Consider the following 144,179-nt stretch of genomic DNA (forward strand, 5'->3'; position numbering starts at 1 on the left):
TTTTGTTTTTAAATCCTGCTGGGTGTCCATTTCCAAACACCCTCCTCACCAAAAAACCTGGTGGGGAGATGGTTTTGTCGCCGACAACCCGACCATGGAACAGGTTAGTACAAGGTTACATGGTACCTGTGGCAAGTCACAGATCCAATCTGGCCTGACCTGACCTGACGACCTGACCTGCAGCAAGTTCCTTCCTTAATGTCACCCCTTTCTCTTGATGCAATGCTGTCCTTTACCCAGATTGCGACTCCTCCTCCTCCTCTTCTCTCCTTCCGATCAAACCGATACTCCTTGGAGCCTTCTTATCCTGGCCTCCAGTTACTCTCCTCCTTAAATCATGTCTCACTCACTGCAACTATATTGTACTCCTCGCTATCCACTTTGGCTTCAAGCTCTTCCATCTTATTATTTAAAGTTCTGGCATTGGTATAGAATATATTTAACTTTTCCCTTCCTGAAATTCGATTTTCCTGCCTGGCCTGACTCATCACAAGGACTTCATCCGTTCCTTACTTAATACCTTCTCCACCCTCCACTGATTTTAAAAAAGCCTGAATTCCTTCCTCAATGATTCCCACTGCTTCTGAAATGTAAAACCTTCTTCCCGACACCATTCTTCCAGATTGACGTCTATTGCTCTGTTCATAATTTTATATTGTTTCCTGATCTTTGGAGAATCCTAGAAAACATGACGTCACAACCCTTTGTTTTCATCCGTTTACTCAATATCCTGTATCTATTATTCAAAACCTCTGAGTCAACTTTCCCGATATCATTCGCACCAAGGTGAACCAGAACCAACTTCTTCCTGCCATGATCCGATACAACATCGTTTCCATTCCTTCAATGTCCCGACCTCCTGGTCCTTCAAAACTACACAGAATTCTATATCTACAATCCTTCCTGCAGAATGAAGAATCTCCATATTGAATAATCTCATCACTCACAAAAACTGTCTCCCATACCTCATGTCGACCAATTTATATTTCGGCACCCACACCACGACCTGCCCTCGCTGCACCACCTCCACCTTGTACACATCATTTGTTTGTCCCTCCAACCTTCATGGTAGTCGATGATTGAACAACCGCACGAAAGGTGATGACAAAGAGGTTTCACTCGTCCACAATGAATGGGAGTGGTAAAATGGCCGATCTGTGGCTTCAATCGTTCATACGACACGAATTGGCCAATGAGTCGTCAACTTGCATCGTGGAGATCAGTGAATAAAAGGACAACAAAAGGGATTACGAGGAGGAGGAAGAAGAATCGTTTTCGACCAAAGGAAGAAGAATCATTTTTGTTCAAAGGAAGAAGAATCATTTTCGATCAGAGGAAGAAGAATCATTTTCGATAAGAGGAAGAAGAATCAATTTCTATCAAAGGAAGAAGAATCATTTTCGTTCAGAGGAAGAAGAAGAACTTCCGGGTGATCTTCGTGTAAACTTGTGTTGTTCCTGTACCTCAGGTCCTCGTGGTGCCGGTGGAACTGATCTGAAGAGGTATTTTCAGAATTATTATTTAATTATCAGAAAGATGTAAAACGTGAATTAAAATAGAAAATAATTTTCTGTTCCTCGATGATTGAAATGAAGGGAAGTTAAAGGAGTTTTTATCCAATGTATGTTGAGGTGTTTGGTTGTTGATTTAATGAGGTGTTTTTCACTCGTTTTGTTTTATTCACCACATTGTTTAATAATCACATCATCACGAAACTTCGTACAACGATAATTAAATCTCATTGTTTCTTTTAACGACAAAACCACCAGAAACCTTTTATAATTAACTTGTTTATCCAATTTTATCTCCTCACGACGAGGTGTAACGAGGGTACGAGGTTCGATCACCTCCTTTACCTGTTCCGTGGGATATTTAACCTTCATAACCTGAATGGAGATGAAAACCTGATTCATGATCCAAAAACTCATCAACATCGTGAGGGTCTAAAATATAACATTCCTCGTGAACCTTCCACGGGCATCACGTGTCAGGTCACTTGGACTCCACAGGGAAATTATTCGGGAATTCTATAACTCACAGGGAATGTGGGGCACCGTCCCGTGCGCGTGTGTGTGTGTGTGTGTGTGTGTGTGTGTGTGTGTGTGTGTGTGTGTGTGTGTGTGTGTGTGTGTGTGTGTGTGTGTGTGTGTGTGTGTGTGTGTCTGTGTCCCTTTTGAAGAAAATGACATGGATAACCTTTCCTTTGTTAACATGAGCCTTGTGTCCCTGACAGGTCATCGTTGGAATGGACACCTTCTTGGAATGGCTCCAATCACAAGGTCTGAGAGCAGAAACAGCCCAAGCAGTGATCAATGTACTTGGAATTGAGAATCACAAGGTTCTTCGAGCTTGTTCAGACTCCGATTCATTGCGAACTGAGCTCCTCTCTCTCGCCAAAGAGAAATTTAAATTTGCAATGTATGCTGACTTCTGTAAATTTGTGAATTCGTTTTTGAAGCCGCAGGATGTCCAACTTGCAGGCTCTTCTCTGTTGGGAAGTCTGTTCATCAACTTGGAGAATGTTATTCGAGAACTTTCCAGTTTCTCCCAAAAGTTTATTGGATTCCAAAATGAGCAGCTGGAAAATGTTCCTGCTTTCCGGGGAATCGTTTTCAGTGATGTCTGCAACCTCCACGATCAGGATGATGGATTAACACCCAAGTCTGGTATGTCACCATTTTATACACCCTCACATGTCAAGAAATACCTCGATGATGAACCATTCATGTTTTTTTTTCTTGTAACTTATGGAATCTCTTTTGGAACAATTTTGTGTTGAAGACATTTTTATTCTCGATCGACAAAGTCAATGTTTTTTCTTCTAAATCACATTAAATTCCAAAGTGTTCCATGTTTAACATCACCTTATAAATTATCCATCCATCCATTGGGACTGCATTCTGTGCAGAGCATTGGTGCTGCCAAAGCAGTCTCCTTGGCTGTTGGACACAATCCTGGAGAGGTCCCCACTCCAATACAGTAGACCAGCATGCGGGAACTCATTTTGCTTACCTCGGAAGGATAACAGGCAGAGTCAACCCCACCTGGTATTAATTCAACAGCCCAGTGGGATTTGAACTCAGGATTCTAGGATCCTAAGCCCACTACCCCATCCATAAAGCCAACACCAGGCATCATTTAAGTTATCCGCATGCAGGAAGTAGTTTGTTTACCTCTTGTATAGGCATGGATATTGTGAGGGACATCCTATGGGAGAAAGGAATCTGGGAAACAGAAAATGTCGAGGCAGTAGGATGCAGCCTGGATTGAGAGATCTATCAGGATGGAGCGGAGGCCTCAGATGTTTGAGATAAACACAGTGAGGGACAGGGTCGAAGGTGGTGGGAGGGTGGGAGGCTTGGAGGGTGACGGACGTGGGGGGGGGGAGTAGGGTGGTCCAAAAAAGTCGAAAAAAATAGAATGTTGCTCCACAAGCTTAGAATTATTCTAATATGATCCAATAACGTGCATACATTTTTTTAGCTTGATCAGAGCTGATTTAGAGGTCTAAGAAATGTTTAGACACATGACAAATTAATTATAGATTAGAAAATATCGAAATGAGTAGGATTAGTTCCTCAACTCCAGTAATGATAAATCTTGTTTTGGGTCGTATTTTCGAAATGGTAGTGAATTCAACGTCGGTGCAGTCATTTCTTAGAGTAAATCGACCCCATCGAGTTCGAAAATGCACTCCATTTTCACCTCGGACATCCAGAAGTACCCGTAATCGTACCTGACCATACCCTAATTTAACCAACTCATAAAACTAAAAGTCGTCATCTGGAGCGACCTCTAAATCACCTCCGATCAACTAAAAAAATTTCATGCGCATTATTGAATCATAGTAGAATAATTTAAGGCTTGTGGAGGCAACATCTCAATTATTTTTAAAAATTTTTATGCACGTTATTGAATCAAATTGTAATAATTTAAGACGTGTGGAGACAACATCTAATTTTTTTTTTTTTTTTTTGCTGTTTTTGGACCACCCTCGGGGGGAGAAGGTGCAGGTGGGATGGGGTGGGAGGGAGTGAGATGAGGGGTAACCTGAGAGGAGCAGTTCTGGTGGGTAGATGAGGATGGGGTGAGGGGGACATGTGGAAGGATGTGGGCTTGTCGTTGATGTTTGGGAGGGCACTGACACGGAGTGGTTTGACGCTTAGAAATCACATGAATGAGATTTGCTTGTTGTGTGCAGACAATCTCTTCACACACCTTCCCATGATTCCTTTATTTAACTTTCTGAGATGAACGTTATGGGATGGGTGGATGGCATTTTTGTTCTTGGCATGGAGAAAGGTCGAGCTGAAGCAACTGGAGGATGGATGGCAGGACCAGCATTTCCATGAGAGACAGTTGTACAAAATATGCCTTTTTTAAAAGAAGAAAAAGAAGAAGAGGAGGAGGAACAATAAATCATGATGAACAAGAACACGTGGAGTGCTGATGCCAGAGAAACAAGGGAAAATGATCATGTCAATACGTTTTCAAAAGCTTTTAAAGGAATAAGCACTTTCTTCAATGGGAATAACACTTGAGGGTTGTGGGGGGGGGAGAAGAGTTATGGGGGGGTGTTTACGTAATTCTTACAGGGGTGGGTGGGGGTGGTAGTCCAATCAAGTCCCTGTGCACAAGGAGTAGCGACGACATTTAATTGGATGGCTATTTTGTATCCGTCGAGAGTGGCACACCGAACATTTGCCAATTGTGCATGAAGCGGAATGTGTTCGTTTTCTCATTGAGCTGTTTTTCTCTGCATGCAAAACAAAGATTATATCACTTAATACTTTTTTTAATTCTTCCACAACGTCAAAATGTGCATGGACAATCAGACAGAATTGATTTAACCTTAAAACGTATTGCAGAAACTGAGGCAAAATGTAGTGTAATGCCCGAGTAAAGGTTCACACTGATAACCTCATTTGAGGAAGACAGACCGTGTAAGTGGAATAAACACATTGGTGTTGACAGACAGAATGGAGAAATTTGAAAAGTGGAAGAATAAAAGTGAAAAACAGAAATGGAGGCACACCATCCACACCAGAATTTTACACCGTCAAGGGAGTCGAGAATTAGAGAAGATAACAAGAGTGAGTGAAAAAATAGAGAAAGAGCTACAGTTGATTGATTGATTGTATACTCTGCTTGAAGGCAGGTCCTCAGCTGATTGGCAAGGCTGATACGAGGTGGTTTGCCATTACCTTCCCAGCTCTTCATTTATTTTAATGTCCTGTCAACTTTCCATTAATTACTGCACCACTGAAAACATGCATCCAGTGATTGTAATCCTTCATTATTTTATATTTTCATTCAATCTCTCATCTTTCATGGTTTCCCTTTTTTCACAGCTCGTTAATACATGTTTAGACACGATCATTCAAAAGCGTGGCGTCAACACTGCTCGGGGTATTTGATCGTGCTTGATTCGGCCTTGCCAAGTTTCGAAGCAACTGCTTTGGAGTTTAACAATTTCCATATCCAACCGGTGAACGTTCATGATTTCCACATCCAAATAGATGGTATTCATAGAATACGTGTCCTGCACAGTCTTGAGAAGGACTTGGTTCGAGCAAACTCCTTTTTTTTTTTTTTGAAGATTGTTTTTTTTCTTCTTTGATCCAATATGGCTGCCAGACCACGTGACTGATGACATCATCTTTATCAAACCATATTTCCTGTGGGTAGTTGATCAATTAGTTAAGTTTTGAATTCATCGGTGTAGCAGTTTCTCCTACGATGATTTTCAAACATTTTCCCTTTGATCCAATGTGGCTGCCAGATCACGTGATACATGGTGGTCAATTTTTATGAAAGTCCAGTGTAAATTATCACGTGATACATGGTGGTCATTTTTATGAAAATTGAGGATTTCAGAAATTTGGCCTATGTTGATCTCAAAAATTGTTGGTGGTTGTGAATTGGTGGTGGTCAAAAATCATTGACCTGAAATATTGGTGTGAATTTGTAAAATCCCTCACACACAACATTCAGGTTCCTCGAACGCAGTTATCGCGGTAAATACGTGTTTTATAGATAGCTTCCCTCCCCTTGTTTTAAGGGTAAATCAATGTAAATGCGCTGTGATTTATTTTTATAGTCAGGGTTTCTTTTCGTTCATTACACCACCATCAACGCCGACCACACCGCATTGCCCTCGCCTTCACCTCGCTTCATCACGCCAACGCCATTGGCGGTGTGCGTTCAGCCACGTACAAGGGCGGAGTTTCCTCGGCTACTGGAGCTCTGACTCCGCCCCCGAGGGGTGGGGTGAACCCCGGACCAATGAAAGGCGTGAGAAACCTCAGCCACCGAGGTTCCCACGAACCCCGAACCAATGGGAGGTGAGCCGTCTCCGACGGTGACCCTTCCCATGACGCCCCCTGCCACAGGAGAAATGCGACATATGGAGCGTCAAGAGTCGTAGTTGGTCGTCGGTCGGTGTCTTGTCAGGAAGGTGTTGGTGGGCATCAGGAGGGAGCATCGTGGTGAACGTCGGTGTCGGTGTCGGTGTCGGTGTCGGTGTCGTGTCATGGGAGCTGAAGATCAACTTGTCTGGTCTGGCCGGCTTGGCAGTGATCAGGTTCGAAGAGCCGGAGGTCGACTCATCTGGTCTGGCCGGCTTGTTAGTGATCGGATTCGAAGAGCCGGAGATCGACTCGTCTGGTCTGGCGGCTTGGCAGTGATTGGGTTCGAAGCACCGGAGATCGACTCGTCTAGTCTTGCTGGCTTGGAGTGGCAACGTGTTGCAGGTCGGATTCCCGTCGAGCCGGATCGTCGAATACCACACAAGGTGGACAGGTCAGAGTAAAGGCTCTTGTCTCCGGCTCCCTTTCTTCGAGCTGGAAGACTTCAATAAAGACCATAAGGGTCCGTGTGTGTGTGTGTGTGTGTGTGTGTGTGTGTGTGTGTGTGTGTGTGTGTGTGTGTGTGTGTGTTTTCCCTGTCTTAAAGTAGTGAAACTGTTAAGTGCCTGTGCTGTGTATATACTTGCATTTATTGTATTCGGTTTAGATCTGGTTTTGCGTGCTTCCCTCGTCCCCCATTATCATTGCGAATAAATAAACCCCAATTGTTAAATGTTCTCAGCTCTTCCGTGTCCATTTCCACCATTGACTGAGCGTGTCGCATGTGTTGGGAATTAGAAGGCCGTTGTGCCAAAATAACGGGATAATCGGACCTACGGTTCTCAGCGATTAAACCGCTCGGAATCGCACACGGAACGGGCTCGCTTAAGCGGCTTGTTCCCGTACGCGTTCCGTCGAGGGTGAAATTCCCCGGTAGTTGGACCATGTGGGTATTTCGGTAAATTTGCAATCAACCCTACCCCACGTGGTCTACCCAATGGCGGATTTCAGTCCAAAAGGGACCAGTCTTCTCCAGACTATTCCGGAGAAGTAGGATCTATATTCCGTCGAGTCGACTTGCAGCTCCGTCCAGCAGTCGTGTAGCGGCCGATGTCCCGGCGGTTATAACAACATAAATGCTCTTCAAATTTCAAGTCAATCGGAGGAAAGTTGAGGATTTTAGAAAAACCAGGTTGAGCGGAAGGGGAGAGAAGGGATGGAGGGAAAATTTACCAAAAGGAAGAGTGTTTTAACCTCAGCAATGCCCAGATATAAAAAAAATTAATCAGTTATCGAATCAAGCGTTGTACTTCTTGAATTATGATGTTGTAATGAAGGTACCAATGACATCATCATTAACATACCTTAATTCCCCATGGGGAATAATTGACAATGAGCCATGTTTCAATTTTTTCCATGGATCCGGTTCAGAGATATAGAGGTGCAAAGTTTTTCGGTTTTTCCAAGATGGCATATTTACGATATGTCGTCTGACATCACATTTATCATTGTAAATTTCCACAGGAGGAGGTGCATCTTTGGTCAAAATTTCATGTCAATCGGACCAACAGTTGCAGAGAAATGTTTTTTTCATACTGACCGGATCAAGCGTTCCATTTCTCAAATTCTGACATCATAATGAAGTCACCGATGATGTCATCATTGATATGTTATTCCACCGGGGGAGTACTCAACAATAATGAGCCATGTTTCAATTTTTTCCATCAAGCATTTTCGGAGATATAAAGGTGCAAAGTTCTTCAGTTTTTCGGAGATGGCATCTGTATCACGTGACCGATGATGTCATAGTAATCGTTCTAAACTCCCACAGGAGGAGCAACACCAATGGTCAAAATTCCCTGTCAATTGGACCAACAGTTGCAAAGAAAAAAGAAATTTCATTACTCATCTAATCAAGCGTTATACTTGTCGAATTATGACGTAATAATAAAGAGAGCGATGACATCATCATTAACACATCTTTTCCCACTCTTGGAGTACTTCACAATTAGCCAGGTGTAAATGTTTTCCATGGAGTGGTTTCGGATATATAGAAGTGCAAAGTTTTTCGGTTTTTCCAAGGTGGCACCTGTTCCACATGGCCTTTGATGTCATATTTATGACTAAAACATTCTACAGGATGAGTCGTACCAATTTCGAAAATTTCACGTCAATCAGACAAAGGGTTGCTGAGAAAATGTATTTTAAAAATGCAATCACATACACACGGCACAAGTACGTGACTGATTGCTTTACCCCCCTTTTCGCTTCGCGAGCGCAGAGTAACAACCTCACCTCAGTTCACCAATTTGGTTTCAGACCAGGTCATTCCAGCTTGGACATGCTGCTTCTACTCACCCAGCAATGGATGCAGTCCCTCAATAGCAGCCAAGAGATGAGAGCTGTCTCTCTGAACATATCTCAAGCTTTTGATACAGTCTGGCATCCTGCCTTACTCAACTCTCTGCCTCTGGCATCCAAGGCCAATTGCAAACATGGCTTGATGACTCCTCCACTCTGGATTCAACGTGTTGCACTCAACAGAATCCTTTCATCTCCTCTCCTGCTTGGCTTCACGTTTAAGGCTGAAGATCACCGGGTCTTTAGTTCAAGTACAGTTGTGCTGTTCCAGCCCTTGTTGAAATAACACGAAGTGGGTAGACTCATTCTGTTATTCTTACAAGGTCGGCAAAATGAGTACCAGCTGACTGGTAACATGGGCACTGCATCAGTGGCACAGCTGTGCTTGCAGAAAAAGGATGTAACCAGTACCCACAATTGGAATATGTCTTTCGATCCTGACAAATCTGATACTCTCATTAACTCTCTCCAAAAGGATCAGCTGGTAACCCTCCTCCCCATCCATCTACTTTCCTGACAATCCTCTTGAGGAAGTTCAGTTTCTCAATATTCGAGGTCTCACTATCAGCCATGGTCTTTCTTGGGAAAACCACATTTCAAAGTTGGCCTCCAAAGCCAGCTGTTGATTCTGCATCCTCTATCATACAAAGTCCTTCCTTGTCACACCTGAACTCCTATCCATCCGCCTTTCTTCAGCACGTGCAGTGAACATAAATATAAAACTTGAACACAAATATATCCAGAACGGCACTCGATAGAGTGCATACCTCCACCAGGCTGAAAAGTTGATGTTCTGTATCACACTGACAGGCCGGATCTGGATCTGGACCTGAACGATAATCAAATCGGCTTATGTTTGTCACCTCCCCACAATGCTTCCCAACCTTTTGAAATATCGTGGTCTCGATCGGTTTTGGTCCCATCTCTCAATGGTGAAGAGAATCACTTGAGAAATTATCGTATCCAGATGCTGACCTTCACCGAAATCAAATTAATTTGTCATCGTCATACAGCTTAGCTGACAACGAGGTTTCGTCTGAATCTGGTTTTTTTTTTTTTTTTTTTTTTTTTTTTTTTTTTTTTTTTTTTTGAGATATTCTGCTCACAGACAGACAGACAAACTTGGGTGAAAACATAACCTCAGTTCACCTTCGGTGGTGGAGGTAAATGGCAAATACAAATCTTGAACACTTTCTTCAACATATGTGTACAAAAGCCATTCCTGAACACGTGCTGAGGATGAATCATCCTTTCAGGAACATGTACCTTTCTGCAACCTTTCTTGAACACATCTGATGATACAAAACATTTCCACAAATATTACACAAAAGGGAAATGTGGGAAACCGAGAAGTAGTTTTGCATCGAACTTCAGTGGCCAATGCAAACTCCAGTGGTGCAGCATTTCGCTGCAAACTCCATACTTGATGAATGTAATGAATCATTACTAAATTCCACCGGTGTGAACATGAATATATCCACTATGATGATCACTCCTCAAAGAGTGGGGTAAAATCATCCAAGGGCTGGATATTTCCAAAGCTACTGAAGTAGATCATATCCCTTCAATTGTCCTGAAAATGTTCTTGCCACAATTGTCGGATCCATCCAAATATCAGCCTTCTTCCCATAAGGAGCAAAGTATTTGAATTGATTATCAATGAACAGATTGTAACTTTCCTGGAAGACCACATTCTCCAAACTGATGCTCATGATGGATTCCATCATATCCAATCAACTGGTGATATTCGTTCCCTCATAACTGAACACTTCAACCAGGTCCAAGACCAGTGTGGCGAGGCCTAACTTTTAGCCCTTGGCATCTCCAAGGCTTTTGGTAGTTTGGCATTAGGGTGTCATTCACCAGCTCCACTCACATGGTATTCCTGAGCATGTGAATGCAATAATCTCAGAACTCTCAGAGATCGATAATTTTTGTGCGGCACAAGGATCAATCTTCGGCAGGCCATATCATGAATGCAGGTGTTGCCCAGGTCTGTGATCAGGCCTTCTGTGTTTCTTCATTACAGACATGATGTGCCCAACAACATTTCATCTCGCCTACCCATTTATGCTGACGACTCAACCCGATACAGAACTTATCCTTGCTTCCTGCCTGCTTCACTTCGCCATCACACCAGTGTTGATCTTGGCTGCTTGTATCGAGCTCTCTGATATTTCCTTCCCGAGGCTTCACTCCACCTGCACAAGACCACCAGACATTCAGTCATGGAATCCTGTGGTCACATCTGGGAAGATGCTTTGACTTGTCTTCTGTCCCTTCTTGACAGAATTCAACGAGGAGTTGTTAACTTGGTCGGCCATGAACTGGCATCGTCTCTGCAACCTCTCTTGGGTTGATGCTTTGTGGTCTCTCTGTGTCTCTTCTGCAGGTAATATAATGGAAGATACTCAGGTTTATGAAGAGGTGGTGAGCCCCAGGCAGCTTCTTTCTGAGGTCGGGCAGGATCAGCAGGTAGCAGGTGTACCATCTGTTTGCCTGGGGCCTTTCTGCATTGCCCCCTTCTGATGAAACTTTCACACAAAGTGGTTCTAAGAGTCCATGCAACAACTATTATGTTGTTGGTGGCATAATGTTGAGCCTTCCTTGAAAAACTTTCTCCTCATCACAATGCATCAATGAATTGATCGTTCAGTGCAGAGAGAAGCTTTAAAATAACGATTGATTATATATTTTTTGCATTTCCATTCATTCACCAGTTGGATATGGAAAACCGTAAAACACCAAAGCCTAATTCGAGGTAGACAGACCTTCGCAACTTGCCGATGCAGGGCCAAATGGAGTACTGTCGAATACCACAAGCAATCAGTGGAAGGGCAGTGAAAGATTGAATTGTTTATATCTAGTGCAACTCCCTCCACTGCACGGGTGGGGTTCAGGCCTAAACCAATTCGAGGAAAGAATGAACAGGTCGAGAGACCAAGGAATCAGGGACTCACTGTGGGAGACAGGATTCTATGAAATGGATGATGTCTGGTTCATTGGCAGTGGCCTGGATTGAGAGATCCATCATTTAAAGCAGATACCTTGGATGTTTGAGGTCCACAAAGTTAAGGACATGGGAGGTGGCATTGGAAGGGGGAATTGTCTGCGCAAGGTTTGAGGATGGCTTTGTGGGGATGGGGTAATGTGCAAGGTTTGAGTTGGTCAGGTGCAGGGGAAGCATTGAGAGGGTCGGGTGAGGAGGGATGCAGGAAGAAGGGACATGAAGTGAAGGGATACTGATTCCAAATTCCCAAATTGGACAAACAAAGATATTCTTGAGAATAAGAAGAGGAATCAATGATGGTGAAGGTTGGGTTCTCTTCATGGAAAAATAAGGAAAGTGAAGCATTTATTAAATGCTTTGAAAGGAAGAAGCATTTTCATTCAATGAAGAGTTTGAATTGGTGGAGAAAAGAAGGGGGCGGGGGTGGGAAATGGAGAACAAAAAGTACAGGCAGAAGGAAATTCAAATGTGATGAGATTTATATTGAGTGGAAGTTTTTTTTTGGGGGTTTTTTTTTTTTCTTTTGAAGGGAGCAGAAGAAATCAGGTAATTTTAAGGTTGAAATAAAATATTTGGAAAGAAAGAAGCAAAACGAGGAATCCAGAGACAAAAGGGACACAAATTTTACAGTCCCCTGATGCATGCATCCGCAGAAATCCATTGTGATAACAGTCATCGGACAGCCTGGATGTCTTTCATGCCTGCCAAATAAGTATTGTACCATGAAACAACTCACCAACTTTTTGAAGAAGCCGACAATACTTGGAAATGTACCTGTGAGAAACGGGTGTACCTCTGCACAACAAAAGATTTGCAAGAACTTTCTGAGCAACGCAATACTTTCTGATCAAAAGTTAATATTTTGCAGCCCGTACCAGAAAAACTCTTGATGCTATGGGCCGATGAAAGACCTGAGGGTTTATGGACTTGTTCGTTTCTTCTCAAACCTTCATGCTTCTTAACACTGATGGGTATATCAGATCTGGGGCATGCCGATGCACTGGGAAAGTCAAAGTGATTATATTGATGTTAAATCATGTTTGGGAGAAGGGTGGGAGTTGTGTGGTCTTTGAGTGCCATTTTGTTTGTACATACATACATACATACATGTTTATACATTTCCATATATAGTCTTACGGAAATGGCCCTTGCGGGAATACTAAATATTGAATTAGCTCAGTTCCCCCATTAAATTCATGTATAGATAGGTTGTGTGGTATAAGGGACGATATGTGTGTGTCGGGAGGTGTAACAGACTGTTTTTGTGTTCGTGCTATGGTGGTGAAACGAGAGATCGCAATTATTCCTTCCTCATTCCGGAATAGGCCCCTCCCAATCCGCTGAGAGGAGTGGACAAGAGCGAGGGGTGTGGACTGGACTGGAAGTGATGTGAAGGGGAGGAGCCTTTGGTCAGGGAGTCGCCGAGACAGGTGTGTGTCGAAGGAGCTCGCGTGTCGAGGCGAGAGAGAAAAGAAAAAGGCAGTGGTGAACCGGCCGGCAGAGAAAGCGGAATCTGCACATCGATTCCCCTCTTGACTCGATGGAGAAAAGAAAAGGGGACGAAAGGAGTGCTGTGTGTGAGGAACGGCCGGGTTCTCGAGGCGTGCTCAGAGTCGCTTGGAAACGAGCGAACGAAGGAGGCACCGTGTTGGGTCTGCCAGGAGAAACGCTGAACCAACCTGCACGTCGGTGATTCGACCGAGAGAGGCACTGAGAGGACGAAGCAGGAGTCGGGCTTAGGGCGGGAAGGCCGGAGAGGAGATGCTGGACCTTCGTACGGTCCTTGCTCACCTCACGGCTTGACACGTTGTGATCCACCTGTGGAACTTGGACCTCGATTGGGGCCTTGTCTGGAGAACAGGCCAGGCCGGGATTCGTGTGCTGAACCCTGGATTGAGACCGGCGATCTTGCATCGTCGACGTGGCGTGGAGCGGAGCGCGCTGAGGAGAACCGCGCACGCGGTGACTTGGGCGGGAGCTGGAGTGCTGCGCCGCCATCTCTTGCTGCGCGGCATGTTCGAGCAGGTGTTCGAACCCGTGGAAACCCGCTGGTTTTTATGAGCGACCTTCGTGCTTTTGGAACACGGTCCTCTCGTCCATGAGCCATCACCAAAGTACTCTGTCTTGTCCTGCATGCATGTTTATTTGCACGTGTTGTATAAGGCATATTTCGTAGTAATCCCCTCGAAACCTTTTAGCCGTGGTTCCCTAGTTAAGAACGGGTTGATTGTTAATAAAACCACTGTCATGTTATTGCTTGTGTTGTGATCCCTGATGTCCTCACTAAATCTGGTTAATTCTGATGAAGTTGCCCCTTTGGATTAATGCGTGTCGCGTCGAGGAACGATCCGTTCGATTGGCATACAATACCAAAATGGTTACAGACTGGTAGACTCCGCTCGGTCACTGACAAAGCCAGTCTGTAACTCGGGGTTCTATCTCCCCAACTGGTAAGGTACAGGATTACGTTGGCATCGCGATTAAAGACGCGTGACCCGAGGCCTGTGCTGAGCCAGAGGGCGTTATAGACTCCTGGAGACGGTGGTGGCGAGGGTGGCACCAGGGACCGGGTCAGATTCCCGCCACCCCGGATCCGCAACAATATCTATATATATATGTATATATATATGTGTATATGTATATGTATATGTATGTATATATATATATATATATATATATATATATATATATATATATATATATATATATATATATATATATATATATGTATATATATATATGTATATGTATATGTATATGTATATATATATATATATATATATATATATATATATATATATTGTTTGGTTCTGGGGCCACAAGTTAAATGTGAAGGGCACACAGTGGAGCACATACCTCTGCCATGCAATGCCACGGGAACTTGTCAGACCAATACATTTTTGAAATTGCATGCAATATTTCGTTCTTGGTCCCATCTCTTAAATGTGAAGAATCCTTCAAAAACCATCATATCCGGATTCAGAATCAGATCTTCACCAAAATTGAACCAATTCTTCCTCATCACAAACCCGTCGCACACAGGTTTTTTGTCTGAATCCATCCACAATTTTGAGATAGCATCCACACACACACACACACACGCACACGCACACGCACACGCACACGCACACGCACACGCACACGCACACGCACACACACACACACACACACACACACACACACACACACACACACACACAACTGACAAACAAGAAAGAACATTGTGCAGAGCAAGATACGAGCAAAATCCACCCCTCTCCAAAGGTTGCCATGGATACATGAAATTGTCCAATTCATTAACATTAAAATTGACAATCGTAATGAAAGCTCAGGTCAATCGGATGAAAATTGATTATTTTTCAGATTGAAATTCGTGATTTTAGAAGTTTGACATTGAGTTGGCCGTTTAACCTCAAAAAGTTGGTGTCCCAAGTTAGTGACGGAATTGGCAAATACTGTTCAATTTTAAGTCAATCAGATGAAAAATGAGGATTTTATAAATTCGACCTCAAAATCAATCGACTTCTCAGTTGAGACTACCTCCAAAACGTGGTGGAGTTTCATGACGATTGTTTTGGAATTGTGACATGCTGGTGATTGACAAACAAACAAACAAGGAGAAGACGTCGTGTATAGCACGTACTTGCAAAATACATAAAAGAAATTTGACCTCAAAAATAATTGGTGGTTGAATTCAATGACCAAATAAGCAACTCCTCTTCCAATTTCAAGTGAATCGGATGTAAATTGAGGATTTTAGAAATTCCATGTTCGTTGTTGACCTTTTTACCTCAAAACAATGGGCTTCTTCCTTATGAATATCTCTTCCATGTGGTGAAGTTTTGTGAAGATCGGTTTAAAATTGTGACCTGCAGGCGACAAAAAGACACAAATGGACAGAACAAGAAGAAGACGTCATGCAGAGCATGATACTTGCAAAATCCACAAAACAAATTTGACCTCAAAATAATTGGTGGTTCAATTCAATGACCAAATTTGCAACTCTTCAAATTTCAAGTGAATTGGATGAAAATTGACAATTTTAGAAATATGGCCTATGTTGACCTTTTGACCGATGTGGACCTCAAAAATAATTGGTGGTTGAATTCAGTGAACTGCAATATAAATCCTCTTCACATTTGAAGTCAATCGGATGTAAATTGAGGATTTTAGTTATACCACCTTCGTTGTTGACCTTGGGCCTATGTTGACCTTTTGGTCCATGTTCACCTCAAAAATAATTGGTGGCTGAATTCAATGACCAAATATGGAATTCCTTCAAATCCCAAGTCAATTGGATGAAAATTGACAATTTAAAAATTCAGCTGATGTTGACCTCAAAAATAATTAATTGATGGTTCAATTCAGTAACCTGATATGCAAATTCTCTTCAAATTTCAAGTCAATGGGTTGAAAATGGACGTTTAAGAAATTTCAGCTTCGTTGTTGACCTATGGCCTCTGTTCACCCTTGTGATCAAGCTCAAATTACCCTCAAAATGAATGGTGGTTGAATGCAAATCCTGTTCAACTTTCAAGTCAATCAGATGAAAAATGACGATTTTAGAAATTTGACCTCAATGACCTTTGATCTCAAAATCAATAGCCTTCTCAATTGACACTACCTGTACAATTGTTAAAGTTTCATGGCGATCGGTTTGGAATTGTGACCTGGAGGCGATTGACAGAAAAACAAGACAGACAGAATAACAAAATTGACTGATCAATATACTTGAAAAATCTTCCATTTTGCAAGTAACGAACAGACAGACAGGCAGACAGACAGGGGTGAAAACGTAACCTTCTTCTTCCTTCGGTAGCAGAGATAGTTATCCTATATTTTGCATCTGGTGAGAGGAGAAGTGTCCAGAGGTGTTGTAACCACTGCCACCACTGCCAATTGTTTTCAGAGGAAATGCTCCGTCCCCAGCACCTCTCATCCATTAATATTTCTTGCATTCCTGTGTATGTGATTCCGATGTTAATTGAGGAACGGAACAATTATGGTTAACCTTTTTGAAATTGCAACTCTCTCGTATAAATGCTGAAAATTACGTTTTGTATTTTTTTTGAAGATATAGTCGAGTCTCGTGGAATAAAAGACGATTTGATTTTCGGTTTAGCACCACCACCACGATAGGTTAAAAGTGTCTGGCGAGTTGAACACAGTGCATGCACAAAAGGCTTCTTTAGCATTCAAACATCATTTCACAAGGATTGTGTTTTTGACGGGACATTAAAGAAACACATTGACAAAGATATAACAGAAAAACACAAACAATCTGATTTGGAAAACTTGTCTTTTATGTGTTTGATGCGGCAGTGGCAGTGACCAGTTCGATCACCACATGTAAAAATCCCCAAACGGGAAGTCAATGCGAGCGGTCGCAAAGTTGCAGTGTGGCTAAGATACACAAATTTATGGTCATACCGAGTCGAACACACGGAAATACTTCGCTCTGAAACGGTTACTACACACACTTGCTCATATATATATATATATATATATATATATATATATATATATATATATATATATATGTATATGTATATGTATATGTATATGTATATGTATATGCATATATATATATATATATATATATATATATATATATATATATATGTGTATATATACATTTGTCGTGAACACCTCACTTCATCTGTCATACTGGTGGCAGCATTATGGAGTCTCGTTCTGACTGCAGAAGTGATGTCCATTGTTCACTGTTTGTTGACAGGATTTATATTTGTCATTGTTTTAAACTTCATGTCCTTCATTATTTTCAGGTGATGTCTATCCTGTAAATGTGGAATCCAGACAACATATGGATGCATCTGTCTCAGAAACTTTAAGATATCATTCCAAAAAGGAAGATTCAGATATTCATTTTACAAATGGTGATACTGTCTGTTCTGCAACAGGTAAGAAGAAACATTCAAAATGAATATTCAATCTTTTGATCTGAGGGTTTATAAAAATTTTGAAATCGTGAAATTTTTTGCATTTTGGGTTTTACCAACCAAACCGAAAAATAACTTCTTGTTCTTTGTTTATGTAGAACAATCCAGAAGTCCGATTGGGCAGATAAGATCCAGAAGCAGCTTGACAGTGAAGAAGATGTTTATTTTGAAGCAACAATCCCAAGAACAAGACTCACAACCTTCAAAATACAAGTACACATCTGGTGAAAACAACACAAAGATCAACATTGAATTAAACAAACCCAAAAAGGTTATCGAAAGGCAAGTGCATAATAAGTGTAATATCTGCAGTGTAGATTTTACTTCACTGAGAGACATCAAAATACACATGAGGATCCACAGAGGAGAACGCCCACACAAATGCTCTGTCTGTGACAAAGGTTTCTCTCAAAAGGGCAATTTGAAACGTCATATGAGGATCCATACAGGAGAGCGACCTTACACATGCTCTGTCTGTAATAAAGGTTTCTCTCAAAAATGTGATTTGAATAAGCATATGAGGATCCATACAGGAGAGCGACCTCACAAATGCTCTGTCTGTAATAAAGGTTTCTCTCGAAATGGTCATTTGAATATGCATATGAGGATCCATACAGGAGAGCGACCTTACAAATGCTCTGTCTGTGACAAAGGTTTCTCTCGAAAAGGTGATTTGAATCAGCATATGAGGATCCATACAGGAGAACGACCTTACAAATGCTCTGTTTGTGATAAAGGTTTCTCTCAAAAAGACAGTTTGAATATGCATATGAGTATCCATACAGGAGAGCGACCTCACACATGCTCTGTTTGTGATAAAGGTTTCTCTCAAATACGTCATTTGAATAAGCATTTGATGATCCATACAGGAGAGCGACCTCACAAATGCTCTGTCTGTGATAAAAGTTTCTCTCAAAAAGTTCATTTGAATAGGCATATGAGGATCCACACAGGAGAGCGACCTCACAAATGCTCTGTCTGTGATAAAAGTTTCCCTCAAAAAGAGAATTTGAAATTGCATATGAGGATCCATACAGGAGAGCGACCTTACAAATGCTCTGTCTGTGATAAAAGTTTCTCTCAAAAAGGGAGTTTGAAATTGCATATGAGGATCCATACAGGAGAGTGAGAGTGGAGGAAGTCAGACGTTGGGTGTCTGGTCTGCATTTGAAGGCTAACTTTGAAATGTGGTTTGGCTGAGAGTGAGACCCCAGAGTTTAAGTGACTGAACTTCTTCAAGAGGGTTGTTGAGAAAGTAGATGGGTTTGTGGTTTTATTCCTTTGGGGGAGATCAGGGGAGAGACATAGATTTTTGACCAGTTTGTGATTTTTGTCAAGGTCTGAAGCGACGGAAAAGGCTGCTCTCTGTTAGGATGAGGAATGTCGTGGCAGAGTGTGAGGTCATCAGCAAAGTGATAATGAGGACTTCCCAGAGAGTCAGTGAGATCATTGATTAAGATTAGGAATAAGATGTGGCTGAGAACACTGCAGTGGGGCTACTCCAGCCTTGACAGGAAAAAGAGAAGAATGGGTTTGTGGAAGAAAAAGTAATTATATTCATGTGTTCTCAATTATAATGGTTGCTGGTGCTTTATTAATTTAATTTTTATACTTCAAGTCGAATTGGCTGTCAGTTATGTTTCCCTTTACCCAAGAGTCTTTTTGACCTAAATCTTGATAAAAGGAATGTCTTGCTGTGGGACTAAGTGACCTGGTTGATAACACTGCAACTTTTGCCATGATTCTTTCACCTAGTGGACACGTATTGCAGTTGGAGTTATTTTGCTGAATACTTATCAGCCCCCTCGATTCCCACAAAAGCATATAAATGCCAGGAAATGTAATCTTAGCTTAGTGCAAATCATTGTGGGTATTCGCCATCTCAGTGCATTGGACTCAGTGGTACCATGTCAAAATATAACTTTTCTGAACAACAGTACTTTCCGTTGTGGACATTGAATTAATTGTTTCTTTCAAATTGAGTAGTAGGACTTGCACCGAGTCGGTTAACATCAAAATTCCACAACAGGTTCCTGTTCCTGTTGAGAGCCAGATGGCGACGAGAGTGAAGGAAGTCGGTAATCTGAGAATAGAGTTGGCTTTGAATTTGACAGGCAGACAATTTGGAGAATGTGGTGGAAAAGAACTCTATTTCCACACAGTTAATCGATCAGCATACCAAAGGAGAATCTTTAATTTCGTAGAAAGGAGGAAGAACATTCAATGATTCACTGATGCATTTGAATGGACTTCACTGAAACAGAAGTAATCTGTAATCCCTCTTATACACAATTTGGCATTCCAAAATGTAGGGTGAGACATTTGGCAATTCAACTACGGGATGAGTTGATAAGCTCTCGGGCAAAGAACTCAAAACTGCAATACAAGCCATTTTGGGTGGGAGGGAGAGAATGACACAATCATGGCAAAAGTTTGCAGTGTTACCAACTCGATCACCCTGTTTCTATGCAGCGAGCAAGACCTTTTTCATAGTAAGATATTCCTTTTATCAATATGTTGGTCAAAAGACTCTCGGGAAAAGGGAATAGAAACATTACTGACAGCAATTTGACTATTGTGCAAAACTTAAATTTATAAAGTTCCAGCAACAAGTGAATATAATTGAGAATACATGAATATACAGTAATTATTTTTCTTCCACTAAAGCAATGTGGTTTGCCAGACCACCTCAAAAGCTCGAGATATGCCCAGAGAAGGAAGGAAAGAGATATGCAGTTTGTTATGACTGGGTAAGGTGGGTACAGAGAGAGGGGTTGGGGATGCAAGATTTTGAAGAAAACACAATGGATTCCATGACCTTTGGAATGCGTTCAGACTCTGACTCTCACGTGTCCTGTGAACCTACTCTGCTGCTCTTATTGTCCAGGAGCTGAGTTTTTGAGTGCAAAAGTTTGGCTAGGTGCTTTATGGGTAATAATGTCTGGGGAATTCAAATAGGCTTGTCTTGTAAGTGGCAACCCTTGATGAAAATTGCACATTCCTTTGTGACCATTGCCCACTCTTTTCCATCAAAATTATGGGGTAGAGCAACCATAAATAGGCATACCTTTGTTGATTTTTATCATAGGATTTCAAATTACCCCACAATTCATTGTCTCGAAACCCTCTTTCAGACGATATAATCACAATTTAAATATCTATCCGAATAAAAGGCAATCTGTCAGTGTGTGTGTGTGTGTGTGTGTGTCAGTGTGTCTCATCCATAACTCCAAAAGTATAACACCGAGCAGCCTGAACCTTTGCATGCATACCAAGAAAACTCCAAGGAAGAGCAAGAGTGAAAATTGGGTGTTTAGGTTAATTAAAACACCCGTTTTGAAGATAATTAATGGCATTATTTAATTATATCCTGAATCGGGTGACTCTGGGTCTTAAACACTCTTTGGGTCTTAAGGTGTTTCCTGGGTAACCTCGCTGCAGTCTGAAGCCACCATGTTTTTTGGCTTATTCAACCACACCTTGACGTGGAACAGGCCGTACCAATTTCTTAACGATGAAGTTTTTGTTTTTTTTCCCCCACTTTCCTCACTCATATCAAATGCCTGTTCATCATTGCTATGAATTGCCATATACATCACTTTTGTCAGTACTATAGTTTTCAAATTAGGAGCATGGAGCGATTTCATGCATGACATGATACGATTTTCCACGATCGACTCTCTCTGACTCATTAAAGTATATCATTGAAATATTATTTCGGTTTGGAGGATCGGATATAGTCCGGATTAAATAATTGTCGAAATCTGTCGTGAAATCTGATAATTTAAAGAAATAATGAGTCGTAAAACTAAGCCGATATACCTATTTACTTTGAGCAAGCAAGGCTATGTTCCCTCCACCAGACACAGAGAAGAAAATGTGGAATTTCCAAAATATTAAACTTATCTTTTTCTTCTGTTTGGAGAATTATATTAAGTAAACAAAATTTAGGAACGTGCCAAAATTAACGAGCTGCATTGAGCTATACGATTTAATGCATTCATTGGTAGACCTCACGCCCTATCCCAACGAGGGACTGCCTATCTGTAGCGTCTCCCAGATCTGTGTCGATATTATCAGGGGTTTCATGAGGTGCTCTACAGGGAATCAAAGCAAATCTGGAAAAAAAACCAATAACAAACGGACGTCTGAAAAAACACAGCGATAACGTTTGCGCGGATCACCAACTGATGTACCAAGTGACACGTGCACAGACGAGCAGGCAAACTGGTGGATTTTCTGCAATGTTTATTTCATGGGTGATTGAACTTTGCGATGTCTCCAGGGTTGTTCTGCATTAAGCTGCAAATATTTTGTGGATAAAGTCATGATGTGAATGAATTCATTATTTCTTTAACTGCCGTGTGCGTGTTGAAGACTGGCTTTAAAGTTAAAGGGATCCTTTATGGTATGCAGGGACAGCCTGGCCAACCATTCCTTATCAACCATTTGATGGTACCGCTTGCATGAGTGCTTAAGCCACTTGCCGAACGCCTGTTGTCGGATAGTAAGTAATAATGTTTGTGAACATATCCCTGAAACATCAAGACAAACGCAACGTTGTTTTTTGGTGAAAGCGACTCAAGGTTTCTGGGTTGTACACAGTAAGTACTGTCGTCGGTAATCGCAACGACTCAAACCTGCTGATTCCCGAAAAATTGCCGATGTCGGCCTTGTGTGCGTGTGTGCGCGTGTGTGCGTGCGCATGTTGTCCCTTTAGCATAACATGCTCTTTGTACGAACTCCTTTACCCCAATTTCTTTCTCTCCCCCATCCTTGCTCTAACCCCTCCCAAATCTTTGCAGAACCCTCCTCCTGCATCAACTCTCTCCCTCTCCCCCTCTCCCCCTCTCTCCCTCTCTCCCTCTCTCCCCTCTCTCCCTTCTCTTCCTTCTCTTCCTTCTCTCCCTCTCTCGACATATTCAAATGGTGGTTAAGTCTGGACGGTGTTTGTCTCTGGATGTTGGGTGTATGTATCTGGACATGTCTGGATGGTCTTTGTCTCTGGACATGTCTGGATGGTCTTTGTCTCTGGACATGTCTGGATTGTCTTTGTCTCTGGACATGTCTGGATGGTGGGTGTATATCTCTGGACATGTCTGTACGGTGTTTCTCTCTGGACATGTCTGTTCGGTGTTTCTCTCTGGACATGTCTGGGTGGTGTTTCTCTCTTGACATATCCGGACGGTGGTTTTGTCTTGATGGTGTTTGTCTCTGGACGTGTCTGGATGATGTTCGTCTGGACATATCCGGATGGTGGTTATGTCTGGATGGGAGTTTATCTCCGGGCTGTGTTTGTAGTATGACCGTAAGAAAATTGATGTCAGACATTATTTTGTTTCCATCTTCACTGTTATTCTATTAATAATAATTTTGATGAGACAGTATCAATTGTAATTAACACTCCACCGCACGTCTGCCTTCCCCTCCTCTTCCCTTCCCCAACTCCTCCTCGCTCCCCTCCCTCCTCGCTCCCCCTTCCTCCTCTCTCCTTTCCCCTCCACTTGTTCACTCTCCCTGCTCACTCTCCCTCATCCCTCTATCCCCCCCCAAACCCTCATTTTCTCCCTCTCCCCTTAGTATTACCATCAGCGAAGAGACGGGTGGTACTTGTTAATGCTAACATAAACGTCAGTGTGTGTCCGTCCATCACTCCATCCATCTCCTCCGTAACTCCAAAACCATGAAACCTTGTGACCCCAAACTTTGCAAGCATACGAAGGGAACTCCAAGGTAGTGCATGAATGAAAATTTGGAGTTTGGATTTTATTAAACACCCCTTTTGAAGATAATTAACGGCCTTATTTAATTATCCTTAATCAAGGTGGCGTTATTCTTGGTCACCTCGCTGGGGTCTTAATTCTCCATTGATTTTGGCCTGCGAAACGATGCCTTGATTGAAACAAGCGGCAATGATTTCTTCACCATTAAGTTAATTTTTTTTCACTTTCCTCATCTGTATCATCGAATGTCTGATCATCATTCCGCCGAATCGCTGGATACATTGCAATGCTTATAAACACCCAGAGATGCCAGAGTTTGCTGCTTTATTTCATTTCCGCACATGCCATCACCTCTGGAATCTCTTGGTTTCAGCCGAAGTTTCATAATATAAACTTCTTTATTGACTTCAGCATTAGTTCCCCAACTGCTAAAAAAAAAGTAAACAAAAAAAAGTGTTCATTTATCCAATTTGGATATCACTTGACATTCTGGGTGTCTCCGGGTACACACTGTTGATATAGCCAATCGGCAATCACTTGCCAGGCAAGCCGTTCCTTATCAACTATTTCATGGGAGTACTTGCTTGAGTGCGACGTCACTTGCCGAGCATGCTACAACATTTGTTCTGCCACTGAATATAATGATCGACTTGAACAAAGTCCAGGGCCCTTTCCCCTGCGTTTAGTCGTGCGGTGCCTTGGGCGGTGAGTTTGTGGGTGGTTCGCTCGCTGAAAATGTGCAGTTTTCTTTTCTACCATGTTTCCCCTTTCTGTACAATCTTTCATTATATGACCCGTCAGTTCGGCAAACCAAAAATTAAACGTTTTGTTTTTAAAAGTTTCTTCAACAGTTTTGTTGGAGTGCTTGCTTGAGTGGATGAGGCACTTGGCAAGCACTCAAGCTGTGACGGTGATACGGCAGCTCGGTTCTCCGTGGTTCTCCGGCATTCCTAACTGGACATTTTCAGAGTTAGGAATGCAAAATAATTGGATGATTACAATGATTAAAAAATGTTTTCAGTTGTTACAAAGCAATGAATCGCCACATCATGGCAGGATAGCCGAGAGGTACACACGCTCGCTCTGAGTTGTCTCGTCTGAGTTTGAATCTTGACCCAGCTATAAACTGTCATCCTGGTGTTTCACAGGCAGGTGATTCATCAATGTGTGTGCCGTCTCACAGATTGACATTAAACTGGACGTCACATCTGCCGAAATCTCCCCTCTCTCCTCTCCCACTCCCCATTCACCCCAACCCCTCTCTCACCTCTCTCTCTATCTCTCCTTCCCGTTCTCTCCCTCTCGCTTCCTCTCTCACCCCTCTCCCTGATCCCCCACCCCTCCACCTCTGTTCAGGGAATGGTTAAAGAATGATGGATTTGTTTTGAATTTAAAACTGCTTCCTGGGAATCGTTAATAAAGACGAACTATTGACAAACAACCAAGAACAAGAAAGATGTGCATAGCACGATACTTAGGAAATCCATAAAGCAAATTTGACCTTTCCCTATTGTGTAGCATGTGCAAATCAGATTTGTGGTGAGCCGACCGGAGGGGTGCAAATATTGCTGCATGTGTGAGCATACATGCAGGCAGGCCTTTGATTGATAGGTGGATGGAGGTATGGAAGTTCACATGGTGGATAGATAGGTAGATGGAGGTATGGAACTTCAAATGGTGGATGGAGGTATGGAACTTCACATGGTGGATAGATAGGTGGATGGAGGTATGAAACCATGGTTTCAAATGCTCTTGCCCGGTTTTATATGGAACTCGACAGTGAATAAGATGATGTTGCTGTTTGGGGGCATTATATCGCCATTCCATTCCCTTCCCCTCATGCTGCCTTCCCTTCCCTTCCCTTTCCCTCTCTTTGCACTGTCCTGCCTTCCCTTCCCATCACACTGCCTTCCCTCCCCCTCCCCTCATGCTTCGCTCCTCCCAAACCCCCTCCCCTTCTACCTCCTGTCGATATCTCATGTCAAGATCCGCGTGCTGTATTACTACGCTGTTTTAACGTAACCCATTTTGTTCAATCCTGTACTAACCCTCCCCCTTTCTTCCCAAGTCCCACAACCAAACCCCCTCCCACTTACTCCCACTCCTCCTCGCTCCCACCCCCCCCCCCGGTGTGTATAGCCTTGTTTGGTGAGGCGTTGCTCTTCCCACTGTCGCCCTTCCTTGCTCTTTCCCCATTCCTCATCCCTCCCACTTTTCTGTCCCCCCCCCTTTCCTCTTTCTCCCTCCCTCTCCTCTCTCTCTTATATACCCAATTCATATACCTCTCTCTTCATATACCCAATTCGGTGACCTGATCTGAAAATTCTCTTCAAATTTCAAGTCAATTGGATGAAAATTGATGAGTTTAGAAACTGCACTTAACATGTTGGCCTGTTGGCCTATGCTTACTTCAAAAATAATTGGGTGTTTAATTCACTGACATGATGTGCAAATCCTCTTCAAATTTCAAATCAATCAGGTGAACATTGACGATTTTCTAAATTTGGCCAATGTCATTGGCTCTGCACCTTGGGGCGCACCCCCTTGAGGGTCATGAGTAATTTCCAGAGGGGGCGTGAGCCGGGAGTAAAAAGTAGGAATTTCTCAAATTATTTTTGGAATCCTCTTAACAAGTGTTTGCATAATATCGTGATGAACATAAAAAAATAAAAGTATCGCCATAAATAATTTTCTTTTACCATTCGCAACTCGGGCTACCATTTTCTGTATTATAATGAAGTTTTAAGTTCAACATTTCTTTAAATTTAATATCAAAATTTATATTTAATTTGAATTTTATTCTGAAGATTTTCTTTTCACAGATTTGCAGAACCCATTTCAAACTTAATAATTCACAATGAGTGCAAAAAAGCAGAAGAATCTTGACTAATATATTTGATTTGGATTTGTTTCCCTCCAAAAGGGTAACACACAGGTACCCCAGTGATTAATATGCTCCAAGACTCTGAGCAATGATGGCATGCGTCCCACACACTTGGAACGCCACTTAAAGACAATGCATCCTGTTCGAGCTGCCAAACCCAAGGCATTCTTTGAAACAAAAAGACAGTCCTTGAAGCAAGCAAAGATGGTCAGCACTGGAACATTTCGGCAACAGACTTCAAAGGTTGTTGAGGCTTCCGATGAGATTGCCATGTTGATTGCAAACAGCAAGAAGAGCCATAACATCGGAGAGACTCTCATAAACCAAGTGTATTGCCTGCAGCAGAGTTCGTTCTGGGGAAGGATAGTACAAACAAGCTTTCCCAAATCTCTCTACCAATCAATACCGTCAAGGGAAGGATCGATGAAATGTCTCAAGACATCAAAGATCAAGTTCTCGACCAAGTAAGAACTTCTCCTGTATTTGCCATCCAGTTGGACGAAATGACGAATGTTGCTCAATTTTCTCAGCTATTGACGTATGCTTGTTTCATATCAGGCAATAGTGTAAAAGAGGAAGTACTCTTCCGCAATTCCATGGAAAGTTATACAACAGCAACAGATATTTTTCAAGTGGTATCAAACTTATTCCAGGAAAATCAACCTTCGTGGGACTCGCTGGTACAGGTGTGTACTGATTGAGCTCAGGCCTTGCTTAGTTTGCAATCTGGTTTCATATCAAGAGTGAAAGGCCATCTGCTCTCGGTACGTACTGCATCCTTCATTGTTCCTTCATTGTTAAGCCTTCACATCCAGAACTGAAATGAGGGATGTCATGAATCTGGCTATCAAGATAGTCAACTTCATCAAAGTTGGAGCCTTAAACAGTCGTCTCTTCAAACAGCTGTGTGTATATGGATTCTGAGCATCAAGCCTTGCTTTTCCACACAAAGGTATGATGGCTTTCGAAGGGAGACATGCTTGGACGGCTTTATGAACTACGACAAGAATTGGCAACATTTCTAGATTCACAGCAGAAAGCAGATCTCCCTGACAAGTTCCAGTCTGAAGGATTTTTGCTGTCTCTAGCTTACCTGGTGGATATCTTTGAAGCACTGGATGCCTTCAATCTCAAATTCCAAGATAAAAATATCAACATAATCATGCACCATGACGTTATTCGAGCCTTCATATCCAAACTCAACCTCTGGAAATGTCGAATTCATGATGGAAATACAGATAGTTTTGCGAACTTGGATTTTGTTCTCATTCACAGTGATCTTGATTATGAGTGAAAGAAACAAATAATTACTCATCTGACTGAATTGAAAGCAGAATTCATCAGATACTTTCTGGATATAGATGAGAAGCACGAAGCCTGGAAATTCATTCGGAACCCATTTCAATGTGAAGTAGCTGATATTTCAGATGAAGTGCAAGAGGAGTTTCTTGAGTTAAAGTTCAATTCCTCGACTGAAGAAGACTTCAAAAAACTGGATCTGGAGACGTTCTGGGTCACATACCTTCCTGTTTCCCCTTTGATCTCACATCAAGCTCTTTGGAGTCTGACAATGTTTGGATCAACATGTCTTTGTGAAGCTGCATTTTCCACGCTCGTTGCTGTGAAGACCAAGTACAGAAACAAGCCGAACGTTGAAGGGGACTTGCGTTGTGCTCTCTCTGGCATTCGGCCATGCATTCAAGATCTGGTATCTCATTAAATGTTATCTCATTAAATATGCTGTGTGTATGAGTGTTGCTTATGCAGCATTCTTTGTTCAATAAAAAGACTAAAAACATGGATTTTAAAGTTTTTCCTTTTAATTCAGGAGGGATTTTTAATCATTTGGTTGAAAATGTGTTGGGGGGGGGGGCGTGGATGCAAGGACCAACTACTGGGGGGGGGCGTGGTGGTAAAAAGGTGAATAACCACTAGCCTATGTTGACCTTTTGGCATATGATCACCTCAAAAATAATTGGTTGTTGAATTAAATGACGAAATATGAAAATCCTCTTCAATTTTCAAGTCAATTGGTGACAATTTTATATTGACAATTTCTCACAATTTTAATTTTATATTGAAAATGTTAGAAATCTGGTCCATGTTGACCTTTTGGCCTTTGTTTATCTTTTGGTGCATATTGTGACACAAAAATTATGTGGTTGAATTTAGTGATGTGATGTACTCATGCTCCTCAAATTTCAAGTTTAAGCGGATGAATATTGAGGATTTTTGAAATGCGGCCTATGTTGACCTCAAAAATAGCAGGTGATTGAAGAATTCAGTGACCTGATATTTAAATGTTCTTCAAATTTCAAGTATATGGATTGGAAATTGACAATTTTAGAAACGTGGCAAACGTTGACCTCAAAATAATACTTGGGTGAATTCAGTAACCTGATATGTAAATGATCTTCAAATTTCAAGTCAATCAGATGAAAATTGAGGATTTTAGAAATTTTAGAAAGTTGTTGACCTTTAGCCTATGATGAACTTTTGACCTCAAAAATAAATAGGATTCTTTCAGACCACCATCTCCATCTGTTGGTGAAGTTTGATGAAGATCGGTTTAAAATTGTGACTTGCAGGTGATTAAAGGTGAGCAGTGACGCAAACAAACAGAAGTGATCAACATACTTATTAATAGTGTTTTTCTTTTCTAATTAACGAAGTGAACCGGTCATTGCACTTGGCAAAAAATTGTTTTTGCCAAATTCCAAACAAACAAACTCACTTGAACCGATCAAAGTACTTCACAAAATTTTTTTCGCCAAGTCACAACCAGAAAGATGGAGATGAAAACGTAACCTCCTTCCACCTCCGGTGGCAGAGGTTAAGCCTGGTGTTGGTTTAGCGGTTAGGGTGGTTGGCTTGGGATCCTAGCGTCCTGAGTTTGTGCCCTGTTGGCTGAGATCATCATCGGGACTGAATGATGTCAAGACTGCCACCCTTGGGGTGCTCGGATAGATCACACATGGCTCCTTGGTCCGGAGGTCAGAAAGTCAGCTCGCATTGAAAAGGGGAGGGAAAGATTTATAATCTGAAGCTGACAAGAATGAAAAAGACATCTGGATGTCTCCAGGGGCAAAAAATCCATTTAAGCTGGAGTGGTGCTTCCATGCAGACTTTCAGATGCCAATGTAATTGTTTATATTTGAGAATCCCTTAATAAGCAGAATAAAATCAAATAACAGGTAATTATATATGATACTGAATAAAGATTATTGGAAAGGCCCATCTGTTTGGGGTATAAGGGGCACTTCTTCACGAGGCAGATTGTAAAGGCAGCAGCAGGCTTTACCTGGCAGCTTGCTGGTACACTGTGTCGGAGTGGTGACCCGTCCAGGATTGTGCCTAATAGCCAAGGAGACTGCTTAAGCAGCACCAACGCTCTGCACAGAGTATGGTCCCAATCTCCTCTCTCTCTCTTTATTGGGCAGATTGATCATCTTCCAACACAGAAAAGAGATTTAAGGTCATTTAAAATGTGAATTTGTATTCTTAAAATAGATGCATGTTCAAGCACATAGAATTTTAATAATCATGTCGTATTGAGTACATTTTTCATGAAAGGGTTGCATCAATACATTTACTTTTCAATCAAGTTTAATTGCCAGCATTTTATTATTATTATTATTATTGTTCGTGTTATTATCATCACCCTCAAACCCATTATACTAATTTTAGAGAAATTTGCGTCGACACCGCCACACACAAGAACAGAGAAGTAAAACAACAAGATACAGACAAGTGACAGAAGTAAAAACAAGATACAACTCCATTTTTTCCAAAAAACAAGGCACTGTCATTTTGAGGGGGTAATTTATGGTCTCATTATGAAGAGGCAACCATTATATGTTTTGATTATTATGATTGCCATATACTGTCAGTTCCTGTCAGTAAATACTCAGTCAGTCAGTCAGTCAGTTCATTTCATGATTGAATATAACATTGAATATAATTGATTTAATATATAACAGTATATATCAGAGACAATAACACCAAAAAATGTCAGTTCCAGTCAGTGTATACTGTCATATATACCCAGTTTGGTATACTGTCAATTCTCGAGCCGACAATTACATGACAACTTTGACCTTATAATTTATGGTGTGTAAAGCTTTTCACACGGGTCTAATGCATGTGAAAATGTTTTTTCATCTTTCCTCTGCAAAATAGAGTTGTTAGATTATGAAAATATTGTTACGGTTCTCGGAACCATATGCATACAACACACAGGTGTCCCAAGTCAGTTATTCCATAATATACACACAGATAGATCCCTTCCTTGTGTGTAATGGGTAGACACGGGGGTGTGTCATGATGAGCTTTTAGTTAGGATTATAAATCATTTTTCTTCCCTTTTATTTTATTTCCCCTTTTATTTGACCACGGTACCTTTGTCTCGCTTACCCCCCTCGTTTTGTTGGCTACAGCGTACCAGCAACTACCCACTGGATCGCAAAGACTCGTTTTCCGAGTCAGAATCCTGACGTTCGCTGTGGCAGTTCCATCTCGGCATCTACTTTCCCACCACCCAGACACGCGTGATGTGGGCGTGATTACCAGGGTCTGGCCGAAACCCACCCAGAAAGGTGGACCACATGATGGCCTGGTCCAATCAGGATGGACTATGACGTCAGCTTCGCCATGGCTCCACCCCCAACTCCGTGATCTATAAAGGATGGGACAATCCTCAGAGTTGAGTTGGATGCGAGGGAAAGTTGAGTTTGATGCGAGGAAAGAGGGTGGAGTGGGATGTGAGGGGCCTTTGAGTGAGAAAGAAGGAAGGTTGTTGTGGATTTGAAAGGTCGAAGTGGTTGGTTTTGAAAGGGAGAAGTCGGGGTTGGTTGGATGCGAAGGTGTTCCCGCAATCCCGCTGCTTGGTTCTGCCCACATCTCGCCTCGACGGCCCGACTCCGGTCCCATCCGCAGGACCTCGACCAAGCCTCTGTCCGGACCTGCTACTGCTGATCCCTGCCTTGGACTCCGCTCTTCTCCCTTTCGAGCTCCTTCGCGGACACGATCTCCACACATGCGGCTGTGGACCAACGACACAACCTTTGACGGGTACCGCACCATGGAGTATCCCTTCCCCCGAAACGCTCAGGTACAAAAACTACAACCTCAACTCCCTCCCTTCCTGGCTGCAAAAGGGTCCCTTTTTCTTTTCATTGGGTTTATTTTGTCTGAATGTGTGTCTGAGAGTGTTGGCGTCAGCTTCAGATTATGTCTGTTCGATAAGTCTGTGGAAGATTTTTATTGTGGTAATTGTTGCTCTTATTAGTCTCGCGTTAAGTCTGCTCTGCGTCCGCTTTTATAAGTTGCTTGCATAATTGTCATACCACACCTCTCTCATCTTTCCCCTGCATAACACACCAATAAACCTTTTTCCTGTGCCACATGCTTTTCCTCGGCTATTGTAAATAAATAATTGTGGAAATGTTCCCAGCTCGTCTTTGTGTTTTGTTCCATTGGTCCAGCATGGTTCGGATCTAAATTTAGCCGGGTCCTTATTCCCGATAATCCGTTCCTTCCAGCCGGTACATCCTTGGCAGTTCCGCTCGGCTGTATCCAATCCGGAAAGGTAGTTGGTAATTGGTACTCTACCGTAGTCAGTGGAGTGATCCGGTTCGGGCAAGGCGTACTGAGGGCGTGGTTCCCCAGTAGTTGAAACCGCGTGGTTAATTAGGTAACTTGTTTCTCGACAGTAGGACCCCATGCCATGCGGTTGAGGTATTGGCGGTTGAGGTATTGGCGTCCACGGTCGGTTAAGCGACCCGCTGCGTCACGGAATTATCCGTGAGCAATGGTCTACAATTCCGGGGAGTCTGGTGGGAATCAACGTAAATTCCCCCACCTTGTGGTCGTTCTCTCTGCCAGACCCCCAGCCCGCAACAATATCAATAATCTCCTTTATGTTGAATTTTTCCATGTGTTGTACCAAATTTCAGCAGTGTCTGAATTTTGTGACCCTTTGACCAATGATCTAATTTGTGACCTCATTGAGATAGTGATTATATCGTCTGAAAGAGGGTTTAAATATGATCAATCATTACGGTAATTTGTAATCCAATGATTAAAAAATAAAATGAGTTATGCCATTTATGTTTGCTCAACCCCATAATTTTGTTGGAAAAGTGTTGGCAATGGTCACATAGAAATGTGCAATTTTTACCAAAATCACCTGGGTTGTCACTTATCAGAAAAGCATGTTTGGATTACCCAGTTGTTATGACTCCAAAAACACCGAATCAAACTTTTGCATTAAAAAACAAATGAAGTGGTCTCAGCTCCTGGACTATTGCAGAATCCTCTTTCTACCCTTTTCACCCTATCATTTGCCCTCGGTCATCTTCTATCCACTTGAAAATCAGCCATCAACACCGCATTGCATAAAAAGGGACAAAAGCTGAACCTCTTAACCCTCGCTAACTTCAAATCATCAGAAAGATCATGGAATCCATCATCGCAGTTGACATGAAATCATACCTTTTCTCCAACAACCTCCTCTCAGATCAACAATTTAGATTCACAACAGTTCACCCTGCCTTGGACATGCTTCAACTCATCCAAAATGGATGAAGGCCGTCAATGTCAGACATGAGATGGGCCGACTGTCTGGACACCGAGAACTTTTGATACACTCTGGCATCCTGCTTTGCTCTCCAAAATCTCTGCCAAAGACATCCCAGGCCAACTCCAAACATGGCTTACTGACTTCCTCTCCTCTTGTATCCAACATATGGCACTCACTAAAATCCCTTCATCTCCTCTTTCTGTCGAGGCTGGAGCACCCAAAATCAGTATTTTGTTCATAGTCCTATTCCTGATCTTTATCAGTGATCTCTCTGCCTCTTTGGGAAACCCCTTTTATCAATTTCTTGATAACTCCATCCTATGCCATGACATCCCTCATCCATCAAACAGGCAGGTTTGAAAAAAGTCATAAGTTGGTCAAACACTTGGAAAATAACTTTCAATTCTGACAAATGTCACACTCTCACGATCTCTCTGCAAATGGATCATCTGGCAAACCCTCCCATCCTCTTTCTTAAAAATTCTCCTGACGAAGTTCACTCACTCAAACTACTGGGTCTCACAATCATCTATGATCTTTCATCAGCAAACTACATGTGGGTGTTGAAGACTTTTTGCTGGGAAAGTTGAGCACTTGCGGCTGGGGGAGTAGAGGAGTAATGGCTGGGGAAGTTGAGGACTTGCGACGTGGTGGGGGATGATTTAAGCAGCGTCTTTCGGGAGCACATAGCTGCACAATATTCACTTCAGCTGGTATTGCACACATTTTACTGTTCTTTGCATAGTGTTGTGAAGTCACACATTTTACATTACGTGGAATTTCCGTGGGTACCTGCTCTTATGGTATCTTGGGAGAACGTGATAATTTTATTGTTGTTTCTCATTATAAGACTTGATGATGAAACTAGAATTTATCATGGGTTTCGCAATAAAGAAAAGTCATGAAAGCAGAAGGGCTGAGTCTGTGGTATTGGGAATGTATAATGGCACGTGATGATCGATTTTGGTCACGTGGTGCTCAAAAACAAAATTTCTCCATGTTCCTGAAGGCAACGACAGTGCAAACAATAAGGCTGCAGCAGAACAATGATTTGACTCTCCAACAACAAGCAGCTGCAAATGCGAAGACCTTGCTTGAAAAACCCAAATAACAAGCAACAACCTGCAAATCAGTGCTCAAGCACAAGTCTGCAGACTGCAAGATGTCATCCCCAATACCAACAATCGCAACCCCATCCAAGTCTGGAACTGCAACCACAGCAACCAATCCTGCAACTTCAAGTTCAGCAGGGAAGAATGTAAGAACCAATGAAAGGCAGCAACTGTATTCATTCACTCATTATTATACTTATTTTGTCGGCAGCCTTTGGCTACCGGTTTTATTTTTTTACTGGAAACACGACTGTGCCAATGTTGCAGTGCCCCCTGTATGTGAGGTCAAAATTTTGTAATTTGTTTCGGGGGTCAGCGATAGGAACAGAGGATAAATGGGGCTTCTTAGGCATCCATTCAAATGAATGGGTGAAAAGGGAAAAACTTTCTGACTCAAGCCCCAAAAACCCAAAACAAGAGTGATTTTCTCCCTCTCCCATACAAGCTAATGTTAAATTGAGACTGTCTCAAGCCCCAAAAGCTCAAAATAGGAGAATGATCTCTACCCCTTTGAGCAAATGTTCAACTCAGACTTACTGATTAAAGCACTTCTTTCCTTTATTATTTTCATTCCATTCATATTTGCCTATGTTCTACTTTCGGGAATAAATTAATTTTATTATAACATTCATTTCCATCGAGTGTAATCACTTTATCTCTTCAAGCTCAAAACCTTTGGTTTCGTAAAATGGGGAAGTGTTTTTAAAGCACAGTTGTGGTGAATATGAGTCGGGCTGCCTCGCCTGAACCAAGTCATTTCCTTTCGTTGAAAAACCATTGTTATGCAATCTTCCATTATGTCATTACGTGCTTATTTAAACCAAGTTTTGAACGAACTGAGGTGTTTTCACAGAATGGATTGTGCAGAGGAGTACTTTGACCTTACAAATCAATCGTTTTCACAAGATGACAGGTGAGATTTCACATCCAATTTTTTTGTTTAAAACTGAATTAAATCACTGTACGAGTAATAATTATTGTTTTTTTTTTCAACAGATTGTCTCCAATAAGGGCATCGTTAATAACAGGTGTGGAAAATGAATTATCTGAATTACACGACGAGTGGGTAAAAATGAACGACTTTCTTCAAGATATTCAATCGTTCAGAAGTGAACTGAATGATATTGTTGACTGGAAACAAGTACTCTCATGCCCTTTGATCCTGAGTCTAAGGTGAGAAATTATCACTTTGTCTCTGTCTTTCTGTCTCTCTGTTTGTTGGATTTGCTCGATATCCCTTATTGTCGGGTTTTCCGTGTGTGTGTGTGTGTGTGTGTGTGTGTGTGTGTGTGTGTGTGTGTGTGTGTGTGTGTGTGTGTGTGTGTGTGTGTGTGTGTGTGTGTGTGTGTGTGTGTGTGTATGTGTGTGTGTCTGCAACGCGAGGCTCCACAGCACAAACCAGCAAGCCGATTTTGATGAAACTTGGCGAACAGGTGCCATATGGGCCGGGAGTGTGTGCATTTGAGTTTCGTTGCTAAGCAACCACCCGTTGCTATGCAGCGGCCGAAAAACCACGTTCACTATTTTCAATACTTGTCCTACAGTTTTGAATGTGGAGAAACGAGACTTCGGAATTAAACACTTCGAGATATTTAGAAAATTTTACTCGAGCCGATTTTTGATTTAGGTTTTATTTTTCAAATGGTAGTTCTTCAAAAATAGGGTGTCTATTTACCGTCATTTTTTATGAGGAGTGCCAGTTGGCAAAATACGCAATAGGAAAAATCTTGCCAGGCAGAGGAACAATTGTATGTGAACCAATACGTCTTGGCAATGAATCCTCATCGGTGGATCGGTCAGAATGAAAAGCATCGTATCCAGCGCTTTTCTATCCTCGCGGATCCCTCGTCGCCTACCGGCTTGTCTCTGTCTTTCTGTCTATTTGTCTCTTGATCTCTCTCCCTCTGTCTCTATCTGTCTCTCTCTGTCTTTCTCTATCTGTCTCTCTCTATCTGTCTGTCTCTGTTTGTCTCTGTCTGCCTATTTGTCTCTATCTGCCTCTCTATCCCTCTGTCCCTATATCTCTGTCTATATCTCTCTTGAGTGTTGACTCATTATTATTATTATTATTATTATTATTATTATTATTATTATTTTTCTTCAGTTTAAACACCTGTCTGGATGAACCAAACACACAACTTAATCTTCTGGAGGAATCTGGCATGACACTCAAGACATCTGAAGCAGATTGCTGGGAAAGATCATCCATTCTGACAACTGAATATTTACCCAAAGAAGAATGTTTAATATTTTCAATCTTGATGAATTATATTTGCTTTGCTTTCAATTCTTAAATTGTTAATTATGAAAAAGAATAAAGGAGGGGTGGGTGGGGGGGGGTAGGTGCGCTCCCACCACGACCCAACATCCTTCTCATCCTACCCCACCCTCTCCCCGTGTGTGTGTGTGTGGAAGGGTGGGGGGTGTGATGAGTGGGTTGGTGGGTCAAAGGTGGGGGCGCACAGGGGGGGGGAATGAAGTGGGTGGAGTCAAAAAGGGGCGGAGTCAAAAAAAATTCAATTTACCTTTATCTTTTGTAATTACTGTGAATAAAATGAACCTAAAATCTCTTCCCCCCTTTAAATCATATACCTTATAAGTCCAAGGAACCGTATCTATTACATCAACGATTTTAAAAAGCTCATTTGTCCATTGTTTAGTTTAACCTTTTTCAAAATGAGATTTCCACCTGTATATTCTTACTATATCACCAACTTTGAACTTAGGCTTTCTGACATTAATCTCTTTTTCATATTCTAATTTTGTAAATATTTCTGATGGTTTGGTATTCGTTGAGGTGTGAATCATATCATTATACTGTTACAAATTCTGGCCCGCCTGGCATGCGAGCGATTGCGTAACTACAATCGCAACCGCGTCGCCCACCGGAGGGACAATTCAGTCGTGACCCTCCTGGAACTACCGCCAGGAGCCAGTCACGGGTGGGGCTTTAACCTTACCACGATCGTGCCAATTGCCCACCCGCGCAGGATAGGGTTGCTCGCCAAATTCGACCTACCTAAGTACCTGCGCGAGTAGTCGACCGGGTGATCGTACCTCGCCGCAGGTCGGCCCAGGACACGAACCGCTTAAGCGGTCCGTTCCGTGCTGCAGTGATAACCGAGTGGTGTTATCGCCGACCTCGATGGATCAGATTCTCTTCTTTACCCGGTTGTTCAAAACCCACTCCTAATTTATTCCGCGATTCAAGATGGCACTTTCAAAAGGGAAAAAGACAACGAACGGGATACATTTCACACAAGGACATTTATTATAACACACGTATTCAGAAGCAAGGCAGTCATGCAATTTACAAGAAAAACATAGAAAGCGTTACCACCGAATAGGAGCAATGTACAGTCACTTACACAGGTCTACTTATAGGGACATGGCACCACAGCAGTCATACAAAAGCGAAGAAAAACCCTCCCCATAGGCAGGGAGGTAGACGGGGTTCGTAAACATTTATGGCACGGGACCTGGAGGACCGAACGGGTCCCGTGAGACCGAAGGGTCTTACCCGCGCCCTCGTGGCGTGATGGTGGGCAGGTCGCGACGTCGACTCCCCACGGCCTTACGTAGCCGCGCCTGACCTCAGGCCCCTGGGATGGTCAGCGAGCTCTCTCCGGCGTTGCTGCTGGTGCTTTCACAACCCACGACCAAACAAGAAAGGACTGAAGGGCAGAAGGGGCTTCAGGACCAGAGAGAGAAGGGATGATGGACCACAGGGTGAGAGCTCATGGACCAGAGAAAGAATGATGTCGACGACCCAGACAGAGAGAGACAGAGCGAGCTCGACCCTGGCCACCAAGAGAGAGGAGCACTCGACCCCGACAGAGAGAGTGAGCCTCGTGCGCATCCACCTTATATAGCGCGGGGCTCCGCCCTTCGCTCCTTGCCGTTTTCGGTTCCACCTCCCTTCGAGAAGGTTCCCGAAAAGGGATGTTCCCTCACCCCGACCGCCTCACGCTGTTCATCCACCAATCGACGGCGAGCTGCCCTCCCCCTGCCTCCGTCACACTCCTCGGAAAAACAGGCGGGAAAAATCCGTGCGCCCATCAGAACTCTTTTGGTTCCCTTTTTCGTTCGACGGTTTTCAACGCGGCTTGTTGCTTGCGTGGAGGTTTGTTCAAAATAACAATAGAAAAAGAAAAACGGCTATCTCAAAGAGTCGCAGCCCGGTGAACACGAAGAATACCCTTTAAACAACGGTGGGGAACTATCTGCACATAAAGTTAGCGTCATAACTGATCAAAGGACCTTTCTGGTGTTGAGCAAATTTCCACAGCCGTAACAATACTTATCTACAATATCCTGAATTAAAGAAGAAGATTGTTGAGAACCGAGTTGAGTGAATTTTTTATATCGTCTCTCTTTTAAAGTGCAATTGAAGTGCTCAATAACAACCGCTTTTCCTTAATTAAAGGTACTGTCTATTGTAATGCTGTTGTTTTTAAGAAAATTCATAATGTCTTGTGAAAGAACTCTGTACCCTCATCAGTCCACAATTTTTTCGGTTTTCTCTTGTTTTTATTAAATATCTGTTGAAAGGCTAACATAAGAGTATTACCTGTTTTGTTTTTTAAAGGGACAACCCATGCATATCAACTCCTCAAATCAATAATGGTTAAAGCATGCTTCTACCCCTTATCATTATTGAGTTCAATCAAATCAGCAGACCAGATATAATCTACTTCCTTGGAATAAACCTTCCTTCTATGAAACTGTGATTATTGGTTTATGTAATTCATCAGCTAATTGTTCTTCAATCTTAATGACATCATCAGAGCCTATAAGTTTTTTTTAATTTCCAAGCCCGTTTCCATTTAGTACTGATCATCTTCTTCACGATGAACCTATCAACTATTTCTCTCAAGGTTGGATTTTTGGATCAGAGACAAATTACACAACATTTCTCTATCGGCTTCATGCTTTTCTTCCAAAGTTGTGGTATTCCCATAATCAATTACGTGTCTCATGCACACTTCATCAACTCTATTGATAGGCTTACTCCATGATTTAGGATTGTCTGCCTCATCTCATCCTTTATCCAAGTTTGTGCCTGGACCACAGAAAGACGACCCTGGTAGATGAAATTCCCCTGGTATTCCAGTAGTTGTAAATTTACTTCCTGATAAAAACTTTTTTTTATATCTCCTCCACGTTTGTGTTTGGAGATAAATTGACTATTTTTTGAACCACACACCGAACATGTACCTTTTTGTTTCACCCTATTTTTTAAATTTTACAATATGAGATATTTTTAGTATTAGTTTTCTTTTTACATTTGAGACAATAACTCATTTATTTATGAGAAAAATTCCTACAGAGTGCAAAAGCCTTTTTAGTTTCCAACATGCACATTTGAGTCTTAATTTTTAAAACATAAAGAATCCTCAGAAATGTCATCACTCTCTCCTCCATTTATTTTAGAAAAAAATGAAAAACTTTGCTTCAAAGACAATCACACCAACATCATCTATCTTATCCCTGAAAACAATGTTAATAGTCTTGTTGAAAATATTTCTGATAGACGTCAATTCTTTGTTTTCCTCCTGGGTGCGTTGAGATTTATTAACCTCCGCCACCTTCGAAGATGGATGGAGGTAACTGTTTTCACCCCTTTCTGTTTGTTTGTTTGTTTGTTTGTGAACAGTATTACGGAAAAACTCCTCGACGGATTTTGACGAAACTTGGTGGAGGGTTAGGTATGGTCCAAGGATCATGCCATTAAATTTTGGACTTTGTCCCCCCCCCCCGCCCAAAAAAATTGTTGGAGAATTTTTTTTTTTTTTTGCATTTTAACATGTTTTAAGTGATTTCCAACCCCTCCCCCAAAAATAATTGTTACCCCTCTCCCCCCCAAAAAAAAGAAAAAAAAATTTTTTTTTTTGCATTTCTACATGTTTTAAGTGATTTCCACCCCAAAAAAAATTGTTCGAGAAAAAAAATTTTTGCAACTTTTTTTTTCAACAAAATTTAGATTTTTTTTATTTTTATTTTTTTGCATTTTTACATGTTTTAAGTGATTTCCAACCCCCCCCCCCCAAAATGTTGGAGAAAAGAACTATAACTCTGTCAGCACTGTTGACATCATATTTAATGAATAAGATAAAAGGTTCACTTGAGTGACCCAGCAGTATTGGCGGCGGAGGTTTTGCACTCTCCCGAGTGCTCCCCCTCTAGTTTATTTTCTGTAATACCCCCAATGTTTTTTTTAATCTCACTGGTTTCCATATTTTTAGATTTATTTATTCTCTCTCTTTCCTCCCTCTTCTCTCTTTCCTCCTTCTCTCTCTTCTCACTTTCCTCCTTCTCTTTCTTCTCACTTTCCTCCTTCTCTCTCTTCTCTCTTTCCTCCTTCTCTCTCTTCTCACTTTCCTCCTTCTCTCTTCTCACTTTCCTCCTTCTCTCTCTTCTCACTTTCCTCCTTCTCTCTCTTCTCACTTTCCTCCTTCTCTCTCTTCTCTCTTTCCTCCTTCTCTCTCTTCTCCTTTTCCTCCTTCTCTCTCTTCTTTTCCTCCTTCTCTCTCTTCTCCTTTTCCTCCTCTCTCTTCTCCTTTCTTGTCTCAGTTTCTTCAACTCCTTCCTTGTCCCTTACTATCCTTGAATCACTTACACCCCATAGAATATCATACATCAGGATTTCTTGTTATTCCTGGATCCAAAATAATTTTTTTTACAAGAGTAAACCAATAAAATTTCTTCTGATTTTCTAAAAGAGCATTACGTTTTCTTAACTTTATAATTTTTCCATTATTTAACATTTTAATTAAATCCAAAGTTGTCGGTTTATCAACATCAGTATAAAACCAATTTTTTTATTGAAAATACCTCATTCTTATGTTGTAGAACATATTTATTAAAATACCGAATACCCTTTTCTTGAAGGTATGCTTGGACACAGAAATGATAATTTTCTTGAAGCCTTCTTGCTGTCATTTATGTATTTGAAATATATGACAGAATAATATTATGACATGAAACGCCTCCCCATCTTCCCAGAGTGAAATCATTTTGTATTTCCTAACTTATTAAAAATAATCCTGTTTTTTTCTTTTTTCGTGATGTAAACAAGGGCAAAACCACTATTATATTTACCTTTATTAAATTATTTTATTTGTTATTTACTAATCGTGCTTCCACAAAGCTCATTCTCAGCACCAAGTGGAAAATATTCTTCCTTACGAGAATGATTTAATTGTTCCAGGTATTCTAGGTGAATTTTAAATGACCAATTATACCCTAAATCATTCATATCATACCCCCATTGTTCTATTCTCATACAAACGATAAGCCTTTCTTTATAAAATTTTATTTTAATTGGAACTGTGAATTCTGAATGACCTGGAGATAAAATCAACACTTCTGTATGTTTGGAATACACAGCTGTTTTATTTAATGATATATATTGTGATAAATCACTTAATCTCACCAAGTCATTCGCATCAGTCGGGCTTGGATAATTTTTTAATTTATAAGCATTTTTCATATTAATATTTTTTTGTAATACGATATTTGTGTCGTTCAGCCTGTGCCTTTGTGTAATAATTTGATAAATCAATATCCAGTTCTTGGGATACACCAAAGATAGAACCATCTTTACCAACATAAGTCATTTATATTAGATTAAAAAGAATGTCATTAAAAAATTTAATTTTGTTGAGTTGAAATAACACATGTAGACACAATTGACCACAACACTTGGAATTGGATTCTTGGACTTGAAATGTTTGATAAACACCATTCTGTAAGAATTTTATGACTTCAACAGGTGGTGGAAGACCAAAACTATCAAAATAATATTTAACTTAACTATTAAAAATACAAACCCAATGAGAACCTTTCTCATTATTATCTTCTCAGTTCATAATAATATTCTTTGTATGTTTAGACACGTTTGTTCATTCATCCTTCATACAAATAACCACATTATGAATTTTTAAATTCTTACAATATTTGACAAGTTGTAAATTTGATGTTGTATACTTTCCAAATTCTTTCAACCACTCATCAATGCTCACTTATTTATGAGAAAGATAGAATCCATTACCCCTTGTTGTTAATTTTACACCCTCTTGTGAGATAGAAGAAAGCATATCTCCAACTAACAATCTTGCTTTATCAGGCAGACTTTCCAGTTTTTCAGCAAAATCTACAATTACACCACTTCCACTAATTTGTTTCTCCAACTCTTTGTTTTGTCTTTTCAATTATTTTTGAGCCCGGAGTTGAGCCTTCCTTTCATTGGCAGTTTTCACCGCTGTTGAAATACCACCCATCAATGCTCCAACCGCACTTAAACCATCAAATAAAGGAATTAGAAATGGGAGAATTCCTCCACTCGTCTCTCTTATTGAATATTTTTTCAACATTGGTTTTGACATTTTAATTTTAAGTGAGCCAGTATCGTTCAAGATTTTCACCTGTTCTCTTGTGAGCAAAACAGCAATTCTTACTGCTCCTTTTCTCTGAATTGCATTAACGTTAATCGTACAAGATTTTTCATTTTCAACACAAGATGATAGTTTATGAAGATTGATTTGATTAACAGAAACCACAGTTGGTACTTCACCATTAATTTATTTAACAAAAAATTATGTGAGACTAATCATAACACCATTATCTGTATTAATCTGTAATTCTGTTTCTGCCAAAAGCAAACAATATGTATCAACTTCTTCACTCTCTCCTCTTTCAATGTAGAGGGAAGTATCCACTCGATTAGACTTTAAAGTTTCCTTTTGAGCACTCAGATCAAATGCATAGATTGTATACAAACTTTTAAATGCTGTCATATCCAAAATAGTTTCTTTATTTCCATTGCTTTCACACCCCTTTTGGTGAGACTTGTATACTTCAGCATAATCATTTTTTTCCAAATTAATTTCCTATCTATCTCGTGGATAAAATGTTCCATCGAGAGAAACACGAAGTTGTTTCACCTTAGCATTATCACTCAATGCATTATTCTTATCAGTTGCAGTATCGCCATCTGGTTTTTAAAAATGATCCACAGATATCATGGCTTTCCTTCCAGAACACCCAAATTCCACGTGTAAGTGGTTTGATTCAGTGTAACGTGTTGACATCTTCTTTTAAGGTATGATACATTGAGTGGTTTCCTTGAGTTTAGTCTTCTATTCAACATCTCTTCTGTTTTAAGATTAGGAGTATATTCACGAATATACCAACTCATTTCATCACTTACAAATTTATTCTGATCAACAAAAGCACAACCAACACCAAAAAGTAGTCTATTTTCATTATAATTCCTTTGTGGTTGAAATCTAATTTTAAGACCATACAGAACTTTATCATGATCACAAAATCCAAATATACATTTAAGAGGAACTGCCACAGTAAAACTATTACCTGCTTTTGCATCATCATTATACATTCCTTTCCTTTGACTATATCCAGGGTCTGTGTTTGTTTGTTCCCTTTGACATATCAGGAATAAAACCTTCGACAGCCCCCTTTCCCATTCTATCACCGAATGAATATAGTGTAAATTTCATCATTTCAGATACAACAGAGACATAATCAACCGCTTCAACTTCTTATGTTCCAATGTACAAACGAACACTATCAAACATTTTCCATAAGAAATCATTTATGAGTGTAGCATTTGTGTTATTCCAGCCTTCGTGAATGTACATTTAAACAACGAGAAACTTTCGGATAGATTCAAATAAGTTTGTTGATTATTTATTTCAAAACCTTTTGAACCATTTGCATTCCAATCTGTTCCAGTTATTGCATTTACCTTGAAGTAATCTTCTTTTTTACTGGAGTTTGAGATGACAATGGTATCATCCAAATCATAGATACTATCAATTGCTTCCATACTTGTATTTATTTAGGAAAAAAGATGTTAAAACTTTTGAAACCCTGACCCAAGTATTTGAATTATTTTCTGTCGTTCTTGGGGAGACAACTGAGTTTTGCCTTTCTTAATTTCTTTTATTGCTTGTAATTTATGAGATTCCTTTTGGGCATCTTTTATACTCTTTATATCACCAGATACATTTCCCACAGTAGAAGCAGTTGAACCAATGAGGTCTTTATGTTTAAGAATCGTTGAACCTATACCCATTGGAGTATCAATTATCCCATCTCTAAATTGATGTCCGACACCCCTTTGTCTCTTCGGCAGAGCTGGATTAACCATTAGGCAGACAAGGCATGTGCCTTCGGGCCAGCCAAAAATTAGGGCGACAAAAATTTAGGCAACTTTTTTTTTTTCACATGCAATTCTTATTGGTCTCGTAATAATGTTACGAGTTTCGAAATCTATCGCATTCAGGTTCCTTTAGCTCAGTTATCTCGGTAAGTACGTGTTTTATAGATAGCTTCCTCTTCCTGCTCTAATGGGTGAATAAGTTTAAATGTGCTGCGATTTGTTATTGGAATACCCCATCTCCCGCAACAACAACGACAACAACGCCATCTTCATGTCCATCCTGACGCGATGACGCTCGTGGCATTCTTCGTGCGCACGTCAGCCAGCAGGCGCGTGCATTTGCGGAGTCTAGCGAAGGCATGGCGTCCCTCCTTAGCCAATCGGCTGGGAGCGGGCGTCTTCCCCGCCCCGCCTCCGACTCGACACGTTCGCCATTATGCACGCGGTTGGAGGTGAGTTAAACACTGTATCGTGTTTAATGTGGTTTGTATGTTATAATAAGAGGTTTTAAAACTTGGACATCTGATGTTGTATTTGCAGATTCAATCCATCATTATGCCAGGATGCAAAGGTGGCTGGGAGCGAGCTCAGGAGTTGCAGAAATAGAAGCATAAGGAGAATCAACTACTCAAGAAGACACATAAATTGACATCGTTTTTCCATGTCATGGAGAAAGATGTTGGTGTTGGTGGTGATAATGATATAGATTCAACGAAGGATTCCCCTTCAACATCCCCCACAGTTGATCCTGTCGAAGACAGGCTAGCTGACGATGGTGGCACTAGGGGTGAAGGTGCTTCAGTATCGACTCCACTGATTCCCAACGATGTTGGGTTGTTTGGTAACATCACAGACAATCTGCGCCATGTGTACAACAGCTTGGGCAATGACCATTTTCGGAACTTGGATGACAGTTATCCAGAAACGAAGCGCGAATACTCTGGGGTGAATCACTTTCTTAATGCCAGTGCCTTCAAACGGGTTTTGCCAAATGGGGGGTAGCTGATCGTGATTGGTTGGTTTATTCCCCTGCCAAAGCTTGCGTTTTCTGTTTTCCATGCACTCTGTTTTCCTCTGACAGAGGTGCACAGCTTTCTGGCTCGAGATTTACTGATTGGAAGAATACAGCTCAGTACTTGAAGGCCCATGAAATCAGCCCCAAAGCACGTAGAATCAGTTCTAACATTTTGTCAGCGGACTGCTGATGCTGGTCGAGTTGATAAGCAATTGCATCAAAACATGCTGGAACAGTGCAGCTATTGGAAAAATATGTTGACACGTTTTGTTGCCACAATTACTTTTCTTTGCGAGAGAGGTCAGTCGTTTCGGGGTAGTAACGAAATTGTTGGCTCCAGCAGCAATGGTAATTACTTGGGCATTTTGGAGTTGATTGGCCAGTTTGATCCGTTTTTGCCCCAGCACATCCATTACCATGCCAATCGGGGTCGCGGTCACACATCTCATTTGTCAAAAGCAATCTGCGAATAATTAATTGCTATGATGGGCAAGCAAGTACTTGGTCGCATCAAGGATGAGATTTCGAAGTCGCGGTATTTCTCCGTTTCAGTGGACTCCACACCAGACATTGCTCTTACGGACCAGCTAACTATCATCCTCCGCGACATCAACATGACAGATCACAAGCCTGTCGAACGTTTCCTCACGTTCATTAGTATCTCCAGTCATACAGGTCAGAATCTTGCTAATACTCTTCTCCAATACTTCCGGTTCCGGTTTTGAGCGGCAAGAGGTCTCCTTCGGGGCTCCCTGCTGACGTTCTCAAAGTTAAGTTCCGGTTGTTATTTGTCCCGTTTTAACTGTTTAATTTTCTCACCTACATGTTAATGTGTGTTCCTAGTTCGGTTTTGTTTCAAAAATCGTGCTATTTTGTGAGTATTTATGTCGACGTTCTTACCTGGTGTTTGAGGCCTAGTCCTAGGCTTGAGGCCTACCGGTTCCACTCGGTGTTCGATCGGTTTTTTTTGTTTGTTTGTTTGTTTTTTCTCCCCATTACCTTCAATTTCTATCCTCCCCATTACCTTCAATTTTCATCCTCCCCACTTTCCAAACATCCCCCATTCTCCCAACTAATCTCTTTCTTATCTCAAAAAAAAAAAATATATATATATATATATATATATATATATATATATATACCCAACAACAACAACAACAACAACACGCTCACCTTCTCCCGATTCTGCTACTTCTTCTTCCTCTTAACTTCCTCCTCGTCTTCCTCGATTTCTTTTTTTTTTACACTTCCATGACGTAATCTGTTGAACTCTCTCATACATTAATATGAACAACAAAAACGATCTTATAATGCTTCATCTTCCTCTCTCACACATGTGGTACTCTTTACTGTTTCACAATGCACTACTCTTCTGCTATTTTAACAGACTGCTCTCATTTCGACCTCTCCTTCAATCCGTGCCGAAAAAAATCCAACTATTACAGCGCTTCTTCTCTCCATGCTCTGAATTCGCCTTCATTGCATCCATCAAGAATTGTGTTAAATCGCATCTCTGACCTAAAACTTTTAAAAACCACAGTTTGCCATGGATGCTCGCTTTCCATCAACCATTCTTTTTTTCCAACTTCAGTGCCAACTCACCCCCCTCACCTCTCACTCTCACTCTCACTCTCAAAGCAACCATCCCACTCTTCTCCCTCCAAGCCTCCCTCTCACCTCTTTCAAAAATTCCCCCTCACCTTTCTCCCACCTTTCATCCCCCTCACTCTTCCTTCTCAAAGTTGCCCCCCTCTCATCCACCAACCTGCCTCCCTCCACTGCCCTCTCACCTCCATCTCTTCACTCCACCTCCTCAAATCCTCAACTGCCATCTTCCTTGTCTCTTGTCCCCCCTCTCTCCCAGCACCACAGAGCCTTTTCTCCTCCTCATTCGGCCCCCTCCCCTCGCTATTCTGCAATACCCCACACTCCTTCAGCAACCCTCCTTACCTCCCCCTCGTCCCTCGTCCTACCCTCCCCCGCCCCTCCACCTCCTGCACCCAAAGCCTCCTCCCCTACCTCTTCATTAAAAGTGTGGACCTCAAATATCCGGGGCCTTCGCTCAAACCTTTCAGATCTTTCCATGCAGGTTGCCACTGACAAACCAGACATTATCTGCCTAACAGAAACTTTCCTCTCCCAAGACGTGTCTGACTCCCAAGTATCTCTCCCTGGTTACTCCCTCTTACGGTATGACAGACCTGAGCCTCGTCCTGGTGGAGGTGTTGCTCTCTTCATCAAAGACTCTATTCCTCACTCTCCATGCACTGCTCTCACTCCCCCACACCCCCAGGAATACCTCTGGCTTCGGCTTCCCTCCACTCCCACCTCATGTTTATATGTGTACTGTACCGTCCACCGAACAGTGATGACTCCATCTACACCGCACTCTCCGAAAACATGGACCATCTTCTATCTTCTCATCCAAACTCTCTCTTCCTCTTATGTGGCGACTTCAATTGTCATCACACCAGTTGGCTAGGTGTGGGTACCTCTCTCTCACCTGCCATGGGACATCAGCAAAAGCTTTCTGTGACTCATTGGGACTGACTCAATCGGTCAACTTCCCGACCCGGATCTCAACCAATGGTACTCCATCTCTTCTGGATCTGATTTTGACAAATTTCCCTGACAATATCTGCTGCTCTTCCTTCGCTCCAATTGGTTCTTCTGACCACGTCCTTGTTAAAGTGGACATCTCTCTGGCTGTTATCAGAGAACCACCTCACCGCCGTCGAGTCTGGCATTTCACTCAAGCCGACTGGCAGGGTCTCCGAGCAGCCATCAAACTTACAGACTGGTCTCCTATCACTACTTTCTCAAACATCAACTCATCCTGGGAATTCTTTCAAAGAAACTTGCTCTCCCTCATGCACAGATTTATCCCCTCTCGTGTTCAGTTGTCTTACCCTTCCTCCCGCCCTTGGTTTACTGAAGCTTGTGGTGAGGCAGTTGTCCTGAAACAACTTGCCTTTGCCTCATGGAAAGCAAACCCAACTGAGGGCAATCTCAGTTCTTTCCACAAAGCTCGGAACAAGTGTGTATCTACCCTCAGGAGAGCCAGAAAACAACATCTTTCTCATCTCAAGTCTGAACTCTCAAACCTCTCTCCCTCCTCAAAATCCTGGTGGCGTTTAATCAAATCTGTTTCTGGTGTATGTTCCCCCTCCATCCCCTCCCTTACCTCAAATGGCCGCACTGCTGATTCCACACGTGATAAAGCTGAATGTCTAAACTCGGTGTTTGCAGCTAAATCTTGTGTCCCAAACCCATCACTATCTCTACCCACTTTACCCAGTCGCACCCAACTGTCCCTGGACTCTGTATCCTTTTCTCCTGACAAGGTGGAGAGCTTGCTTTCAAACCTCGAGTCAGATTCTGCAACCGGTCCAGACGGCATCAGCCCACGTGTCCTCAAAGCCTGCTCTTCTGCTCTTGCTCACCCTCTCTCTGTTCTATTCACCCTCTCATTTTCCCAAGGTCATCTGCCATCTGCTTGGAAATCTGCTAACATCACTGCCCTGCATAAAAAAGGTGCAAAAACAGATCCCTGTAACTACAGACCAATCAGCCTTCTCCCAATCATCAGCAAGGTTATGGAATCCATCATCGCTTCAGACATGAAATCCTTCCTCTTCTCCAATGGCTTGATTTCCAATCATCAATTTGGTTTCAGACCAGGTCACTCTACCCTGGATATGCTGCTACTGCTCTCCCATCAATGGATGGAGGTCCTCAATGCCAGACAGAAAATCCGAGCCGTATCCCTGGACATATCACGTGCTTTTGACACAGTCTGGCACCCTGCCCGACTCACCAAACTCTCTTCCCATGGTATTCAAGGCCATCTCCACTCATGGCTCGCAGACTTCCTCTCCTGTCGCAGTCAACGTGTGGCCCTAAATGGAGTTCTTTCATCCCCTCTTCCTGTGCAGGCTGGAGTTCCTCAAGGTAGCGTTCTGGGCCCTGTTCTTTTTCTGGTTTTCATCAATGATCTCTCGGACTCTCTGGAAAATCCTCTATTTCTCTTTGCCGATGACTCCACCCTCTGCCGTACCATCTGTCATCCCTCAGACCGGCAAGCAGCAGCTTCTTCGCTCACTGCAGATCTGGATAAAATCACAAACTGGTCCAACACGTGGAACATGTCTTTCAATCCACACAAATCTCACACTCTCACTATGTCTCTTCGAAAGGACTGTTTACAAAACCCCCCCATCCACTTTCTCAACAATCCTCTGGAAGAAGTCTTTTCTTTCAAGCTTCTGGGTCTCACTATCTGCCATGACCTTTCCTGGGAAAGTCACATTTCCAACCTTGCCTCAAAAGCCAGTCGCCGACTGGGAATCCTCCGTCGTGCAAAGTCCTTCCTCGGCCCTCTTGAGCTCCTGACCACTTACAAAGCTTTTGTCCGTAGCCTGATGGAGTACTGCTCTCCCCTCTGGGCTGGTGCTCCTGCCTCCCACCTTTCTCTACTTCACGCTGTCGAAACCAGGGCTTTTAAGATCATTGGCATCTCCCGCAATGAAGCTGAGTCTTTGGGCCTCTCACTCAATCACCGCAGGTTGGTCGGTGGTCTTTCTGTCTTCTACCGACTCCTCTCCAGCCTTGCCCCCCTGCTCTCTCTGCGATTTGTCCCAACCACATTTCCACAGGGCGCTCAAGGTCCGCCAACAACCCCCTTCTGGTAAAACTACCAAAATCACGAATCACTGCTCATCTTCACTCTTTCATTCCTCTTTTTTCCCGCCTTTGGAATAAACTTCCTCACTCTATTCTTTCCCATTCTTCCCTCCAGGCTTTCAAAACAGCTGTTCACCACCACCTCTTATCTTCCCCCATCCAAATCCTCGATCTTTTCTACCCCCGATAATCCACCCAAGCCCACTTCCTTCAATTCTCCTGCTTTCCTTCCTGAAAGTCCCTGTAATGTCCATCTTCTCCTCGCCATGTTCCCCGTCCCATCCCCATCCCTCTCCCTTCCACAGTTCACCTGTGTCTGTTCCCCAATGTTTTGTCCCTTCCACTCCCGCCCCTCTTGTCTCATGCCTCCTTGCTGTGAGTTGTGTGTTAGCTCTCATACGAGCCTCGACCAAGGTATACAAAAAAAAAAAAAAAATACTTGAAGGACCATGACATCGACTTTGACAATTGCCGCGGTCAGATGTATGACAACGCTAGTAATATGTCGGCAAGTACAATGGTATGCAGCGAATTTTGAAGAACAAGAACAGTTTGGTTGATTACATTCCCTGTGTTGGTCACTCTTTAAACTAGTTGGTCAGTCCGCGGTGGATTGTTGCATTGAAGCGGTTTCATTTTTTGGGTTTTTGCAGCACCTGTATGCGTTCGTTGTGGCATCCACACACCGTTGAGGTGTCCTGCAGACCCATGTGGAAGAGCAACCTGGGTGCCTTGTTCCGAAACACCCATCGGATACCTGGTGGTCTGCCTGAGCTGATGCCACTGAAGCTCTGTTCCGCGGTTACCGCCAGTTCCCGAGTGCTCTCGAAGAGATCTCTGCAGCTGAAAATCAGAACAGGGAGACATGAAATGAGGTGGATTCTTTGGCAGAAAAGATGGGCACCATAGAAGTTGTCCTGATGTGTGAACTTTGGAATGATATTTTGCAGCGCTTCAACTGCTGCAGCAAGTTGTTGCAAAGTGCCACCATGGAATTAGCACCGGCTATTTGTCTGCTGAAGAGTTTGAATGAGTTTTTACATGCGCGCAAAGAAAATTTTGATTTCTATGAGCAACAAGCATGTGATCGCTGCGGCAACAGCACTTACAAATCCGAAAGTCGGCGAATGCCCAAGCGTAAGAAGCGTGACAATGATGGAAATGCTACTGATGCCACAGAAGGGATGATGGGCCAACAAAAATTCATTGTTTATACATTTTATGTCATCATTGACCAACTGCGAAGTGCATTCAGCAGAAACGCATAGAGGCATATTCTGTAGTGCTGCAGCGGTTTGGCGTTCTGACAGAGTTTGACGCTGACCGACGAGGATATCAACACTGCTATTCCAGGGCTTGTCAGTGTGCATCGCAAGGATCTGAATACTGATTTTGCATCAGAGTTCCGTCGGTTCATTTGCTGTTATAAAAACAAACTGCCCTCAAGTTCCCCCTCAACAGAGTGTGCACAGCAAATCTTTGCGCTGCTGCACACCACTGGAGTTAATGCAGCCTTTCCAAACACTGAAGTGGCTCTCCGAATATACTTAGCGCTGATGGCCACCAATTGTTCAGGAGAACACTCATTTTCGCAGCTAAAGAGAATCAAAGATGTGAAGCATTCTACCATGCATCAACAGCGTCTTGCTGCGTTGGCCCTTTTGTGCATTGAAAGTGATTTGCTCCGATAACTGGACTTCAGTTCCGTAATTGAAGAGTTTGCAGTTGTAAAAGCACGCAAGGTTGCAATCTAAGGTCTAGTAAACTGTAAAGCAAAGTGCCAATTCTGTACGTGTTTTGTCATGCATACATTCATACACTGCAAATTGTATAGAGGGATGAAATAAACTATTTTCTTTTCACGTTAAATATTTGTCTTTTTTGTATTAAATATTTTGTTCTTGAATCAGTTAATCTTTTGTCTGGGGTCCATTTCAATGAGCCTGAGATCTAATTTAAAATTTTCAGGCCATTCTCTAAAATTTCAAATTGTGCCTTAGGGCCAGCCGAGGCTTAATCCGGCACTGCTCTTAGGGTCATAGTATCCTCTACCAAGATACATTCCTTCACCCTTGTAGTATGGGGAAAGGAACATCCCATCCCCTGTAATTATTTTATATTTTCCCAACTCGTGTTTCCTCACAATAACCATCCTATTTATTTATTGGAAAACTTCACGTAGGTGAATTCTGATGGATATAATTTCTCCATGAAAAGAAATCATATGATTATCTTGGTAGGTTATCCTAAAATTTACTCTGTGTATGGGTTTTCCTGACACAGGGAGATAAACCAGATTTTTGGGTTCCAGATTGAATTTATAACCAATTGGTGTTGAGTATGCGCTGAATGAAAATATTGTATTTGTTCTTATTCCATCATTATAAGCACCATCAATCAAATCACAGTGAATTAATACCGAATTTATTCCTGAGGATATTTGAATGAGATTATCACAGTAAAACGTCGCATTAGTTTCAATCTTTTTTGAGGAGAAACCCAATAACTCTCTGAATGAATTATCAATTGTAAAATCAACGTTGTGGTTATTTTTAAGTTTAATTGTTGATTTTGAAGTATGTTTTTGAATATCTATAACAATATTTTTTGGTTCACCACCCTGTTCTTTCAAAAGACGAACAATTTCGGAAGATATTTGAAAAATCTCATTTGCTCCGGGTGAAACTGTTATCGTTTTGTATCCACTTACCGGATTATAACTAAACTTGTCATTTTTCTCAGTTATATTAAATAAGGTATTATAAGTTTCCATGGACAATAAAGATGCCTCATATTCTTTTGTTGTGTCAAGTTGTAGTGAGTATGGGAATGAAGATGTGTGGTCGCTTGTTGTAAAATTAAAACGAACGATTGTGCTTCTCATGTTATTTAATATGAGATAAAATGTCTTTGTATTGGTATTTATTAATTATTTTCATGTTCATCAACTGGTCTAAAATGGCTGATGCTTCATTAAAACAATTGTTATTTCCAGCCTTCTTACCACCGAACAACAACAACCGTCTATTAATTAATTGTGATGGGTCATTTGGAAGAAAACTAACACCTGAACCAAGGATACTTAAAGCCTGAATAATGTGTTTCTCCTTCTCATTCTTCCTACTTTTACCAGAAAGACTAACCCGATAATTAAGAGAGTCCAGCAGATCAATATACAGTGGGGAGAACAAGTATTTGATACACTGCCGATTTTGCAGGTTTTCCCACTTACAAAGCACGTAGAGGTCTGTAATTTTTACCATAGGTACACTTCAACTGTGAAAGATGAAATCTAAAACAAAAATCCTGAAAATCACATTGTATGATTTTTAAATAATTAATTTGCATTTTATTGCATGAAATAAGTATTTGATACATCAGAAAAACAGAACTTAATATTTGGTACAGAAACCTTTGTTTGCAATTACAGAGATCAGACGTTTCCAATAGTTTTTAACCAGGTTTGCACAGACTGCAGCAGGGATTTTGGCCCACTCTTCCATACAGATCTTCTCCAGATCCTTCAGGTTTCGGAGCTGTCACTGGGCAACACGGACTTTCAGCTCCCTCCAAAGATTTTCGATTGGGTTCAGGTCTGGAGACTGGATAGACCACTCCAGGACCTTGAGATGCTTCTTACGGAGCCACTCCTTAGTTGTCCTGGCTGTGTGTTTCGGGTCGTTGTCATGCTGGAAGACCCAGCCACGCCCCATCTTCAATGCTCTTGTTGAGGGAAGCAGGTTGTTGGCCAAGATCTCGTGATACATGGCCCCATCCAACCTCCCATCAATACGGTGCAGTCGTCCTGTCCCATTTGCAGAAAAGCATCCCCAAAGAATGATGTTTCCACCACCATGCTTCATGGTTGGGATGGTGTGCTTGGGGTTGAACTCATCCTTCTTCTTCCTCCAAACACGGCGAGTGGAGTTTAAACCAAAAAGCTCTATTTTGGTCTCATCAGACCACATGACCTTCTCCCATTCCTCCTCTGGATCATCCAGATGGTCATTGGCAAACTTCAGACAGGCCTGGACATGCGCTGGCTTGAGCAGAGTGACCTTCGTTGCGCTGCAGGATTTTAATCCATGACGGCATAGTGTGTTACTTATGGTTTTCTTTGATACTGTGGTTCCAGCTCTCTTCAGGTCATTAACCAGGTCCTGCCGTGTAGTTCTCGGCTGATCCCTCACCTTTCTCATGATCATTGAGGCTCCACGAGGTGAGATTTTGCATGGAGCCCCAGACCGAGGGAGATTGACTGTTATCTTGAACTTCTTCCATTTTCTAATAATTGCGCCAATAGTTGTTGCCTTCTCACCAAGCTGCTTGCCTATTGTTCTGTGGCCCATCCCAGCCTTGTGCAAGTCTACAATTTTGTCCCTGATGTCCTTAGACAGCTCTCTGGTCTTGCCCATTGTGGAGAGGTTGGAGTCTGATTGATTGAGTGTGGACAGCTGTCGTTTATGCAGATAACGAGTTCAAACAGGTGCAGTTAATACAGGTAATGAGTGGAGAATGGGAGGGCTTCTTAAAGACAAAACTAACAGGTCTGTGAGAGCCGGAATTCTTACTGGTTGGTCGGTGATCAAATACTTATTTCATGCAATAAAATGCAAATTAATTATTTTAAAATCATACAATGTGATTTTCAGGATTTTTTTTTTTTTGATTCCGTCTTTCACAGTCGAAGTGTACCTATGATAAAAATTACAGACCTCTACATGCTTTGTAAGTGGGGAAACCTGCAAAATCGGCAGTGTATCAAATACTTGTTCTCCCCACTGTATACTCTATCATCATTATTTTTCATATCCAATGGTTTATCAAAATACTTTGATTCATCCCTCACAGGTGAAGCTTGTCTTCCATCTTTTGTGAGAAGAAACATTAATCTCGGAGTTAGTTTAGCAGGAGGTTGAGCAGAACTCAAGAACCTTAATTCATCATAAAATATCAATACCTTTTATTGAACAAGATAAAATATTGCTGGTTGTTCTGTTGGAATGTGCCCTGCTTTGGTTTTTGAATCCGCTGAATATTCATTGTTTTGAAGAGCATTCACAATATAATCAGGGGGTTGATTAATCTCTTCCAGTTGTTGAAATAATCCTTCATCATCATAATCTAATTCTCTTATATGCTCTAATTCTTCCTCTGTCATTTGGCTGAAATCTTTTAACATTTGAAGTTTTTTTTTAGGAGTATATTCTATTGTGGGAACTGTGGAAACATCTATAATTTTTTCTTGGAAAGTTTTTAAAAGTGGTTAAAATTTTTTTTCTTGTTTTCTTTCAAATGCTTCTTCACCCATTAGTTTCTGTCTGTGTTTCTTCTTTTCGTCTTCCTGTTGTTTTACATCTTTTGAAACCACTTTTGATGTTCCTTAAATCTTCTTGCTCTTTCTTTCGCATCCATTTATTTATTGGAAAATATCATTTAATGAATTATAAAGATCAACAGGGAAATTTTCCTTTTCTTCATCAATAAAGTAGATGTGTTCAAATAAATCCTTTTCTTTAAATATTTCATCAAATTCTTTACTAACATTAATACGAGTTGTAATTTCTTCTTCACTAATACTTGTATCTCTGCTTTTCATACGTCTGCGTTGAGTTTCTTCATCAACATATTAACCCCACTCAGATGTTTAATAATTTGTCTCATTCCTTCTGGATTAGTTTCTAATAACCAGATTTTAGTTTCTTTAATTCACTCTTTCAATGTGAATATTTTGTTGTACCTCGAGAAACTTCCTCAAATATTTGACCTTCATTCCTCAATCGCATATGTTGCTCCACTGAAATATAGTGATAATCTTCACATTTTACTTCTCCAGGTCTTATTGCTCCAGTTGTTGATACAATGCGTATCACGGGGTGTTTTTTATAGTAAATCTACAATATTCTCATTTGTACTACACAAGAACCTTGATTTATGAAAGTTTTTTCCAGAAGCAGATTTACCCACAATATTTATAATAATAGTTGTCATTTATATCTGTAATTGTTTATAAAACAAAAATGTATCCCTTAATATCTCATCTTGTTTCACAACAATATATTTATATTTTTCAGTCGTGTGCTTCATGTAATCCCCAAATTCCTTTTTACTACATAATGTAGAACAATTATCTCTCCAAAAATTGTTTATATCTATTGAATTTAACTTGAATATAATAAAAGTATGAGCATTGTTTGTGATGGAACGACGAGGAAGCTGAAAGTATGATTGACTAAGATAAATACAATAACAAGAAGAATGTCTCCCTCTTGTGTAGTTGCTTTTTATTACTGTTTGGTTTCTCTCATTAACACAATCATCAAAGATCAAGAGGTTCTTTTTTGATTTATCCAAATCTTGGGGAGACGGTATATCATCCGTATTATCACTAAGAATACAAGTTATCGGTTTTGATTTCTTTTTATATCTCTGTGTATCACAAAATAGTTGTATTATATCTTCAATGTTGAAATCATTTCGTTTGTTTTGAAGTTTGAATAAACCTATTATATCTTCTTTTTGAAGACCAGCATTAAAACCTTGAGAGTAGTTGATACTCAGGTTGAAAACTTGACTTTGTGAAAATTATTAAATTATCATAATCTAAAAAGTTGGGAGTCACGAGCATCTTTTAAAGGAAGCAGGTTTTTCCACAGCTTGAACCAACTATGAGACATCTTCATGAATTGGGAAGATTTTTATGTTTGTTAAATTTTATCTTATTTTCCCAAATGGGTAAAAAAAAATCATTCATTTATATATTTTATCTTTAGAAAACAGGTTATTTAATTGATTACTGACTTTTTTAGAAACTCTAAATTTTAACCTAAGTTCGGGTTTAATTTCAAGAAAATCCATTATTTTATTTATGCAATATCTTGTGTTGATATTTCCCTGAAAATGACAATCGTGAAAAATATATAACAACAATCCTTTGAACATTTCTCTAATACGTTCAGTTTCTTCCCTTGTAAGGAAAGGTGTGTTATCACCCTCATACTTTACATTCATTTCTCTAATCAATCTTGCAAAGTAATTCATTTTGGGTGTAAATCAAAAAGAATTATTTTCCTTTTTATATTTTTTTATTATCATTCATAAGAAGATAATCAGAGAATATACATTGTTTATACTTTATAAGCTTTTGACTCTGTGTTTAATCCCACTCTATCACATGCAGGACAATTCTCAAGTTTGTGATATGGAGAATCAGGGAATTCAAGAGGCTCAAAATCTAATGAATTATTCATATTTATAAAGTAAAACTTTACTTAAACTGAAATTCATCTTCGGTATCATTTTCGGTACTTTCACAATCATCTATGAAACTACTTTCATAACTATCGTTTGAACACAAACTCTCAGTATCATAACTGTCGTTTGAACACAAACTCTCTGTATCATAATCACTCTCATGATCTTCAAAATCTTCAGTTGAATAATGACTCGTATTTAATTCGTAGAAAAAACATAACCATCAATATCTACATACTTTTTTCATAAACAGATTCAACTACTACATTTTTTTATGTTAAAGGTAATTTTAAAATGATCCTTAACTACTATTGAAAGAAATGAGATTTCACCTGATATATTAACATCCTTTATTTCATCAGGATTTATATCTTTACGGTTATTGAAAAAAATAAAAATTTCTCCTTGTGTATTGCAGATGGTCTTATCTTTTCTTTCTCAAGCTTCATTCATTAGGTTTTTAATTTTTTGATACTTTTTCTTGTTTCATTGCTTTTTGTTGTTTTGAATATATTACCAGAAGGAGAGGAGAAACTTTTGTTTGAGATATTTTAATTGATGTTCTTCCAGATATACTAAAAGCCCTTCCACTGAAGGAAATTGAAGAACTCATATTATTCACCAAAATTGTTTTTATCCAATAGTTGTTATATTTATCTTTGCTCAATTTTACATCCTTGACATTTTTCTCAGTTTCATTTACAAATGAAGAGATTGATTGAAACTTGTCTTTTGTGTCTTGATACATTGTATTTATTAAGTGAAAAAACTTGGAGGATAAAATGGTTCTAAGCAGAGATTCACCTATAAATTAAACGAAATTTTTATCAAGAACATTTTATTTTAAGCAAAGTTTTATTTTATAAATATGGTGAATACAACGTACTGCGATGTTTGTAATCATGAATATAAATATTATAAAGAACACCTTCAAACCAACAAACACACATTCAATCTTTTCAGACAAATATCTCCACTTGAGCAAGAAACAAAACATTGTGATAGATGTGATAATGATATTCTTTTTAAAAATTATAATAAACACCTTCAATCACGCAAACACAAGAACATTGAAGAAAGGGAAGCTAAATTCTCAATTGAAAACACTGATGGGGGCATTTAAAGGGCATATAAAAATAAGATGTTGTCGTTTTCATGACCCTGGACCATCTTCAATCATGGAAGCTGTTGATATGGTAAAACAAAGTATTGAAACTATAATTAAAAACACATTAAGTGAAATGAAAACTTTTAAGTTTTATATGGGAGTAAAATTGAAAATGGTAAGACAAGACGATGAAACTCCTCCCGATATGAGGACAAACCTTCACTTTATCTCATCATTTCAAGATTTTGTAAGATGTGATGTTTACGATGATCTCCAGAGACAAGAACAAGATGTTGATAACACTGTAGTGGGTCGTGGATTTACTGTTACAAAAATAATCTTTTGAAATATACACATCTTAAAATCAGATCCTCTTCAAGCTTCTTCTTGTACTGATTTACCAAAAGAGATAAAACTTAAGAAAGCAGTTGTTAATATTCAAAACAAAGATAATAAATGTTTTGTATGGTCTGTTCTTGCTCACTTGCATCCTCCACAATGGAATCCTGAAAGGGTTGAACATTATAAGAAATACGAGAATACATTAAATGTTAAAGATTTAAAGTTTCCATTGTCATTGAGAGATATTCCTAAATTTGAGAAAATGAAAAATCTATCTGTTAATGTATATGGATTAATGGATACAAACAAAGTTCAGATATTAAAAATTTCAAACAACTATAAAAATGTTGAAAAACACGTTGACCTTCTCCACTTTACTTCAAAGTAGAAATCACATTATGCTTTCATCAAAAATTTCTCAAGATTAACCAAATCACAACTATAGAAGAGAAAATGTAAAACGTATCCTTGTAAGAGATGTCTCAACTCCTTTCACGCAAAAGAACGATTAAATCAACATTCGAAATATTGCAGTAATCATAAATCATTCCCAATCAATTTACCAAAAGCAGGTTCAAACATATCATTCAAAGATTTTAACAAATGTATAAAACATCCGTTTGTGATATATGCTGATTTTGAAAGTATCCTTGAAAAGATAGATACTGTTTCTCCAAATCCAAATAAATCATGCACAAATAAATATCAAAAACATACTCCTTGTGGTTTCTGTTATTATATCAAATCAGCTGTTGGTGATGAAAACAACAAGTTAGAACTTTATAGAGGAGAAGATGCCTCAGAGGAGTTTGTAAGACGATTGGAAAAAGACTGTATAAGAGTATGAGAAATAATGGTGAAAACCTACAAAACCAATGTGATTAACAAAGGAAGAGAAAAAGGAGTTTAGAAAGAACAGTATCTGTCATATTTGTGAGGAGAAATTGAGGGAGACATCAACGTTAGGGATCACTGTCATCTCACTGGTAAATATCGAGGTCCAGCTCATTCCCATTGTCATCTTAATTGCAAGCCACCAAATTTTATTCCTGTCTTTCTTCACAACAACGCTCACTATGACACACGTCTATTTGTAAATGAACTTTCAAAGACATTTGGAGATATTTCTGCCATTCCTAACACAGATCAAAAATACATCTCATTCAAAAAAACAATTCATACATCCCCCATAACTCATATCAGATTTCTTGACACATACAAGTTTATGTCAAGTCCATTATCTAACTTAGAATTAAATATTAAAAACTTCCCGAGTCTTAAATCATATTTCTCAAATCAAGAAGAGATTGATCTCATCACAAAAGGGAATATATCCGTATGACTATATGGATTCATTTGAGAAGTTTAAAGAAACACAACTTCCTTCAAGGGAAAGTTTCTATGGAAAGTTAAATAAAAATCGTATTTCCGAGAGAGATTTACACAAGGTAAAAAGGTTTGGGAGAAGTTTAATTTTAAGAATCTTGAAGAATATCATGATTTGTATCTTAAAACTGATGTATTGTTATTGGTCGATGTGTTTGAAACTTTTAGAACAGTCTGTCATGATAAAAATTCTTATGAATGAGACCCCGTTCACTATTACACAGCCCCAGGCTTGTGTTGGTTTTCCATGTTAAAAATGACAAAACAAAATTTGGAATTAACCAGTGATATTGTTATACTTTTCATGATAGATAATGCTAAAAGAGGAGAAATATCTCAAGTATGTTCCAAGAGATATGCTAAAGCAAATAACAAATATCTTCCTGATTATAATAAGAATGAGGACAACTCTTACCTGATGTATTATGATGCTAACAATTTGTATGGGTGGGCTATGTCTCAATCTTTACCTTATGGGAAACTTAAATGGGTTAATGAAAAACATTATGAAAAAGTTTTACTTGACATTGTAATCTCCTCTCAAAAAGAATTGGATGAAGCTGAAGTTGGATATTATTTTGAGGTTGATTTAAAATATCCAGAAGAACTTCCTAACAAAGATTAAGACCTACCTTATGCCCCTGATAAAGAAAGTCCACAAGAAAAGAACGGTTAAGTGATTACTAACAGTCATTTAATATAAAAGGTAAATCTCCAGAAAACTACTTGCAACATTAAATGATAAAGAAAGTTATGTTTTACATCAAAGGAACTTGAGACAATATTTATCTGCTGGGTTGAGAGTGATGAAAATTCATCGAATTTTGAAATTTAATCAGTCATTGGTGAAAGAAATATATTGATTTTAATACAAAAAGAAGAACAGAAGCAAGAACAGATTTTCAGAAGGACTTTTATAAATTAATGAATAATGCTGCATTTGGAAAGACTATGGAAAATGTTAGGAATCGACAAAACATAAGACCATTCAAATCTTGGAAACAGGCTTCAAAGTTAATTAATAGACCAAGTTTTGAACGAGCCTAGGTGTTTTCAGAGAACTTTTGTGCTATTCATTTGAAAAAAGAGAGTATTGAAATGGATAAACCGATTTATATAGGAACATCAATTCTTGACTTGTCAGTCGTTAATGTATGACTATTACTATAATAATTTAAAATTAAAGTATAAGGATAATGTGTCATTGTTAGATATGGATACAGATAGTTTTATATTAGAAATTAAGACAAGTGATGTATATGAGGATATGATCGATAATATTGATATGTATGGTACAAGTAATAATAAGTCTGATAGTATGTTGTTTTCATTAAAGAATAAAAAGGTTATTGGTACGTTTAAGGATGAGTTGGGTGGAAAGGTCATGAGTGAATTTGTGGGTTTGAGATCAAAGTCTTATGCTTTTACGTATATTGATAATAATAACATTGAAAGATGTGACAAGAAGCTAAAGGGAATAAAGAAAAATGTAATCAAGGAAACGATAAGCTTTAAACATTATTACAACTGTTTAACCTTAAAGAAGGAAGAGTACAGAAAAATGAATGCAATAAGAAGTTATAAACATCAATTATGTACAGAATAGATAAATAAGAAAGCATTAGGAGCTTTTGATGATAAAATATATATCTTAGAGAATGGAATCAAGAGTATCCCTTATGGTTATAAGTATAAGTGTTAAGGGGGTGTCTTTTTACTGATTTATAAATGATAGAACCAAGCAATAACCAAACCAAAGAGTGGAGATGTAATCAGCCTTGGTATTTAAATGGAAAACATAACGAATGTCAGAAATATCAAATAAGTCTGATTGAAAAAATAACCAGGGTAAAAGTAAATAAAACAAATAAGCAGATAAATTTAATTACAAATAAGTTGGAAGATGTAAAGGAAAAAAAATATCCTTGAATGGACTGAAAACTTTGATGGTTATCAAGTGAACAATGGAAAAACGATTAAGTGAAATTTAATTACAAATAAATTGGAAGATGCAAAGGAAAAAATAAATATCCTTGAATGGACTGAAAACTTTGGTTATCAATTGAACAATGGAAAAACAATTTACGACAATCTCAAAATGATATGTGGATCAGGAGGTGGACAAACAAGAGCATTGAGAGAAGTTTATCATTTTTTTTCTGCTCAACAAAGATATATAAACCAAGAACTTAGTTCTAAAATAATATTTGTGAATATACTCGATGGTGATGAATGTAATCGGAACATTAATTTATTACCTTGAATAGAACATGGACAAATATTTATTGGATCACTCTTTGAGTGGAGTGAAAATATAAAAGGAAATCAGTAAGCCTCAGTTTAACATGTGCTCAATGGGGCAGAGATCGATCTCTTCTTTTGACCCCATGGACCGAAAGTCAGAGGGGGCGGGGGTGGGGGTGGGGGGTGGGTTGGATTTTTTGGACCCTGTGACTATTTAACATGAGCTTGTATAGTAAAAAATCATTCTCCTGTTTTGTCCTGATTGACCTCGAGTCAGAAAGGTTTCCCAATACATTTCTATGGGGGTGGGGGGGGGGGGGGTTAGGTCTTGAGACAGCTTAACATGAGCTTGTATGGGAGAAAATCATTATCCTGTTTTAACCGAATGAACCTTGAGACAGAAAGGTGAGCCTATACATTTCTATGGGGGGTTGAGAGAGGATTCAGGTTCTTCTTTTGGTGTTTTCGGGGTTTAATTCACAGAGTTTTCCCCCTTTACCCCATTCATTTGCATGGATGCCTCAGAAGCCCCATTAATCCTTTACTTCCATATATTCATCAGGATTTCTTGTTATTCCTGTATCCAAAATAACATTTTTTACAACAGTTAACCAATAACATTTCTTCTGAATTTCCAAAAGAGCCTTGCGTTTTCTTAACTTGATAATTTTTTCATTATTTAACATTTCAATTAAATCCAAACTTGTTGGTTTATTAACATCAGTATGAAGCCAATCTTAAAATAGAAAATACCTCATTATTATGTTGTAGAACATATATTTTAAAATACCGAATACCCTTTTCTTGAAGGTATGGTTGGACACAGATATGATAATTTTCTTGAAGCCTTCTTGCTGTCATTTATGCATTAGAAATATATGACAGATTAATATAATAACAGGAAACCCCCCCCCCCATAGTTTTATCATTTTGTATTTCCTTCCTTGTCTCTATATTAATATTTCGGCACACCCCTTTCTTTGCTCCACCATCAGATTTTTGTTACTGCATGAAATGAAACAAGCTTTGACATATATAGTAATGATATTATTGTCTTCCTTAAGAGGCCCTTCAAAATTCGTTTTGATGATTATGGTAGTAAAATCTTCTTATTATCTGTATTAATATTTTGGCACGCCCCTTTTTTTGTTCCACCATCAGATTTTTGTAACTGCATGAAATGAAACAAGCTTTGACATATATAGTAATCTGATGGTGAAACAAAAAAGGGGCGTGCCAAAATATTAATATAGATGATATTATTGTCTTCCTTAAGAGGCCCCTCAAAATTCGTTTTGATGATTGATTATGGAAGTGAAACAGTTCATGTTCTCCATTTGCAAAATGGGAGAAATTATTGCACAAAAAAGAAATTAAAATGTTTCCCATTTTTTAGAGGACCACTAAGATGAGTTCGTAAAACCTTTTGTAGAGTATGTTATTATTAATCACTGTATGCCATAGTAAATTGCTCATGTTATTGAGCTGTCAATAAGCTATCAATCATAGACATATAATAAACTCACTTGAATATTCATATCTCTATTTCAATGCGTAATATCAAGCGGTACCTTCATGAGGACCTAATAAAACCGGTCTCGATGTCCGTCCGTCCGTATATCTGTTGACAATCAAACCGATCGTGATGCATTTTAAGGCTTTCCGAGAGATTTGGAGAGATTACCTACACTCCCGCACGGTGCTGTTTTTATTATTCCTACTGCACTTCATTAGAACATAGATCGTGGATGGATGCGCAGATCCCAGGAGAACAACTATAGCTGGACAGAACAATTCATATTATCAATGGATAAAAATGATATTTATTTGATATTATAATAAATTGTTTATTTAAAATATCTTCAAATTTTGTGTTTTTAGTTTGTTGTGAAATATTAGGTCCTCGGGTCTCCATATCGTGACATACAGGCTTAAGTCGTACTTCTGTTTACTACCGCAGAAAATCACAGAACCATCCGATCGACATGCTGTTAACAGTTTCAGAATCAGCTAAAATCTACAGGATATGAATATGTAGACGAAACTGATCCGGCCAGCTAAAATCTACAAGATATGAATATGTAGACAAAACTGATCCGGCCTTTTAGATCACTTTAAAGTGTGGTGCCCTGTAATTTTAATGCGCTCTCTGGATCCTCCGGTACTCACGAATGGTACACGTTACGTAGTCACTAAACTACGTGGTCATGTGATCGAAGTGGAGCTACTGTGGGACAATCGAAGGGGAAAACCTGAATGATAATCAATGGATAAAAATGATATAATATATTGTTTAAAATACATTCATGCTATCTGTCTTTTACCATATGTTGCCAGTGACGCCCGTCCAAGATGGGCACCTTTACTAGTTCTATATAATCCTGTTCTTTGTGTTTTCATGATATAAACTATGGCAAAACCATTATTAATTTTACCATTGTTAAATGCTTTTATTTGTTTACTAATCGTGCTTGCAGAAAACTCATTCTCAGCCCCAAGTGGATAATATTCTTCCTTCTGAGACTGATTTAATTGTTCTTCTTGGTCAATTTCAAATGACCAATTATACCCAAAATCATTCATATCATTTCTCTATTGTTTTATTCTCATACAAACGATACGCCCTTCTTTATAAAATTTTATTTTCATTGGAACTGTGAATTCTGTATGACCTGGAGATAAAATCAATACTTCTGTATCTATGGAATCCACAGCCGCTTGATTTGAGGATTTATAATGTGATAAATCACTTGATCTCCCCAGTCAGATTAAGTCATTTGCGTCAGTTTGGCTTGGATAATTTATTAATTTATAAGCATTTTTCATATTAATATTTTTTGTTATACGATATTTCTGTCATTCAGCCTGTGCCTTTGTGTAATAATTTGATAAATCAATATCCAGTTCTTGGGATACACCAAAGATAGAACAATCTTTACCAACATGAGTCATTTATATTGGATTCAAAATAATGTCATTAAAATTTTTATTTTTGTTGAGTTGAAATAACACACATCGACGTAATTGACCACAACACTTGGACGTTGATTCTTTCCACTTGAAATGTTTGAAAAACACCATTCTCGAAGAATTTTTTTACTTCAACAGTTGGTGGAAGACCAAAACTATCAAATTAATATTTGGCTTGACTATTAAAAATGCAAACCCAATGAGAACTGTTCCCATTATTGTCTTCTAAGTTCATAATAATATTCTTTGTATGTTTAGACACGTTTGTTAATTCATCTCGCATGCAAATAACCACATTATGAATTTTTAATTCCTTACAATATTTGACAAGTTCCAAATTTGATGTTGTATTATTTCCAAATTCTTTAAACCACTCATCAATGCTCATTTATTTATAAGAAAGATATAATCCATTACACATTTTCGTTAATTTTACACCTGCTTGTGTGATAGAAGAAAGCATATCTCCAACTAACAATCTCGCTTTATCAGGCAGATTTTCGAGTTTTTCAGCAAAATATACAATTACACTACTTCCACTAATTTGTTTCTCCAACTCTTTGTTATGTCTTTCCAATTATTTTTGAGCCCGGAGTTGAGCCTTCCTTAGCAGTTTTCACCGCTGCTGAAATATCACCCGTCAATGCTCCAGCCACACTTAAACCAGCAAATAAAGGAATTAGGAAATGGGAGAAATCCTCCACTCGTATTTCTTTTTGAATATTTCTTCAACGTTCGTTTTGACATTTTAATTTTAAGTGAGCCAGTATCGTTCAAGATTTTCACCTGTTCTCTTGTGAGCAAAACATCAATTCTTACTGCTCCTTTTCTCTGAATTGGAGAAACATTAATCATACAAGGCTTTTGATTTTGAATACAAGATGATAATTTATGAAGATTGATTTGATTAACATATACCCCAGTTGGTACTGTGGGGGAAAAATTTACATTAATGTATTCTAAATTGTAACAGATGGAGTTTTAGAAATGTTACTTTTATGCTGCAATTTGAATTGGCTGTCATTTCTGGCCAAATGACTTTTGCCCTAAATGTTAAAAAATGTGTTGTTCTGGAGCAGAGTGACCGAGCTGATAACAAACGAACCTTTGCCTAGAAATGTACGAAGTTGCTTCTCGCCTGAAGGACACGTCTGCAGTCTGGGTTGAATAGCCCCCACCACTCTCTCATGAAAGTATAAAATTCTTTGAAATGTAAAATTGTTTCAGTGCAAGTACATGAAGAAGTATAGTATCTCAGTGGCTTGTACTCCTTGGAACTGACCAAGTACCAAATTAGAATAAAACTCTCTGATGTAATGTGGAAGTGAATTGAATCGGGTTGGTCTAACTGTTAACAAAAGCAAGAATAAATGAAATATAACCAAATAATATTGCAATCAATGGGGATTCTTAAGTTCATTGTACGAGGGTGAGAAGTGTATGGTGGATAATTAGAAAATAAATTGTTTCACAAGGAAGGACTTGTGTGGACATCAGTCTTATCAGTGTCGATAGGGTTTTATGTCGGATTTTATAACCAAATCGGACAAACGTTAAACTCTGCCTGAAGTCAAATAGGATTCCACAATCGGCCAGTTAGAATCCTTCAGGGGGACAACGATCACAATAAGGTGGGTTTAAAAAATCCACATCAGTACTTTACCACTCATTTATTTATCAAAAAAATTATGTGAGACTAATCATAATGCCATTATCTGAATTAATCTCTAATTCTGTTTCTTCCAAAAGCAAACAATATGTATCAACTTCTTCACTCTCTCCTCTTTCAATGTATTGGGCAGTATCCACTCAATTAGACTTTGTCGTTTCCTTTTGAGCACTCAGGTCAATCACATAGATTGTATACAAACTTTTAAATGCTGTTATATCCAAAATATTTTCTTTATTTCCATTGCTTTCACACACCTTTTGGTAAGACTTGTATGCTTCAGCAAAATCATTTTTTCCCAATTAATTTCCAATCTATCTCGTGGATAAAATGTTCCATCTAGAGAAACGCGAAGTTGTTTCACCTTAGCATTATCACTCAATGCATTATTCTTATCAGTAGCAGTATCACCATCTGGCTTTTTAAAAATCATCCACAGATATCGTGGCTTTCCTTCCAGAACACCCAAATTCCACGTGTAAGTAGTTTGGTTGAGTTTAACGTGTTGACATCTTCTTTTGAGGTATGATACACTGAGTGGTTTCTTTGAGTTAAGTCTTCGATTCAACATCTCTTCTGTTTTAAGATTAGGAGTATATTCACTGATATACCAACTCATCTCCTCAATTACAAATTTATTCTGTTCACCAAAAGCACTACCAACACCAAAAAGCAATCTATTTTCATTATCATTCCTTTGTAGTTGAAATCTAATTTTAAGACCATACAGAACTTTATCATAATCACAAAATCCAAATATACCTTTAAGAGGAACTGCCACAGTAAAACTATTTTCTGCTTTTGTATCATCATTATACATTCCTTTCCTTTGAATATATCCAGGGTCTGTGTTTGTTCCCGTTGACATATCAGGAATAAAACCTTCGACAGACCCCTTTCCCATTCTATCACTGAATGTAGAGAGTGTAAATTTCATCATTTCAGATACAGCAGAGACATAATCAACCGCTTCAACTCCTTGTGTTCCAATACACAATCGCACACTATCAAACATTTTCCAGAAGAAATCATTTACAAGTGTAGCGTTTGTGTTATTCCCAGCTTTAGTGAATTTAAATTTACACAACAAGAAACTTTCGGAGAGATTCAAATAGGTTTGTTGATTATTTATTTCAAAACTTTTTGTACCATTCGTATTCCAGTCTGTTCCAGTTATTGCATTTACCTTGAAGTAATCTTCTTTTTTAGTGGAGTTTGAGATAATAATAGTATCATCCAAATCATAGATACTATCAATTGCTTCCATACTTGTATTTATTTAGGAAAAAAGATGTTAAAACTTTTGAAACCCTGATCCAAGTATTTGAATTATTTTCTGTCGTTCTTGGGGGGACAACTGAGTTTTACCTTTCTTAATTTCTTTTATTGCTTGTAATTTATAAGATTCCTTCTGAGCATCTTTTATACTCTTTACAGCACCTGCTACATTTCCCACAGCAGAAGCAGTTGAACCAATTAAATCTTTATGTTTAAAAATAGTTGAACCAATACCCATGAGAGTATCAATTATCCCATCTCCTCTAAATTGATGTCCAACACCCCTTTGTCTCTAAGGTTTATAGTATCCTCTACCAAGATACATACCTTCACCCTTGTAATACGGGGAAAGGAACATCCCATCCCCTGTAATTATTTTATATTTTCCCAACTCGTGTTTCCTCACAATAACCATCGTATTTATTTATTGGAAAACTTCACGTAGGTGAATTCTGATGGATATAACTTCTCCATTAAAAGAAATCACACGATTATCTTGGTTGGTTATCCTAAAATTTACTCTGTGTATGGTTTTTCCTGACACAGGTAGATAAACCAAATTTTTGGGTTCCATATTGAATTTATAACCAATTGGGGTTGAGTATGCGCTGAATGAAAATATTGTATTTGTTTTTTTTCCATCATTATAAGCACCATCAATCAAATCACAGTGAATTAACACTGAATTTATTCCTGAGGATATTTGAATGACATTATCACTGTAAAACGTCCCATTAGTTTCAATCTTTTTTGAGGAGAAACCCAATAACTCTCTAAATGAATTATCAATTGTGAAATCAACCTTGTAGTTATTTTTAACTTTAATCGTTGATTTTGAAGTATGTTTTTGAATGTTTATAACAATATTTTTTGGTTCATCACCCTGTTCTTTCATAAGACGAGCAATTTCGGAAGATATTTGAGAAATCTCATATGCTCCGGGTGAGACTGTTATCGTTTTGTATCCACTTCCCGGATTATAACTAAACTTGTCATTTTTCTCGGTTATATTAAATAAGGTATTATAAGTTTCCATGGACAATAAAGATGCCTCATATTCTTTTGTTGTGTCAAGTTGTAGTGGGTATGGGAATGAAGATGTGTGGTCGCTTGTTGTGAAATTAAAACTCAGGATTGTGCTTCTCATCTTATTTAATATGAGATAAAATGTCTTTATATTGAGATTTATTAATTATTTTCATGTTCATCAACTGGTCTAAAATGGCTGATGCTTCATTAAAACAATTGTTATTTCCAGCCTTCTTACTGCCTAACAACAATAACAGTCTATTAACTAATTGCGATGGGTCATTTGGAAGAAAACTAACACCTGAACCAAGGATACTTAAAGCCTGAATAATGTGTTTCTCCTTCTCATTCTTCCTACTTTTACCAGAAAGAATAACCTTATAATTTAGAGTATTCAGCAAATCAATATATACTCTATCATCATTATTTTCCATGTCCAATGGTTTATCAATATACTTTGATTCATCCCTCACAGTTGAACCTTGTCTTCCATCTTTTGTGAGAAGAAACATTAATCTCGGAGTTAGTTTAACAGGGGGTTGAGCAGAACCTAAGAACCTTAATTCATCATTAAATATCAATACCTTTTCTTGAACAAGATGAAATATTGCTGGTTGTTCTGTTGGAATGAGTCCTGCTTTGGTTTTTGAATCCGCTGAATATTCATTGTTTTGAACAGCATTCACAATATAATCAGGGGGTTGATTAATCTCTTCCAGTTGTTGAAATAAACCTTCATCATATTCTAATTCTCCAATATGCTCTAATTCTTCCTCCGTCATTTGACTGAAATCTTTTAACATTTGGAGCTTTCTGTGAGTATATTCTACTGTGGGAACTGTGGAAACATCTTTCATTTTTTCTTGGGAAGTTTTTAAAAGTGGTTTAAAAAATTTCTCTTGTTTTCTTTCAAATGCTTCTTCTCCCGTTAGTTTCTGTCTGCGTTTCTTCTTTATGTCTTCCTGCTGTTTTACAACTTTTGAAACCAACTCTTGATGTTCCTTAAATCTTCTTGCTCTTTCTTTTGTATCCATTTATTTATTGTAAAATATCATTTAATGAATTGTAAAGATTAACAGGGAAATTTTCCTTTTCTTCATCATTCAAGTAGATGTGTTCAAATAAATCCTTTTCTTTAAATATTTCATCAAATTCTTTATTAACATTAATGCGAGTTGTAATTTCTTCTTCACTAATCCTTGCATCTCTGCTTTTCATACGTTTGCGTTGAGTTTCTTCATCAACATCAAAACCGAATGATAAAATCTTCACCCCGCTCAGATGTTTAATAATTTGTCTCGTTCCTTCTGGATTAGTTTCTAATATCCCAACACCACCAGATTTTAGTTTCCTTAACTCACTCTTACAATGTGAATATTTTGTTGTACCAAGAGAAACCTCCTCAAATATTTGTCCTTCATTCCTCAATCGCATATGTTCCTCCACTGAAATATAGTGATAATCTTCACCTTTTACTTCTCCAGGTCTTATTGCTCTAGTTGTTGTTGATACAATGCGTATCACGGGGTGTTTTTTAAGTAAATTTACAATATTCTCATTTGTACTACACAAGAACCTTGATTTATGAAAGTTTTTTCCAGAAGCAGATTTACCCACAAGATTTATAATAATAGTTGTCATTTATATATGTAATTGTTTATAAAACAAAAAATATATCCCTTAATATCTTATCTTGTTTCACAACAATATATTTATATTTTTCAGTCGTGTGCTTCATGTAATCCTCAAATTTCTTTTTACTACATAATGTAGAACAATTATCTCTCCAAAAATTATTGATATCGATTGAATTTAACTTGAATAAAATAAAAGTATTAGCATTGCTTCTGATGGAACGACGAGGAAGTTGAAAGTACGATTGACTAAGATAAATACAATTACAAGAAGAATGTCTCCCTCTTGTGTAGTAGCTGTCCATTACCGTTTGGTTTCTCTCATTAACACAATCATCAAAGATAACGAGGTTCTTTTTTGATTTATCCAAATCTTGGGGAGACGGTATATCATCCGTATTATCACTAAGAATACGAGTTATAGGATTTGATTTGTTTTTACATCTCTGTGTATCATAAAATAGTTGAATTATATCTTCAATGTTATAATCATTTAGGTTTTTTTGACGTTTAAATAAACCGATTATATCTTCTTTTTGAAGACCAGCATTAAAACCTTGTGAGAGTAGTTGATACTCTGGTTGAAAACTCGACTTTGTGAAAATTATTAAATTATCATAATCTAAAAAGTTGGGAGTGAGGAGCATTTTTAAAAGTAAGCAGGTTTTTCCACATCCACTTGAACCAACTATGAGACATCTTAATGAATTTGGGAGATTTTTATGGTTGTTAAATTTTATCTTATTTTCTCAAATAGGTAAAAAATCATTCATTTATATATTTAGAAAACAAGTTATTTAATTTATTATTGGCTTTTTTAGAAACTCTATATTTTATCCTAAGTTCAGGTTTAATTTCAAGATAATCCATTATTTTATTTATACAATATCTTGTGTTGATATTTCCCTGAAAATTACATCCATGAATAATATATAACAACAATCCTTTGAACATTTTCTCTTATACGTTCAGTTTCTTCCCTTGTAAGGAAAGGTGTGTTATCACCCTCATACTTTACATTCATTTCTCTAATCAATCTTGTAAAGTAATTCATTTTTGGTGTAAATCTAAAAGAATTATTTTCCTTTTTATATTTTTTATTATCATTAATTAGAAGATAATCACAGAATATACATTGTTTATAGGCTTTTGACTCTGTGTTTAATCCCCCTCTTTCACACGCAGGACAATTCTCAAATTTGTCATATGAAGAATCAGGAAAGTCTTGCATATTTATAAAGTAAAACTTTACTGAAACTGAAATTCATCTATACTTTCAGTTGTATATTACCATCGATATCGATATACTTTTTTTCATTATCAGATTCAACGACAACATTTTTTATATTAAAGGTAATTTTAAAATTATCGTTAACTACTGTTGAACGAAATGTCATTTCACCTGATATATTAACATCCTTTATTTCATCAGGATTTACATCTTCAGGGTTGTTGAAAAAAATACTAATTTCTCCTTGCATATAACAGATGGTCTTATCTTTTCTTTCTAAAACTTCATCCATAAGGTTTTTGTTCTTTGATACTTTTTCTTGTTTCATTGCTTTTTCTATTTTTGAATATATTACCAGAAGGAGAGGAGAAACTTTTGTTCGAGATACTTTAATTGATGTTCTACCAGGTATACTAAAAGCCCTTCCACTGAAGGAAATTGAAGAACTCATTATTTACCATAATAGTTTTTATCCAATAGTTATATTTATCTTTGTTCAATTTTACATCCTTGACATATTTCTCAGTATCTTTAACAGATGAAGAGATTGATTGAAACTTGTCTTTTGTGTCTTGAAACATTGTATTTATTAAGTGAAAAAGTTGGAGGATAAAATGTTTTTAAGCACAGATTCACCTATAAATTAAACGAAATTTTCATCAAGAAAATTTTAGTTTAAGCAAAGTTTTATTCTATAAATATGGTGAATACAACGAACTGCGATGTTTGTAATCACGAATATAAACATTATAGAAAACACCTCCGAACCAACAAACACACATTTAATCTATTTCATCAAATATCTCCTCTTGAGTTGGAAAAAAAACATTGTGATATCTGTTCAAAGGATGTTTTGAAGAGTAGTTATAATAAACATCTTCAATCACAAAAACACAAGAAAAATGAGTTTAAAGTAAAGGGAGACTATTATATTGAAAACACTGATGGGGCATTTAAAGGGCATATAAAAAGAAGGATTTTTCAATTTGGAGAACCCGGTCCATCATCAATAGCTGAATCAATTGAAATAGTGAAACCCGATGTTGAAAAATTTATTAAAAAGACATTAAAAGAAATGAAAACTTTAAAGTTTTATATGGGAGTGAAAATGAATATGAAAAGACAAGATGAAGAACATACTCCTTATATGAGAACAGGTCTTCATTTTATAACATCATTTCAAGGTTTTTTGAATAGTGGGGTTTATGAAGAACTATCAAGACAAGAGGAGGATGTTGATAATACAGTGGTAGGAAGTGGATTCAATATTAAAAAAATCATCTTTTTAGATATACACATTCTAAAATCAAACCCTCTTAAAGCTTCTTCTTTTATTGAATTACCAAAAGAAATAAAACTAAAGAAGGCAGTTGTTAATATTAAGAACAATGATAATAAATGTTTTCTCTGGTCTGTTCTTGCTCACTTTCATCCACCAAAATGTAATTCAGAAAGAGGAAAACAATATATGAAATATGAGAATACCTTGGACATTAAAGATTTTAAATTCCCAATGCCACTAACAGATATTCCTAAATTTGAGAAAAAGAATAATCTTTCTATTAATGTATATGGATTAACGGATACAAATAAAGTTCAAATATTAAAAATTTCAAACAACTATAAAAATGAAGAAACACACATCGATCTTTTATATTTTAGTGTTGGAAAGAATTCACATTACACATACATCAATAATTTATCAAGATTAATCTCTTCTCAGGTATTCAGAACAGCAAACAAAATATATCCTTGTAAGCGATGTCTTAATTCATTTCATACAAAAGAACGATTAGAACAACATTCAAAATTTTGTAGTAATCATAAATCAGCTGTAATTACAATGCCTAAACCTGGTGAAAAGATTTCTTTTGAAGATTATAATAAATCTATCATGCACCCATTTGTGATATACGCTGATTTTGAATGTATCCTTAAAAAGATAAATACTGCTTCTCCTAATCCAAAAGAACCATATACAAATAAATATCAAAAACATATTCCTTGTGGTTTCTGTTATTATATCAAATCATCTGTTGGAGAAAAGTATAACAAACTTGAACATTATCGTGGAAAAAATGCTTCACAAGAGTTTGTAAAACGATTAGAAAAGGATTGTAGAAGACTCACTAAATTAATGAAAGAAACAAATGAACCGATGAAATTAACCAAAGAAGAAAAATTAGAATTTAGAATGAACAATATCTGTCATATTTGTGAGGGGGAAATTAAGGAGTCTAAAGTTAGAGACCATTGTCATCTTACTGGTAAATATAGAGGTCCCGCTCATTCCTGTTGTAATCTTAATTATAAATTACCTTCTTTTATTCCAGTCTTTCTTCACAACAGCGCCAACTATGATACACATCTATTTATAAATGAACTTTCAAAAACACCAGGGAATATTTCTGCCATAACAAACACAAATCAAAAGTATATTTCATTTTCAAAAATGATATTCACAAAACCTTTAACTCGTATTAGGTTTCTAGATTCTTCCAAGTTTATGGGAACACCACTAGCCTACCTCGCATCAAATCTAAGCTCCACGGACTCTTTTCCAAATCTTAATTCATTCTTTCCAAAAGAGGAAATTCTCACTAAAGAGGAAATTCAGATTAAAGAGAGAATTCAAAGTAAAGAGGAAACTCTAATTAATGAAGAAATTCTAACTGAAGATGAAATTCTAATTATAAAGAAAATTCGAACAATGAATGAAATTCTAACTAAAGAGGAAATTCAGATTAAAGATGAAATTCTGATGAAAGAAGGAATTCTTACGAGAGAGGAAATTCAAACAAGGAATGAAATTCAAAGTAAAGAGAAAATTCTTACAAGTAAGGGAATTTATCCTTATGATTATATGGATTCATTTATGAGATTTAAAGAAACACAACTTCCTTCAAAAGAAAGTTTCTATAATAACCTTTATGAAGAAAAGATAAGTGATAAGGAATATAAACACGCACAAGAAATATGGAAAATATTTAAGATAAAGAACCTTGGAGAATATCATGATTTATATCTAAAAACAGATGTTTTATTGTTAGCTGATGTGTTTGAGGCTTTTAGAACACTCTGTCATAATAAAAATTGTTATGGATTAGATCCTGCCCACTATTTCACAGCTCCTGGTTTAGCTTGGAGTGCAGTGTTGAAAATGACAAAACAAGATATAGATTTAATCAGTGATGTTGATATGCTTTTGATGATTGAGAATTCCAAGAGAGGTGGAATATCAAAAGTATGTTCAAAAAGAAATGCTAAAGCAAATAATAAATATCTTCCAAATTATGATAGTGAAAAAGATAGTAATTATTTGATGTATTTTGATGCTAATAATTTGTATGGATGGGCAATGTCTCAATCTCTGCCTTATGGTAAATTAGAGTGGGTGGAAGAAAAGGATTATGAAAAGGCTTTGATGAATATTGTTATTTCTTCTCAAGAGGAATTGAATGACGAAGAAGAAGGTTATTATTTTGAAGTTGATTTGAGGTACCCGAGTGTTCTTCATAATAAGCATAAAGACCTTCCTTTTGCATGTGAGAAAGAAACCCCAAAGAAAGAATGGTTCAGTGATTATCATAAAAGTTTTAATATTAAAAGCAAATCAACAGAAAAGTTATTAACAACATTCTATGATAAAGAGGGATATGTTTTACATCAGAGAAGCTTAAAACAGTTTTTGAGAGAAGGATTGAGAGTAGCTAAAATTCATAGAGTTTTAAAATTTAAACAAAGTCCTTGGGTGAAAAAGTATATTCAATTCAATACAGATATGAGAGCAAATACAAAAGTAAAATTTGAAGGGGACTTTTATAAATTAATGAATAATGCTGTATTTGGAAAGACTATGGAAAATGTTAGAAACAGGCAAAACATTAGATTCGCAACATCTTGGAAAGAAGCTTCGAGATTGATAAATAAACCAAGTTTTGAGAGAGAAGAGGTTTTTTCAGAGAACTTTTCTGCAATTCATATGAAAAAGGAAAGTATTGTAATGGATAAACCAATTTATATTGGAACAGCAGTTCTTGATTTATCAAAGATATTGATGTATGATTATTTGTATAATGACTTAAAGAAAGAGTATGGTGAAAATGTTTCATTGTTGTATATGGACACTGATAGTTTTATCCTAGATATAAAAACTGATGATGTTTATGAAGATATGAAGAAAAATATTGGAGTATATGATACAAGTAATTTCAGCAAGAAGAGTGAGTTATTTTCCAAAAAGAATGAAAAGGTTATTGGTAAGTTTAAGGATGAGTTGGGTGGAAAAGTAATGAGTGAGTTTATTGGATTGAGAGCAAAGGCATATGCTTATAAGTATGGTGAACAGATTGATGAGGTTAAAGGGAATAAAGAAATATGTAATAAAGAAATCAATAACTTTTAGAAATTATTATAATTGTTTGATGAATAAGAAAGAATAATATAGGAAAATGAATACAATAAGAAGTTATAAACATAACATATATAGTGAAGAAGTAAATAAAAAGGCATTAGGAGCCTTTGATGATAAGAGATTTATTTTAGATAATGGAATAGATTGTGTTCCATATGGATATTGTATGATAGAGTGTATAAAATAGATTGCGTTTTAACGATGGGAAGATGGGTTAGGGTTTTTTAAGGGCTACCGCCGCGTTTTTTCGCAATATATAAATGGTTAAACCAAGTATTAATCAAACTAAAGAGTGGAGAAAATCTCAGTCTTGGTATATAAATGGAAAACATAATGAATGTGAAAAATATCAAATAAGTCTTATTGAAAAAATAACTAAAACAAAGGTAAATAAAACAAATAAGCGAATCAATTTAAAAACTAGTAAGTTAGAGGATGTAAAGAAAAAAATGAATAATCTTGAATGGACTGAAAACTTTGATGGTTATCAATTGAACAATGAAAAAACAATTTACTATAATCTCAAAATGATATGTGGCTCAGGAGGTGGCCAGATGAGAGCATTAAGAGAAGTTTATCATTTCGTAATGGCACAAAAGGAGTATCTTAAAAAATATAAAGATTCAAATGTTTTGTTTATCAATATTTTAGATGGGGATTATTGTGCAAAGAAAATTAAACTATTGAAGGAATTTGAGAATGAACAAATCTTTATAGGTTCAATGAGTGAGCTGTTCAACCCCCCAGGTGTTCAATTCAATGAGGTTCAACCTCCAGGTTAAAAGGGGAGACAAATAAATATACCTTGGGATAAAAAGGGGGTTTATTTTTAGGGGAAAAAAAAGGGAATCGCTGAAAATCCCCCATTCATTTACATGGGGAAAAGTGAGCCAGAACCAGTATTCTTTCCCTACTGGTATGAATGTCACGTATGACTATTGATTGGCCACATTTGGTCCATATTTAAACATTTGATTCATTTAAACATTCGGTAATTGCATTAATCACTTGTCTGGATTCAAACCAGTGTCACCAGTCTCCTTGCTGTCTTAAAATGCATTTTACGCAAGCCTACATGGCTTCTGTCCTTTCCATAAATAAACTTGCAGCATGCAACTGTTATGAATTCCAGCTCTTGAAACCTCAAAGCTGTTTACGAATATGTGCCAGCTTTGCCTCGCAGCCCGCTTACAACCGTGGGAGAGTTATTGGATTGCCAAACTTCCCTTAGGGTGTAGGGAGGGGGGGGAGCCCACTTGCACCTTTGTTTCTTGCTTTGCCTTGCTTTTCTCTGCCTCGGAATAGGTTTTATATATTAAAGTCTTGTAGTGTGACCTTTAGTGTGGTACTGGGTCTGACTGCTGTGGTTGGTCCCTGTGCCACCTCTGCTTGCAAGTTCTGTTCTGCTTCAATAAACCGCATATTCGAGAACCCTCACTTGACTCACCTCAATTCTTGGCCGGGATTGGTGAGGGTCTTCATCACACTGAGGATATTTGAATGACATTATCACTGTAAAACGTCCCATTTGTTTCAATCTTTTTTGAGGAGAAACCCAATAACTCTCGAAATGAATTATCAATTGTGAAATCAACCTTGTAGTTATTTTTAACTTTAGTCGTTGATTTTGAAGTATGTTTTTGAATGTTTATAACAATATTTTTTGGTTCATCACCCTGTTCTTTCATAAGGCGAGCAATTTCGGAAGATATTTGAGAAATCTCATATGCTCTGGGTGAAACCATTTTCGTTTTGGATCCACTTCCCGGATTATAACTAAACTTGTCATTTTTCTCGGTGATATTAAATATGGTATAATAAGTTTCCATGGACAATAAAGATGCCTCATATTCTTTTGTTGCATCAAGTTGTCGTAGTTATGGGAATGAAGATGTGTGGTCACTTGTTGTGAAATTAAAACGAAAGATTGTGCTTCTCACCTTATTTAATATGAGATAAAATGTCTTTGTATTGATGTTTTTTTAACTATTTTCATGTTCATCAACTGGTCTAAAATGTCTGATGCTTCATTAAAACAATTGTTATTTCCAGCCTTCTTACCACCTTACAACAATAACAGTCTATTGACTAATTGTGATGGGTCATTTGGAAGAAAACTAACACCTGAACCAAGGATACGTAAAGCCTGAATAATGTGTTTCTCTTCTCATTCTTCCTACTTTTACCAGAAAGATGAACCCTATAATTAAGAGAGTCCAGCAGATTAATATGTACTCCATCATTATTTTTCATGTCCAATGGTTTATCAAAATACTTTGATTCATCGCTCACAGTTGAACCTTGTCTTCCATCTTTTGTGAGAAGAAACATTAATCTGAGGGTTAATTTATCAGGGGGTTGAGCAGAACTAAAGAACCTTAATAAATCATGAAATATCAACACCTTTTGTTGAACAAGATGGAATCTTGCTGGTTGTTCTGTTGGAATGAGTCCTGCTTTGGTTTTTGAATCCGCTGAATGTTCATTGTTTTGAAAAGCCTTCACAATATAATCAGGGGGTTGATTAATCTCTTCCAGTTGTTGAAATAATCCTTCAAATCATCATATTCTAATTCTCCTATCTGCTCGAATTCTTCCTCCGTCATTTGACTGAAATCTTTTAACATTTGAAGTTGTTTCGGAGTATATTCCATTATGTGAACTGTGGAAGCATCTATAATTTTTCTTGGAAAGGTTTTAAAAGTGGTATAAAAAATTTCTCTTGTTTTCTTTCAAATGCTTCTTCATCCGTTAGTTTCTGTCTGCGTTTCTTCTTTATGTCTTCCTGTTGGTTTACAACTTTTGAAACCGACTCTTGATGTTCCTTAAATCTTCTTGCTCTTTCTTTCGCATCCATTTCTTTATTGGAAAATATCATTTAATGAATTGTAAAGATCAACAGCGAAATTTTCCTTTTCTTCATCATTAAAGTAGATGTGTTCAAATAAATCGTTTTCTTTAAATATTTCATCAAATTCTTCATTAACATTTATACGAGTTGTAATTTCTTCTGCACTAATACGTGTATCTCTGCTTTTCTTTCGTTTGCGTTGAGTTTCTTCATCAACATCAAAACTGAATGATAAAATCTTCACCCCATTACCACTCAGATGTTTAATAATTTGTCTCATTCCTTCTGGATTAGTTTCTAACATCCCAAGACCACCAGATTTTAATTTCTTTATCTCACTCTTGCAATGTGAATATTTTGATGTACCAAGAGAAGCCTCCTCAAATATTTGGTCTTCATTCCTCAATCGCACATATTCCTCAACTGAAATATAGTAATAATCTTCACCTTCTACTTCTCCAGTTCTTATTGCTCTCGTTGTTGTTGATGCAATGCGTATCACGGGGTGTTTTTAAAGTAAATTTAATACATTGTCATTTGTACTATTAAAGAATCTTGATTTATGAAAGTTTTTTTTCCGGAAGCAGATTTACCCACAAGATTTATAAAAATAGTTGTCATTTATACATGTAATTGTTTATAAAATAAAAAATATATCCCTCAATATCTCATCTTGTTTCACAACAATATATATTTTTTTCAGTCGTGTGCTTCATACAATCCCCAAATTCCTTTTTATTCCATAATGTAGAACAATTTTCTCTCCAAAAATTGTTTATATCTATTGAATTTAACTTGAATAAAATAGAAATATTAGCATTGTTTCTTATGGAACGACGAGGGAGTTGAAAGTATGATTGACTAAGATAAATACAATTACAAGAAGAATGTCTCCCTCTTGTGTAGTAGCTGTCCATTACCGTTTGGTTTCTCTCATTAACACAATCATCAAAGATAACAACGTTCTTTTTTGATTTATGCAAATCTTGTGGAGAAGGTATATCATCCGTATTATCACTAAAAATACAAGTTATTGGTTTTGATTTCTTTTTATATCTCTGTGTATCACAAAATAGTTGTAATATATCTTCAATGTTGCAATCATTTTGTTTATTTTGAAGTAAAAATAAACCTATTATATCTTCTTTTTGAAGACCAGTTTTAAAACCTTGTGAGAGTAATTGATACTCAGGTTGAAAACTCAAGTTTGTGAAAATTATTAAATTATCATAATCTAAAAAGTTGGGAGGAAGGAGCATCTTTTAAAAATGCAGGTTTTTCCACATCCGCTTGAATCAACTATGAGACATCTTAATGAATTTGGAAGATTTTTATGGTTGTTAAATTTTATCTTATTTTCCCAAATGGGTAAAAAACTCATTCATTGAAATATTTGGAAAACAGGTTATTTAATTTATTATTGGCTTTTTTACAAACTCTTTATTTTATCCGAAGTTTGGGTTTAATTTCAAGATAATCCATTATTTTATTTCTACAATATCTTGTGTTGATATTTCCCTGAAAATGACAATCGTGAATAATGTATAACAAGAATCCTTTGAACATTTCTCAAATACATTCAGATTCTTCCATTGTAAGGAAAGGTGTGTTATCACCCTCGTACTTTACATTCATTTCTCGAATCAATCTTGTAAAGTCATTCAATTTTGGTGTAAATCTTAAATAATTATATTCGTTTTTATATTTTTTTATTATCATTAATTAGAAGATAATCACAGAACAAGCCGGTAGGCGACATGGGTGGTCGCGACATAATTGCATACTAGTCATACAGTTTTTGACGGATCGGGCTGAAAATGTTTGACAAAGAGGTTGATTTAGAGTGCGCATAAAAGCGTGGAAGCCCATTTTTGATTTTCGAAAAAAATTAATATTTTCGGATTTTTCTAAAATTTCAAAGTCCCGTTGCTCGGCAACGGTGGTGTCCAGAGCAACGGTGGTGGAAAGCATAGAACTAGATCCTGGTATGAACCAACCTGTCAGGTTTCATCAAAATCGGTTGACTCCTCTGGCCTCCTGAGCTGTCCATTACATACAAACAAACAAAAATATGGCGGTAAATAGACACCCTATTTTTGAAGGACTACCATTTGAAAAATAAAACCTAAATCAAAAATCGGCTCGAGTTAAATTTTCGAAATATCTCGAAGTGTTTAATTCCGAAGTCTCTTTTCTCCACATTCAAAGCTGTAGGACAAGTATTGAAAATACCGTTTGGGTTCTTAAAACATGGTTTTTTGGCCGCTGCATAGCAATGGGTGGTTGCTTCACAACGGAACTCAAATGCGCACACTCCCAGCCCATATGGCACCTGTTCGCAAAGTTTCATCGAAATCGGTTTGCTGGTTTGTGCTGTGGAGCCTCGCGTTGCAGACACACACACATACACACACACACACACACACACACACACACACACACACACACACACACACACACACACACACACACACACACACACACACACACACACACACACGCGCCGCGAAAACCCGACAATACGGGTACTCTCGCGACCACCCAATATACATTGTTTATGGGCTTTTGACTGTGTTTAATCGCACTCTATCACATGCAGGACAATTCTCAAATTTGTCATATGGAGAATCATGGTATTCAAGAGGCTCAAAATCTAGTAAACTATTCATATTTTTAAAGTAAAACTTTCCTGAAACTAAAATTCATCTTTGGTACTTTCACAATCATCTATAAAACTACTTTCACAACTGCCATTTGAACACAAACTCTCAGTATCATAACTGTCATTTGAACACAAACTCTCGGTATCATAACTGTCATCACTCATAATCTTCAAAATCTTCAGTTGAATAATGACTCGTATTTAATTCATTGAAAAAACATAACCATCTATATCTAGATACTTTTTTTCATTAACAGATTCAACTACTCCATTTTTTATATGAAGGTAATTTAAAAATGATCCTGCACTACTATTGAATGAAATGTCATTTCACCTGATACATTAACATCCTTTATTTCATCAGGATTTATATCTTTATGGTTGTTGAAAAAAAATACTAATTTCTCCTTGCATATTACAGATGGTCTTATCTTTTCTTTCTAAAGTTTCATCCATGAGGTTTTTATTTTTTAGATCCTCGTGGAGGATCTCTGTCTTCCTCACGTTGTTGTTCTTGTGGACTTTTTTTGTTTCAGAGCCTACAGTTTTCATCGAAACTTCCTGAAACTTGGCGTATATATGTAAAAATACCCCGCGCAGACAGTAACCATCTCCGATTTTGAAAATTCCTGCGAGAAAAAAAGTTATGTCGTCAAAATATCTCCGCTAATGGAAATCGCCTAAAAATTATCTCCGAAACTAGGCAAGCTTTTTGAATTCTGTTAGCGGGAATCGAACAGGGCATTAGCAGAGATGAATGGGATGGCCATTACACTAACTCGGGCCTACTCTTGCCAACTACTTCGGTGCCTGGGGTGCCCTCTATTCAGTTTGCAAATTTGCTAAGCTATGCTCCCAGCTGGTCCATAGTCTCCTGCACCCTGCAAAAGGTCTTGTGCCTTCGTTCAACACCAACAGCAAAACAACATCCTTTTGGATAATTTAACTAACCTGCAAACTAATACTACACTAATCCCAGGTTCCCTTTGGTGGGATTCACTCCCCCCCCCCCCCAATCATTCATTCGCACCATGCATTCCACATTCACTCCATTCACACTCAGGCCCTCTGACCCACACTCATTCATCATGTTTCTTTCTCTTTTTGTTTTTTCTCACACAAACACTGACACTCTTCGAACTACGTCTCTCGAACTACTCGTGCTCCCCGTCTTCCCTTATTGAAATGCACGTTCCATTGAACTCTATCGCTCGGCTACATCCCCACGACACGTTCCATGTCTGTCCATGTCTTTAATCCATTCCAAATTCGAACCTAAATTCCCCCTAACCGATGTTCCCAGGCCCCATGGAGGACTGCTCATGCCCCCATGAGGCTGGTCCATCTAACGCTGAACCCTTCCCCCAACTAATGCTCCTTTGGCCCGGGCGAGTATGTTCGCCACATCCTGGCCAGGCTTTGTCCACTCGTGGCAAGGCTCAGAGAGCCTTGCATCTCCATGGCGGTGGTCGACAGCGCACTCGCCACTTCAGTTTGGCTGATACATGAGGGCGAAACGTCGCCCCGTTTATCGCATGAAATGCTCGCTTTCTGGCTATCTCCCATATGAACCACCGTGCTTTCCACACCTGCCCTTCATGTGGCAAGATCCCCGCTGAAGTCACTCTCATACGGCCTGCCGCACGAGCTTCGCCATGCACACGGGCCCACCGGTGACGTAGGCGGTTCAATTCATGCCACGTTTCTTGTGAGCAGCACTCACGCCGCTCAGCACGTCAGGCACCGTGTACGGGCTCACATGGGGATATATTTTTCCAAATTCACTCGATTCCTTCGTTTGTCTCCATTGTAGCCATCCGCATTCTGGTAATGTACCTGGCGTAGATCGTATTCAACGCTGGATCCCCTGAATCCATTAACATATCGAGCAATCGTCTGCGCTTCGGTAATGTAACCAACAGAGATCGTTCAACGCCGGCTCCCCTAAAACCATGAATAAACCGTACAATGATCCACGCTTCGGCGGCTCACAAAACACGGACCCTAACTCACGCGCCGAGTCATGCGGAGCCGTTGCGGTTTCCGAAATAACTTTATCCCACTCAGGAGGCTTGCCCCTCCGGTCCACTACACTACCCACTACTCTCGTCTGAGTCGATCCGTGTCCCACTGTTTCGTGTGCGCTCATCCATGCTATGTTACATGCACTCCACTCATGTTCTGACACAATCATACAAGGGGCTGTCGTTACCCCAAGAGATCCCGGGGCTTCTATCCCCCCCCCCCATCCAGTAACAAATCATTCGTGTAATTCATCCTCCCCTCATGTTTCGTGGGTTAATGGGATGAATTGTGTTGCGTGGGTCTCACAGTTTGGTCGAATAAATATGTGCTTAATCTGCATTTTGACCTCCACTCAAATCCTTTCTTTTTAGCCAAACTACACAAGCATGCAAGCACACAGACCATTCAACGGATAATTATTAAATGAGCACAGCTCCGTGCCTCCCATACTTCAGATCGTCCTCCTCATTGCACTCAAGACAACCTTCCGTGGGAATTTCCGTGTATTTTCATTTGAAATTTACGCGCCAATTCCCAACCGACTCTTTACCTTACTCCGCACTTCGTTCACCAAATTTCACCACTTTGACCACAAATATCTCCCGCACACGGGAAAAATACTTCTGTACACCCTCGTATCTCTGCATCGGAACAATTCACAACTCTGTTTCGGGCATCGCATGGCATCCACCATTGTTCTTGGTGCCACAGATGCTCAACCACGCTACAGACGCTATATAGCTCCACCGCATCTCACCGGGAATGTCCCAAGTAAGCGTCAGGAATTGTTACAACCCTCATCCAGTCATCAGGCCACAGCAAGACCGTAAGCAATGAGGAGGAGTCGTGGGAAGGACAATCCGGGAGTTTGGTTCGGGTCCTGGGTGTGCATTTTAGCTCGTGAATTTGCCCGTAGGTGGCAGAGAACGTGCGCTACCATCCTCCACACAGACTGCATTCTGCACACGTTCGGGGCTGAGGTGCCAGCTCGAGGTGTATGCTCACCATGTTAAGTCAGGAGCTCCAATCCATGCCGAAGCTGGTGTGCATATAAGCTGATTTCAAGTTCAGGAGCCTGGTGGGCCATGGCTCAGGCCACTGTGGCCCAATGGAGGAGCAGGATTTGTGCCAGGGTGCATTGCTTTCCCATCCACACCCCACCCTTCGCCTGGGGATTATAAAACGGGGTAGCGTGGAGCCGTCAAGAGCGTGAGCCTGCGAGCTTTTTCTTTGACTGCCGTCCTTTTAGAGCTTCTTTGAGGGAGAGTCTGCAGCAGACTCCATGCCATCCTGTTGTTGTATCGTAAAATACTCCAAGAATGAGGAATTCAATATTCTCCAACGGTTTATTCAAACGAACATGGGAACATAACAAGCTCTTTCACTGCACATCTCCTGACCTCTCAACGCCAACTCCTCTGCTCATCGCCCCCTCCAACATCCAGTTTTGTGCAACACCACAGGTGTCGACGTGCTACCACCCCGCGAAACCAGACGGGCTCACCACTGGGCACAGACGGCGAACCAGTGTGGAACGCACGTTGCCACAAGTTCTGGCGGATTAATATGGAGGAGATAATGCGCCATATCACGAGGTGGGAACGCTCAGGTGGAGTGTCCCACAGAGGTACACACTTACACGAAAAGCCCTTTACATGGTTAGGTTTGGGATCTTCATTCTGACACATCTATTCTCCTCTGTCTCTTTTTCACCTCTCAATCCCGTCGACTGTGGCCGCACAAAGAACATGTTACTGATTCGCAATCCCGTTTTCCTTGAGCACGATACCACACCCATCATGTCCCACACCGCACCTCCCACAGTCCCATTCCAACACCAAGACACCAGTATCTTTCCAACTTGCCCTCCCAAGCATCCTGGCCCGCGTTGGTCAGCCGACTGCACCAGGTATATAGAGGGCGCTCATCCTCAACGAGGTGTGTGTGTGTGTGTGTGTGTGTGTGTGTGTGTGTGTGTGTGTGTGTGTGTGTGTGTGTGTGTGTGTGTGTGTGTGTGTGTGTGTGTGTGTGTGTGTGTGTGTGTGTGTGTGTGTGTGTGTGAGAGAAGGTGCCTCTCTTTGATAAAGTAAGAATGTTGAAGATAGTCGGGATAATTTTGCTCTGTGTCCTCTTTTGTAAGTTATTGCCCTTTTGCCACACCCCACAAATTCCGAGCTGTCCCCTGCTGACCATAAAATAAATCCCTATTCTCTGTGCCACATACTTTTCCTCGCTTGGTTGTAAATAACAACATAGTTGAGAAATGTTCCCACCTCATTTTAGTGTTTTCTTTAATTGGTCCAACACGGCCCGCACCTGAGTTTAGCCGGGACGTTGTTCTCCAGCGATCCATTTCTTAGCCGGTATGTGCTTGGCAGTTCCGCTCGGCTGTACCTGATCTGGTGAGGTGATCTGATTAGAGCAAATGCGCACCGAGGGCTTCAGGTCAGGACAGGTATGAGAGCATGCACCAGAGCAGTGCGTCGCTGCATCCACTTTCCTCCCGTACTCCAGGAGTTTCCGTCTGGCCATCCCCCTGGCAGATGCCTGGCCCATCCCCATCTCCTTGAGATGCTGATCAACCTGCTGTGCCCACGAGGCACGTAGTCATCCCATTGACCTCCTCCACTCACGAGGCTCCCTCGCTGAGAGAATCTTGTCAGCACAATCAGCATCAGAAAAATGAGCCACATGTCCATACAGATGCAACTGATGCTCACGGACTATGCAGGTAACAAATCTCATTTGAGTCTTTCTCAGCAACCACTCATTGGACATAAAGTCCAACCAGTGATAGCTCAGGATTCTCTGAAGAGACCTGGAACCAAAGGAATTAAGTCTCCATCTCAGATCACTTGTCAGAGTCCAAATCTCACATCCATAGAGCAAGACTGGAAGTACCAAGGACGTGAAGAAACAGTCTTTCGTCCTCCCGCGCAGGTACTGGCAGCACCACACCCCATGATCCAGTGAATCCATGAGTCCCAAGGCCTGACCCAGATGTCTGTTGACCTCTGGCTCACATCCAGCAAAGACTTGAATATCACTGCCAAGGTCTGAATCTCTCCGTGACCTCAACATCCTCGCCACAAACAGGCACAAGACGCGATAGCAGCACCAAAACGTCATTGAAAGCCTGGATCTTAGTTTTGACCGAGGAAACCGGTAATCCAAGTGGGTCTGACTCCTCATTCAGCACCTCGAGGGCCCACAAACGGATATCTCTAGTCTCCGCAAAGATGAACCCTATCGAAAATTATCCGAGCAAAGACCCTGCCGGGCACGAAGAGCAGCATCACCCCTCGGTAGTTGTAGTTTTGGCGATCACCCTTCCCTGACGAGAGAGGGACACAAGGCCCCTCTTCCAGTCAGTTGGGATGATGCCTTTGTTCCAGGCAGAGCACAGAACAACATGCAATGACATGAGTACAGCATTGCCACCAGCCTTGAGAAGTTATGCATGGATGCCACAGATCACAGGAGCTTTACCCCATTTCAACTGGTTCACCACAGCCTGGGTTTCCACAAACGAAGGTGGACCACAGGTGATTGGAGAGTCAGCAATAGGGATAATAATACCCCTGACATCCAACTCGACAACTGGTGGATCAGCCTGATGCAGCCGCTCAAAGTAGCCGGCCCCGCGGGCATTCACTTCGGACTCCTCTGTCAAGAGCCTGCTTCCCTCTGCTCCAACTGCAGTACAATCAGGGACCAGCTTTGAGGAATGCAAATGCGCAAACTCCTCTGTAAGCAGAACGAGAATCACTTGACCACATGTCAGGTATGGGAGCATGCGCCAGAGCAGCACGTCGCTGCGTCCACTTTCCGCCGGTACTCCAGGGTCCTCCGTCTGGCCATCCCCGAGGCAGATGCCTGGCCCATCCCCATCTCCTTGAGATGCCGATCAACCTGCTGCAACAATGAGGCATGTGGTTGGCCCGTTTTCCTCCTCCACTCAGGAGACTCCCTTGCTGAGAGAATCTGGTGAGCACGATCAGCATCAGGAAAATGAGCCACATGTCCAAACAGCCTCAGCTGACGCTCACGGACTATGCAGGTAACAAATCTCATGTGAGTCTCTCTCAGCAACCGCTCATTGGACACAAAGTCTGACCAGCGAAAGCCAAGGATTCTCTGAAGAGACATGGTACCAAAGTAATTTTAGTCTCTGTCTCAGATCCTTGGTCAGAGTCCAAGTCTCCCATCAATAGAGCAAGACTGGAAGCACCAAGGACCTGAAAACTTGGACTTTCATCCTCCTGCACAAGACCAGCAGCTGCATGCCCCATTATCTAGGGAATCCATAACTCCCCAGGCCTGACCCAGACGTCTATTGACCTCTGACTCACAGCCAGCAGAGACATGAATATCACTGCCAAGGTAAGTGAATCTCTCCACGACCTCAACATGCTCACCACAAACAGGCACAGACAGGACAGTAGCATCCAAGATGTCATTGAAAGCCTGGATCTTAGTTTTTGACCCAGGAAACCCATAATCCCAGCGGCTCCGACTCCTCATTCAGCACCTCGAGGGCCCCCAAAAGGATATCTAAAGTCTCCGTAAGGATAACTGCATCATCTGCGACATCAAGGTCAGAGAATCTGACATTGCCAAACGATGCACCACAGCTTGATCTCTCCGACATCCTCCCGAGAATCCAGTCCATACAAGTGCTGAAAAGTGTGGGGGGCAGTGCACACCCCTGATGAACTCCAGTAACAACTGGAAATAAGTCAGAGATGGTACCACCACATCTCACAGCACTCTCAGTACCAGAGTAGAGTTCAGACATCAGATTGATCAGTTTTGGTGGCACCCCACGAAGCCCAATAATCCTCCAGAGGGCATCCCGATTCACTTAATCGAACGCTTCATGGAGATCAACATAGGCTGCAAGCAGCCCCTGCCGAAACTCTCATCTGCGTTCTGTGAGGACCCGAAGAGCAAGGACACGGTCAATCGTTGACCTCTTTGGTGTAAAGCCTGACTGCTCTAGATGCTGGTGCTCAAGCAGATGGTGGCGAACCCTATCAAGAATTATCCGAGCAAAGACCTTGCCCGGCACTGAGAGCAGCGTCACCCCTCAGTAGTTGTTGCAGTCTTGGCGATCACCCTTCCCTTTACAGAGAGGGACAACAAGGCCCCTCTTCCAATCAGTTGGGATGATGCCTGTGTTCCAGGCAGAGCACAGAACTGCATGCAACGACACGAGTGCAGCATTTCCACCAGCCTTGAGCAGTTCAGCATGGATGCCACAGATTCCTGGAGCTTTATCCCATTTCAACCGGTTCACCGTGGCCAGCCTGTGTTTCCACAAGCGAAGGTGGACCACAATTGATTGGAGGGGAAGCAACAGGGATTGTAACACCCCTGACGTCCAACTCGACAGCTGGTGGATCAGCCTGGTACAACTGCTCAAAATAACCGGCACAGCGGGCATTCACTTCAGACTCCTCTGTCAAGAGCCTACCACCCTCTGCTCTAACTGCAGGACACAGAGGAATGGGCTTGGATGAATGCAATGCACGAATTCACCTGGAAGCAGGACGAGAATCACTTGACCACAAGTGAGGCTCTACCCTCTCTCAGATTCCTTGCACATAGGCCTCCTTGTCCACCGTTAATGCACATACAGTTTTACACCTCAGCTCCGTGAACAGCTCAGCTCTGCCATTCAGCCTGGCCCTGCGACTCTGGTCAATGGTATCCAGTGTCCTATGAGAGAGAAAATTCTTCTTTGCCCTTCGTTGAATTCCAAGACATCCACCAGCAACATCAAGGACGGTGGTCTTGAAGGCACTCCACAACTCTTCAGGACATCTCAAAGCACCCAGACCCCCCAAAACTCCACTCAGCTTGTTCGCAAACTCCTCAGCTACCCTGTCGTCCTTGAGCTTGCCAACATTCAGCCTCGGCTAGGATGGTACCATTCTCCTGGATTGAAGGTGCAACTTCAGAGTTGCCACAACAAGCCGGTGGTCAGTATTGAGGAACTGAGCACTCTGGAAGACCGAGCAATTCTGGGTCATCCTCCAGTGACCATCAATGAGGACATGATCAATCTCCTTTGCCACACCGCCAGCGTTGGAATACCAAGTCCAGCAATGGGCGTGTGTGCTGAATCCTGAACCGGCCACCCTCAGTCCATGACTTCTTGCAATGTCAAGGAACTTAGTGCCATTCAGGTTCATAGTTCTTGACCCATGGGGACCAACGCATGTCTCATAACCATCCCTATCAGTTCCAGTCGATGCATTGAAATCCCCCAAGTCTAGAAGTGTATCTCATCTGGGGCACTGATCAACCACCAACTCGAGCGTGGCGTGGAATGCATCCTTCACGGTGAGATCACTCGCCTTCGTCAGAGCATAAACAGAGACCAGGGAAATGACACCGAAGTAGTGACAATCCTGACTCTTATAATACGCTCGTTAACCGGTGTAACCTCAATTATCATTGGGGTCAGCTTATTGGACACAGCTCCAGCAACTCTTTGAGTATGGTAACCATCAGAGCGACCAGATCAATAGTAGATGTAACCACCCACCATGGCCTCGCCGCAATCAGGTCTCCGAAACTCAGAGAGTGCTGCAATACCGATGTCCAAACACTTGAGCTCAGATGATAACAGAGACAGGTGATCATCCTCTCTTCTGGAGAGGACATTCCAGGCACCCACCCGAAGGGACCACCTCAGGTTAACCCAAGGAGACCGCTGTCTGGTGGATGACACCTCAGCACTTCTTCGACACACACTCTCCCGCAATCTGACATGGGAATGTTACCCCATGGTTTCCCTCCTATCATCAACGATTGGGAGTCGCGAAGGCTTTGCCCCAATCCCGTCATCTGGTGAGTTGTCCTGTGAAGGGAAGTTGCCAGGAGGTACTCCCATGGAGTGGGTTTTCACATTTCTTTGCGTTTTTTGTGTTTTGCGGAATGAAGGGTTTTACGGTGGCCGGAATGCAAATCCTGCCACTAACCTCTGAATAAGAAGGAACACAACTCGAGGAGGACGTCCGCAGACACAGTTGTGCACGAGATATGGATGGCCATTGCCTCACAAGGAGCTCCTCCGCCCTTTGACAGGTTTTGTTTTTAAATCCTGCTGGGTGTCCATATCGAAACACCCTCCTTACCAAAAACACGTGGTGGGCGAGACGGTTTTGTCGCCGACAACCGACCATGGATCAGGGTAGTACAGGTTTCCATGATACCTGTGGCAATTCACAGATCTAATCTGGCCTGACCTGACCTGACGACCTGACCTGCAGCAAGTTCCTTCCTTAATGTCACCCCTTTCTCTTGATGCAATGCTGTCCTTTACCCAGATTGCTACTCCTCCTTCTCTTCTCTCCTTCCTATCAAACTGATACAACTTGGAGCCTTCTTATCCTGTCCTACAGTTACTCTCCTCCTTTAACCATGTCTCACTCACTGCAACTATATCATACTCCTCGCGATCTACTTTGGCTTCAAGCTCTTCCATCTTATTATTTAAACTTCCGGCATTGGGATAGAATATATTTAACTTTTCCCTTCCTGAAATTCGATTTTCCTGCCTGGCCTTACTTTTTACAATGACTTCATCTGTTCCTTCCTTAATCCCTTCTCCACCCTCCACTGACCTAAAAAAAAGGCTGAATTCCTTCCTCAATGATTCCCACTGCTTCTGAAATGGAAAACCTTTTTCCTGACACCATTCTTCCAGCCATCGATTGACGTCTTTTGCTCTGTTCATAACTTTATATTGTTTCCTAATCTTGGGAGAATCCTAGAAAACATGACCTCACAACCCTTTACTTTCAGCCGTTTACCCAATATCCTGTATCGATGATTCAAAACCTCTGAGTAAACTTTCCCGATATCATTGGCACCAAGGTGACCACAACCAACTTCTTCCTGCAATGATGCGACACAACATCGTTTCCATTCCTTCAATGTCCCGACCTCCTGGTCCGACAAAACTACACAGAATTCTATATCTACAATCCTTCCTGCAGAATGAAGAATCTACATATTTATTAATCTCATCACTCACAAAAACTGTCTCCCATACCTCATGTCTACCAATTTATATTTCGGCACGGACACCACTGCCTGCACCCGCTGCACCTCCACCACTGCCTGCACCCGCTGCACCTCCACCACTGCCTGCACAAGCTGCACCTCCACCACTGCCTGCACCAGCTGCACCAACGCCACTGCCGGCACTTGGTGCACCTCCACCACTGCCTGCATCCGCTGCATCTCTGCCACTGCTTGCACCAGGTGCACTTTTTTATTTATTTTTTTTTTTTTTTTTTGTATACCTTGGTCGAGGCTCGTATGAGAGCTAACACACAACTCACAGCAAGGAGGCATGAGACAAGAGGGGCGGGAGTGGAAGGGACAAAACAGTGGGGAACAGATACATTAGGTGAACTGTGGAAGGGAGAGGGATGGGGATGGGACGGGGAACATGGCGAAGAGAAGATGGACATTTCAGGGACTTTCAGGAAGGAAAGTAGGAGAAATGAAGGAAGTGGGCTTGGGTGGATTATCGGGGGTAGAAAAGATCGAGGATTTGGATGGGGGAAGATAAGAGGTGGTGGTGAACAGCTGTTTTGAAAGCCTGGAGGGAAGAATGGGAAAGAATAGAGTGAGGAAGTTTATTCCAAAGGCGGGAAAAAAGAGGAATGAAAGAGTGAAGATGAGCAGTGATTCGTGATTTTGGTAGTTTTACCAGAAGGGGGTTGTTGGCGGACCTTGAACGCCCTGTGGAAATGTGGTGGGGACAAATCGCAGAGAGAGCAGGGGGGGCAAGGATGGAGAGGAGTCGGTAGAAGACAGAAAGACCACCGACCAACCTGCGGTGATTGAGTGAGAGGCCCAAAGACTCAGCTTCATTGCGGGAGATGCCGATGATCTTAAATGCCCTGGTTTCGACAGCGTGAAGCCGAGAAAGGTGGGAGGCAGGAGCACCAGCCCAGAGGGGAGAGCAGTACTCCATCAGGCTACCGATAAAAGCTTTGTAAGTGGTCAGGAGCTCAAGAGGGCCGAGGAAGGACTTAGCACGACGGAGGATTCCCAGTCGGCGACTGGCTTTTGAGGCGAGGTTGGAAATGTGACTTTCCCAGGAAAGGTCATGGCAGATAGTGAGACCTAGAAGCTTGAAAGAAAAGACTTCTTCCAGAGGATTGTTGAGAAAGTGGATGGGGGGGGTTTTGTAAACGGTCCTTTCGAAGAGACATAGTGAGAGTGTGAGATTTGTCTGGATTGAAAGACATGTTCCACGTGTTGGACCAGTTTGTGATTTTATCCAGATCTGCAGTGAGTGAAGAAGCTGCTGCTTGCCGGTCTGAGGGATGACAGATGGTACGGCAGAGGGTGGAGTCGTCGGCAAAGAGAAATAGAGGATTTTCCAGAGAGTCCGAGAGATCATTGATGAAAACCAGAAAAAGAACAGGGCCCAGAACGCTACCTTGAGGAACTCCAGCCTGCACAGGAAGAGAGGGATGAAAGAACTCCATTTAGGGCCACACGTTGACTGCGACAGGAGAGGAAGTCTGCGAGCCATGAGTGGAGATGGCCTTGAATACCATGGGAAGAGAGTTTGGTGAGTTGGGCAGGGTGCCAGACTGTGTCAAAAGCACGTGATATGTCCAGGGATACGGCTCGGATTTCCTGTCTGGCATTGAGGACCTCCATCCATTGATGGGAGAGCAGAAGCAGCATATCCAGGGTAGAGTGACCTGGTCTGAAACCAAATTGATGATTGGAAATCAAGCCATTGGAGAAGAGGAAGGATTTCACATCTGAGGCGATGATGGATTCCATCACCTTGCTGATGATTGGGAGAAGGCTGATTGGTCTGTAGATATAGGGATCTGTTTTTGCACCTTTTTTTATGCAGGGCAGTGATGTTAGCAGATTTCCAAGCAGATGGCAGATGACCTTGGGCAAATGAGAGGGTGAATAGAACAGAGAGAGGGTGAGCAAGAGCAGAAGAGCAGGCTTTGAGGACACGTGGGCTGATGCCGTCTGGACCGGTTGCAGAATCTGACTCGAGGTTTGAAAGCAAGCTCTCCACCTTGTCAGGAGAAAAGGATACAGAGTCCAGGGACAGTTGGGTGCGACTGGGTAAAGTGGGTAGAGATAGTGATGGGTTTAGGACACAAGATTTAGCTGCAAACACCGAGTTTAGACATTCAGCTTTATCACGTGTGGAATCAGCAGTGCGGCCATTTGAGGTAAGGGAGGGGATGGAGGGGGAACATACACCAGAAACAGATTTGATTAAACGCCACCAGGATTTTGAGGAGGGAGAGAGGTTTGAGAGTTCAGACTTGAGATGAGAAAGATGTTGTTTTCTGGCTCTCCTGAGGGTAGATACACACTTGTTCCGAGCTTTGTGGAAAGAACTGAAATTGCCCTCAGTTGGGTTTGCTTTCCATGAGGCAAAGGCAAGTTGTTTCAGGACAACTGCCTCGCCACAAGCTTCAGTAAACCAAGGGCGGGAGGAAGGGTAAGACAACTGAACACGAGAGGGGATAAATCTGTGCATGAGGGAGAGCAAGTTTCTTTGAAAGAATTCCCAGGATGAGTTGATGTTTGAGAAAGTAGTGATAGGAGACCAGTCTGTAAGTTTGATGGCTGCTCGGAGACCCTGCCAGTCGGCTTGAGTGAAATGCCAGACTCGACGGCGGTGAGGTGGTTCTCTGATAACAGCCAGAGAGATGTCCACTTTGACAAGGACGTGGTCAGAAGAACCAATTGGAGCGAAGGAAGAGCAGCAGATATTGTCAGGGAAATTTGTCAAAATCAGATCCAGAAGAGATGGAGTACCATTGATTGAGATCCGGGTCGGGAAGTTGACCGATTGAGTCAGTCCCAATGAGTCGCAGAAAGCTTTTGCTGAGGTGCCATGGCAGGTGAGAGAGGTACCCACACCTAGCCAACTGGCGTGATGACAATTGAAGTCACCACATAAGAGGAAGAGAGAGTTTGGATGAGAAGATAGAAGATGGTCCATGTTTTCGGATAGTGAGGTGTAGATGGAGTCATCACTGTTCGGTGGACGGTACAGTACACATATAAACATGAGGTGGGAGTGGAGGGGAAGCCGAAGCCAGAGGTATTCCTGGGGGTGTGGGGGAGTGAGAGCAGTGCATGGAGAGTGAGGAATAGAGTCTTTGATGAAGAGAGCAACACCTCCACCAGGATGAGGCTCAGGTCTGTCATACCGTAAGAGGGAGTAGCCAGGGAGAGATACTTGGGAGTCAGACACGTCTTGGGAGAGGAAAGTTTCTGTTAGGCAGATAATGTCTGGTTTGTCAGTGGCAACCTGTATGGAAAGATCTGAAAGGTTTGAGCGAAGGCCCCGGATATTTGAGGTCCACACTTTTAATGAAGAGGAAGGGGAGGAGGCTTTGGGTGCAGGAGGTGGAGGGGGAGGGGGAGGGTTGGACAAGGGACGAGGGGGGCAGGTAAGGAGGGTTGCTGAAGGAGTGTGGGGTATTGCAGAACAGCGAGGGGAGGGGGCCGAATGAGCAGGACAAAAGGCTCTGTGGTGCTGGGCGAGAGGGGGGTAAAGAGAGGGGGAAGAAGGCAGTTGAGGATTTGAGGATTTGAGGAAGTGGAGTGAAGAGATGGAGGTGAGAGGGCAGTGGAGGGAGGCAGGTTGGTGGATGAGAGGGGGAGCAACATTGAGAAGGAAGAGTGAGGGGGATGAAAGGTGGGAGAAAGGTGAGGGCGGATTTTTGAGAGAGGTGAGAGGGAAGCTTGGAGGGAGAAGAGTGGGATGGTTGCTTTGAGAGTGAGAGTGAGGGGTGAGGGGGGTGAGTTGGCACTGAATTTGGAAAAAAAGAATGGTTGATGGAAAGCGAGCATCCATGGCAAACTGTGGTTTTTAAAAGTTTTAGGTCAGAGATGCGATTTAACACAATTCTTGAAGGGTGCAATGAAGGCGAATTCAGAGCATGGAGAGAAGAAGTGCTGTAATAGTTGGATTTTTTAGGCAAGGAATGAAGGAGAGCTCGAAATGAGAGCAGTCTGTTAAAATAGCAGAAGAGTAGTGCATTGTGAAACAGTAAAGAGTACCACATGTGTGAGAGAGGAAGATGAAGCATTATAAGATCGTTTTTGTTGTTACAAATAATGTATGAGAGAGTTTAACAGATTAGGTCATGGAAGTGTAAAAAAAAAAAAAATCGAGGAAGAAGAAGAAGCAGAATCGGGAGAAGGTGAGCGTGTTGTTGTTGTTGGGTATATATATATATATATATATATATATATATATATATATATATATATATATATATATATATATTTTGTTGTTGTTGTTAATATTAATATATGAGAGAGTTCAACAGATTAGGTCATGGAAGTGTAAAAAAAAAAAAAAAAAAAAATCGAGGAAGAAGACGAGGAGGAAGTTAAGAGGAAGAAGAAGAAGCAGAATCGGGAGAAGGTGAGCGTGTTGTTGTTTTCGGGTTTTTTATTTTTTTATTTTTATTTTTTATTTTTTTTTATTTATTTTTTTTTTTTGAGATAAGAAAGAGATTAGTTGGGAGAATGGGGGATGTTTGGAAAGTGGGGAGGATCAAAATTGAAGGTAATGGGGAGGATAGAAAATGAAGGTAATGGGGAGAAGAAAAACAAAAAAAAAAAAAAAAAAAACGATCGAACACCGAGTGGAACCGGTAGGCCTCAAGCCTACGCCTAGGCCTCAAGCACAGGTAAGAACGTCGACTGTGGTGAATTGAGGTGAATTGAGGGACATGACGCGGGATCACATGTTGTGCGTCTCGCGTATAAGGGGAGGTCTCCGCGGCACGGAGTGATTGTCCCCGGGGCATTGCCATTTACATTGACTGTTCACTTGATACTCGTTGACTGAAGGTGCTCATTGACTGGTGAGAATGGAGATTATATCGAACTCCGTGCTTACGCGGATGTAGTCTGCAATGATTAATCGCACATGTATACGTTACTGCTTATGTACTCCTAGCTGAACCTGTATTCCCCGGTGTGCCCACAGAAGCGGCTCCAATCAAATGGAATAAAGCCTAAACTCTGAAGGTTCTTCTCTCGCTCTCATTTCAATTTATTCCATTTGGTTCCATTCCATTTCTCGGCTCTCTCAACCAACGATGGACAAGATCTACAAACCAGAGAGGTTCGACGCAGACCCAAACGCGACTGACGCAGAAATGAAATGGTCGCATTGGTTCTGTTCCTTCTCACACTATCTGACCATCATCGAGGAGGGAGCTGACAAATTTGCCGCTCTCGTGAATCATGTCTCGCCCAGCATGTACAGGCTCTTCTCGGAGTGCGACACTTACGAAGCAGCGATTGACGTGCTGCAAGCGCTCTACGTGAAGCCCAAGAACGAGGTATACATACGACATCTTCTCAACACACGCAAGCAAGCAGCCGGGGAGACAATCGATCAGTTCCTGCAAGCTCTGAATCTGCTGGGAAAAGACGGCAGCTTCCGGGCCGTAAGCGCCGAGGAACACCGAAAGGAAGCCACACGGGAGGCATTCATCCAAGGACTCAGATCAGCCCACATACGGCAACGCTTACTAGAGAAAGCGCAACCCACTCTTGACAAGGTAGTCGATCAGGCACGAGCGATGGATACGGCTCAGCAGCAATCTGAGTCATTTGGGACACCGATGCTGCTAATGAACGCTGCTACGATGGGAACCCAAGGAACCCCACTGGCACAGACACAGCCAGACATAGGGGATGGAGAAACACCCGAGGAGCCGGATACCCAGGCCACGTCAAACTCCTCAGCAACTGCTCCGGTTGGTAAATGCTTCTTTTGTGGGTACAAAAGGCACCCTCGACAAAAATGTCCCGCCAGAGATGCCACATGCATGAATTGCGACAAGAAAGGGCATTATGCCAGGGTATGTAAATCTACTCTAAGGAGAAATAAACCCACTTCTGCGGCTCTCTACTCGCAAAATAAATTAACTGCAGCCTCCCCGGGGAATCTATCCAAGGCTATCATCAACGTACGAATTAACGGGCATATGGCTGAGGCACTGATTGATACCGGTAGCTCTGAAAGTTTCGTCAACAGCTCGCTAGTGAAGGGCAGGAAATGGATAATCCACCCGACTGACAATACGGTATGCATGGCCGCCACCTCACTACAATCCTGCGTACGAGGGTACTGCAATGTTGAATTGGACGTAAAAGGGTACACGCATCGGGATGTAAGGGTACTGGTGCTTCGTGATTTGTGCGCAGACGTAATTCTGGGTCATAATGTCCTCAAGCAGCACACGAGCGTCAAAATACCCTTTAGAGGAAGACAAACCTTACACCGCATTCCAGGCAGGGAGGCGCCTCTACCAATTCAGGAGAATACCTTTCGGTGTCACGAATGGGGTAGCTTGCTTCCAACGGGTTATGGACGACATCATCTCAGATGAAAACCTCAAAGACACTTTTGTTTACGTGGATAATGTCACAGTGTGCGGTAGGGATCAGGGGGAACATGATAGGAGTCTGGACAGATTCTTGAGCATTGCTAGAAAATATAATCTGACTCTCAACTACGAGAAATGCGTATTCTCGGCAAGGTCAATTGACCTTCTCGGCTACACAATAGCCGACGGCACAATTAAGCCTGATCCTGAACGATTGCGCCCACTTCGTGAGCTACCCCCACCTCAGGACCTACAGGCAATGCGCCGGGTGATCGGCATGTTCGCTTACTATGCAAGATGGATTTCGCAATACTCCGAGAAAATACATCCCCTAGTGCATTGCAAAAACTTTCCACCAGATGCCGCTGTTGTAAGAGCTTTCCACAACCTCAAGGATGATATCAGTAAGTCCGTGGTTTTATCGATCGATAGCTCGGTGCCCTTTGTGGTGGAAACCGACGCTTCAGATCACGCCATAGCTGCTACACTTAATCAGTCTGGGCGGCCGGTCGCGTTCTTCTCGAGAACTCTCTCTGGAAGCGAGCAGAGACACTCAGCGATAGAGAAGGAAGCGTACGCCATCGTCGAAGTGCTGTGGAAATGGAGACATTATTTACTGGGAAACCACTTCACGCTCGTTACGGACCAACGATCCGTGGCATTCATGTTTGATGGGAAAAATAACGGGAAAATTAAGAATGAAAAAATTATGAGATGGCGGATAGACCTAGCTTGCTACAGTTACGACATTGTTTACCGGCCCGGGAAGGAAAACCCTGCTGCAGATACCTTCTCTCGGGTCTACAGTTCGGCAACAATCAGTCAGGCTTTGCAAGACCTACACGTGTCTCTCTGCCACCCAGGGGTAACCAGAATGGCACATTTCGTGCGCAGACAAAATCTTCCCTATTCTGTTGAAGATATTAAACAAATGAATGCTTCATGCCCTGTTTGTGCTGAACTAAAACCCAGATTCTATAGCGCGGCATCTGGCAGACTGATCAAGGCCACTTCCCCCTTCGAGAGACTAAACATCGACTTCAAAGGGCCCCTGCCGACCGAGACAGACAACAGATACATATTCACCGTTGTTGATGAATATTCAAGGTTCCCGTTCGCATTTCCGTGCTCGGATATGACCTCGGGCACTGTCGTGAGATGTCTCTCTGACCTCTTCGCTATGTTTGGGAAACCTTCGTACATACATTCAGACAGAGGGCCGTGTTTCATGTCGGCCAGGCTAAAACAATTCCTACTAGAGCTCGGCATAGCAACTAGTCGAACGACGGGTTACAACCCACAGGGAAACGGGCAGGTGGACCGGTATAATGGAGTTATTTGGAAAGCCGTAACTCTGGCGCTGAAATCGAGAGGACTGGGCCCCGAGCGGTGGGAGGTTACTCTTCCCGACGCTCTGAATTCCATACGCTCTTTGCTCTGCACGTCCACCAATGCAACTCCTCACGAACGAATGTTTACTCACCAGCGACGTTATGTTGACGGTCAAACGGTGCCCAACTGGCTGACCCATCCCGGAACAGTGTTCATGAAACGCCCGGTACGACAAAGCAAGTATGAACCCCTGGTGGAGGGGGTCGAACTCATCGATACTAATCCAGAGTATGCTCATGTCAGGCTCCCGGATGGCAGGGAGACCACTGTGTCGGTTCGCCATCTGGCTCCCTCAGGTACTCCTCCCGCAGGTAAACTACCTTCTGGCACTCCTCCCTCTGACATCCCCTCCCCAGGTGTTCCCCCCCCAGGAATTCCACCGGGCGACGGGGCTGCCGCGTTCCACCCGAGAGCGATCGAGGAGTCATCCCCGGCACAAGTCGAGGCTCACCAAGAGGATCGGGAGTCTCCCTCAAGTGAAACTGCCATTTACTCCCGGAGAGGTCGACGAATAAGGCCCCCTCGACGACTCAATCTGTAAAGGGGATTATCGGCATCCTCGCTGCTCATGCTCCTATATGCTCATTATATCATATATCGATGCTCATTTCCATGCTCCTACAACTCAAAATAATCACTGCTTGGCATGTATGATTCTGCAGACCTATTAGTCCGCGTTGCTTGAAATGTATACTCCTATAGTGCTAAAGCAATCATGGTGTGTAAGATGGGCCCCTAGTTGCATTTTAAAGGTGGGGAGAATGTGGTGAATTGAGGTGAATTGAGGGACATGACGCGGGATCACATGTTGTGCGTCTCGCGTATAAGGGGAGGTCTCCGCGGCACGGGGTGATTGTCCCCGGGGCATTGCTATTTACATCGGCTGTTCACTTGATGCTCGTTGACTGAAGGTGCTCATTGACTGGTGAGAATGGAGATTATATCGAACTCCGTGCTTACCCGGATTTAGTCTGCAATGATTAATCGCACATGTATACGTTACTGCTCATGTACTCCTAGCTGAACCTGTATTCCCCGGTGTGCCCGCAGAAGCGGCTCCAATCAAATGGAATAAAGCCTAAACTCTGAAGGTTCTTCTCTCGCTCTCATTTCAGGGAGGACTTTCGTAATTGCTGTGCAAACTTCATCACTGAGGCCTGGCTTGATGGACATGTGATGATGTTGCCTTTGAGTGTGCTCGTTCTGCAATGGTGTTTAAAACCAGGACAAAAGAAAATTCACTCACCGTAAAAATGTAATGGTGTGCTGTAAATGAAGTCAGTTTGATGAAAAATAACTTCTGTCATGTCTCCAGCTGTTTCCGAAGAACAATGAAATCCTTGGTAGTTGAGATGCTGAGGCCTCAAGATAGCATGGAATGCAAAATTAAGAAAGCGTTCGTACATTGTGGTTGTGGTTGCTCAACCCAGGCAACAATATCCACGACAATTTGAGTGATGTGGAGCAGGCTCTGAGATACCTAAGTTCCTGATCCCCTGCTGTGCCTTGGCACCTGTTGAAATTGAAAGAGGTTGTTGTGTCAAGGGTGTTGATCGTGAGCAGTAAGAAAACATCAGCTGAAGTATTCTGCTTACTGCTCACATGACAGACATTGGTGGTAAATTGAGAAATTAAATGGAAGACCAAATAGTGCTTTGGAGTCATTAGAAGGAAACCAAATAAGTAAAGAGTAAAGATAGAGTTTACAAGTGCGGCAATTAACAAGCAACTTACAAAAGGAGACACAGAGCAGACTTAATGCGAAATAGTAATAACAATAATGATGATCATAATAATAATGTACTGCAGTCTCACTTATGTGGACAGGCACCAGGACACACACACACACACACACACACACACACACACACACACACACACACACACACACACACACACACACACACACACACACACACACACACACACACACACTGAAAACCCGATGAAGAGGAGTTATTGCAGCAAGACAGGAGAGGAGTTGAGGATACGGTCTGTCGGTACTTCTGCACGCTTGCCCAAACATGCCACCAATACATTTGTGGGGATGCTCCGTTGTGTGGTACCCTCCTGACAGCTGGCACATTGTCTCTTGCTTCGGGTGGGGGGGGGGGGCTCGCGTCGAGACCGTCGGCATGAAGGAGGGGCTTGAGTTTGGAGGTTGGAGTCCTGAGCGAGTGGACGGCGGGGTAGGTGGAGTCGGCGTCGTATGGGCAGAGAAGAGGAGGCGGAGTTCAGGCGATGACGTACAGAGTCGAAGAATAGCTTGAGCGGGAGGCGAGACAGGGCAGAGAGAGATCGAAGGCTGTGCTCAGACCTTTATAGGCCCCGCGATCCAGAGTGAGTGGACGTGGTCAAGCCACGAATAGAGGGGGTCAAGTTATCTCTGGTACTGTCGAAGGATGGCATCAAAACTGGTCATGTGGTCGGACTTGACAATCATTGGACTGACAGAAGGAGAAGGTGTGTGTGAGGTGATACCCTTGACGCAAATATTCGTCTTGGAGTCGATGAGCTTTTGGTTTTTCACATCCAGCAACAAACCATTCGTGTAATTTATCCTCCCCTCATATTTCGTGGGTTAATGGGATGAATTGTGTTGTGTGGGTCTCACAGTTTGGTCGAATAAATATGTCCTTGATCTGCACTCTGACCTCCACTCAAACCCTTTCCTTTGAGCCAAAATACACAACAAGCATGCAAACACACACAAACCATTCAACGGATAATTATTTAATGAGCACACCTCCATACCTCCCATAACTCAGATCGTCCTTCTCGATGCACTCAAGACAAACTTCCGCGGGAATTTCCGCTTATTTTCAGTTCAAATTTCGGCGCCAATTCCCAACCGACTCCTCACCTTACTCCGCACTTCACTCACCAAATTTCACCACTTGCCTGGAACTTGCTCACACGGGAAAAATACTTCCGTACACCCTCGTATCTCTGCATCGCAACCATTCACAACTCTGTTTCGGGCATCACATGGCATCCACCATTGTTTTTGGTGCCGCATGATGCTCAACCACACTACAGACGTGATATAGCTCCACCGCATCTCACCGGGAATGTCCCGGGTGAGAGTCAGAAACTGTTACAACCCTCTTCCAGTCATCAGGCCACAGCAAGACCATAAGCAATGAGGAGGAGTCGCGAGAAGGACAATCCGGGAGTTTGGTTCGGGTCCTGGGTGTGCATTTTGGCTCATGAATGAGCCCATATGTGGCAGAGAACATGCGCTACCATCCTCCACACAGACTACACTCGACACACGTTCGGGGCTGAGGTGCCTGCTCGATGTGCATGCTCTCCATGTTAAGTCAGGAGCTCCAATCCGTGCCAAAGCTGGTGTGCATCGAAGCTAGTTTCAGGTCCAGGAGCCTGGCGGGTCATGGCTCGGGCCACTGTGGCCCAATGGAGGAGCAGGACTTGGGCCACGTTGGGTGTGTTGATTTCCCTTCCTCACCCCACAGTAGGGTGAATACACTGATTCTGGCTCAATTTTCCCCATGAAAGTGAATGGGGGATTTTCAGCGATTCATATTTTTTTTCCCTAAAAAGTAAACCCCCTTTTTATCCCAAGGTATATTTATTTGTCTCCACTTTTAACCTAGGGGCACTCTATTCAAATAACCAATGCAATAAGATAAAGATTTGTTCAAGTAGTAAAGTAGCAATGTGATTTGTTAAAGGTGATTCCAAAGAAAATTCTGAAACATGAAAGCCTCGGGACACTCTTTTTCAAATAACCAATGCATATTGTTTAGCTCACTCATTGAACCTATAAAGATTTGTTCATTCTCAAATTCCTTCAATAGTTTAACTTTCTTTGCACAATTATCCCCATCTAAAATATTTTAAAATAAAACATTTGAATCTTTATATTTTTTAAGATGCCCCTTTTGTGCCATTACGAAATGATAAACTTCTCTTTATGCTCTTGTTTGGCCACCTCCTGAGCCACATATCATTTTGAGATTATAGTAAATTGTTTTTTCATTGTTCAATTGATAACCATCAAAGTTTTCATTCCATTCAAGGATATTAATTTTTTTCTTTACATCCTCCAACTTACTAGTTTTCAAATTGATTCGCTTATTTGTTTTATTTACCTTTGTTTTCGTAATTTTTTCAATAAGACTTATTTGATATTTTTCACATTCATTATGTTTTCCATTTATATACCAAGACTGAGATTTTCTCCACTCTTTAGTTTGATTAATACTTGGTTTGACCATTTATATATTGTGAAAAAACACGGCGATAGCCCTTAAAAACCCTAACCCATCTTCCCATCGTTGTAACACAATTCTATGCACTCTATCATACAATATCCATATGGAACACAATCTATTCCATTATCTAAAATAAATCTCATCATCAAAGTCTCCTAATGCCTTTTTATTTACTTCTTCACAATATATCTTGTGTGTATAACTTCTTATTGTATTCATTTTCCGATATTCTTCTTTCTTATTCATCAAAAAATTATCATAATTTCTGAACGTTGTTGATTTCTTTATTACATATTTCTTTATTCCCTTTAACCTCTTATCAATCTGATTACCATACTTATAAGCATATGCCTTTGCTCTCAATCCAATAAACTCACTCATTACTTTTCCACCCAACTCACCCTTAAACTTACCAATAACCTTTTCATTCTTTTTTGAAAATAACTCACTCTTCTTCCTACAATTACTTGTATCATATACTCCAATATTTTTCTTCATATCTATATAAACATCATCAGTTTTTATATCAAGGATAAAACTATCAGTGCCCAGATACAACAGTGAAACATTTTCACCATACTCTTTCTTTAAGCCATTATACAAATAATCATACATCAATATCTTTGATAAATCAAGAACTGCTGTTCCAATATAAATTGGTTTATCCATTACAATACTTTCCTTTTCCATATGAATAGCAGAAAAGGTCTCTGAAAAAAACCTGTTCTCTCTTAAAACTTGGGTTATTTATCAATCTCGAAGATTCTTTCCAAGTTGTTGCAAATCTAATGTTTTGTCTGTTTCTCACATTCTCCATTGTCTTTCCAAAGACAGCATTATTAGGAGATATTTGATGAAATCGATTAAATGTATATTTGTTGGTTTGAAGGTGATTTTTATAATATTTATATTCGTGATTACAAACATCGCACTACGTTGTATTCACCATATTTATATCATAAAACTTTGCTTAAACTAAAATTTTCTTCATGAAGATTTCGTTTAATTTATAGGTGAATCTGTGCTGAAAACCATTTTATTCTCCAACTTCTTTCACTGAATAAATACAATGTTTCAAGATATACAAGACAAGTTTCAATCAATCTCTTCATTTGTAAAAGATACTGAGAAATATGTCAAGGATGTAAAATTTAACAAAGAAAAATATAACAACTATTGGATCAAAACAATTATGGTGGATAAGATGAGTTCTTCAATTTCCTTCAGTGGAAGGGCTTTTAGTATACCTGGAAGAACATCAATTAAAGTATCTCAAACAAAAGTTTCTCCTCTCCTTCTGGTAATATATTCAAAACTAGAAAAAGCAATGAAACAAGAAAAAGTATCAAAAAATAAAAGCCTGATGGATGAAGCTTTAGAAAGAAAAGATAAGACCATCTGTAATATGCAAGGAGGAATTTGTATTTTTTTCAACAACCCTAAAGATGTAAATCCTGATGAAATAAAGGATGTTAATATATCACGTGAAATGACATTTTGCTCACTAGTAGTTAAGGATCATTTTAAAATTACCTTGAATATAAAAAATGTTGCAGTTGAATCTGGAAATGAAAAAAAGTATATAGATATCGATGGTAATATTATTAAATATGAGTGAATATGCAACTGAAAGTACAGATGAATTTTAGTTTAAGTAAAGTTTTACTTTATAAATATGCTAGACTTCCCTGATTCTCCATATAATATGACAAATTTGAGAATTGTCCTGTGTGTGAAAGACGGGGATGAAACAGAGTCAAAGGCCTATAAACAATGTATATTCTGTGATTATCTTCCAATTAATGATAATAAAAAATTTAAAAAGGAAAATAATTATTTTAGATTTACACCAAAAATGAATTACTTCACAAGATTGATTAGAGAAATGAATGTAAAGTATGAGGGTGATAACACACCTTTCCTTATAAGGGAAGAAACTGAACGTATCAGAGAAATGTTCAAAGGATTGTTGTTATATATTATTCATGGATGTGATTTTCAGGGAAATATCAACACAAAATATTGCATAAATAAAATAATAGATTATCTTGAAATTAAACCTGAATTTGGATAAAATATAGAATTTCTAAAAAAGCCAACAATAAATTAAATAACCTGTTTTCCAAATATATATAAATGAATGATTTTTTTACCCATTTGGGAAAATAAGATAAAATTTAACAATCATAAAAATCTTCCAAATTCATTACGATGTCTCATAGTTGGTTCAAGCGGATGTGGAAAAACTTGCTTACTTTTGAAGATGCTCCTGACTCCCAACTTTTTAGATTATGATAATTTAATAATTTTCACAAAGTCGAGTTTTCAACCAGAGTATCAACTACTCTCACAAGGTTTTAATGCTGGTCTTCAAAAAGAAGATATAATCGGTTTATTTAAACTTCAAAAAAACCTAAATGATTATAACATGGAAGATATAACACAACTATTTTGCGATACACAGAGATGTAAAAAGAAATCAAAACCGATAACTTGTATTCTTAGTGATAATACGGATGATATTCCATCTCTCCAAGATTTCGATAATTCCAAAAAGAACCTCGTTATCTTTGATGATTGTGTTAATGAGAGAAACCAAACGGTAATGGACAGCTCCTCCACAAGAGGGAGACATTCTTCTTGTAATTGTATTTATCTTATTCAATCATACTTTCAACTTCCTCGTCGTTCCATCAGAAACAATGCTAATACTTTATTTTATTCAAGTTAAATTCAATAGATATAAACAATTTTTGGAGAGATAATTGTTCGACATGATGGAGTAAAAAGGAATTTGGGGATTGCATGAAGCACACGACTGAAAAATATAAATACATTGTTGTGAAACAAGATGAGATATTAAATGATATTTTCCAATAAATAAATGGATACGAAAGAAAGAACAAGAAGATTTAAGGAACATCAAGAGTTGGTTTCAAAGGTTGTAAAATAACAGGAAGACAGAAAGAAGAGACGCAGACAGAAACTAATGGGCGAAGAAGCATTTGAAAGAAAACAAGAGAAAATTTTTAAACCACTTAAAAAAACTTCCCAAGAGAAAATTAAAGATGTTTTCACAGTTCCCACAGTCGAATATACTCCTAAAAAACTTCAAATGTTAAAATATTTCGATCAAATGATGGAGGAAGTATTAGAGCATTTAGGAGAATTAGAATGTGATGATGAAGGTTTATTTCAACAACTGGAAGAGATTAATCGACCCCCTGATTATATTGTGAATGCTCTTCAAAACAATGAATATTCAGCGGATTCAAAAACCAAAGCAGGGCTTATTCCAACAGAACAATCAGCAATATTTCATCTTGTTCAACAAAAGGTGTTGATATTTCATGATTTATTAAGGTTCTTTAGTTCTGCTCAACCCCCTGATAAATTAACCCCCAGATTAATGTTTCTTCTCACAAAAGATGGAAGACAAGGTTCAACTGTGAGCGATGAATCAAAGTATTTTGATAAACCATTGGACATGAAAAATAATGATGGAGTATATATTAATCTGCTAGACTCTCTTAATTATAGGGTTCATCTTTCTGGTAAAAGTAGGAAGAATGAGAAGAGAAACACATTATTCAGGCTTTACGTATCCTTGGTTCAGGTGTTAGTTTTCTTCCAAATGACCCATCGCAATTAGTTAATAGACTGTTATTGTTGTTAGGTAGTAAGAAGGCTGGAAATAACAATTGTTTTCCTGAAGCATCAGCCATTTTAGACCAGTTGATGAACACGAAAATAATTAATAAATTTCAATATAAAGACATTTTCTCACATTAAATAAGATGAGAAGCACAATCCTGAGTTTTAATTTCACAACAAGCGACCACACATCTTCATTCCCATACCCACTACAACTTGACCCAACAAAAGAATATGAGGCATTTTTATGGTCGATGGAAACTTGTAATACCTTATTTAATATAACTGATAAAAATGACAAGTTTAGTTATAATCCGGGAAGTGGAAACAAAACGATAACAGTCTCACCCGGAGCATATGAGATTTCTCAAATATCTTCCGAAATTGCTCGTCTTATGAAAGAACAGGGTGATGAACCCAAAAATATTGTTATAGACATTCAAAAACATACTTCAAAATCAACGATTAAACTTAAAAATAACTTCAAGGTTGATTTCACAATTGATAATTCATTTAGAGAGTTATTGGGTTTCTCCTCAAAAAAGATTGAAACGAATGGCACGTTTTACAGCGATGATGTCATTCAAATATCCTCAGGAATAAATTTGGTATTAATTCACTGTGATTTGATTGATGGTGCTTATAATGATGGAATAAAAACAAATACAATATTTTCATTCAGCGCATACTCAACCCCAATTGGTTATAAATTCAATGTGGAACCCAAAAATTTGGTTTATCTCCCTGTGTCAGGAAAAACCAAACACAGAGTAAATTTTAGGCTAACCGACCAAGATAATCATATGATTTATTTTAATGGAGAAGTTATATCCATCAGAATTCACCTACATGAAGTTTTCCAATAAATAAATACGATGATTACCGTGAGGAAACACGAGTTGGGAAAATATAAAATGATTACAGGGGATGGGATGCTCCTTTCCCCATACTACAAGGGTGAAGGTATGCATCTTGGTAGACGATACTATAAACCTTCGAGACAAAGGGGTGTCGGACATCAATTGAGAGGAGATGGGATAATTGATAATCTCATGGCCATCGGTTCAACGATTCTAAAACATAAAGACCTAATTGGTTCAACTGCTTCTGCTGTGGGAAATGCAGCAGGTGCTGTAAAGAGCATAAAAGATGCCCAAAAGGAATCTCATAAATTACAAGCAATTAAAGAAATTAAAAATGGTAAAACTCAGTTGTCTCCCCAAGAACGACATAAAATAATTCAAATACTTGGGTCAGGGTTTCAAAAGTTTTAACATCTTTTTTCCAAAATAAATACAAGTATGGAAGCAATTGATAGTATCTATGATTTGGATGATACTATTGTTATCTCAAACTCCACGAAAAAAAGAGGATAACTTCAAGGTAAATACAATAACTGGAACAGACTGGAATGTCAATGGTACAAAAAGTTTTGAAATAAATAATCAACAAACCTATTTGAATCTATCCGAAAGTTTCTTGTTGTGTAAATTTAAATTCACTAAGGCTGGGAATAACACAAACGCTACACTTGTAAATGATTTCTTCTGGAAAATGTTTGATAGTGTTCGTTTGTACATTGGAACACAAGAAGTTGAAGCGGTTGATTATGTCTCTGCTCTAACTGAAATGATGAAACTTACACGACATACACTTGGTGATAGAATGGGAAAGGGGGCTGTCGAAGGTTTTATTCCTGATATGTCAACGGGAACAACCACAGACCCTGGATATACTCAAAGGAAAGGAACGTATACTGATGATACAAAAGCAGTTAATAGTTTTACTGTGGCAGTTCCTCTTTAAGGTATATTTGGATTTTGTGATCATGATAAAGTTCTGTGTGGTCTTAAAATTAGATTTCAACTACAAAGGAATGATATGAAAATAGATTACTTTTTGGAGTTGCTAGTGCTTTTGGTGATCAGAATAAATTTGGAATTGATGAAATGAGTTGGTATATTAGTGAATATACTCCTAATCTTAAAACAGAAGAGATGTTGAACAGAAGACTTAACTCAAATAAACCACTCAGTGTATCATACCTCAAAAGAAGATGTCAATACGTTAAACTAAACCAAACCACTTACACGTGGAATTTGGGTGTTCTGGAAGGAAAGCCACGATATCTGTGGATGATTTTTTAAATACCAGATGGCGATACTGCGACTGATAAGAATAATGCATTGAGTGATAATGCTAAGGTGAAACAACTTCGTGTTTCTCGAGATGGAACATTTTATCCACGAGAAAGATTGGAAATTAATTGGGAAAAAAATGATTATGCTGAAGCATACAAGTCTTACCAAAAGGTGTGTGAAAGTAATGGAAATAAAGAACCTCTTTTGGATATGACAGCATTTAAAAGTTTGTATACAATCTTTGCGTTTGACCTGAGTGCTCAAAAGGAATCGATAAAGTCTAATCGAGTGGATACTTCCCGATACATTGAAAGAGGAGAGAGTGAAGAAGTTGATTCATATTGTTTGCCTTTGGAAGAAACAGAATTGCAGATTAATACAGATAATGGTGTTATGATTCGTCTCACATAATTTTTTGTTAAGTAAATGAGTGGCAAAGTACCAATTGGGGTATATGTTAATCAAATCAATCTTCATAAACTATCATCTTGTGTTCAACATCGAAAGCCTTGTACAATTAACGATAATACAATTCAGAGAAAAGGAGCAGTAAGAATCGATTTTGCTCACAAGAGAACAGGTTAAAATCTTGAACGATACTGGCTCACTTAAAATTAAAATGACAAAACCAATGTTGAAAAAATATTCAATAAGAGAGACGAGTGGAGGATTTCTCCCATTTCTAATTCCTTTATTTGCTGGTTTCAGTGCGGTGGGAGCATGGATGGGTGGTATTTCAACAGCGGTGAAAACTGCCAAAGAAAGGAATGCTCAACTCCGGGCTCAAAAAGAATTGGAAAGACATAACAAAGAGTTGGAGAAACAAATTAGTGGAAGTGGTGTAATTGTAGATTTGCTGAAAAACTTGAAGGTCTGCCTGATAAAGCGAGATTGTTAATTCGAGATATGCTTTCTTCTATAGCACAAGCAGGTGTAAAATTATCTAAAAGAGGTAATGGATTATATCTTTCTAATAAATTAATGAGCGTGAATGGGTGGTTTAAAGAATTTGGAAAGAATACTACATCAAATTTACAACTTGTCGAATATTGTAAGAAATTAAAAATTCATAATGTGGATATTTGTATGAGAGATGAATTAACAAACATGCCGAAACATACAAAGAATATTATTATGAACTTAGAAGATCACAATGGGAACGGTTCTCATTGGGTTTGTGTTTTTAATCGTTAAGACAAATATTATTTTGATAGTTTTGGTCTTCCACCACCTGTTGAAGTCATACAATTCTTAGACAATGGTGTTTATCAAACATTTCAAGTCCAAGAATTAAATTCCAAGTGTTGTGGTCATTTATGTCGATATGTGTTATTTCAACAAAACAAAAATAATTTTTTTTATGACATTATTTTTAATCTAATATAAATGACTTATGTTGGTAAAGATGGTTCTATCTTTGGTGTATCCCAAGAACTGGATATTGATTTATCAAACTATTACACAAAGGCACAGGCTGAACGACATAAATATAATATAACCAAAAATATTAATTTGAAAAATCCTTTTAAATTAAAAAATTATCCAAGCCCGACTGATGCGAATGACTTGGTGACATTAAGTGATTTATCACAATATATATCCTTAAATAAAACGGCCGTGTATTCCAAAGATACAGAAGTGTTGATTTTATCTCCAGGTCATACAGAATTCACAGTTCGAATTAAAATAGATTTTTACAAAGAAGGGCGTATCGTTTGTATGAGAATAGAACAATGGGGGTATGATATGAATGAGTTCGGGTATAATTGGTCATTTAAAATTGACATAAAAGACCTGGAACAATTAAATCAGTCTCGTAAGAAGAATATTATCCACTTTGTGAAGAGAATGAGTTTTGTGGAGCCACGAATAGTAAACAACAAAGAAAAGAATTTAATAAGGGTAAATATAGTAATGGTTTTGCCCTAGTTTATATCATGAAAACAGAAAAAACAGGATTATATGTAATAAGTCAGGAAATACATAATGATTTAACTATGGGAAGATGGGGAGGAGTTTCCTGTCATCATATTATTCTAACATATATTTCTAGTACATAAATGACAGCAAGAAGACTTCAAGAAAATTATCATTTCTGTGTCCAAGCATACCTTCAAGAAAAACGTATTCGGAATTTTAATAAATGTGTTCTACAACATAAGAATGAGGTATTTTTAATAAAAGATTGGCATTATGCTGATGTTGAGAAACCAATAACTTTGGAATGAATAAGAATGTTAAATAATGAAAAAATTATAAAGTTAAGAAAAGGTAAGGCTCTTTTAGAAATTCAAAAGAAATTCTATTGGTTTCCTGTTGTAAAAAAAATTAATTTGGATACAGGAATAACAAGAAATCCTGATGAATATATGTATGATATTCTCTGGGTTTTAAGCGATTCATGGATAGTCAGGGGCGAGGAAGGAGTTGAAGAGAGAGAAGAGGAGGAAAAGGAGAAGAGAGAGAAGGAGGAGAGGGAGAAGAAAGAGAAGGAGGAAAGAGAGAAGAGAGAGAAAGAGGAGAGGGAGAAGAAAGAGAAGAGAGAGAAGGAGGAGAGGGAGGAAAGAGCGAGACTGAATAAATATGAAAATATGGAAACCAGTGAGATTACAAAAAGATTGAGGGGATTACAGAAAATAAATCAACCCACCGAGGAGGAAAACAAAGAATTGACAACTCTATAAGTAATATTTTCGACAAGACTATTGACATCGGCAAGATATTGATTTTAATTCAAGTTATTCATTTTTTTCTTAAATAAATGGAGGAGAGAGTGACGGCATTTCTGAGGATTCTTTATGTTTTAAAAATTAAGATTCAAATGTGCATGTTGGAAACTAAAAAGGTTTTCGCACTCTGTTGGAATTTTTCTCATAAATAAATGAGTTATTGTCTCAAATGTAAAAAGAAAACTAATACGAAAAATATTTCATATATTAAAAGTATAAATAAAAGTTTTATACAAAAAGGTATGTGGTCTGTGTGTGGTTAAAAAAAAAATCAATTTATCTCCAAACCCAAACTCGGAGGAGATATACAAAAGTTTTTATCAGGAAGTAAATTTACAACTACTGGAATACCAGGGGAATTATATCTACCAGGGCATTCTTTCTGTGGTCCAGGCACAAACTTGGATAAAAGATTCGATGAGGCAGACAATCCTAAATCATGGAGTAAGCCCATCAATAGAGTTGATGAAGTGTGCATGAGACACGATATTGATTCTGGGAATACCACAACTTTGGAAGAAAAGCATGAAGCCGATAGAGAAATGTTGTATAATTTGTCTCTGATACAAAATCCAACCTTGAGAGAAAAAGTTGATAGGTTCATCGTGAAGAAGATGATCAGTGCGAAATTGAAACTTGGACTTGGAAATTCAAAAAACTAAAAGGCTCAAATGATGTCATTAAGATTGAAGAGCAATTAGCTGATGAATGACATAAACCAATATTCACAAAGTTTCAGAGAAGGAAAGTTTATTCTGAGGAAGTTGATTATATCTGGTCTGCTTATTTGATTGAACTCAATAATGATATGGGGTACAAGTATGCTTTCACCGTTATTGATTTGAGGAGTAGATATGCATGAGTTCTCCCTTTAAAAAACAAAACATGTAATACTCTTATGTTAGCCTTTCAATAGATATTTAATAAAAGGAAGAGAAAACCTTAAAAATTGTGGACTGATGAGGGTAGAGAGTTCTCTGACAAGACATTTATGAATTTTCTTAAAAATAACAGTATTACATTATACAGTATCTTTAATGAAGGAAAGGCCGTTGTTGAACGTTTTAATTGTACCTTAAAAGAGAGACTATATAAAAAATTCACACAACTTGGTTCCCAACAATGGTCATCTTTTCTTCAGGATATTGTGGATAAGTATAATGACAAGATTCACACGTCAACGAATATGAAACCATGAGAAACATTTACAAAATTAAAATATGAAAAAGAGATTAATGTCAGAAAACCTAAGTTCAAAGTTGGTGATTTCGTAAGAATATATCGGTGGAAATCTCATTTTGAAAAAGGTTATATTAAACGATGGACGAACGAACTTTTTAAAATTGTTTATGTAATAGATACGGTTCCTTGGACTTATAAGATATATGATTTAGAAGGGGAAGAGATTTTAGGTTCATTTCATTCACAGGAATTGCAAAAGACAAAACTAAGCAGATAATAACCATGGGAGCAATGGGTTGTCCTTTCACTCCCTCGTACTATACACCTTTGTGGACACCAGAGGGGCAAGTCCGAGGTGTGTCAAGGGGGGACGTTCACAGAATCCTCAACTGAATAGTCAAGGCTTAACTTTTGTTTGTTGATGTGTGTGTGTGTGTGTGCGTGCGTGTGTGCGTGCGTGCGTACGTGTGTGTGTGTGTGTGTGTGTGTGTGTGTGTGTGTGTGTGTGTGTGTGTGTGTGTGCGTGCGTGCGTGCGTACGTGTGTGTGTGTGTGTGTGTGTGTGTGTGTGTGTGTGTGTGTGTGTGTGTGTGTGTGTGTGTGTGTGTGTGTGTGTGTGTGTGTGTGTGTGTGTGTGTCCCAACCCTCACATTCAAAATCTCAACCCCAACCCTCACATTCAAAATCTTAACCCCAACACTCACCCCAACCCTCACATTCGAAATCTCAACCCCCCACCCCAACCCTCACATTCAAAATCTCAACCCCAACCCAACCCTCGCCCAACACAATGTCTTTTTCAAAATGAGATTTCCACCTATATTTATTTTTTACGTTTTTTTTCTCTTCTTCCAATTCTGTCTTTTAAAGCTTTCAGGTTTGATGATGTAGAAAGGGGGAGTTAGCCTGCACTTTCTTCCCAGAACTAAAAATATATATTTTTTATGTTTTTTTCTCTTCTTGCAATTCTGTCTTTTAAGGCTTTCAGGTTTGATGATGTAGAAAGGGGGAGTAAGCCTGCACTTTCTTCACAGAACTTTCTTGATCTTGCCCCCATCAAGCACCATCCAACAAAGAACTACATCGATAGGTTTCGATCCCAAAGAGTGATAGCATTTCAAGTCTCCAAAATAAACCCAAATTTCCAAGTCTTCAAGGTATAACCACATTCCTGTTGAGTTTCCAAGATATGTATCACATTGTGAGTTATCAAGCCAGATCCCACATTTCAAGTCTCCAAAATAAAACCAACTTTCAAAGTCTCGAAGGGATAACTCATTTCCTGATTTTTTCAAAATTTCTGAGTCTCCAAGGTAGGTCCCATATTTAGAACCGTCTTGGTAGAACCCTTTTCCTGAATCTCCAAGGAAGTTATTTAAACCACCAAGGATAACTCATTTACTGATTTTTTCAAAATTTGTGATTCTCGAAGGTAAAACTTGTATTCTGGCTCATCAAGGTTGAGCTCGTTCTGTGGGTCTTGGTCGATCACAAGGTCTCCAAAGTATAACTGTTTGGTTGGGTCATCAAGGACGAGCTCGTTCTGTGGGTCTTGGTCGCTCATAAGGTCTTCAACCAAGCCAACAATTTCGCCCCAAGTTGTAGCAAAAGCAGTATTTTCATTTTGTATTTCAAATACAATTTCCTGTGAGAGAAAATCATAATGTATTCATTAAGTTATTTAATTATTAAATGAGTCGATGCTTCAAAGGAACTGAAAATAGGAAAATAAAAATCTTACCTCAACAGATAAGAGGTTTGAATCCAGTTCATCAACTTGAAGGTTTAGTTAGTTCCACACAAATAGTCGATCTCCAAGCAAGCTCATCCCACTCAAGCTCAGGACAGCAGTCCATTGTCAGAATTTTTTTTGAGAATGGAGTCTGGGTTGAACCTTTTTTCGAGAAAGACTGGTGGTTGAGGTTTCCTTTGGAAATTCCCTGGACAAGCCCAGGCAAGCCTTCGTTGGGAAATTTTTCAAAACCAGAACATTGCAGAATTTTCTCGTGATTTCATTGTGAGTCAGAGATGAACTGGAAATGATGTAAGAGTAGGCGGGGCTTAGCAAAAGTGGGCGGGTCTTCTGAAAAGTGTGCGTGGCTTATGAAAAAAACCTCATGAAAAGTGGGCGGGGGCTTAGGAAAAGTGGGTGGCGCTCAGGAAAAGTGGGCGTGGCTTAGGAAAATACCTCATGAAAAGTGGGTGGGGCTGAGGAAAAGTGGGCGTGGCTTATGAAAAATACCTCGTGAAAAGTTGACGAGGCTTCGTAAAACTGGGCGGGGCTTATGAAAAGTGAGTGCCCTTTGGTAAAAAGGGGAGACAAATAAATTTTCCTTGGGATAAAAAAGGGGTTTACTTTTAAGGGGAAAAAATATGAATCGCTGAAAATTCCCCATTCATTTACATGGGGAAAAGTGAGCCAGAATCAGTATATTCACCCGACTCCCCACCCTTTGCCTCTGGCTTAAAAAGGGGGTAGCGCGGAGTCGTCAAGTGCTCGAGCGAGCGAGCTTTTTCCTCGACTGCCGTCCTTTGAAAGCTTCTTCGAGGGAGAGCCTGCAGCAGACTCCCTGCCATGCTGTTGTTGTGTCATAAAATACTCCAAGAATGAGGGATTCAATATTCTCCAACGGTTTATTCAAACGAACAACGGAACGTAACAAGCTCTTTCACTGCACATCTCCTGACCTCTCAACCCCAACTCCTTCTCTCCTCATCGCCCCCTCCAACATCCAGTTTTGCACAACACCACAGCTGTTTACGTGCCACCACCCCCACAAAACCAGACAGGCTCACCACTGGGCACAGACGGCGGACCAGTGTGGAACGCACGTTGTCACAAGTTCTGGCGGATTAATATGGAGGAGATAATGCGCCATATCACGAGGTGGGAACGCTCAGGTGGAGTGTCCCACAGAGTAACACACTTACACATAAAGCCCTTTACATGGTTAGGTTTGGGATCTTCATTCTGACACATCTATTCTCCTCTCTCTCTCTTTTTCACTCCTCAATCACTTCTACTGTCGCCGCACAAAGAACATGTTACTGATTCGCAATCCCATTTTCCTCGAGCACGATACCACACCCCTCATGTCCCGTACATCGCACCTCCCACTCCTACACCGAGACACCAGTATCTTTCCAACTACCCCTCCAAAGCCTCCTGGCCCGATTTGGTCAGCCGACTGCACCAGGTATTTGGAGGGCGCTCATCCTCAACGAGGTGTGTGTGCGTGCGTGTATGATGGCGCCTGTCCTAGATTAAGTAAGATTGCAGAAGATAGTCGGGATAATTTTGCTCTGTGTCCTCTTTTGTAAGTTGTTACTCTTTTGCCATACCCCACAAATTCCTTGCTGTCCTCTGCTGTCCATAAAATAAATCCCCATTCACTGTGCCACATACTTTTCCTTGCTTGGGGGTATATAAACACATTGTTGAGAAATGTTCCCAGATCGTTTTCGTGTTTTCTTCCATTGGTCCAACATGGCCCGCACCTGAGTTTAGCCGGGACCTTGTTCTCCAGCGATCCGTTTCTTAGCCGGTACATGCTTGGCAGTTCTGCTCTGCTGCATCTGATCTGGTAAGGTGATCTGGATTGAGGAAATGTGCACCGAGGGCATCAGTTCAGGTCAGGTATGGGAGCATGCGCCGGAGCAGCGTGTCGCTGCGTCCACTTTCCTCCAGTACTCAAGGAACCTCCGTCTGGCCATCCCCCCAGCAGATGCCTGGCCCATCCCCATCTCCTTGAGATGCTGATCAACCTGCTGCAACCATGAGGCACGTGGTTGGTCTATTGGCCGCTTCCACTCACGAGGCTCCCTCGCTGATAGAATCTTGTGAGCAGGACCAGCATCAGGAAAATGAGCCACATGTCCATACAGCCGCAGCTGAAGCTCACGGACGATGCAGGTAACAAATCTCATTTGAGTCTCTCTCAGCAACCACTCGTTGGACACAAAGTCCGACCAGCGATAGCCAAGGAATCTCCGAAGAGACCTGGCACCAAGTGAATTAAGTCTTCGTCTCAGATCCTTGGTCAGAGTCTAAGTCTCGCATCCATAGAGTAAGACAGTAAGCACCAAGGACCTGAAGACTTGGACTTTCGTCCTCCCCACAGGTACCGGCAGCGCCACACCCCATTATCCAGTGAATCCATGACTCCCCAGGCCCGACCCAGACGTCTGTTGACCTCTGACTCATAGCCAGCAGAGACATGAATATCACTGCCAAGATAAGTGAATCTCTCCACGACCTCAACATTCTCACCACAAATAGGCACAGATGTGACAGTAGCATCTGAGATGTCATTGAAAACCTGGATCTTAGTTTTGACCCAGGAAACCCATAATCCCAGCGGCTCCGACTCCTCATTCAGCTACTCGAGGGCCCCCAAAAGGATATCTAAAGTCTCCGCAAAGATGACTGCATCATCTACTAAATCAAGGTCAGAGATCTTGACATTCCCAAATGATGCACCGCAGCTTGATCTCTCCAACATCCTCCCTAAGAATCCAGTCCATACAAGTGCTGAAAATTGTGGGGGCCAGTTTCACACCCCTGATGAACTTCAGTGAAAACTGGAAATAAGTCAGACATGGTACCACCACATCTCACAGCACTCTCATTACCAGAGTGGAGTTCAGACATCAGATGGATCAGTTTTGGTGGCAACCCACGAAGACCAAGAATCCTCCAGAGGGAATCCAGATTCACTGAATCGAACGCTTTACAGAGATCAACATAGACTGCAAACAGCCCCTGCCGAAATTCTCCACTGCGTTCGGTGAGGACCCGAAGAGCAAGGATACGGTCAATCGTTGACCTCTTTGGTGTAAAGCCTGACTGCTCTGTATGTTGGTGCTCAAGCAGATGGTGAAGAACCTTATCAAGAATTATCCGAGCAAAGACCTTGCCAGGCACTGAGAGCAGCGTCACCCCTCGGTAGTTGTTGCAGTGTTGGCGATCATCCTTCCCTTTCCAGAGAGGGACAACAAGGCCCATCTTCCAGTCAGTTTGGGATGATGCCTATGTTCCAGGCAGAGCACAGAACTGCATGCAACGACCCGAGTGCAACATTTCCACCAGCCTTGAGAAGTTCAGCATGGATGCCACAGATCCCTGGAGCTTTACCCATTTCAACCAGTTCACTGTCTCCAGCCAGTGTTTCCACAAGTGAAGGTGGACAATAGTTGATTGGAGGGGAAGCAACAGGGATTGTAACACCCCTGATGTCCAACTCGACAGCTGGTGGAGCAGCCTGGTACAACCGCTCAAAGTAACTGGCCCAGCGGGCCTTCACTTCAGACTCCTCTGTAAAGTGCCTACCACCCTCTGCTCTAACTATAGTACACAGAGGGATGGGCTTGGATGAATGCAATGTGCGAATTCCCCTGGAAGCAGGATTAGAATCACTTGAACCCAAGTGATGCTCTACCCCCTCACAGATTCCTCGCACAGAGGCCTCCTTGTACACCCTTTGCGCATGTACAGTTTTACGCCTCAGCTCCCTGAACAGCTCAGCTCTGCCATTGAGCCTGGCCCTGCGACTCTGGTCAATGGTATCCAGTGTCCTTTGAGAGACAAAATTCTTCTTTGCCCTTCGGTGAGTTCCAAGACATACACCGGCAACATCACGGGCGGTGGTCTTGAAGGCACTCTACAACTCTTCAGGACCTCCCAAAGCAAGCAAACTCCCCAAATCTCCACTCAGCTTGTTCACAAACTCCTCAGCTACCCTCTCATCCAGCGTATCCTCCCTCCACCATTCCAGCGTTGGAATACCAAGTCCAGTGATGAGCTGCTTGTGGGAGCTGAAAGCATGAACCAGCCACCTGAAGTCCATGACTTCTTCCAAAGTCAAGGAACTTAGTGCTTTTCAGGTTCCCAGTTCCAGATGCATGGGGACCAACACATGTCTCATAACCATCCATTTCAGTTCCAGTCGATGCATTGCAATCCCCCAAGACTCGAAGTGTATCTCGTCTGGGACACTGATCAACCACAGACTCGAGCATGGAGGAGAATGTGTCCTTGGACTCCTTGGAGCCTTCTTATCCTGTCCTCCAGTTACTCTCCTCCTTCAATCATGTCTCACTCACTGCAACTATATCGTACTCCTCGTGATCTACTTTGGCTTCAAGCTCTTCCATCTTATTATTTAAACTTCTGGCATTGGCATGGAATATATTTAACTTTTCCCTTCCTGTAATTCGATTTTCCTGCCTGGCCTGACTCATCACAAGGACTTCATCCGTTCCTTCCTTAATACCTTCTCCACCCTCCACTGATTAAAAAAAAAAAGTCTGAATTCCTTCCTCAATGATTCCCACTGCTTCTGAAATGTAAAACCTTCTTCCCGACACCATTCTTCCAGATTGACGTCTATTGCTCTGTTCATAATTTTATATTGTTTCCTAATCTTTGGAGAATCCTCGAAAACATGACGTCACAACCCTTTGTTTTCAGCCGTTTACCCAATATCCTGTATCTATTATTCAAAACCTCTGAGTGAACTTTCCCGATATCATTCGCACCAAGGTGAACCACAACCAACTTCTTCCTGCCATGATCCGATTCAACATCGTTTCCATTCCTTCAATGTCCCGAACTCCTGGTCCTTCAAAACTACACAGAATTCTATATCTACAATCCTTCCTGCAGAATGAAGAATCTCCATATTGAATCATCTCATCACTCACAAAAACTGTCTCCCATACCTCATGTCGACCAATTTATATTTCGGCACCGACACCACGACCTGCCCTCACTGCACCACCTCCACCTTGTACACATCATTTGTTTGTCCCTCCAACCTTCATGGCAGTCGATGATTGAACAACCGCACGAAAGGTGATGACAAAGAGGTATCACTCGTCCACAATGAATGGGAGTGGTAAAATGGCCGATCTGTGGCTTCAATCGTTCATACGACACCAATTGGCCAATGAGTCGTCAACTTGCATCGTGGAGATCAGTGAATAAAAGGACAACAAAGGTGATAACAAGGAGGAAGAAGAATCAGTTTCGTTCAAAGGAAGAAGAATCAATTCCGTTCAGAGGAAGAAGAATCGTTTTCATTCAGAGGAAGAAGAAGAACTTCCGGGTGATCTTCGTGTAAACTTGTGTTGTTCCTGTACCTCAGGTCCTCGTGGTGCCGGTGGAACTGATCTGAAGAGGTATTTTCAGAATTATTATTTAATTATCAGAAAGATTTAAAACGTGAATTTGAATAGAAAATAATTTTCTGTTCCTCGATGTCGGAAATGAAGGGAAGTTAAAGGAGTTTTTATCCAATGTATGTTGAGGTGTTTGGTTGTTGATTTAATGAGGTGTTTTTCACTCGTTTTGTTTTATTCACCACATTGTTTTGTAATCACATCATCACGAAACTTCGTACAACGATAATTAAACCTCATTGTTTCTTTTAACTAAAAAACCACCAGAAACCTTTTATAATTAACTTGTTTATCCAATTTTATCTCCTCACGACGAGGTGTAACGAGGGTACGAGGTTCGATCACCTCCTTCACCTGTTCCGTGGGATATTTAACCTTCATAACCTGAATGGAGATGAAAACCTGATTCATGATCCAAAAACTCAACAACATCGTGAGGGTCTAAAATATAACATTCCTCGTGAACCTTCCACGGGCATCACGTGTCAGGTCACTTGGACTCCACAGGGAAATTATTCGGGAATTCTATAACTCACAGGGAATGTGGGGCACCGTCGTGTGTGTGTGTGTGTGTCTGTGTCTGTCTGTGTCTGTGTGTGTGTGTGTGTGTGTGTCTGTGTCTGTGTCTGTGTCTGTGTCTGTGTCTGTGTCTGTGTCTGTGTGTGTGTGTGTGTCTGTGTCTGTGTCTGTGTGTGTGTGTGTGTCTGTGTCTGTGTGTGTGTGTGTGTCTGTGTCTGTGTCTGTGTGTGTGTGTGTTTGTCTCTGTGTGTGTATCTGTGTGTGTGTGTTTGTCTCTGTGTGTGTATCTGTGTGTGTGTCTTTGTCTGTCTGTGTGTGTCCATCTGTGTCTGTTTGTGTCTTGTGTCTGTGCCTCGGTGTCTGTGCCTCGGTGTCTGTGTCTGTGTCCCTTTTGAAGAAAATGACATGGATAACCGTTCCTTTGTTAACATGAGCCTTGTGTCCCTGACAGGTCACCGTTGGAATGGACACCTTCTTGGAATGGCTCCAATCACAAGGTCTGAGAGCAGAAACAGCCCAAGCAGTGATCAATGTATTTGGAATTGAGAATCACAAGGTTCTTCGAGCTTGTACAGACTCCGATTCATTGCGAACAGAGCTCCTCTCTCTCGCCAAAGAGAAATTTAAATTTGCAATGTATGCTGACTTCTGTAAATTTGTGAATTCGTTTTTGAAGCCGCAGGTTGTCCAGCTTGCAGGTTCTTCTCTGTTGGGAAGTCTGTTCATCAACTTGGAGAATGTTATTCGAGAACTTTCCAGTTTCTCCCAAAAGTTTATTAGATTCCAAAATGTGCAGCTGGAAAATGTTCCTGCTTTCCGGGGAATCGTTTTCAGTGATGTCTGCAACCTCCACGATCAGGATGATGGATTACCACCCAAGTCTGGTATGTCACCATTTTATACACCCTCACATGTCAAGAACTACCTCGATGATGAACCATTCATGTTTTTAGCAGTGTCTCGCGTAGCGAACGCTGCTCAGAGAGAGCTCGGCGTTGTTCTTGTCCTTGTTCTTCTTCTTCTTCTTCTTCTTCTTCTTCTTCTTCTTCTGAAGACAAAACCTTAGTCTCTCGGACTTTGCTCTTGTATATACGAGATCCGGATCTCCTTAAATATTGAGCACATGTACGCATCCTCACATAGACAGTGCCTTTTGAGAGCATCTATCATGAACTTTTCAATATATTCAGACATTTGCTTTAAAGTTTATAAAAGTTCACATTACTAGTTAAAGATTATTCCATTTATCGTATTGTAATTTCGTAAATACACGATATATCGTAAATACGTAAATACATTATGATGCGTTAAACTATTGGCCTAATCAAGACACGTGCCAAAATAAGGAGGGAAGTTGTTGTTGTTGTGTTTTTTTTTTTTGTTTGTTTTTTTTTCGTCTATCATGAACTTTTAAATATATTCGGAAATCAACTTTGAAGTTTGTAAAAGTTCACGTTACTATTTTAAGATTATTCCATTTATCGTATTGTAATTTCGTAAATACGTAAATACATTATGATGCGTTTCACTATTGGCTTCATCAAGGCACGTGACAAAATATCGGAAGTTGTTGTTGTTGATGTTGTTAAAAAAAAAATTTCGCCGACAAAATCTTTCGGACGTTGCTTGTGGACACATTTGTCCTTGTTTTTATTGCAACTTGTGGAATTTCTTTAAGAACAATTTTGTGTTGTTGAAGACGTTTCGATTCTCGATCCACAAACTTAATGTTTTTTCTTCTAAATCACATTAAATTCCAAAGTGTTCCATGTTTATCATCACCTTTTAAGTTATCCATCCATCCATTATGACCGCACTCTGTGCAGAGCATTGGTGCTGCCGAAGCAGTCTCCTTGGCTGTTGGACACAATCCTGACGGCTCGCAACTCCAATACAGTAGACCAGCATGCTGGAACTCATTTTGCCAACCTCGGAAGGATAACAGGCAGAGTCAACCCCACCTGGTATTAATTCAAGTGGGATTTGAACTCAGGATTCTCGCATCCCAAGCCCACTACCCCAACCATAAAGCCAAACACGAGGCATCATTTAAGTTATCCGTGTGCACGAAGTGGTTTGTTTACCTCTTGTATAGGCATGGACATTGTGAGGGACATCCTATGGGAGAAAGGAATCTGTGAAGCAGAAAATGTCGAGGCAGTAAGATGCAGCCTGGATTGAGAGATCTATCTTGATGGAGCGGAGGCCTCAGATGTTTGAGATACACACAATGAGGGACAGGGTCGAAGGTGTTGGGAGGCTTGGAGCATGAGACGGGGGGGGGGGGGGGAGGGTTATGCTGAGAAGGTGCAGGTGCGAGGGCGTGGGATGCGTGTACTGTGGGAAGGGGTGAGATGGGTAACCTGAGAGTGGCAGTTCTCGTTGGTAGATTAGGATGGGGTGAGGGGACATGTGAAAGGATGTGGGCTTGTAGTTGATGTTTTGGAGGGCACTGACACGGAGTGGTTTGACGCTTCAAAATGAAGTGAATGAGATTTGCTTGTTGTGTGCAGACAATCTCTGCACACAACTTCCCATGATTCCCAGATTTAACTTTTTGAGATGAACATTATGGGATGGGTGGATGCCATTTTTTGTTCTGGGCACGGAGAAAGGTCGAGCTGAAGCAACTGGAGGATGAATGGCAGGACCAGCATTTCCATAAGAAACCGTTGTACAAAATATGCCTTTTTTAAAAGAAGAAGAGGAGGAGGAACAATAAATCATGATGAACAAGAACACGTGGGGTGCTGATGCCAGAGAAACAAGGGAAAATGATCATTTCAATACGTTTTCCAAAGCTTTTAAAGGAATAAGCGCTTTCTTCAATGGGCGTAACACTTGAAGGTTGTGTGGGTGGGGAGAGTCATGGGGGTGTTTATCTAATTGTTGTGGGGGTGGGGGGGGGGTTCAATCGAGTCCCTGTGCAGTGACGACATTTAATTGGATGCTATTTTGTATCCGTCGAGAGTGGCACACCGAACATTTGCCAATTGTGCATGAAGCGGAATGTGTTGGTTTTCTCATCAATTTGTTTTTCTCTGCACGCAAAACGAAGATGATATCACTTAATGCTTTTTAAAATTCTTCCACCCCATCAAAATGTGCATATACAATCAGACAGAATTGATTTAACCTTCAAACATATTGCAGAAACTGAGGAAAAATGTAGTGTAATGCCCGAGTAAAGGTTCACACTGATAACCTCATTTGAGGAAGACAGACCGTGTAAGTGGAATAAACACATTGGTGTTGACAGACAGAATGGAGAAATTTGAAAAGTGGAAGAATAAAAGTAAAGAACAGAAATGGAGGCACACCATCCACACCAGAATTTCTGACCATCAAGGGAGTCGAGAATTAGAGAAGATAACAATTGTGAGTGGAAAAATAGAGAAAGAGCTGCAGTTGATTGATTGATTGTATACTCTGCCTGAAGACAGGTCCTCAGCTGATTCGCAAGGCTGATACTGGGTGGTTTGCCATGACCTTTCCATCTCTTCATTTATTGTTATGCAGTCAACTTTCCATCAATTACTGCACCACTGAAAACGTGCATACAGTGATTGTAATCCTTCATTATTTTCTATTTTCATTCCATCTCTCATCTTTCATGGTTTCCCTTTTCTCACAGCTCGATAACACATGTTTCGACACGATCATTCAAAAGCGTGGCGTCAACACCGCTCGGGGTACTCGACAGTGCTCGATTCGGCCTTGCCAAGTTTCGAAGCAACTTCTTTGGAGTTTTCCAATTTCCATATCCAACTGGTGAACGTTCATGATTTCCACATCCAATGAGATGGTATTCATAGAATACGTATCCTGTACAGTCTTGAGAAGGACTTGGTTCGAGCCAACTCCTTTTTTTTCTTTTTTTTTGAAGATTGTTTTTTTCTTCTTTGATCCAATATGTCTGCCAGACCACGTGACCGATGACATCATCTTTATCAAACCATATTTCCAATTGGGAGTTGATCAATTAGTTCAATTTTGCATTGATCGGTGAAGCAGTTTCTCCTGCGGTGATTTTCAAACATTTTCCCTTTGATCCAATGTGGCTGCCAGATCACGTGATACATGGTGGCCATTTTTATGAAAGTCCTGTGTAAATTTCCAGTCGGAGGATGAAAATTGAGGATTTCAGAAATTTGGCAAATGTTGACCTCAAAAATTGTTGGTGGTTGAATTCCTTGACCTGAAATATAAATGCTCTTCAAATTTCAAGTCAATTGGAGGAAAGTTAAGGATTTTAGAATACCAGGTAGAGGGAAGGAGATGAGAAGGGATTGAGGACAAATTTACCAACAGGAAGAGTGCTTTAACCTCAGCATTGCCCAGATCTAAAAAAAATAATAATTATCGAATCAAGCATTGTACTTGTTAAATTATAATGTTGTCATGAAGGTACAAATGACATCATCATGAACATACCTTAATTACCCATGGGGAGGAATTGACAATGAGCCATGTTTCAATTTTTTCCATGGATCGGTTTCAGAGATATAGAGGTGCAAAGTTTTTCGGTTTTTCCAAGATGGCATCTTTACGATGTGTCTTCTGACATCATATTTATCATTGTAAATTTCCACAGGAGGAGGTGTATCTTTAGTCAAAATTTCATGTCAATCGGACCAACAGTTGCAGAGAGATATTTTTTTTCATACTGACCTGATCAAGCGTTGCATTTGTCAAATTCTGACATCATAATGAAGGCACCGATGAAAACATCATTGACATCTTATTCCACAGGTGGAGTACTTGACAATAATGAGCCATATGTCAATTTTTTCCATCAAGAGTTTTCGGAGATATAAAGGTGCAAAGTTCTTTGGTTTTTCTAAGATGGCACCTGTACCACATGACCGATGATGTCATACTTATCGTTCTAAACTCCCACAGGAGGAGCTACACCTATGGTCAAAATTCCATGTCAATTGGACCAACAGTTGCAAAGAAAAAAGAAATTTCATTACTCATCGAATCAAGTGTTATACTTGTCGAATTATGACAGAATAATGAAGAGAGCGATGACATCATCATTAACACATCTTATTGTACTTGACAATGAGCCAGGTGGAAATGTTTTCCATGGAATAGGTTTTGGATATATAGAGGTGCAAAGTTTTTCGGTTTTTCAAGGTGGCGCCTGTTCCGCATGACCTTTGTTGTCATATTTATGACAAAAACATTCTACAGGATTAGTAGCACCAATTTCGAAAATTTCACATCAACCAGATCAAGGGTTGCTGAGAAAATGAATTTTTAAAATGCAAACACGTACATACGGCACACATACGTGACTGATTGCTTTACCCCCCTTTTCGCTTCATGAGCGCAGAGTAACAACCTCACCTCAGTTCACCAATTTGGTTTCAGACCAGGTCAGTCCACCTTGGACATGCTGCTTCTACTCACCCAGCAATGGATGCAGGCCCTCAATGGCAGCCAAGAGATGAGAGCTGTCTCTCTGAACATATCTCAAGCTTTTGATACAGTCTGGCATCCTGCCTTACTCAACTCTCTGCCTCTGGCATCCAAGGCCAATTGCACACATGGCTTAATGGCTCCTCTACTCTGGAAGTCAACGTGTTGCACTCAACAGAATCCTTTCATCTCCTCTCCTGCTTGGCTTAATGTTGAAGGCTGAAGATCACCGGGTCTTTTGTTCAAGGCCAGTTGTGCCGTTCAAGCCCCTGTTGAAATAACACCAAGTGGGTTGACTCATCCGGTTATTCTTACGAGGTTGGCAAAATGAGTACCAGCAGACTGGTAACATGGGCACTGCATCAGTGGCACAGCTGTGCTTGTTGAAAAATGATGGAACCAGGACCCACAATTGGAATATGTCTTTCAATCCTGACAAATCTTGCACTCTCATTAACTCTCTCCAAAAGGATTGTCTGGTAACCCTCCTCCCCATCCATCTACTTTCCTGACAATCCTCTTGAGGAAGTTCAGTTCCTCAATATCCGAAGTCTCACTATCAGCCTTGGTCTTTCTTGGGAAAACCACATTTCAAAGTTGGACTCCAAAGCCAGCTGTTGATTCTGCATCCTCTATCATACAAAGTCCTTCCTTGTCACACCTGAACTCCTTTCAATCCGCCTTAATTCAGCACGTGCAGTGAACAGAAATATAAAGCTTGAACACAAATATATCCAGAACGGCACTCGATAGAGCGCATACCTCGACCAGGCTGAAAAGTTGACGTTTTGTATCGCACTGAAAAGCCGGATCTTGATCTGGACCTGAACGATATCACTGAACAACAAATTTCAAAATTTTTTTTTTACTGGAGATGTGTAAAGTGATTAAGACTAATTTGGGTATGCTGATTTCAAAAATCATAACCGTTTTGCTGTATCACGTCAGGATTTTCAGGAACAGAAATATTCCCATTGCCTGGAAGTCAGGATTTCAATGAAATTTACATATGTCTTTAACATGTCTATTTCGTACAATTGTTGTTAACTTGTGTTATATTTCTTTCTTTCAGATAAAGATGAGTAGGCGTTCCTGTACCAATCATCCTGACAACTTCTGTTATGTCTGTGGTCGGTATACCAAAAAAGATCAACAGCGAAGTATATCTACAGCAGTGAAAATGAAGGCCGCCTACTTTCACTACTTCGGGTGTAAGGTGGCGGACCAAGAACAGAGCTGGGCACCACACATCTGCTGCACAAGCTGTCACACAACCTTGACTCAGTGGTTGGTGGGCAAGCGCGCGAGCATGCCATTTGCGGTGCCCATGATATGGCGTGAGCCGCAGAATCATCATGATGATTGTTATTTCTGCTGCACAAGCATCGCCAGCTTCAACAAGAAGACTAAAGGTCACATCAAGTACGCTGACTGCGTCTCTGCTCGTAAACCTGTGCCTCATGATGACGAGAACCCCGTTCCAACACCTCCAGCTGATCAGAACATAGCTGTAAGCAGTGGTGAAGAGGATGGTGATGATGAACCTTTTGAACCCGACACTCAAGAATCACACCTTCTGAACCAGGGAGACTTAACTGATCTTGTAAGAGATCTCTCGCTGTCAAAGGCGAAGGCAGAGCTGCTTGGATCAAGGCTGCAGCAGTGGAATCTACTTGAACCTAACACCAAGATATCCTTGTTCAGAGCACGTCACAGAGACATAGCTGAGTTCTTTGAGATGGAAGACACGATGACATTCTGCAGTGACATCAACGGTCTGTTGAAAGAACTTGGGTGTGATCACGATCCTGCAGACTGGCGCCTCTTCATCGACTCAGGGAAGAACAGCTTGAAGGCTGTTTTGCTCCACAATGGCAATGAAAAACCATCAGTCCCACTGGCTCACGCGTTCGGCATGACAGAGACCTATGAGACTATGCGGCAGCTGCTTGATTCCATCAAGTACAATGACTTCAACTGGCACATCTGCGGAGACTTGAAAGTGGTGGCGCTGTTGTTAGGGCTGCAGTCAGGCTACACGAAATACATGTGCTTCCTTTGTCTCTGGGATAGCAGAGATGACAAGAATCACTGGACGAAGAAAGATTGGGAAGAGCGAAAAGAGCATGTACCTGGTCGACACAACGTGAAGCATGTCGCCCTTGTCGACCCAGCCAAGGTTTTCCTTCCACCACTCCACATAAAGCTCGGCTTGATGAAAAGTTTTGTACGGGCAATGGATCTGAATGGGCGTGGGTTTTTATACCTCAAGGAAATGTTTGGCAACACCTTGTCGGAGACCAAGATCAAGGCTGGTGTCTTTGTTGGACCGCAAATCCGACAGATTATGAAGGACGAAACTTTTCCGACAACTCTAAACCCCAAAGAGCTGGCAGCGTGGAGGAGCTTCAAAGCTGTGACGGACAACTTCTTGGGGAACGAGCGCGCGGACAACTATGAAGAAATAGTGCAGCAGCTGCTGGAGTCCTTCAGGAAACTTGGCTCCAGGATGTCCCTGAAAATCCATTTCCTACACCAGCACTTGAACTTCTTCCCTGACAACTTGGGAGCAGTCTCGGACGAGCACGGCGAGCGATTCCACCAAGAGATTTCACTCATGGAGACGCGTTACCAAGGGCGGCACAACCCGAACATGATGGGCGATTTCTGCTGGTTCCTGCATCGTGAAACTGACACAGAGCAGCACAAACGCAAAGCCAAATGCCTAAAGCATTTTTAATTACATTCTAGTGGAGTTTTTCTGTAATTTCTATAATTTTGAAGCATTCATGATGAAATAAATGAATAAATGAATTTTTGTAAATTTCATTGAAATCCTGACTTCGAGGCAATGGGAATATTTCTGTTCCTGAAAATCCTGACGTGATACAGCAAAACGGTTATGATTTTTGAAATCAGCGTACCCAAATTAGTCTCAATCACTTTACACATCTCCAGTAAAAAATTTTTGTTGTTCAGTGTAATCAAATCGGCTTATGTTTGTCACCGAGCCAAAACGCTCACACAACCTTTTGAAATATTGTGCTCTCGATCGGTTTTGGTCCCATCCTCAATGGTGAAGAGAATCATTTGAGAAATTATCGTATCCAGATGCTGATCTTCACCAAAATCAAATTAATTTGTCCTCGTCATACAGCCAAGCTGACGACGAGGTTTCGTCTGAAGCTGTTTCTTTTTTTTTGAGATATTCTGCTCACTGACAGATAAACTTGGGTGAAAACATAACCTCCTTTCACCTTATGTGGTGGAGGTAAATGGCAAATACAAATCTTGAACACTTTCTTCAACATAAGTGTACATTTGCCATTCCTGAACACATGCTAAAGATGAATCATCCTTTCAGGAACATGTACATTTCTGCAGCCTTTCTAGAACATCTGGTGATACAAAAACATTTCCACAAAGATTACACAAAAGGGAAATGTGGGAAACCAAGAAGTAGTTTTGCATCGAACTTCAGTGACCAATGTAAACTCCAGTGGTGCAGCATTTCGCTGCAAACTCCATACTTGATGAATGTAATGAATCATTACTGAATTCCACCGGTGTGAACATGAATATATCCACTATGATGATCACTCCTCAAAGAGTGGGGTAAAATCATCCAAGGGCTGGATATTTCCAAAGCTACTGAAGTAGATCATATCCCTTCAATTGTCCTGAAAATGTTCTTGCCACAATTGTCGGATCCATCCAAATATCAGCCTTCTTCCCATAAGGAGCAAAGTATTTGAATTGATTATTAATGAACAGATTGTAACTTTCCTGGAAGACCACATTCTCCAAACTGATGCTCATGATGGATTCCATCATATCCAATCAACTGGTGATATTCGTTCCCTCATAACTGAACACTTCAACCAGGTCCAAGACCAGTGTGGTGAGGCCAGACTTTTAGCCCTTGGCATCTCCAAGGCTTTTGGTATAGGGTCTCATTCACAAGCTCCACTCGCATGGTATTCGTGAGCATGTGAATGCAATAATATCAGAACTCTCACAGATCAACAATTTTTTGGGCGGCACAAGGGTCAATCTTCGTCAGGCCATATCATTAATGCAGGTGTTGCCAAAGGTCTGTGATCAGGCCTTCTATGTTTCTTCATTACAGACATGATGTGCCAAACAACATTTCATCTTGCCTACCCATTTATGCTGACGAGTCAACCCGATACAGAACTTGTCCTTGCTACCTGGCTGCTTCACTTCACCTTCAAGCCAGTGTCAATCTTGGCTGCTTGTATCGAGCTTGTATCAGCAGGTAGGAGGCGTACCATCCGTTTGTCTGGCGCCTTTCTACACTGCCCTCATCTGGCACACAAAGTGGTTCGAAGAGTCCATGCAACAACTGTTGTGTTCTTGGTGGCATAATGGTGAGCCTGTGAGTACCTTTAAAAATTGGACCTTGGACACTACCTTTAAAAATCTTTCTCCTCATCACAATGCAAAAATGAATTGATCGTTCAGTGCAGAGAGAAGCTTTAAAAACACGAATGATCATGTATTTTCGCGTTTTTAGCCACTCACCCTCAACGTTCTCCAGTTGGAGATGGAAAACCGTAAAACACCAAAGCCTAATTCGAGGTAGACAGACCTTCGAAACTTGCCGATGCAGGGCCAAATTGAGTACTGTCGAATACCACGAGCAATCAGTGGAAGAGCAGTGAAAGATTGAGTTGTTTATATTAAGTGCAACTCCACTGCAGGGGTGGGGTTCAGGCCGATCCAATTTGAGGAAAGAATAACCAGGCAGAGAGACCAAGGAGTCAGGGACTCACTGTGGGAAAAAGGATTCTGTGAAATGGATGATGTCTGGTTCATTGGCAGTGGCCTGGATTGAGAGATCCATCATTGAGAGCAGAGACCTTGGATGTTTGAGGTTCACAAAGTTAAGGGCATGGGAGGTGGCATTGGAAGGGTGCATGGCCGGGGGGGGTGGGGCAGGGGCATTGTCGGGGCAAGGTTTGAGGAAGGCTTTTTGGGGATGGGGTAATGTGCAATGTTTGAGTTGGTCAGGTGCAGGGGAAGCATTGAGAGGGTAGGGTGAGGAGGGATGCAGGAAGAAGGGACATGAAGTGGAGGGATACTGATTCCAAATTCCCAAATTGGACAAACAAAGATATTCTTAAGAATCAGAAGAGGAATCAATGATGGTGAAGGTTGGGTTCTCTTCATGGAAAAATAAGGAATGTGAAGCATTTTTAAATGCTTTTAAAGGAAGAAGCATTTTCATTCAATGAAGAGTTTGAATTGGTGGAGAAAAGGTGGGAAAAAGAATGGAGAACAAAAAGTACAGGCAGAAGGAAATTCAAATGTGATGAGATTTCTATTGAGTGGAAGTTTTTTTGTTTTGTTTTTTCTTTTGAAGTGAACAGAAGAAATCGGATAATTTTGAGGTTGAAATATAACATTTGGAAAGAAAGAAGCAAAACGAGGAATCCAGAGACAAAAGGGACACAATTTGACAGTCCCCTGTGAAAGTCGGACATGATCAAGACAAAAAACGAATTTCACAAATACAGCACAAGAAGGAACGAATTAACACAGACAATAAGTTATTTTTGAAATGACGAAATTCGCACGCATCCGCAGAAATCCCTTGTGACAACAGTCATCGGACAGCCTGGATGTCTTTCATGACTGCTAAATAAGTATTGTACCATGAAACAACTCACCAACTTTTTGAAGAAGCCAACAGTACTTGAAAATGAACCTGTGAGAAAGGGGTGTACCTCTGCACAATGAAAGATTTGCAGGAACTTTCTGAGCAACTCGATACTTTCTGATCAAAAGTTAATATTTTGCAGCCCATACCAGAAAAACTCTTGATGCTATGGGCCTATGAAAGACCTGAGGGTTTATGGACTTGCTCGTTTCTTCTCAAACCTTCATGTTTTTTTACACTGATGAGTATATCAGATCTAGGGCATGCCGCGGTGCACAGGAAAAGTTAAAGTGATTATATTGATGTTAAATCATGTTTGGGAGAAGGGTGGGAGTTGTGTGGTCTTTGAGTGCCATTTTGTGTATACATACATAGATGTTGTTACTACTGTGGAAATTCGTAATACACCATAAAGGGTCCTTAGATCAGTGATGACGCTAAGTTCATGTGTAGTTAGTCCACACCTGTTGTTTAGGGGGAATATGTGTGATTCATCCGGGCTGCGACGCTTTGAGTTAGCCATTTTTCTTTCTCTATCGTTATTTTGGACCATTAAGCCGCCAACAACTCAAACACGACAACCTTCGCCTCTTTACCTCCACAACTCCATCCCGCAAACATCGCTTCACCGCCCTTCCCAAACGACACCCGCCAACCACCAAACCACCACAGCAAACCCCCCACCACCTTCGCCTTTCTCCTTCCACAACCAACAACCACACCACTTGCCAACACTGAGCGTAGTGCTGTCCAGGGGCCCGTTCGGTGATTCTTGCCGAACGCGTCGAGCCGCGGGTACAAATGGATGCCTTTGCAAGAGGGAAAACGGATCAGGAGAGGCTCACGCCCCTTGTTCTCCGTCCAATAGGCGAGCGTCGGGCGGTGTGGCCCCGCCCCAAGCGCGATGCATGTGGACTCCTTGTAGGAGGAAATTCGGATCAGGAGAGGCTCATGCCCCTTTTTGCCCGACCAATGGCTAAACGTCGGGTGGCGTGGCCCCGCCTCCAAGCGCGTTTTGATCCACGAATCTGCATACAAGCTCCTCCCCCGGTCTATAAAGACGCGAGCACAATGCAGCTCGCGAGTGAAGAAACTGGGTGAAGAAAGTGTGTGGAGAAAGTGGGTGGAGTGAGTGAAGAAAGAAAGTGGGTGCAGAAAGTGGCACAGAAAGTGACGCTGGTCGGAAGTCGTGGAGTCATGGCGTGTGTTTGCGGGGATCGGACGGCGAAGGGGACGGAGCTCTTAGTGGAGGTCGAGGGACGAGTCGCGGAGTGGAGCAGGGACGCAGAAGAGGGCCAGGGGCGAGAGTTCGCCGGAGTCGGTGCGGACCCGAGACCCCGCTAGTGGGACGGAGCGGCCGCCATTCCCCTCTTCCCACCCCGAGCATCAACGATTTCTCCCATCCGCGCTGAGATAGCGCCGGTAACCCCATCCGCTTCCCGCCCCAACCGTGGTGTCGACCGACCAACACGTGCCTGCGCGACGCACGCCTGGAGGAGCTCACCGACCATACCAGGGGCACGGAGTCAAGCGCGTTACGTGGACATTGCGGCTAGCCTGCCATCGCGCCACGAGGGCGCGGGTAAGACCCCTTCGGTCTCGTGGACCTGGCCAATCACCCAGGTCCCACGTTCATTTGGTCCACGGACCTGTCTGTCTCCTTGCCTGTGAGGGTGGCTTGTGTTTTCTTTGCTTTTGGTGTAAATGTGTGTGTGTGGTGCCAGTCTACAAAGTAAACCCGTATATGTGCTTGTACATCGCATTATTCGGTTGTCACTCTGCATTCTGTTCTTGCTTTGACTGTATACGTGCATTGTTTTTGTATAACTGTGATTGTAAAATACGTGCTTGTCTGTGTGTGAAATAAAATTGCTTGTTGAACTGTTTTCCCGTTTCGTTGCGTCCTTTCCTCCGTTGAAAGTTCCATCTTCCATCACGTAAGGGATTGGTGGTGGGTTTAGACACCCAGTAAGTAATCTGAACCGTCGAGGTCGACGATAACTCCGCTCGGTTATCCCTGCAGCATGGAATGAGCCGCTTAAGCGGTTCGTGTCCGGAGTCGACCTGCGGCGTGGTACAACTCGTCGGTACGCTACCCGCGTGGGTACTTAGGTATATCGACATTTGGCGATTCACCCTATTTCGTGCGGGTAGAATGCGGACTGGGTTGTGGTGAGGTTAAACCCCCACCCGTAGCTAGCTCCTTGGCGGTAGTTCCAGGAGGGTCACGACTGAATTGTCCGTTCCGGTGGGCAACGCGTCGCGATTCGAGTTACGTGGCCGATCGCACGCCGGGCGGGCCGAAAGTCGTAACAATATATATATATATATATATATATATATATATATATATATATATATATATATATATATATATATATATATATATATATATATTGTCATAAACTAAAATCACCCTTTACCAAGATATTTGAGGAGCGATGTTGTACTTGAGAGAGAGGCTATTTAATATCATTTATCAAGGTATGTGCACACTAAGTGCGGCAACACCAAGAACATAAATACACCTTCAGGGTGCTCGGAGGGCGCCATCACTAGTTAGTTGACGAGGCATTACCCTTTTATATTCTCGGCTTCACTCTTGGACAAATGCTTATTCCACATTTTGTCCTTTCATTGCAAGAATGCTGAAACATATGTCGAGATAAGAGCACGTTACGGTTCCTGTTCTCACAATGCTCCTTTGAATGACTCAAGGACAATTATAATCATTTTCTGCATACAATGTTCTAACTGTCCCTTTTCTCAAGCAGCCAGCCAAGAGTATACTTTGATTATCACCAAGCCTGCAAAAAACATATATAATGGCTTCTAAAACAAAGCTAATAGAAAAAGGTACGATTCCTGACATATATATATATATATATATATATATATATATATATATATATATATATATGTTGTTTGGTTCCTGGGCCACAAGTTAAATGTGAAGCGTACACAGTGGAGCACATATCTCCACCATGCAATGCCTGATCCACGAGAACTTGTCAGACCCAATACATTTTTGAAATGGCATGCAATATTTCGTTTTTGGCCCAATCTCTTAATCGTGAAGAACCCTTCAAAAACGATCATATCCGGATCCAGATTCAGATCTTCACCAAGATTGAACCAATTCTTCCTCATCACGCACCCGTCACACACAAGTTTCGTCTGAATTCATCCACAACTTTTGAGATATCGTCCGCAACACACACACACGCGCGCGCACACACACACACACACACACACACACACACACACACACACACACACACACACACACACACACACACACACACACACACACACACACACACACACACACACACACACACACACACACACACTGACAAACAAGAAAAGAACATTGTGCAGAGCAAGATACGAGCAAAATCCACCCCCTCTCCAAAGGTTGCCATGGATACATGGAATTGTCCAATTCATTAAGATTAAAATTGACAATATTAATGAAAGCTCAGGTCAATCGGATGAAAATTGATTAGTTTTCAGATTGAAATTCGTGATTTTAGAAGTTTGACATTGAGTTGGCCGTTTAACCTCAAAAAGTTAGTTTCCCAATTTAGTGACGCAATTGGCAGATACTGTTCAACTTTCAAGTCAACTCGATGAAAAATGACGATATTAGACATTTCACCTCAAAACTAAGAGGCTTCTCAGTTGAGACTTCCTCCAAATCTTGGTGGAGTTTCATGACGATTGTTTTGGAATTGTGATGTGCTGGTGGTTGACAAACAAACAAATGAAATTGCTCATTGAGCAAAGAATTGCCAGAATAACTTTGTCATATCTTCATGATCTCTGAAAAAACAAATACCTGGAAATCAATTTGGTTCTGATAAGTCGATAGTGCGACTGTTTAATGAGTTATTGCATTTAATTTGGTCATGATCATAACTTGGAAGTCAATCGGACTTTAAATGGCGTTTTTATCACAATTTGAAAGTTTTGACCCGACCCCCCCCCCTGACTTTCGACCCCCGACCGCTCTGAAGGGTGTTGGTGTGACACCCCAATGAGACATATGGTTGGATGCAGAATTGGACGATGCACATTTTGGATTTGGTTTGAAGTCGATATGACCATTTTACAGGACGTTATTGCGAAAATACGAATTTCGGTGACCTTGACCTTGACTTTTGACCTAGATTCACCAAAAACGACAGGTGTCTAAGTTGGACCATGTCCGACGTCTGTACCCAGTTTGGTCATGATTGCTGAAATGGTGTGGCTGCTCCAGGGTAAACAAACACACAAACAAACAAACATACAGACAGACATACACACAGAATGACACACACAACCGACTAACATAATTGCCGAAATCTGAAGGATTCCGGCAATTAACAAACAGACAGACACAGAATGACACACTCAACCGACCAACATAATTGCCGAAATCCGAAGGATTCCAGCAATTAACAAGAAGAAGACGTCGTGTAAATCACGTACTTGTAAAATACATCAAACAAATTTGACCTCAAAAATAATTGTTTGTTGAATTCAATGACCAAATATGCAACTCCTCTTCAAATTTCAAGTGAATCGGATGTAAATTGAGAATCTTAGAAATTCCATGTTCGTTGTTTACCTTTGGCCTATGTTGACCTTTTGACCTCAAAAACAATAGGCTTCTTCCTTATGAATATCTCTTCCATGTGGTGATGTTTCCTGAAGATCGGTTTAAAATTGTGACCTGCAAGCGACAAAAAGACAGACAAATGGACAGAACAAGAAGAATACGTCATGCAGAGCACGACACTTGCAAAATCCACAAAACAAATTTGACCTCAAAAATAATTGGTGGTTCAACTCAATGACCAAAGATACAACTCTTCTTCCAATTTCAAGTGAATTGGATGAAAATTGACAATTTTCGAAATCTGGCCGATGTTGACCTTTTGACCGATGTGGACCTCAAAAATAATTGGTGGTTGAATTCAGTAAACTGAAATATCAATCCTCTTCCCATTTCAAGTCAATTGGATGAAAATTGAGGATTTCAGAAATTCCACCTTAGTTGTTGACCTTTGGCCGATGTTGACCTTTTAGTCCATGTTCACCTTAAAAATAATTGGTTGATTGAATTCAGTGACCTGAAATATAAATCCTCTTCAAATTTCAAGTCAATTGTATGTAAATTGAGTATTTTTGAAATACAACCTTAGTTGTTGACCTCAGGCCTATGTTGACTTTTTGGTGCATAATGACCTCTTAAATAATCGATGGTTCAATTTAGTAACCTGATATGCAAATTCTCTTCAAATTTCAAGTCAATGGGTTGAAAATGGAGGTTTTAGAAATTTCAGCTAATTGACCTTTGGCCTCTGTTGACTCTTGTGGTCGACGTTGGCCTCAAAATGAATGGTGGTTGAATGCAAATCCTGTTCAACTTTCAAGTCAATCAGATGAAAAATGACGATTTTAGAAATTTGACCTCAAAATGACCTTTGATCTCAAAATCAATCGCCTTCTCAATTGAGACGGCCTGTCCAACTTGTTTAAGTTTCATGACGATCGATTTATAATTGCGATGAGGCGATTGACAGACAAACAAGACAGACAGAATAACAAAATTGACTGATCAATATACTTGAAAAATCTTCCATTTTGCAAGTCACAAACAAACAAACAGACAGGCAGACAGACAGACAGAGGTGAAAACATAACCTCCTTCTACCTTTGGTAGCAGAGGTCATTATACCAGATTTTGCATCTGTTGGTGAGAGTAGAAGTGTGCAGAGGTGTTGTAACCACTGCCACCACAGCTCATTGTTTTCAGAGCAAATGGTACGGTCCCGGCACCTCTCATCCATTGATATTTCTCACATTCCTGTATTTGTGATTCCGATTTTAATTGAGGAACAGAACAATTCTGGTTAACCTTTTTGAAATTGCTACTCTCTCGTATAAATGCTGAAAATTATGTTTTGTGTTTTTTTTGAAGATTTTGTCGAGTCTCGTGGAATAAAAGACTATTTGATTTTCGGTTTAGCACCACCACCACGACAGGTTAAAAGTGTCTGGTGAGTAGAACACAGTGCACTGCATTCACAAAAGGCTTATTTCTCATTCATACATCATTTCACAAGGATTGTGTTTTTGATGGGACATAACAGAAACACATTGACAAAGATATCACAGAAAAACACCAACAATCTGAATTGAAAACTTGGCTTTTATGTGATTGATGCGGCAGTGGCAGTGACCAGTTCGATCAACACATAAAAATCCCCAAACCAGAAGTCAATGCAAGAGGTTGCAAAATTACAGTGTGGCTTAGATACACAAATTTATAGTAATACTGAGTCGAACACTCAGAAATACTTTGCTCTGAAATGGTTGCTGCACACACCTGCTCGCAGATATATATATATATATATATATATATATATATATATATATATATATATATATATATATATATATATATATATATATATATATATATATATTCATGGAAATGGCCCTTAATGGGATTACTAAAGATAGGATTAGCTCAGTTCCCCCATTAAATTCATGTATAGAAAGGTTGTGTGGTATAAGGGACGATATGTGTGTGTCGGGCGGTGTAAAAGACTGTGTTTTTATGTTCATACGGTGGTGAAACGAGAGATTGCTCTTCTTCCTTCCTCATTCCGGAATAGGCCCCTCCCAGTCACCTGAGAGGAGTGGCCAAGAGTGAGGGGTGTGGCCTGGAGAGGCAGTGACGCGAAGGGGCGGAGCCTTTGGTCAGTGAGTCGCCGAGACAGGCGTGTGTCGAAGCGAACGAAAAAGAGAAAGAAAAGGGACCAAAAGGAGTGTTGTGTATGAGGGACGGCCGGGTTCTCGAGGCCTGCTTGGAGTCGCTTCGAAACGAGCGAACGAAGGAGGCACCGTGTTGGGTCTGCTGGGAGAGATGCTGAACCGACCTGCACGTTGGTGTTTCGACCGAGAGAGGCACTGAGAGGACGAAGCGGGAGTCGGGCATCGAGGCAGAAAGGAGACTCCGGACCTTCGGACGGTCCTTGCTCACCTCACGGCTCGACACGTTGTGATCCGCCTGTGGAACTCGGACCTCGACTGGGGCCTTGTCTGGAGAACAGGCCAGGCCGGGATTCGTGTGCTGAACCCTGGAGAGAGATCGGCGATTTAGCATCGTCGACGTTGCTCGGAGCCAGAACGTGCTGAGGAGAACCGCGCACGTGGTGACTTGAGCGGGAACTGGAGTGCTGCGCCACCATTACTTGCGGCGCGGCACGTTCGAGCGGGAGTTCGAATTCATGGACATCCGCTTATTTGTTAGGAGCGACATTCGTGCTTTTTGGACACTGTCCTCTTGTCCATGAGCCATCGCCAAGTACTCTGTCTTGTCCTGCATGCATGTCTGTTTTGTTTGCACGTGTTGTATAAGGCATATTTCGTAGTAATCCCCTCGAAACCTGCAGCCGTGGTTCCCTAGTTCAGAACGGGTTGATTGTAAATAAAACCACTGTCGTGTTTATTGCATATGTGTAGTGTTTCCCCGATGTCCTCCCCAAATTCGGCTGATCCGGATGAAGTTTGCTTCGAATTAATACGTGGACGCGCTGAGGAATAAAGCCGCCCAAAAATAAAAAAATAAAAAATAAAAAATAAATAAACCAACACAACTGGTGCCGGACTTTGAATCCTGCCGCCGCTCGAATCCCTCCGACCCCGAATCCGGTAACATTTGATTGTCGTCAGGAGTTTGATGACGAACTCTCTGCTTCCACCTCCGTAAATTTGCAGAACACCAATTGTGTTTGCAATTGGTCATGTTTTTATCCATGAACGGATCGGAGGAAACATTTGAAAATGATAAAGAAAATGGAGTCGCAAAATGGCGGCGCCGCTCAACCTTGGCGCGACACGAAGCAGAAGAGGGCTAATTACAGCGGAACAAATGGCACGACACGAGGCGGAGGCTCCCAGCCACCGATTCAGACCATGTGGCTACGGCATGTGCCATGGTAGGCTTGGCAGGATGACGACGCGAACATTGGCAAGCTTCAGGCACAATTGGGGGATGTCTTGGAAAAGGTGAAGCGTTATGAAGATTATATCGAGGAGGTGCAAATTGGAGTGGACGAGGCACAACGGCACGCAGACGAGCTTCAGAAAAATGATGTGTACGGGGGGACACAACGATTGGCCGATGTACTGGAACGAATTCGGTGGCAAAAACATGACTAAGCCAACAGAGTCGACAAACTATGTGGAAAAAAGAATTTAGTCGTGTTTTATACCCGTCAGTTTGAATATGCGAAGAGCAAACTGAACAAAAGAATAGAGGAAGAGCAGGTTGGTATCTCCCAGGATAGGAAGAACTTGGAGGAAGAACGGAAAAAAAAAGCTAGGAAAGGAAAAAGGTGAACACGATTTGGAATTGAAACAAATGAAGGAAGAGGTAAGATCAGGCAATCAGATAAGAGAAAGCCAAGAACAGAAGATAAAAAGAGGAGAGAAATCTCTGGAGCAAAGGAAGGAAGAATTGTTGGAAAAGTCGAGACAGTTCAAGGAACTTCAGGAAGAAATGAGGAAAGTAGAGGGGAGTACCCATAAGTTGGAACAAGAGAAGAGCAAACTGAACGAAAGAATACAGGAAGAGCAAATTAGTAATTCCTGGGATTAGGAGAACTTGGAAGAAGAATGGAAAACAAAACAGGAAAAGGAAAAACGGAAACACAATTTGGAATTGAGACAACTGCAGGAAGAGGTAAGAATAGGCAATCAGGAAAGAGAAAGCCAAGAAAAGAGGAACGCCTGGAAGAACTAAAGGACTATGGTAAGAAAATGGGAGAATTGGAAAAGGAAGCACGCGAAAGAGGTGCGGAGAGGAGCGAGAGAATGGATGAAATTAGGGAGGAAGCATGCAAAATGAGAGAGGAATTATGGGAAAAAGCTTCTGAGTTGCGGAAACACCAAACAGAGAGAGGGGATTACAAAACGAACTGAGAATGTTAAGAGAGGAAAGAAAGAGAACGGAGAATGAAACGTTAAGGAACCACACTGAGCAGATCGAACAATTAGAAGCCAAGGCCAGATTAAAGAATGAGATGCAAGAAAGAGTAGTGAAAGAACAGTGAATGAAGCAGGAAAGAGAGATCAACAAATGGAAGGAAACGACTCGATTGGAGAATGAGGAACATGAGAGACAGTGGAATAAGGAACAGAAAGAACAACGAATGAAACAGGAAAGAGAGATCAACCATTTGAAGGAAACGACGAGATTGGAGAATGAGCAACAAGAGAGACAGTGGACTAAGAAACAAAACGAACATGAATTTGAGGTTGACCAGCTAAAGGAAAAAGCAAGGTTGGAGTACGAGGAGAAAGTGAAATAACAACGAATGAAACAGGAAAAGGAAATCAGTCAATTGAAGGAAACAACGAGATTGAAGAAGGAGGAACATGAGAGACGGTGGAATAGAAAACAAAAAGAATATGAATTTGAGGTTGACCAGCAAAAGGAAAAAGCAAGGTTGGAGAAAGTGAAATAACAACGAATGAAACAGGAAAAGGAAATTACCCAATTGAAGGAAACAATGAGGAACATGAGAGACAGTGGAATAGAAAACAAAAAGAACAAGAATTTGAGGTTGACCAGCTAAAGGAGAAAGCAAGGTTGGAGTATGAGGAGATAGTGAAAGAACAACGAATGAAACAGGAAAGGGAGATCAGCCAATTGAAGGAAACGATGAGACTGGAGAATGATGAACATGAGAGACACTGGGATAGAAAAGAAAAAGAACATGGATTTGAAATTGAACAACTAAAGGAAAAGGCAAGGTTGGAGTAGGAGGAGATAGTGAAAGAACAACGAATGAAACAGGAAGGAGAGATCAACCAATTGAAGGAAACAACGAGATTGGAGAAGGAAGAACAAGAGAGACAGTGGGAGAGGAAACAAAAAGGACAACAGCTAAAGGAGAAAGCAATGTTGGAGTACAAGGAGGTAGTGAAAGAACAACGAATGAAACAGGAAGGAGATTTAATCCAATTGAAGGAAACGACGAGATTGGAGAATGAGGAACAAGAGAGACTGTGGAATAAGAAACAAAAAGAACAAGGAATGAAACAAAAAGAAGGACAAGAAAAACTAAAGGAGAAAGCAAGGTTGAAGTATGTGGAGATCGTGAAAGAACGACGAAGGAAACGGGAAAAGGAAATAAGCCAATTGGAGGATGAAGAACATGAGAGACGGTGGAGTAGAAACCAAAAACAATACGAGTTTGAAATTGACCAACTAAAGAAGAGAGCAAAGTTGGAGTCCACGGAGATGGAAAAACTCCGGAAAGATAACGAACAACTCAAAAGCCTCGGAGAGGAAGAACGACTCAAATGGAAAATAAAATGGAGCCAGGAAGTAGAACCACAATAATATGGGATGTGTGACATCATACCAGGGAGTAATATTAGTGGTGCGGACCTTGATTGACATCACTCTTCGGATGACACCATACTTGGAGCAAACCGTGGTGATTGAGACATTGACATTGAGGGAGCATGCGGGGTTGTTAACGAGTGAGATATATTTTGAGCAGGTCCAGCGTGTGGAGCTGACAGCCCCGGAGGAGTATGGCGAACCGATGATGAGCAACCTGCTGGAGAGAAGCGACCGGACAGAGGTGACTCTGGAACGAAGCAAGTACGTGGGTACATGCATGCATGCATGGTGCGGATGAGGAGCTTAAGGTAGAAATTCCACTGATTGGGGTTTACCTTATTTCCGTGAACCCTGGAGAAGAAGAGGGGGAGGGGTCATTCCACCGATTGGGGTTTACCTGATTTCCATGAACCCTGGAGAAGAGGGGGAGGCCATTCCACCGATTGGGGTTTACCTGATTTCCGTGAACCCTGGAGAAGAGGGTGTGGCCATTCCACCGATTGGGGTTTACCTGATTTCCGTGAACCCTGGAGAAGAGGGGGAGGCCGTTCCACCGATTGGGGTTTGCCTGACTTCCGCGAACCCTGGAGAAAAGGAGGGGGTAGATCACGGCCCCCATTGAGGCGTGACCCCTTTGAGCCGTGGCGGAAAGGCGGCAGGGTCATGTAAAATGGGTAATGAGGGATTCGTTCCCTCACTCCCCTTCCAATGAGTCAAAGGAGCAGGCCATATGGGGATGTGAAAATTTTGATTAGGAGTTGTACCGAAAGTGATTGCATATTGAGAGATGACAGAAAGCATAAGAGTGGCACGAGTGGATTTGGGTGATGATTAAAAAAAGTGGTGGAGACATTACAGGCAGCACGTTAAACACACCTGAAACAAGTGGATGACAAAGAGTGGCTTGTTTGCGGAAGGATTGAAATGCCTGGTTACAACCATGCAGAGGTTCCATGGGCCTGGTGAAGATATTTTGATGTTTCGTTTCAATGGTTGGAAATAAACGATTAGGGCAGTATGGAGGAGGCCAATGGACGATGGACGTAGTGACAAATTTATTGGGGTTTGATGAAATAGTGTACCAGTTAAATTTGATGACCAAGTGGGATTCGAGGGACTGGTGTGTTGTTGTTTTCACATAAACGTGAAAGGTGTTGGATGGTGTTGTGGACTGGGTGTGCGGCACTGTGGAATGAATGACGAAAGTGTTTGGGTGAATGGCGTGA

General features: G+C 40.6%; 2 protein-coding genes across 7 annotated transcripts in view; both read left to right on the forward strand.

Annotated features, from left to right (window-relative positions):
• Positions 1 to 1,242: 1,242 nt before the first annotated feature.
• LOC147029121 (uncharacterized) lies at positions 1,243 to 97,567 on the forward strand. 6 transcript variants are annotated; one of them, XR_015056778.1, is made up of 8 exons: positions 1,258 to 1,502; positions 2,234 to 2,666; positions 17,505 to 17,639; positions 17,777 to 17,902; positions 33,875 to 34,123; positions 34,831 to 34,890; positions 34,974 to 35,150; positions 96,986 to 97,567. XR_015056778.1 is itself a non-coding variant. In XM_085876202.1 (5 exons), the coding sequence occupies exons 2-5, from the start codon at positions 2,246 to 2,248 to the stop codon at positions 30,964 to 30,966; spliced, it is 927 nt and encodes a 308-aa protein (XP_085732328.1). In that variant the 5' UTR covers positions 1,253 to 1,502; positions 2,234 to 2,245; the 3' UTR covers positions 30,967 to 33,852. The 6 variants fall into 6 exon arrangements, 3 of the variants coding, with proteins under 3 accessions (XP_085732327.1, XP_085732328.1, XP_085732330.1); XR_015056777.1 differs by lacking the exon at positions 96,986 to 97,567 and adding an exon at positions 36,082 to 36,284; XR_015056776.1 differs by lacking the exon at positions 96,986 to 97,567 and having other exon boundaries at positions 34,974 to 36,284.
• Positions 97,568 to 120,715: 23,148 nt separating this feature from the next.
• LOC147029122 (uncharacterized) overlaps positions 120,716 to 144,179 on the forward strand; it is a 32,043-nt gene continuing 8,579 nt past the window's right edge. The window contains exons 1-3 of the mRNA XM_085876206.1: positions 120,716 to 120,910; positions 121,881 to 122,313; positions 138,511 to 138,589. Coding sequence (XP_085732332.1) covers positions 121,893 to 122,313; positions 138,511 to 138,589 — 500 coding nt within the window. The 5' untranslated portion in view covers positions 120,716 to 120,910; positions 121,881 to 121,892. The remainder of the gene's footprint in view (positions 120,911 to 121,880; positions 122,314 to 138,510; positions 138,590 to 144,179) is intronic.

This window comes from Eptatretus burgeri, chromosome 4 (genome assembly GCF_056783735.1).
Source record: "Eptatretus burgeri isolate ZD-2024b chromosome 4, Ebu_testis_v1, whole genome shotgun sequence".
NCBI lineage: Eukaryota > Metazoa > Chordata > Myxini > Myxiniformes > Myxinidae > Eptatretus > Eptatretus burgeri.

Coding starts and splice junctions, on each gene's coding strand:
- LOC147029121 (XM_085876201.1), top strand. CDS start 2,246: ATGGACACCTTCTTGGAATGGCTCCAATCACAAGGTCTGAGAGCAGAA. Junction 2,667..17,504: donor TGGATTAACACCCAAGTCTG/GTATGTCACCAT, acceptor CATTATTTTCAG/GTGATGTCTATCCTGTAAAT. Junction 17,640..17,776: donor TACTGTCTGTTCTGCAACAG/GTAAGAAGAAAC, acceptor TTGTTTATGTAG/AACAATCCAGAAGTCCGATT.